At 59.0% G+C, this 114,245-nt stretch overlaps 16 protein-coding genes across 18 annotated transcripts; all 16 read left to right on the top strand.

Annotated features, from left to right (window-relative positions):
* The first annotated feature begins 6,861 nt into the window (after positions 1 to 6,861).
* LOC138918866 (ral guanine nucleotide dissociation stimulator-like) lies at positions 6,862 to 10,863 on the top strand. The gene is made up of 6 exons (XM_070242434.1): positions 6,862 to 7,047; positions 7,454 to 7,564; positions 8,503 to 8,696; positions 9,343 to 9,402; positions 10,102 to 10,295; positions 10,560 to 10,863. Exons 1-6 carry the CDS (start codon positions 6,910 to 6,912, stop codon positions 10,721 to 10,723), a joined length of 861 nt encoding a protein of 286 aa, XP_070098535.1. The 5' UTR covers positions 6,862 to 6,909; the 3' UTR covers positions 10,724 to 10,863.
* Positions 10,864 to 13,079: 2,216 nt separating this feature from the next.
* On the top strand, positions 13,080 to 17,104 carry LOC138918865 (ral guanine nucleotide dissociation stimulator-like). The gene is made up of 6 exons (XM_070242433.1): positions 13,080 to 13,288; positions 13,695 to 13,805; positions 14,744 to 14,937; positions 15,584 to 15,643; positions 16,343 to 16,536; positions 16,801 to 17,104. The coding sequence occupies exons 1-6, from the start codon at positions 13,151 to 13,153 to the stop codon at positions 16,962 to 16,964; spliced, it is 861 nt and encodes a 286-aa protein (XP_070098534.1). The 5' UTR covers positions 13,080 to 13,150; the 3' UTR covers positions 16,965 to 17,104.
* A 3,575-nt stretch (positions 17,105 to 20,679) lies between these two features.
* On the top strand, positions 20,680 to 23,345 carry LOC138918864 (ral guanine nucleotide dissociation stimulator-like). Its single transcript, XM_070242432.1, has 3 exons — positions 20,680 to 21,884; positions 22,584 to 22,777; positions 23,042 to 23,345. The coding sequence occupies exons 1-3, from the start codon at positions 21,799 to 21,801 to the stop codon at positions 23,203 to 23,205; spliced, it is 444 nt and encodes a 147-aa protein (XP_070098533.1). The 5' UTR covers positions 20,680 to 21,798; the 3' UTR covers positions 23,206 to 23,345.
* Positions 23,346 to 25,586: 2,241 nt separating this feature from the next.
* On the top strand, positions 25,587 to 29,603 carry LOC138918863 (ral guanine nucleotide dissociation stimulator-like). The gene is made up of 6 exons (XM_070242431.1): positions 25,587 to 25,786; positions 26,193 to 26,303; positions 27,242 to 27,435; positions 28,082 to 28,141; positions 28,842 to 29,035; positions 29,300 to 29,603. Exons 1-6 carry the CDS (start codon positions 25,649 to 25,651, stop codon positions 29,461 to 29,463), a joined length of 861 nt encoding a protein of 286 aa, XP_070098532.1. The 5' UTR covers positions 25,587 to 25,648; the 3' UTR covers positions 29,464 to 29,603.
* A 2,230-nt stretch (positions 29,604 to 31,833) lies between these two features.
* LOC138918862 (ral guanine nucleotide dissociation stimulator-like) lies at positions 31,834 to 35,858 on the top strand. Its single transcript, XM_070242430.1, has 6 exons — positions 31,834 to 32,042; positions 32,449 to 32,559; positions 33,498 to 33,691; positions 34,338 to 34,397; positions 35,097 to 35,290; positions 35,555 to 35,858. Exons 1-6 carry the CDS (start codon positions 31,905 to 31,907, stop codon positions 35,716 to 35,718), a joined length of 861 nt encoding a protein of 286 aa, XP_070098531.1. The 5' UTR covers positions 31,834 to 31,904; the 3' UTR covers positions 35,719 to 35,858.
* Positions 35,859 to 38,116: 2,258 nt separating this feature from the next.
* Positions 38,117 to 42,099, top strand: LOC138918861 (ral guanine nucleotide dissociation stimulator-like). Its single transcript, XM_070242428.1, has 6 exons — positions 38,117 to 38,283; positions 38,690 to 38,800; positions 39,739 to 39,932; positions 40,579 to 40,638; positions 41,338 to 41,531; positions 41,796 to 42,099. Exons 1-6 carry the CDS (start codon positions 38,146 to 38,148, stop codon positions 41,957 to 41,959), a joined length of 861 nt encoding a protein of 286 aa, XP_070098529.1. The 5' UTR covers positions 38,117 to 38,145; the 3' UTR covers positions 41,960 to 42,099.
* Positions 42,100 to 44,309: 2,210 nt separating this feature from the next.
* On the top strand, positions 44,310 to 48,340 carry LOC138918860 (ral guanine nucleotide dissociation stimulator-like). Of its 2 annotated transcripts, XM_070242426.1 has the most exons (6): positions 44,310 to 44,524; positions 44,931 to 45,041; positions 45,980 to 46,173; positions 46,820 to 46,879; positions 47,579 to 47,772; positions 48,037 to 48,340. In XM_070242426.1, the coding sequence occupies exons 1-6, from the start codon at positions 44,387 to 44,389 to the stop codon at positions 48,198 to 48,200; spliced, it is 861 nt and encodes a 286-aa protein (XP_070098527.1). In that variant the 5' UTR covers positions 44,310 to 44,386; the 3' UTR covers positions 48,201 to 48,340. The 2 variants fall into 2 exon arrangements, with proteins under 2 accessions (XP_070098527.1, XP_070098528.1); XM_070242427.1 differs by lacking the exon at positions 46,820 to 46,879 and having other exon boundaries at positions 44,325 to 44,524.
* A 2,216-nt stretch (positions 48,341 to 50,556) lies between these two features.
* Positions 50,557 to 54,586, top strand: LOC138918859 (ral guanine nucleotide dissociation stimulator-like). Its single transcript, XM_070242425.1, has 6 exons — positions 50,557 to 50,765; positions 51,172 to 51,282; positions 52,221 to 52,414; positions 53,061 to 53,120; positions 53,820 to 54,013; positions 54,278 to 54,586. Exons 1-6 carry the CDS (start codon positions 50,628 to 50,630, stop codon positions 54,439 to 54,441), a joined length of 861 nt encoding a protein of 286 aa, XP_070098526.1. The 5' UTR covers positions 50,557 to 50,627; the 3' UTR covers positions 54,442 to 54,586.
* A 2,189-nt stretch (positions 54,587 to 56,775) lies between these two features.
* Positions 56,776 to 60,822, top strand: LOC138918858 (ral guanine nucleotide dissociation stimulator-like). The gene is made up of 6 exons (XM_070242424.1): positions 56,776 to 57,006; positions 57,413 to 57,523; positions 58,462 to 58,655; positions 59,302 to 59,361; positions 60,061 to 60,254; positions 60,519 to 60,822. The coding sequence occupies exons 1-6, from the start codon at positions 56,869 to 56,871 to the stop codon at positions 60,680 to 60,682; spliced, it is 861 nt and encodes a 286-aa protein (XP_070098525.1). The 5' UTR covers positions 56,776 to 56,868; the 3' UTR covers positions 60,683 to 60,822.
* Positions 60,823 to 63,034: 2,212 nt separating this feature from the next.
* Positions 63,035 to 67,060, top strand: LOC138918857 (ral guanine nucleotide dissociation stimulator-like). The gene is made up of 6 exons (XM_070242423.1): positions 63,035 to 63,243; positions 63,650 to 63,760; positions 64,699 to 64,892; positions 65,539 to 65,598; positions 66,299 to 66,492; positions 66,757 to 67,060. The coding sequence occupies exons 1-6, from the start codon at positions 63,106 to 63,108 to the stop codon at positions 66,918 to 66,920; spliced, it is 861 nt and encodes a 286-aa protein (XP_070098524.1). The 5' UTR covers positions 63,035 to 63,105; the 3' UTR covers positions 66,921 to 67,060.
* Positions 67,061 to 69,276: 2,216 nt separating this feature from the next.
* On the top strand, positions 69,277 to 73,301 carry LOC138918856 (ral guanine nucleotide dissociation stimulator-like). The gene is made up of 6 exons (XM_070242422.1): positions 69,277 to 69,485; positions 69,892 to 70,002; positions 70,941 to 71,134; positions 71,781 to 71,840; positions 72,540 to 72,733; positions 72,998 to 73,301. Exons 1-6 carry the CDS (start codon positions 69,348 to 69,350, stop codon positions 73,159 to 73,161), a joined length of 861 nt encoding a protein of 286 aa, XP_070098523.1. The 5' UTR covers positions 69,277 to 69,347; the 3' UTR covers positions 73,162 to 73,301.
* Positions 73,302 to 75,536: 2,235 nt separating this feature from the next.
* LOC138918855 (ral guanine nucleotide dissociation stimulator-like) lies at positions 75,537 to 79,542 on the top strand. The gene is made up of 6 exons (XM_070242420.1): positions 75,537 to 75,726; positions 76,133 to 76,243; positions 77,182 to 77,375; positions 78,022 to 78,081; positions 78,781 to 78,974; positions 79,239 to 79,542. The coding sequence occupies exons 1-6, from the start codon at positions 75,589 to 75,591 to the stop codon at positions 79,400 to 79,402; spliced, it is 861 nt and encodes a 286-aa protein (XP_070098521.1). The 5' UTR covers positions 75,537 to 75,588; the 3' UTR covers positions 79,403 to 79,542.
* Positions 79,543 to 81,743: 2,201 nt separating this feature from the next.
* Positions 81,744 to 85,784, top strand: LOC138918854 (ral guanine nucleotide dissociation stimulator-like). The gene is made up of 3 exons (XM_070242419.1): positions 81,744 to 84,322; positions 85,023 to 85,216; positions 85,481 to 85,784. Exons 1-3 carry the CDS (start codon positions 84,237 to 84,239, stop codon positions 85,642 to 85,644), a joined length of 444 nt encoding a protein of 147 aa, XP_070098520.1. The 5' UTR covers positions 81,744 to 84,236; the 3' UTR covers positions 85,645 to 85,784.
* Positions 85,785 to 88,000: 2,216 nt separating this feature from the next.
* LOC138918853 (ral guanine nucleotide dissociation stimulator-like) lies at positions 88,001 to 92,026 on the top strand. Its single transcript, XM_070242418.1, has 6 exons — positions 88,001 to 88,209; positions 88,616 to 88,726; positions 89,665 to 89,858; positions 90,505 to 90,564; positions 91,265 to 91,458; positions 91,723 to 92,026. The coding sequence occupies exons 1-6, from the start codon at positions 88,072 to 88,074 to the stop codon at positions 91,884 to 91,886; spliced, it is 861 nt and encodes a 286-aa protein (XP_070098519.1). The 5' UTR covers positions 88,001 to 88,071; the 3' UTR covers positions 91,887 to 92,026.
* Positions 92,027 to 94,284: 2,258 nt separating this feature from the next.
* On the top strand, positions 94,285 to 98,268 carry LOC138918852 (ral guanine nucleotide dissociation stimulator-like). Its single transcript, XM_070242417.1, has 6 exons — positions 94,285 to 94,451; positions 94,858 to 94,968; positions 95,907 to 96,100; positions 96,747 to 96,806; positions 97,507 to 97,700; positions 97,965 to 98,268. The coding sequence occupies exons 1-6, from the start codon at positions 94,314 to 94,316 to the stop codon at positions 98,126 to 98,128; spliced, it is 861 nt and encodes a 286-aa protein (XP_070098518.1). The 5' UTR covers positions 94,285 to 94,313; the 3' UTR covers positions 98,129 to 98,268.
* Positions 98,269 to 106,738: 8,470 nt separating this feature from the next.
* On the top strand, positions 106,739 to 110,760 carry LOC138918851 (ral guanine nucleotide dissociation stimulator-like). Of its 2 annotated transcripts, XM_070242415.1 has the most exons (6): positions 106,739 to 106,938; positions 107,345 to 107,455; positions 108,394 to 108,587; positions 109,234 to 109,293; positions 109,994 to 110,187; positions 110,452 to 110,760. In XM_070242415.1, exons 1-6 carry the CDS (start codon positions 106,801 to 106,803, stop codon positions 110,613 to 110,615), a joined length of 861 nt encoding a protein of 286 aa, XP_070098516.1. In that variant the 5' UTR covers positions 106,739 to 106,800; the 3' UTR covers positions 110,616 to 110,760. The 2 variants fall into 2 exon arrangements, with proteins under 2 accessions (XP_070098516.1, XP_070098517.1); XM_070242416.1 differs by lacking the exon at positions 109,234 to 109,293.
* Positions 110,761 to 114,245: the final 3,485 nt, after the last annotated feature.

Raw genomic sequence — 114,245 nt, 5'->3', positions numbered from 1 at the left:
CACAACACGCGGACGCACACAAACACACACACACACGCGCATGCACACACACACAAACACACACACACACACACACACACACACATTGACCTTGGATGCAAGGATGGACTCTAGGGTGGGATCCGAAGAGAAGCAGACACAGGGCAAGTGGCAAGAGGAAGAAACACGAGGTGGGGGGCATTGCCTGCAAGTGACACCCGCCTGCAGTTTGAGAGGTATCGTCCTCTAAGGTAGGACACACGCCAGAGGACATGTCTAGCAAGTCCACGCTCCGGTCCTCCCCAGTGTGCAGACAGGAGGCCGACAGGCCCTGAGAGACACAACGGCTTATGCAGGATCCAGAAGAGGTAAGGAAGAGGACTTGTTTCTGCGTCAGTCTCAAAGCTGGGACCTCGGCCGCACCCAGACCCTCTAGGGAGCCTGTGAGACGGGTGTGTTGGTGTTCCTGGGTACGCCTACGACGTCGCATGGAGAAGGGGGGTGAGCAAGGCCATGGCCAGAGGACTGTTTGCATGGGTGGTATCTGAGGGGGGCACTCAGGTAAGGGCACTGCAGGAAATGAGGTCACTTCCTTGACAACAGACCCCAACAGACTTGGAACCCCCGCAACTAGGCAGCCACGTGCGCAAAGCCAGCTCACTTGGCTGGAGACTCTTGATAGAGAAACATGTTCTCCTGCTTTCTCCCGCCTGACCAGGGCTCTGGTTCCCAGAAAGCCCGCAGGGAGAACCTTTGGAGACGTTGTGGACGCTGGCTCAGCTCCAACGCCCCCCACGGCTGGACCTTTGGCAGGAGGTCCTCTCAGGTAACATGAGGAAGCCTAGAGCAGCCCAATCGAGGCCAGACCAGCTCCCCGAGCCCTCCCAGGGCAGCCCTCATCCCGTCCTCGTGAGTGTGGGGGCCAGAGGGACGTGTGGGCAGGATCTGCCCTTGGCCGCAGAAGGTTGGTGGGCTGGCAATAACCTGCTTTTCCCGTCACGTTCCCAAGCCAGGACAGGGCTGGCAGGACTGAAAGGGGACCCCTAAGCTGCCTCCTCATTCCAGGCCCTCAGGCTGCCGTGTGTTTCCCTCCTCGGTGGAGGTCTGTGTGGACCGTGGGGCGGGGCATGTGTGTCCAGAGTGGAGAGAGTCACAGAGGTGTGAGAGCCAGCAAAGACAGCCAGTCGGGTCTCTGAGGCTTGCCGCCTGGCTGCCGGGCACTGTCTTTCCAGAGCGTCACTCAGGAGACGGGCCAGCAGCTGAGCCACGACGCCCTCGACTCCACCACCCTGCAGGAAGGGAAGGTGCCCCACGCTGCCAAGCGAGGCCAGGGCCGGCTCAGGGTGAGTGCAGGTGCTGGGGAGACCCAAGCCCCAGGGCCCCAAGACAGCACTGAGGACCCCCAGGTCTTCGAAGGCCCTGAGACAGCCCCGGGGCTCCTGCCTGGAGCCCTGCTCCCAAAGGAATCTGAATCCCCATCTCTTCCCCCGACCTTGCCCTGCGGGCCCAGCCCCCGTCTTGGCCAGAGGAGACGGCCCTGTCCACAGAGGTGTAGCAGAGCAGAGACATTTCTAGCCCATCAGCTCACGGGCGTTCAAGAGTCCTTTTGCGTTCTGTAGAGATTTTCCTGTTTGAACTCCCATCCTCACGTGTCCATGTGGCCTGGCAATCCTTCCCCACCTTCTCCCAGTCGGACGCAGCATCCTGATGGATAGGCATGCTTTTTGCCCAACAGGACATGGGGCTCACAGGGTTCTTTCTGGTCCTCTGCCTTTGCTGTCCAGAGGAACACGTCCACGTGGCCTCTCGAGGTCAGGGCGTCGGGCCTCAGCAGGCTGCCCAACTTTCCAGAAGGGAGACCCATTAGCCCAGTGACTCAGCCCTTCACTGAACCCGCACCTTCTGTTGCCATTTCCACAGCACCGCCCTGATCACCCTGCCTGTCCTCCCGTCCTCATCCCTCCCAGCCCACGAAAAGCCTCTGTGTTCTCCTGTCTCGAATGGGCAGTTGGTCAGCCACCCCAGGGTTGATGCTCTTCATCCAGGGAGGGGCTGTCACTCCTCTGCCAGCACAAAGACCTAGGAGACCAAGAGGTTTAATCCTTCTCCACCTCACATCCTACTTGGAATCCCGAGAATTCTTCCCTGCCCTGGGCAATGATGCCCACTTGGGGCCACAAGTCACCGCGGGCTTGGGCATTCGGAGTGACCTCCAGTCCCCGGCACTCCTGGGGCCCGCGGTGCGGCCTCTGATGGCAAGCGGCCCCTCTGTCTGACCCCAGGCTGAAAATCCATCCCCAGCGAAGAGCAAAGCGTCCCGCCTGGTGTGGACCGTCCAGGCTGGAACGCGGCAGAAGCGAGTGGAGCACCTGGTGCCCGCCTTCCTGGAGGGCGACACCGCCTACGTCCACAGGTTCCTGTGCACATATAGAGGTTTTGCCACCACACGACAGGTGCTGGAGCTTCTGTTTCAAAGGTGCGTGCCGTGCCCCTCCGCAGCACTGTGGGCATTCAGCCACCTACTAGCTGTGAGGCTGGGGATGTCACGGCACCTCCCCGAGCCTCGGTTTGCTCCTTGCAAGGCGGGCTGAAGAGAGGATCAGCCTCCAGGGGAGATTGTAGGGACTCAGGCAGGTGCTGCCTGCAAAGGCTTCTCGAGAAGCCTAACCCTCTGGGAGGGTCGACTGGAGCGGAGGGGCTGTGGTTGTGCTCATTGAGGATATTCCTCTTGCCTAAGGCGAAGCCTCCGCCTCGTCCCTCAGCGTGCCCGTGGCCTTCACTGAGTTGTTGTCTTCCCTTTGGAAAAGGAGATGGCAGAGCTCTTCTAGGTCTCTGACCTGGGTGAAGCCAGAGCAGCGATCCCTGGGCTGAGCCGAGGCCCCCGACCCACTCAAGCAGGAGTGAGGGGCCGGTTGGAGCTCCTTCCTTCATCACGCACACACAGAGGTCCCCACTAGGTGCAGAAAGTTTTCTAGGCACTGACCAGAATCCCGTGCGCAGAGCAGGCGACAGCCATGCCCTCCAGGGCTCCATTCTCCTTGGGAGTGAGACAGCGCCGCTAGGCTTCTCACGCAGGCCTGATCCACAGTCCAGTCCATGCGACGTCCTCCTGTGTCTTCTAGATACGGTTGTGTCCTTGCCTATGGCGATGAGGACGGCGGACCCCTAGACCAACTCAAAAAGTGAGTGGGCTTTGGAATCCCTAGGAGGGCGCCCAGCGTCCACACTTGGAGGGCAGTTGCCTGCAGCGTCCCGCTCACTCATCTGCTAGAAGCTCCCCAGCGGGTGCTCAGCTCCTGCTCAGGGGGCTCAGGGAGTGCTCCGGGGCCACATAAGCCCCTCCCTGGTCGAGATACGGGGCAGGGGAGCATGACCCTCATGGGACACCTGGTGAATCAGGCAGCACTTGGCCCAGGAGGGAAAGTTGGAGGCAAGAGGAGGGCCCTGGGAAGCATGGGCGGGAGACAATGTCCGTTGTTCCCTCACTGGTCAGATGTTCTGGGAGCACCTCCTGTGTGCCAGGGAGGGCAATGAAAAGAGGAGACTGCACCGCTCGCTGCCCTCACGCAGCTGACGTTCCAGTGGGCAGTGGGCGGAGAGATGCTCCAAGCAGTGTGTCAGGCTTCCCTGAGGCCTAGGAGAGGTGACGCCACCACGGCACAGGGCTCCCCCTTCCAAAGGCGTTTTCCTAGCCCCTCCTTGGTGCCCTGGCCTAGCTCTGCCAAGACTGCCAGATTGGAGGTGGCCGCCAAGTAGGACTGGCCCCTGGACAGCCAGGAGCGGGAGGCCCAGGAGCCCAGGCCCGCACAGGGATGCCCGGGAGGCCAGCGTGCAAGGAAAGGACCCTTCTCTGACTCTGCTGCCCACCTGTCCGTCCTCAGGGCCATCTCCTTCATTCTGGGCGCCTGGCTCCGATGGTACCCTGAGGATTTTATCCAGCCCCCAGATGTTCCCAGCCTGGAACTGCTCTTGGCCTACATCGGTCTCAATATGCCCGGCTCGGAGCTGGAGCACCGCGCCCGCGTTCTTCTTTCCCGGCTGGAGCAGCCTGAGCACACTGATGCCAAGACTGAGGGTGAGGAGGACTCGGGTGTGTGACGTGGGCGTGTGCAGAGGGGATGGCGCTGCGCCCCCCGGAGCAGAGTGTCCAGAGGCTGGGGTTCGGCTGGGAGCAAGGGGCGGGCTCAGATCACTCTTGCCAGGGACTGGAGTCTGGGAAGACTTTCGGGGGCGTGGTGCTTGGACTGAGACTGCTGGATTGGCGGCAGAGGGTCCCTTTCTTTGGAATGACTTGGGCGGGCAGTCATGTTGGTGGCGTTTTCTCTTCTTCCATCTCCAGCTGCAGCTCCACCGAAAGACGCGGAAGACCCTGAAGATCCGGCACCGTCTCTCCCTCTCGGGCCCAGCCCAGCTCAGAGCCGCACAGGCATCTTGCGAGCCACAGCCGGCTCAAGACCTTCAGCAAGCACTGGCAGCATCCCAGCCACTACCCTCAGCTCCTGAGCTGCAGCCCCAGAGAATCCTCGCCTTCCCCTAGCCATGGCGTGGGTTTTAAAGTTTTGTTGTTGGTTTTTCTTTACTTAACCTTTCCCTGTATTTTATCTCGTCAGTTCAATAAAGTTTAGTTCTTGGGTTCTTTTCAATTGTTCGCTGAAGTGGCGTGAAGCAGACTCACAACGTCACACCAACGTCATCCGCATCTAGTACCCGCCCATTTTTGTCCAAGAGAAACCCTGTCCCTGGGAAGCAGTCAGTCTCCCTTCCTCCCACCGCAAGTCCCTGGTAGCCACTGAGTTTCCTTCTGTCGGACTCCGTGCGTTTCCCTCCTCCGGAGTTTGCATGGAAGTGCCAGCCTTCCAGAGGTGGCCTCCTGTGCCTGGCTGGGTCTGGTCTGAGGTGAGTGACTCCGGATGTTTGAAATTGAGATAGCGGTTTTCATTAAGAAGAAAAATCCCCCGGAGATCAAAGATTCTGTCTCAAAGAGGATGCCCCGCTATTCCCTCTTTTCACTTCCTGGGGATGGGGACCCATTGGAGGTGTGACACCAGAGCTGGAAACAGCGAGGGAAATGTCGGGGCCAGGGAGACCCCTTTCAAATCTTTCGCTTTCCTGGATGGGCCCTGGTAACGTTTTCAAAATGTGCAAATTTCAAAAATATTCTCATCGCATATGAAACACTGGCGTTTATAAGAAGCGTATCGTGGAGTAAAATATATTCCCCAAAGTTTTAACGTTTGAGATAGATAATTAATGTTAATTTGGTAAAAGAATGACTTAAAGATGAGTCATAAGAAACGATGCCCTCGTTCTACCAAGAAACAACTGCCCAGAACAAGGGGTGGCCAGCTTTTCAGAGCTCTTCATTGAGCTCTGGTGCGGGGGCGTGTGTGTGTGTGTGTTTGTGTGTGAGGGCGGTGTGGGTGTGTGGGTGTGTGAGGGTGTGGTGCGGGAAGGAGCCTGGGGCTGTTCCTTCCTGGTACCTGATGCCCCACAGTGGGCTGTGAGTAGTCACACCTATCCCCTTGCGCGTTCTCAGGGACCACTGACCACATCCAAATCTCAGTAGTGACACGGCATCGCTTTGCCGTCCTCTGTGGAATCGCTCCAGTCAGTCCACACTCAAGAGGAGGGGATTACAGCAGGAGGTCTAGACCAGGAAGTCCTGATCCCAGGTGGCCAGTGACGGGAGAAGGAGAAGACCCCAGAACTTCAATGCCTTGCCCAGAATCCCAGATGAGGAAGAAGGCGGAGCCAGGGAGGAAGCCAGCTCTGCGTCCTCAAGGCTGGGGCTCTGGCTGCACACAGGCATTCCCAGGGGCCTCTGGAGAAGGCTGTGTTGGTGGAAGTGCATACAGATCTGGAGATGGCATGGGGGTGAGGGGGAGTATTCGGCAGTGTACACGGGCATTTGGTCAGTTCTTGTTTGAGGAGGAGCCCAGGTCCGGGGCACCCTGGATTGTAGCCCTGCCCACATCACACCCACGGTGGAGGCAGTGGCGGCCACTTTTCTGCTGAGCTCAGGCCTATGCAGTCCTGAATTGAATCTCTCACTGGAACATTGGGAAACTGAGGCCCCTAGAGGGGTAGGGAATGGCCCTCGACAGGGTGAGTCCAATGGGTAAGTGTGTGTTCTGACCTTCTAGGGCAAGACTGGGACCCCACGCGGAGGCTTGGCTTCTGAAATTAGGAACCCTGAGACCTTGAGAAGCTCTTGCCAATCCCTCCCTTTTGTGGGAGCTGTTTTCTTCTTGGCCTCCACAACCTGAGCACACAACACGCGGACGCACACAAACACACACACACACGCGCATGCACACACACACAAACACACACACACACACACACACATTGACCTTGGATGCAAGGATGGACTCTAGGCTGGGATCCGAAGAGAAGCAGACACAGGGCAAGTGGCAAGAGGAAGAAACACGAGGTGGGAGGCATTGCCTGCAAGTGACACCCGCCTGCAGTTTGAGAGGTATCGTCCTCTAAGGTAGGACACACGCCAGAGGACATGTCTAGCAAGTCCACGCTCCGGTCCTCCCCAGTGTGCAGACAGGAGGCCGACAGGCCCTGAGAGACACAACGGCTTATGCAGGATCCAGAAGAGGTAAGGAAGAGGACTTGTTTCTGCGTCAGTCTCAAAGCTGGGACCTCGGCCGCACCCAGACCCTCTAGGGAGCCTGTGAGACGGGTGTGTTGGTGTTCCTGGGTACGCCTACGACGTCGCATGGAGAAGGGGGGTGAGCAAGGCCATGGCCAGAGGACTGTTTGCATGGGTGGTATCTGAGGGGGGCACTCAGGTAAGGGCACTGCAGGAAATGAGGTCACTTCCTTGACAACAGACCCCAACAGACTTGGAACCCCCGCAACTAGGCAGCCACGTGCGCAAAGCCAGCTCACTTGGCTGGAGACTCTTGATAGAGAAACATGTTCTCCTGCTTTCTCCCGCCTGACCAGGGCTCTGGTTCCCAGAAAGCCCGCAGGGAGAACCTTTGGAGACGTTGTGGACGCTGGCTCAGCTCCCACGCCCCCCACGGCTGGACCTTTGGCAGGAGGTCCTCTCAGGTAACATGAGGAAGCCTAGAGCAGCCCAATCGAGGCCAGACCAGCTCCCCGAGCCCTCCCAGGGCAGCCCTCATCCCGTCCTCGTGAGTGTGGGGGCCAGAGGGACGTGTGGGCAGGATCTGCCCTTGGCCGCAGAAGGTTGGTGGGCTGGCAATAACCTGCTTTTCCCGTCACGTTCCCAAGCCAGGACAGGGCTGGCAGGACTGAAAGGGGACCCCTAAGCTGCCTCCTCATTCCAGGCCCTCAGGCTGCCGTGTGTTTCCCTCCTCGGTGGAGGTCTGTGTGGACCGTGGGGCGGGGTATGTGTGTCCAGAGTGGAGAGAGTCACAGAGGTGTGAGAGCCAGCAAAGACAGCCAGTCGGGTCTCTGAGGCTTGCCGCCTGGCTGCCGGGCACTGTCTTTCCAGAGCGTCACTCAGGAGATGGGCCAGCAGCTGAGCCACGACGCCCTCGACTCCACCACCCTGCAGGAAGGGAAGGTGCCCCACGCTGCCAAGCGAGGCCAGGGCCGGCTCAGGGTGAGTGCAGGTGCTGGGGAGACCCAAGCCCCAGGGCCCCAAGACAGCACTGAGGACCCCAGGTCTTCGAAGGCCCTGAGACAGCCCCGGGGCTCCTGCCTGGAGCCCTGCTCCCAAAGGAATCTGAATCCCCATCTCTTCCCCCGACCTTGCCCTGCGGGCCCAGCCCCCGTCTTGGCCAGAGGAGACGGCCCTGTCCACAGAGGTGTAGCAGAGCAGAGACATTTCTAGCCCATCAGCTCACGGGCGTTCAAGAGTCCTTTTGCGTTCTGTAGAGATTTTCCTGTTTGAACTCCCATCCTCACGTGTCCATGTGGCCTGGCAATCCTTCCCCACCTTCTCCCAGTCGGACGCAGCATCCTGATGGATAGGCATGCTTTTTGCCCAACAGGACATGGGGCTCACAGGGTTCTTTCTGGTCCTCTGCCTTTGCTGTCCAGAGGAACACGTCCACGTGGCCTCTCGAGGTCAGGGCGTCGGGCCTCAGCAGGCTGCCCAACTTTCCAGAAGGGAGACCCATTAGCCCAGTGACTCAGCCCTTCACTGAACCCGCACCTTCTGTTGCCATTTCCACAGCACCGCCCTGATCACCCTGCCTGTCCTCCCGTCCTCATCCCTCCCAGCCCACGAAAAGCCTCTGTGTTCTCCTGTCTCGAATGGGCAGTTGGTCAGCCACCCCAGGGTTGATGCTCTTCATCCAGGGAGGGGCTGTCACTCCTCTGCCAGCACAAAGACCTAGGAGACCAAGAGGTTTAATCCTTCTCCACCTCACATCCTACTTGGAATCCCGAGAATTCTTCCCTGCCCTGGGCAATGATGCCCACTTCCGGCCACAAGTCACCGCGGGCTTGGGCATTCGGTGCGACCTCCAGTCCCCGGCACTCCTGGGGCCCGCGGTGCGGCCTCTGATGGCAAGCGGCCCCTCTGTCTGACCCCAGGCTGAAAATCCATCCCCAGCGAAGAGCAAAGCGTCCCGCCTGGGGTGGACCGTCCAGGCTGGAACGCGGCAGAAGCGAGTGGAGCACCTGGTGCCCGCCTTCCTGGAGGGCGACACCGCCTACGTCCACAGCTTCCTGTGCACGTATAGAGGTTTTGCCACCACACGACAGGTGCTGGAGCTTCTGTTTCAAAGGTGCGTGCCGTGCCCCTCCGCAGCACTGTGGGCATTCAGCCACCTACTAGCTGTGAGGCTGGGGATGTCACGGCACCTCCCCGAGCCTCGGTTTGCTCCTTGCAAGGCGGGCTGAAGAGAGGATCAGCCTCCAGGGGAGATTGTAGGGACTCAGGCAGGTGCTGCCTGCAAAGGCTTCTCGAGAAGCCTAACCCTCTGGGAGGGTCGACTGGAGCGGAGGGGCTGTGGTTGTGCTCATTGAGGATATTCCTCTTGCCTAAGGCGAAGCCTCCGCCTCGTCCCTCAGCGTGCCCGTGGCCTTCACTGAGTTGTTGTCTTCCCTTTGGAAAAGGAGATGGCAGAGCTCTTCTAGGTCTCTGACCTGGGTGAAGCCAGAGCAGCGATCCCTGGGCTGAGCCGAGGCCCCCGACCCACTCAAGCAGGAGTGAGGGGCCGGTTGGAGCTCCTTCCTTCATCACGCACACACAGAGGTCCCCACTAGGTGCAGAAAGTTTTCTAGGCACTGACCAGATTCCCGTGCGCAGAGCAGGCGACAGCCATGCCCTCCAGGGCTCCATTCTCCTTGGGAGTGAGACAGCGCCGCTAGGCTTCTCACGCAGGCCTGATCCACAGTCCAGTCCATGCGACGTCCTCCTGTGTCTTCTAGATACGGTTGTGTCCTTGCCTATGGCGATGAGGACGGCGGACCCCTAGACCAACTCAAAAAGTGAGTGGGCTTTGGAATCCCTAGGAGGGCGCCCAGCGTCCACACTTGGAGGGCAGTTGCCTGCAGCGTCCCGCTCACTCATCTGCTAGAAGCTCCCCAGCGGGTGCTCAGCTCCTGCTCAGGGGGCTCAGGGAGTGCTCCGGGGCCACATAAGCCCCTCCCTGGTCGAGATACGGGGCAGGGGAGCATGACCCTCATGGGACACCTGGTGAATCAGGCAGCACTTGGCCCAGGAGGGAAAGTTGGAGGCAAGAGGAGGGCCCTGGGAAGCATGGGCGGGAGACAATGTCCGTTGTTCCCTCACTGGTCAGATGTTCTGGGAGCACCTCCTGTGTGCCAGGGAGGGCAATGAAAAGAGGAGACTGCACCGCTCGCTGCCCTCACGCAGCTGACGTTCCAGTGGGCAGTGGGCGGAGAGATGCTCCAAGCAGTGTGTCAGGCTTCCCTGAGGCCTAGGAGAGGTGACGCCACCACGGCACAGGGCTCCCCCTTCCAAAGGCGTTTTCCTAGCCCCTCCTTGGTGCCCTGGCCTAGCTCTGCCAAGACTGCCAGATTGGAGGTGGCCGCCAAGTAGGACTGGCCCCTGGACAGCCAGGAGCGGGAGGCCCAGGAGCCCAGGCCCGCACAGGGATGCCCGGGAGGCCAGCGTGCAAGGAAAGGACCCTTCTCTGACTCTGCTGCCCACCTGTCCGTCCTCAGGGCCATCTCCTTCATTCTGGGCGCCTGGCTCCGATGGTACCCTGAGGATTTTATCCAGCCCCCAGATGTTCCCAGCCTGGAACTGCTCTTGGCCTACATCGGTCTCAATATGCCCGGCTCGGAGCTGGAGCACCGCGCCCGCGTTCTTCTTTCCCGGCTGGAGCAGCCTGAGCACACTGATGCCAAGACTGAGGGTGAGGAGGACTCGGGTGTGTGACGTGGGCGTGTGCAGAGGGGATGGCGCTGCGCCCCCCGGAGCAGAGTGTCCAGAGGCTGGGGTTCGGCTGGGAGCAAGGGGCGGGCTCAGATCACTCTTGCCAGGGACTGGAGTCTGGGAAGACTTTCGGGGGCGTGGTGCTTGGACTGAGACTGCTGGATTGGCGGCAGAGGGTCCCTTTCTTTGGAATGACTTGGGCGGGCAGTCATGTTGGTGGCGTTTTCTCTTCTTCCATCTCCAGCTGCAGCTCCACCGAAAGACGCGGAAGACCCTGAAGATCCGGCACCGTCTCTCCCTCTCGGGCCCAGCCCAGCTCAGAGCCGCACAGGCATCTTGCGAGCCACAGCCGGCTCAAGACCTTCAGCAAGCACTGGCAGCATCCCAGCCACTACCCTCAGCTCCTGAGCTGCAGCCCCAGAGAATCCTCGCCTTCCCCTAGCCATGGCGTGGGTTTTAAAGTTTTGTTGTTGGTTTTTCTTTACTTAACCTTTCCCTGTATTTTATCTCGTCAGTTCAATAAAGTTTAGTTCTTGGGTTCTTTTCAATTGTTCGCTGAAGTGGCGTGAAGCAGACTCACAACGTCACACCAACGTCATCCGCATCTAGTACCCGCCCATTTTTGTCCAAGAGAAACCCTGTCCCTGGGAAGCAGTCAGTCTCCCTTCCTCCCACCGCAAGTCCCTGGTAGCCACTGAGTTTCCTTCTGTCGGACTCCGTGCGTTTCCCTCCTCCGGAGTTTGCATGGAAGTGCCAGCCTTCCAGAGGTGGCCTCCTGTGCCTGGCTGGGTCTGGTCTGAGGTGAGTGACTCCGGATGTTTGAAATTGAGATAGCGGTTTTCATTAAGAAGAAAAATCCCCCGCAGATCAAAGATTCTGTCTCAAAGAGGATGCCCCGCTATTCCCTCTTTTCACTTCCTGGGGATGGGGACCCATTGGAGGTGTGACACCAGAGCTGGAAACAGCGAGGGAAATGTCGGGGCCAGGGAGACCCCTTTCAAATCTTTCGCTTTCCTGGATGGGCCCTGGTAACGTTTTCAAAATGTGCAAATTTCAAAAATATTCTCATCGCATATGAAACACTGGCGTTTATAAGAAGCGTATCGTGGAGTAAAATATATTCCCCAAAGTTTTAACGTTTGAGATAGATAATTAATGTTAATTTGGTAAAAGAATGACTTAAAGATGAGTCATAAGAAACGATGCCCTCGTTCTACCAAGAAACAACTGCCCAGAACAAGGGGTGGCCAGCTTTTCAGAGCTCTTCATTGAGCTCTGGTGCGGGGGCGTGTGTGTGTGTGTGTTTGTGTGTGAGGGCGGTGTGGGTGTGTGGGTGTGTGAGGGTGTGGTGCGGGAAGGAGCCTGGGGCTGTTCCTTCCTGGTACCTGATGCCCCACAGTGGGCTGTGAGTAGTCACACCTATCCCCTTGCGCGTTCTCAGGGACCACTGACCACATCCAAATCTCAGTAGTGACACGGCATCGCTTTGCCGTCCTCTGTGGAATCGCTCCAGTCAGTCCACACTCAAGAGGAGGGGATTACAGCAGGAGGTCTAGACCAGGAAGTCCTGATCCCAGGTGGCCAGTGACGGGAGAAGGAGAAGACCCCAGAACTTCAATGCCTTGCCCAGAATCCCAGATGAGGAAGAAGGCGGAGCCAGGGAGGAAGCCAGCTCTGCGTCCTCAAGGCTGGGGCTCTGGCTGCACACAGGCATTCCCAGGGGCCTCTGGAGAAGGCTGTGTTGGTGGAAGTGCATACAGATCTGGAGATGGCATGGGGGTGAGGGGGAGTATTCGGCAGTGTACACGGGCATTTGGTCAGTTCTTGTTTGAGGAGGAGCCCAGGTCCGGGGCACCCTGGATTGTAGCCCTGCCCACATCACACCCACGGTGGAGGCAGTGGCGGCCACTTTTCTGCTGAGCTCAGGCCTATGCAGTCCTGAATTGAATCTCTCACTGGAACATTGGGAAACTGAGGCCCCTAGAGGGGTAGGGAATGGCCCTCGACAGGGTGAGTCCAATGGGTAAGTGTGTGTTCTGACCTTCTAGGGCAAGACTGGGACCCCACGCGGAGGCTTGGCTTCTGAAATTAGGAACCCTGAGACCTTGAGAAGCTCTTGCCAATCCCTCCCTTTTGTGGGAGCTGTTTTCTTCTTGGCCTCCACAACCTGAGCACACAACACGCGGACGCACACAAACACACACACACACGCGCATGCACACACACACAAACACACACACACACACACACACATTGACCTTGGATGCAAGGATGGACTCTAGGCTGGGATCCGAAGAGAAGCAGACACAGGGCAAGTGGCAAGAGGAAGAAACACGAGGTGGGAGGCATTGCCTGCAAGTGACACCCGCCTGCAGTTTGAGAGGTATCGTCCTCTAAGGTAGGACACACGCCAGAGGACATGTCTAGCAAGTCCACGCTCCGGTCCTCCCCAGTGTGCAGACAGGAGGCCGACAGGCCCTGAGAGACACAACGGCTTATGCAGGATCCAGAAGAGGTAAGGAAGAGGACTTGTTTCTGCGTCAGTCTCAAAGCTGGGACCTCGGCCGCACCCAGACCCTCTAGGGAGCCTGTGAGACGGGTGTGTTGGTGTTCCTGGGTACGCCTACGACGTCGCATGGAGAAGGGGGGTGAGCAAGGCCATGGCCAGAGGACTGTTTGCATGGGTGGTATCTGAGGGGGGCACTCAGGTAAGGGCACTGCAGGAAATGAGGTCACTTCCTTGACAACAGACCCCAACAGACTTGGAACCCCCGCAACTAGGCAGCCACGTGCGCAAAGCCAGCTCACTTGGCTGGAGACTCTTGATAGAGAAACATGTTCTCCTGCTTTCTCCCGCCTGACCAGGGCTCTGGTTCCCAGAAAGCCCGCAGGGAGAACCTTTGGAGACGTTGTGGACGCTGGCTCAGCTCCCACGCCCCCCACGGCTGGACCTTTGGCAGGAGGTCCTCTCAGGTAACATGAGGAAGCCTAGAGCAGCCCAATCGAGGCCAGACCAGCTCCCCGAGCCCTCCCAGGGCAGCCCTCATCCCGTCCTCGTGAGTGTGGGGGCCAGAGGGACGTGTGGGCAGGATCTGCCCTTGGCCGCAGAAGGTTGGTGGGCTGGCAATAACCTGCTTTTCCCGTCACGTTCCCAAGCCAGGACAGGGCTGGCAGGACTGAAAGGGGACCCCTAAGCTGCCTCCTCATTCCAGGCCCTCAGGCTGCCGTGTGTTTCCCTCCTCGGTGGAGGTCTGTGTGGACCGTGGGGCGGGGTATGTGTGTCCAGAGTGGAGAGAGTCACAGAGGTGTGAGAGCCAGCAAAGACAGCCAGTCGGGTCTCTGAGGCTTGCCGCCTGGCTGCCGGGCACTGTCTTTCCAGAGCGTCACTCAGGAGATGGGCCAGCAGCTGAGCCACGACGCCCTCGACTCCACCACCCTGCAGGAAGGGAAGGTGCCCCACGCTGCCAAGCGAGGCCAGGGCCGGCTCAGGGTGAGTGCAGGTGCTGGGGAGACCCAAGCCCCAGGGCCCCAAGACAGCACTGAGGACCCCAGGTCTTCGAAGGCCCTGAGACAGCCCCGGGGCTCCTGCCTGGAGCCCTGCTCCCAAAGGAATCTGAATCCCCATCTCTTCCCCCGACCTTGCCCTGCGGGCCCAGCCCCCGTCTTGGCCAGAGGAGACGGCCCTGTCCACAGAGGTGTAGCAGAGCAGAGACATTTCTAGCCCATCAGCTCACGGGCGTTCAAGAGTCCTTTTGCGTTCTGTAGAGATTTTCCTGTTTGAACTCCCATCCTCACGTGTCCATGTGGCCTGGCAATCCTTCCCCACCTTCTCCCAGTCGGACGCAGCATCCTGATGGATAGGCATGCTTTTTGCCCAACAGGACATGGGGCTCACAGGGTTCTTTCTGGTCCTCTGCCTTTGCTGTCCAGAGGAACACGTCCACGTGGCCTCTCGAGGTCAGGGCGTCGGGCCTCAGCAGGCTGCCCAACTTTCCAGAAGGGAGACCCATTAGCCCAGTGACTCAGCCCTTCACTGAACCCGCACCTTCTGTTGCCATTTCCACAGCACCGCCCTGATCACCCTGCCTGTCCTCCCGTCCTCATCCCTCCCAGCCCACGAAAAGCCTCTGTGTTCTCCTGTCTCGAATGGGCAGTTGGTCAGCCACCCCAGGGTTGATGCTCTTCATCCAGGGAGGGGCTGTCACTCCTCTGCCAGCACAAAGACCTAGGAGACCAAGAGGTTTAATCCTTCTCCACCTCACATCCTACTTGGAATCCCGAGAATTCTTCCCTGCCCTGGGCAATGATGCCCACTTCCGGCCACAAGTCACCGCGGGCTTGGGCATTCGGTGCGACCTCCAGTCCCCGGCACTCCTGGGGCCCGCGGTGCGGCCTCTGATGGCAAGCGGCCCCTCTGTCTGACCCCAGGCTGAAAATCCATCCCCAGCGAAGAGCAAAGCGTCCCGCCTGGGGTGGACCGTCCAGGCTGGAACGCGGCAGAAGCGAGTGGAGCACCTGGTGCCCGCCTTCCTGGAGGGCGACACCGCCTACGTCCACAGCTTCCTGTGCACGTATAGAGGTTTTGCCACCACACGACAGGTGCTGGAGCTTCTGTTTCAAAGGTGCGTGCCGTGCCCCTCCGCAGCACTGTGGGCATTCAGCCACCTACTAGCTGTGAGGCTGGGGATGTCACGGCACCTCCCCGAGCCTCGGTTTGCTCCTTGCAAGGCGGGCTGAAGAGAGGATCAGCCTCCAGGGGAGATTGTAGGGACTCAGGCAGGTGCTGCCTGCAAAGGCTTCTCGAGAAGCCTAACCCTCTGGGAGGGTCGACTGGAGCGGAGGGGCTGTGGTTGTGCTCATTGAGGATATTCCTCTTGCCTAAGGCGAAGCCTCCGCCTCGTCCCTCAGCGTGCCCGTGGCCTTCACTGAGTTGTTGTCTTCCCTTTGGAAAAGGAGATGGCAGAGCTCTTCTAGGTCTCTGACCTGGGTGAAGCCAGAGCAGCGATCCCTGGGCTGAGCCGAGGCCCCCGACCCACTCAAGCAGGAGTGAGGGGCCGGTTGGAGCTCCTTCCTTCATCACGCACACACAGAGGTCCCCACTAGGTGCAGAAAGTTTTCTAGGCACTGACCAGATTCCCGTGCGCAGAGCAGGCGACAGCCATGCCCTCCAGGGCTCCATTCTCCTTGGGAGTGAGACAGCGCCGCTAGGCTTCTCACGCAGGCCTGATCCACAGTCCAGTCCATGCGACGTCCTCCTGTGTCTTCTAGATACGGTTGTGTCCTTGCCTATGGCGATGAGGACGGCGGACCCCTAGACCAACTCAAAAAGTGAGTGGGCTTTGGAATCCCTAGGAGGGCGCCCAGCGTCCACACTTGGAGGGCAGTTGCCTGCAGCGTCCCGCTCACTCATCTGCTAGAAGCTCCCCAGCGGGTGCTCAGCTCCTGCTCAGGGGGCTCAGGGAGTGCTCCGGGGCCACATAAGCCCCTCCCTGGTCGAGATACGGGGCAGGGGAGCATGACCCTCATGGGACACCTGGTGAATCAGGCAGCACTTGGCCCAGGAGGGAAAGTTGGAGGCAAGAGGAGGGCCCTGGGAAGCATGGGCGGGAGACAATGTCCGTTGTTCCCTCACTGGTCAGATGTTCTGGGAGCACCTCCTGTGTGCCAGGGAGGGCAATGAAAAGAGGAGACTGCACCGCTCGCTGCCCTCACGCAGCTGACGTTCCAGTGGGCAGTGGGCGGAGAGATGCTCCAAGCAGTGTGTCAGGCTTCCCTGAGGCCTAGGAGAGGTGACGCCACCACGGCACAGGGCTCCCCCTTCCAAAGGCGTTTTCCTAGCCCCTCCTTGGTGCCCTGGCCTAGCTCTGCCAAGACTGCCAGATTGGAGGTGGCCGCCAAGTAGGACTGGCCCCTGGACAGCCAGGAGCGGGAGGCCCAGGAGCCCAGGCCCGCACAGGGATGCCCGGGAGGCCAGCGTGCAAGGAAAGGACCCTTCTCTGACTCTGCTGCCCACCTGTCCGTCCTCAGGGCCATCTCCTTCATTCTGGGCGCCTGGCTCCGATGGTACCCTGAGGATTTTATCCAGCCCCCAGATGTTCCCAGCCTGGAACTGCTCTTGGCCTACATCGGTCTCAATATGCCCGGCTCGGAGCTGGAGCACCGCGCCCGCGTTCTTCTTTCCCGGCTGGAGCAGCCTGAGCACACTGATGCCAAGACTGAGGGTGAGGAGGACTCGGGTGTGTGACGTGGGCGTGTGCAGAGGGGATGGCGCTGCGCCCCCCGGAGCAGAGTGTCCAGAGGCTGGGGTTCGGCTGGGAGCAAGGGGCGGGCTCAGATCACTCTTGCCAGGGACTCGAGTCTGGGAAGACTTTCGGGGGCGTGGTGCTTGGACTGAGACTGCTGGATTGGCGGCAGAGGGTCCCTTTCTTTGGAATGACTTGGGCGGGCAGTCATGTTGGTGGCGTTTTCTCTTCTTCCATCTCCAGCTGCAGCTCCACCGAAAGACGCGGAAGACCCTGAAGATCCGGCACCGTCTCTCCCTCTCGGGCCCAGCCCAGCTCAGAGCCGCACAGGCATCTTGCGAGCCACAGCCGGCTCAAGACCTTCAGCAAGCACTGGCAGCATCCCAGCCACTACCCTCAGCTCCTGAGCTGCAGCCCCAGAGAATCCTCGCCTTCCCCTAGCCATGGCGTGGGTTTTAAAGTTTTGTTTTTGGTTTTTCTTTACTTAACCTTTCCCTGTATTTTATCTCGTCAGTTCAATAAAGTTTAGTTCTTGGGTTCTTTTCAATTGTTCGCTGAAGTGGCGTGAAGCAGACTCACAACGTCACACCAACGTCATCCGCATCTAGTACCCGCCCATTTTTGTCCAAGAGAAACCCTGTCCCTGGGAAGCAGTCAGTCTCCCTTCCTCCCACCGCAAGTCCCTGGTAGCCACTGAGTTTCCTTCTGTCGGACTCCGTGCGTTTCCCTCCTCCGGAGTTTGCATGGAAGTGCCAGCCTTCCAGAGGTGGCCTCCTGTGCCTGGCTGGGTCTGGTCTGAGGTGAGTGACTCCGGATGTTTGAAATTGAGATAGCGGTTTTCATTAAGAAGAAAAATCCCCCGCAGATCAAAGATTCTGTCTCAAAGAGGATGCCCCGCTATTCCCTCTTTTCACTTCCTGGGGATGGGGACCCATTGGAGGTGTGACACCAGAGCTGGAAACAGCGAGGGAAATGTCGGGGCCAGGGAGACCCCTTTCAAATCTTTCGCTTTCCTGGATGGGCCCTGGTAACGTTTTCAAAATGTGCAAATTTCAAAAATATTCTCATCGCATATGAAACACTGGCGTTTATAAGAAGCGTATCGTGGAGTAAAATATATTCCCCAAAGTTTTAACGTTTGAGATAGATAATTAATGTTAATTTGGTAAAAGAATGACTTAAAGATGAGTCATAAGAAACGATGCCCTCGTTCTACCAAGAAACAACTGCCCAGAACAAGGGGTGGCCAGCTTTTCAGAGCTCTTCATTGAGCTCTGGTGCGGGGGCGTGTGTGTGTGTGTGTTTGTGTGTGAGGGCGGTGTGGGTGTGTGGGTGTGTGAGGGTGTGGTGCGGGAAGGAGCCTGGGGCTGTTCCTTCCTGGTACCTGATGCCCCACAGTGGGCTGTGAGTAGTCACACCTATCCCCTTGCGCGTTCTCAGGGACCACTGACCACATCCAAATCTCAGTAGTGACACGGCATCGCTTTGCCGTCCTCTGTGGAATCGCTCCAGTCAGTCCACACTCAAGAGGAGGGGATTACAGCAGGAGGTCTAGACCAGGAAGTCCTGATCCCAGGTGGCCAGTGACGGGAGAAGGAGAAGACCCCAGAACTTCAATGCCTTGCCCAGAATCCCAGATGAGGAAGAAGGCGGAGCCAGGGAGGAAGCCAGCTCTGCGTCCTCAAGGCTGGGGCTCTGGCTGCACACAGGCATTCCCAGGGGCCTCTGGAGAAGGCTGTGTTGGTGGAAGTGCATACAGATCTGGAGATGGCATGGGGGTGAGGGGGAGTATTCGGCAGTGTACACGGGCATTTGGTCAGTTCTTGTTTGAGGAGGAGCCCAGGTCCGGGGCACCCTGGATTGTAGCCCTGCCCACATCACACCCACGGTGGAGGCAGTGGCGGCCACTTTTCTGCTGAGCTCAGGCCTATGCAGTCCTGAATTGAATCTCTCACTGGAACATTGGGAAACTGAGGCCCCTAGAGGGGTAGGGAATGGCCCTCGACAGGGTGAGTCCAATGGGTAAGTGTGTGTTCTGACCTTCTAGGGCAAGACTGGGACCCCACGCGGAGGCTTGGCTTCTGAAATTAGGAACCATGAGACCTTGAGAAGCTCTTGCCAATCCCTCCCTTTTGTGGGAGCTGTTTTCTTCTTGGCCTCCACAACCTGAGCACACAACACGCGGACGCACACAAACACACACACACACGCGCATGCACACACACACAAACACACACACACACACACACACATTGACCTTGGATGCAAGGATGGACTCTAGGCTGGGATCCGAAGAGAAGCAGACACAGGGCAAGTGGCAAGAGGAAGAAACACGAGGTGGGAGGCATTGCCTGCAAGTGACACCCGCCTGCAGTTTGAGAGGTATCGTCCTCTAAGGTAGGACACACGCCAGAGGACATGTCTAGCAAGTCCACGCTCCGGTCCTCCCCAGTGTGCAGACAGGAGGCCGACAGGCCCTGAGAGACACAACGGCTTATGCAGGATCCAGAAGAGGTAAGGAAGAGGACTTGTTTCTGCGTCAGTCTCAAAGCTGGGACCTCGGCCGCACCCAGACCCTCTAGGGAGCCTGTGAGACGGGTGTGTTGGTGTTCCTGGGTACGCCTACGACGTCGCATGGAGAAGGGGGGTGAGCAAGGCCATGGCCAGAGGACTGTTTGCATGGGTGGTATCTGAGGGGGGCACTCAGGTAAGGGCACTGCAGGAAATGAGGTCACTTCCTTGACAACAGACCCCAACAGACTTGGAACCCCCGCAACTAGGCAGCCACGTGCGCAAAGCCAGCTCACTTGGCTGGAGACTCTTGATAGAGAAACATGTTCTCCTGCTTTCTCCCGCCTGACCAGGGCTCTGGTTCCCAGAAAGCCCGCAGGGAGAACCTTTGGAGACGTTGTGGACGCTGGCTCAGCTCCCACGCCCCCCACGGCTGGACCTTTGGCAGGAGGTCCTCTCAGGTAACATGAGGAAGCCTAGAGCAGCCCAATCGAGGCCAGACCAGCTCCCCGAGCCCTCCCAGGGCAGCCCTCATCCCGTCCTCGTGAGTGTGGGGGCCAGAGGGACGTGTGGGCAGGATCTGCCCTTGGCCGCAGAAGGTTGGTGGGCTGGCAATAACCTGCTTTTCCCGTCACGTTCCCAAGCCAGGACAGGGCTGGCAGGACTGAAAGGGGACCCCTAAGCTGCCTCCTCATTCCAGGCCCTCAGGCTGCCATGTGTTTCCCTCCTCGGTGGAGGTCTGTGTGGACCGTGGGGCGGGGTATGTGTGTCCAGAGTGGAGAGAGTCACAGAGGTGTGAGAGCCAGCAAAGACAGCCAGTCGGGTCTCTGAGGCTTGCCGCCTGGCTGCCGGGCACTGTCTTTCCAGAGCGTCACTCAGGAGATGGGCCAGCAGCTGAGCCACGACGCCCTCGACTCCACCACCCTGCAGGAAGGGAAGGTGCCCCACGCTGCCAAGCGAGGCCAGGGCCGGCTCAGGGTGAGTGCAGGTGCTGGGGAGACCCAAGCCCCAGGGCCCCAAGACAGCACTGAGGACCCCAGGTCTTCGAAGGCCCTGAGACAGCCCCGGGGCTCCTGCCTGGAGCCCTGCTCCCAAAGGAATCTGAATCCCCATCTCTTCCCCTGACCTTGCCCTGCGGGCCCAGCCCCCGTCTTGGCCAGAGGAGACGGCCCTGTCCACAGAGGTGTAGCAGAGCAGAGACATTTCTAGCCCATCAGCTCACGGGCGTTCAAGAGTCCTTTTGCGTTCTGTAGAGATTTTCCTGTTTGAACTCCCATCCTCACGTGTCCATGTGGCCTGGCAATCCTTCCCCACCTTCTCCCAGTCGGACGCAGCATCCTGATGGATAGGCATGCTTTTTGCCCAACAGGACATGGGGCTCACAGGGTTCTTTCTGGTCCTCTGCCTTTGCTGTCCAGAGGAACACGTCCACGTGGCCTCTCGAGGTCAGGGCGTCGGGCCTCAGCAGGCTGCCCAACTTTCCAGAAGGGAGACCCATTAGCCCAGTGACTCAGCCCTTCACTGAACCCGCACCTTCTGTTGCCATTTCCACAGCACCGCCCTGATCACCCTGCCTGTCCTCCCGTCCTCATCCCTCCCAGCCCACGAAAAGCCTCTGTGTTCTCCTGTCTCGAATGGGCAGTTGGTCAGCCACCCCAGGGTTGATGCTCTTCATCCAGGGAGGGGCTGTCACTCCTCTGCCAGCACAAAGACCTAGGAGACCAAGAGGTTTAATCCTTCTCCACCTCACATCCTACTTGGAATCCCGAGAATTCTTCCCTGCCCTGGGCAATGATGCCCACTTCCGGCCACAAGTCACCGCGGGCTTGGGCATTCGGTGCGACCTCCAGTCCCCGGCACTCCTGGGGCCCGCGGTGCGGCCTCTGATGGCAAGCGGCCCCTCTGTCTGACCCCAGGCTGAAAATCCATCCCCAGCGAAGAGCAAAGCGTCCCGCCTGGTGTGGACCGTCCAGGCTGGAACGCGGCAGAAGCGAGTGGAGCACCTGGTGCCCGCCTTCCTGGAGGGCGACACCGCCTACGTCCACAGCTTCCTGTGCACGTATAGAGGTTTTGCCACCACACGACAGGTGCTGGAGCTTCTGTTTCAAAGGTGCGTGCCGTGCCCCTCCGCAGCACTGTGGGCATTCAGCCACCTACTAGCTGTGAGGCTGGGGATGTCACGGCACCTCCCCGAGCCTCGGTTTGCTCCTTGCAAGGCGGGCTGAAGAGAGGATCAGCCTCCAGGGGAGATTGTAGGGACTCAGGCAGGTGCTGCCTGCAAAGGCTTCTCGAGAAGCCTAACCCTCTGGGAGGGTCGACTGGAGCGGAGGGGCTGTGGTTGTGCTCATTGAGGATATTCCTCTTGCCTAAGGCGAAGCCTCCGCCTCGTCCCTCAGCGTGCCCGTGGCCTTCACTGAGTTGTTGTCTTCCCTTTGGAAAAGGAGATGGCAGAGCTCTTCTAGGTCTCTGACCTGGGTGAAGCCAGAGCAGCGATCCCTGGGCTGAGCCGAGGCCCCCGACCCACTCAAGCAGGAGTGAGGGGCCGGTTGGAGCTCCTTCCTTCATCACGCACACACAGAGGTCCCCACTAGGTGCAGAAAGTTTTCTAGGCACTGACCAGAATCCCGTGCGCAGAGCAGGCGACAGCCATGCCCTCCAGGGCTCCATTCTCCTTGGGAGTGAGACAGCGCCGCTAGGCTTCTCACGCAGGCCTGATCCACAGTCCAGTCCATGCGACGTCCTCCTGTGTCTTCTAGATACGGTTGTGTCCTTGCCTATGGCGATGAGGACGGCGGACCCCTAGACCAACTCAAAAAGTGAGTGGGCTTTGGAATCCCTAGGAGGGCGCCCAGCGTCCACACTTGGAGGGCAGTTACCTGCAGCGTCCCGCTCACTCATCTGCTAGAAGCTCCCCAGCGGGTGCTCAGCTCCTGCTCAGGGGGCTCAGGGAGTGCTCCGGGGCCACATAAGCCCCTCCCTGGTCGAGATACGGGGCAGGGGAGCATGACCCTCATGGGACACCTGGTGAATCAGGCAGCACTTGGCCCAGGAGGGAAAGTTGGAGGCAAGAGGAGGGCCCTGGGAAGCATGGGCGGGAGACAATGTCCGTTGTTCCCTCACTGGTCAGATGTTCTGGGAGCACCTCCTGTGTGCCAGGGAGGGCAATGAAAAGAGGAGACTGCACCGCTCGCTGCCCTCACGCAGCTGACGTTCCAGTGGGCAGTGGGCGGAGAGATGCTCCAAGCAGTGTGTCAGGCTTCCCTGAGGCCTAGGAGAGGTGACGCCACCACGGCACAGGGCTCCCCCTTCCAAAGGCGTTTTCCTAGCCCCTCCTTGGTGCCCTGGCCTAGCTCTGCCAAGACTGCCAGATTGGAGGTGGCCGCCAAGTAGGACTGGCCCCTGGACAGCCAGGAGCGGGAGGCCCAGGAGCCCAGGCCCGCACAGGGATGCCCGGGAGGCCAGCGTGCAAGGAAAGGACCCTTCTCTGACTCTGCTGCCCACCTGTCCGTCCTCAGGGCCATCTCCTTCATTCTGGGCGCCTGGCTCCGATGGTACCCTGAGGATTTTATCCAGCCCCCAGATGTTCCCAGCCTGGAACTGCTCTTGGCCTACATCGGTCTCAATATGCCCGGCTCGGAGCTGGAGCACCGCGCCCGCGTTCTTCTTTCCCGGCTGGAGCAGCCTGAGCACACTGATGCCAAGACTGAGGGTGAGGAGGACTCGGGTGTGTGACGTGGGCGTGTGCAGAGGGGATGGCGCTGCGCCCCCCGGAGCAGAGTGTCCAGAGGCTGGGGTTCGGCTGGGAGCAAGGGGCGGGCTCAGATCACTCTTGCCAGGGACTCGACTCTGGGAAGACTTTCGGGGGCGTGGTGCTTGGACTGAGACTGCTGGATTGGCGGCAGAGGGTCCCTTTCTTTGGAATGACTTGGGCGGGCAGTCATGTTGGTGGCGTTTTCTCTTCTTCCATCTCCAGCTGCAGCTCCACCGAAAGACGCGGAAGACCCTGAAGATCCGGCACCGTCTCTCCCTCTCGGGCCCAGCCCAGCTCAGAGCCACACAGGCATCTTGCGAGCCACAGCCGGCTCAAGACCTTCAGCAAGCACTGGCAGCATCCCAGCCACTACCCTCAGCTCCTGAGCTGCAGCCCCACAGAATCCTCGCCTTCCCCTAGCCATGGCGTGGGTTTTAAAGTTTTGTTTTTGGTTTTTCTTTACTTAACCTTTCCCTGTATTTTATCTCGTCAGTTCAATAAAGTTTAGTTCTTGGGTTCTTTTCAATTGTTCGCTGAAGTGGCGTGAAGCAGACTCACAACGTCACACCAACGGCATCCGCATCTAGTACCCGCCCATTTTTGTCCAAGAGAAACCCTGTCCCTGGGAAGCAGTCAGTCTCCCTTCCTCCCACCGCAAGTCCTTGGTAGCCACTGAGTTTCCTTCTGTCGGACTCCGTGCGTTTCCCTCCTCCGGAGTTTGCATGGAAGTGCCAGCCTTCCAGAGGTGGCCTCCTGTGCCTGGCTGGGTCTGGTCTGAGGTGAGTGACTCCGGATTTTTGAAATTGAGATAGCGGTTTTCATTAAGAAGAAAAATCCCCCGGAGATCAAAGATTCTGTCTCAAAGAGGATGCCCCGCTATTCCCTCTTTTCACTTCCTGGGGATGGGGACCCACTGGAGGTGTGACACCAGAGCTGGAAACAGCGAGGGAAATGTCGGGGCCAGGGAGACCCCTTTCAAATCTTTCGCTTTCCTGGATGGGCCATGGTAAAGTTTTCAAAATGTGCAAATTTCAAAAATATTCTCATCGCAGATGAAACCCTGGCGTTTATAAGAAGCGTATCGTGGAGTAAAATATATTCCCCAAAGTTTTAACGTTTGAGATAGATAATTAATGTTAATTTGGTAAAAGAATGACTTAAAGATGAGTCATAAGAAACGATGCCCTCGTTCTACCAAGAAACAACTGCCCAGAACAAGGGGTGGCCAGCTTTTCAGAGCTCTTCATTGAGCTCTGGTGCGGGGGCGTGTGTGTGTGTGTGTGAGTGTGTGTGTGTTTGTGTGTGAGGGCGGTGTGGGTGTGTGGGTGTGTGAGGGTGTGGTGCGGGAAGGAGCCTGGGGCTGTTCCTTCCTGGTACCTGATGCCCCACAGTGGGCTGTGAGTAGTCACACCTATCCCCTTGCGCGTTCTCAGGGACCACTGACCACATCCAAATCTCAGTAGTGACACGGCATCGCTTTGCCGTCCTCTGTGGAATCGCTCCAGTCAGTCCACACTCAAGAGGAGGGGATTACAGCAGGAGGTCTAGACCAGGAAGTCCTGATCCCAGGTGGCCAGTGACGGGAGAAGGAGAAGACCCCAGAACTTCAATGCCTTGCCCAGAATCCCAGATGAGGAAGAAGGCGGAGCCAGGGAGGAAGCCAGTTCTGCGTCCTCAAGGCTGGGGCTCTGGCTGCACACAGGCATTCCCAGGGGCCTCTGGAGAAGGCTGTGTTGGTGGAAGTGCATACAGATCTGGAGATGGCATGGGGGTGAGGGGGAGTATTCGGCAGTGTACACGGGCATTTGGTCAGTTCTTGTTTGAGGAGGAGCCCAGGTCCGGGGCACCCTGGATTGTAGCCCTGCCCACATCACACCCACGGTGGAGGCAGTGGCGGCCACTTTTCTGCTGAGCTCAGGCCTATGCAGTCCTGAATTGAATCTCTCACTGGAACATTGGGAAACTGAGGCCCCTAGAGGGGTAGGGAATGGCCCTCGACAGGGTGAGTCCAATGGGTAAGTGTGTGTTCTGACCTTCTAGGGCAAGACTGGGACCCCACGCGGAGGCTTGGCTTCTGAAATTAGGAACCATGAGACCTTGAGAAGCTCTTGCCAATCCCTCCCTTTTGTGGGAGCTGTTTTCTTCTTGGCCTCCACAACCTGAGCACACAACACGCGGACGCACACAAACACACACACACACGCGCATGCACACACACACAAACACACACACACACACACACACACATTGACCTTGGATGCAAGGATGGACTCTAGGGTGGGATCCGAAGAGAAGCAGACACAGGGCAAGTGGCAAGAGGAAGAAACACGAGGTGGGAGGCATTGCCTGCAAGTGACACCCGCCTGCAGTTTGAGAGGTATCGTCCTCTAAGGTAGGACACACGCCAGAGGACATGTCTAGCAAGTCCACGCTCCGGTCCTCCCCAGTGTGCAGACAGGAGGCCGACAGGCCCTGAGAGACACAACGGCTTATGCAGGATCCAGAAGAGGTAAGGAAGAGGACTTGTTTCTGCGTCAGTCTCAAAGCTGGGACCTCGGCCGCACCCAGACCCTCTAGGGAGCCTGTGAGACGGGTGTGTTGGTGTTCCTGGGTACGCCTACGACGTCGCATGGAGAAGGGGGGTGAGCAAGGCCATGGCCAGAGGACTGTTTGCATGGGTGGTATCTGAGGGGGGCACTCAGGTAAGGGCACTGCAGGAAATGAGGTCACTTCCTTGACAACAGACCCCAACAGACTTGGAACCCCCGCAACTAGGCAGCCACGTGCGCAAAGCCAGCTCACTTGGCTGGAGACTCTTGATAGAGAAACATGTTCTCCTGCTTTCTCCCGCCTGACCGGGGCTCTGGTTCCCAGAAAGCCCGCAGGGAGAACCTTTGGAGACGTTGTGGACGCTGGCTCAGCTCCCACGCCCCCCACCGCTGGACCTTTGGCAGGAGGTCCTCTCAGGTAACATGAGGAAGCCTAGAGCAGCCCAATCGAGGCCAGACCAGCTCCCCGAGCCCTCCCAGGGCAGCCCTCATCCCGTCCTCGTGAGTGTGGGGGCCAGAGGGACGTGTGGGCAGGATCTGCCCTTGGCCGCAGAAGGTTGGTGGGCTGGCAATAACCTGCTTTTCCCGTCACGTTCCCAAGCCAGGACAGGGCTGGCAGGACTGAAAGGGGACCCCTAAGCTGCCTCCTCATTCCAGGCCCTCAGGCTGCCGTGTGTTTCCCTCCTCGGTGGAGGTCTGTGTGGACCGTGGGGCGGGGTATGTGTGTCCAGAGTGGAGAGAGTCACAGAGGTGTGAGAGCCAGCAAAGACAGCCAGTCGGGTCTCTGAGGCTTGCCGCCTGGCTGCCGGGCACTGTCTTTCCAGAGCGTCACTCAGGAGACGGGCCAGCAGCTGAGCCACGACGCCCTCGACTCCACCACCCTGCAGGAAGGGAAGGTGCCCCACGCTGCCAAGCGAGGCCAGGGCCGGCTCAGGGTGAGTGCAGGTGCTGGGGAGACCCAAGCCCCAGGGCCCCAAGACAGCACTGAGGACCCCAGGTCTTCGAAGGCCCTGAGACAGCCCCGGGGCTCCTGCCTGGAGCCCTGCTCCCAAAGGAATCTGAATCCCCATCTCTTCCCCCGACCTTGCCCTGCGGGCCCAGCCCCCGTCTTGGCCAGAGGAGACGGCCCTGTCCACAGAGGTGTAGCAGAGCAGAGACATTTCTAGCCCATCAGCTCACGGGCGTTCAAGAGTCCTTTTGCGTTCTGTAGAGATTTTCCTGTTTGAACTCCCATCCTCACGTGTCCATGTGGCCTGGCAATCCTTCCCCACCTTCTCCCAGTCGGACGCAGCATCCTGATGGATAGGCATGCTTTTTGCCCAACAGGACATGGGGCTCACAGGGTTCTTTCTGGTCCTCTGCCTTTGCTGTCCAGAGGAACACGTCCACGTGGCCTCTCGAGGTCAGGGCGTCGGGCCTCAGCAGGCTGCCCAACTTTCCAGAAGGGAGACCCATTAGCCCAGTGACTCAGCCCTTCACTGAACCCGCACCTTCTGTTGCCATTTCCACAGCACCGCCCTGATCACCCTGCCTGTCCTCCCGTCCTCATCCCTCCCAGCCCACGAAAAGCCTCTGTGTTCTCCTGTCTCGAATGGGCAGTTGGTCAGCCACCCCAGGGTTGATGCTCTTCATCCAGGGAGGGGCTGTCACTCCTCTGCCAGCACAAAGACCTAGGAGACCAAGAGGTTTAATCCTTCTCCACCTCACATCCTACTTGGAATCCCGAGAATTCTTCCCTGCCCTGGGCAATGATGCCCACTTCCGGCCACAAGTCACCGCGGGCTTGGGCATTCGGTGCGACCTCCAGTCCCCGGCACTCCTGGGGCCCGCGGTGCGGCCTCTGATGGCAAGCGGCCCCTCTGTCTGACCCCAGGCTGAAAATCCATCCCCAGCGAAGAGCAAAGCGTCCCGCCTGGGGTGGACCGTCCAGGCTGGAACGCGGCAGAAGCGAGTGGAGCACCTGGTGCCCGCCTTCCTGGAGGGCGACACCGCCTACGTCCACAGCTTCCTGTGCACGTATAGAGGTTTTGCCACCACACGACAGGTGCTGGAGCTTCTGTTTCAAAGGTGCGTGCCGTGCCCCTCCGCAGCACTGTGGGCATTCAGCCACCTACTAGCTGTGAGGCTGGGGATGTCACGGCACCTCCCCGAGCCTCGGTTTGCTCCTTGCAAGGCGGGCTGAAGAGAGGATCAGCCTCCAGGGGAGATTGTAGGGACTCAGGCAGGTGCTGCCTGCAAAGGCTTCTCGAGAAGCCTAACCCTCTGGGAGGGTCGACTGGAGCGGAGGGGCTGTGGTTGTGCTCATTGAGGATATTCCTCTTGCCTAAGGCGAAGCCTCCGCCTCGTCCCTCAGCGTGCCCGTGGCCTTCACTGAGTTGTTGTCTTCCCTTTGGAAAAGGAGATGGCAGAGCTCTTCTAGGTCTCTGACCTGGGTGAAGCCAGAGCAGCGATCCCTGGGCTGAGCCGAGGCCCCCGACCCACTCAAGCAGGAGTGAGGGGCCGGTTGGAGCTCCTTCCTTCATTACGCACACACAGAGGTCCCCACTAGGTGCAGAAAGTTTTCTAGGCACTGACCAGAATCCCGTGCGCAGAGCAGGCGACAGCCATGCCCTCCAGGGCTCCATTCTCCTTGGGAGTGAGACAGCGCCGCTAGGCTTCTCACGCAGGCCTGATCCACAGTCCAGTCCATGCGACGTCCTCCTGTGTCTTCTAGATACGGTTGTGTCCTTGCCTATGGCGATGAGGACGGCGGACCCCTAGACCAACTCAAAAAGTGAGTGGGCTTTGGAATCCCTAGGAGGGCGCCCAGCGTCCACACTTGGAGGGCAGTTGCCTGCAGCGTCCCGCTCACTCATCTGCTAGAAGCTCCCCAGCGGGTGCTCAGCTCCTGCTCAGGGGGCTCAGGGAGTGCTCCGGGGCCACATAAGCCCCTCCCTGGTCGAGATACGGGGCAGGGGAGCATGACCCTCATGGGACACCTGGTGAATCAGGCAGCACGTAGGCCCAGGAGGGAAAGTTGGAGGCAAGAGGAGGGCCCTGGGAAGCATGGGCGGGAGACAATGTCCGTTGTTCCCTCACTGGTCAGATGTTCTGGGAGCACCTCCTGTGTGCCAGGGAGGGCAATGAAAAGAGGAGACTGCACCGCTCGCTGCCCTCACGCAGCTGACGTTCCAGTGGGCAGTGGGCGGAGAGATGCTCCAAGCAGTGTGTCAGGCTTCCCTGAGGCCTAGGAGAGGTGACGCCACCACGGCACAGGGCTCCCCCTTCCAAAGGCGTTTTCCTAGCCCCTCCTTGGTGCCCTGGCCTAGCTCTGCCAAGACTGCCAGATTGGAGGTGGCCGCCAAGTAGGACTGGCCCCTGGACAGCCAGGAGCGGGAGGCCCAGGAGCCCAGGCCCGCACAGGGATGCCCGGGAGGCCAGCGTGCAAGGAAAGGACCCTTCTCTGACTCTGCTGCCCACCTGTCCGTCCTCAGGGCCATCTCCTTCATTCTGGGCGCCTGGCTCCGATGGTACCCTGAGGATTTTATCCAGCCCCCAGATGTTCCCAGCCTGGAACTGCTCTTGGCCTACATCGGTCTCAATATGCCCGGCTCGGAGCTGGAGCACCGCGCCCGCGTTCTTCTTTCCCGGCTGGAGCAGCCTGAGCACACTGATGCCAAGACTGAGGGTGAGGAGGACTCGGGTGTGTGACGTGGGCGTGTGCAGAGGGGATGGCGCTGCGCCCCCCGGAGCAGAGTGTCCAGAGGCTGGGGTTCGGCTGGGAGCAAGGGGCGGGCTCAGATCACTCTTGCCAGGGACTCGAGTCTGGGAAGACTTTCGGGGGCGTGGTGCTTGGACTGAGACTGCTGGATTGGCGGCAGAGGGTCCCTTTCTTTGGAATGACTTGGGCGGGCAGTCATGTTGGTGGCGTTTTCTCTTCTTCCATCTCCAGCTGCAGCTCCACCGAAAGACGCGGAAGACCCTGAAGATCCGGCACCGTCTCTCCCTCTCGGGCCCAGCCCAGCTCAGAGCCGCACAGGCATCTTGCGAGCCACAGCCGGCTCAAGACCTTCAGCAAGCACTGGCAGCATCCCAGCCACTACCCTCAGCTCCTGAGCTGCAGCCCCAGAGAATCCTCGCCTTCCCCTAGCCATGGCGTGGGTTTTAAAGTTTTGTTGTTGGTTTTTCTTTACTTAACCTTTCCCTGTATTTTATCTCGTCAGTTCAATAAAGTTTAGTTCTTGGGTTCTTTTCAATTGTTCGCTGAAGTGGCGTGAAGCAGACTCACAACGTCACACCAACGTCATCCGCATCTAGTACCCGCCCATTTTTGTCCAAGAGAAACCCTGTCCCTGGGAAGCAGTCAGTCTCCCTTCCTCCCACCGCAAGTCCTTGGTAGCCACTGAGTTTCCTTCTGTCGGACTCCGTGCGTTTCCCTCCTCCGGAGTTTGCATGGAAGTGCCAGCCTTCCAGAGGTGGCCTCCTGTGCCTGGCTGGGTCTGGTCTGAGGTGAGTGACTCCGGATGTTTGAAATTGAGATAGCGGTTTTCATTAAGAAGAAAAATCCCCCGGAGATCAAAGATTCTGTCTCAAAGAGGATGCCCCGCTATTCCCTCTTTTCACTTCCTGGGGATGGGGACCCATTGGAGGTGTGACACCAGAGCTGGAAACAGCGAGGGAAATGTCGGGGCCAGGGAGACCCCTTTCAAATCTTTCGCTTTCCTGGATGGGCCCTGGTAACGTTTTCAAAATGTGCAAATTTCAAAAATATTCTCATCGCATATGAAACACTGGCGTTTATAAGAAGCGTATCGTGGAGTAAAATATATTCCCCAAAGTTTTAACGTTTGAGATAGATAATTAATGTTAATTTGGTAAAAGAATGACTTAAAGATGAGTCATAAGAAACGATGCCCTCGTTCTACCAAGAAACAACTGCCCAGAACAAGGGGTGGCCAGCTTTTCAGAGCTCTTCATTGAGCTCTGGTGCGGGGGCGTGTGTGTGTGTGTGTGAGTGTGTGTGTGTTTGTGTGTGAGGGCGGTGTGGGTGTGTGGGTGTGTGAGGGTGTGGTGCGGGAAGGAGCCTGGGGCTGTTCCTTCCTGGTACCTGATGCCCCACAGTGGGCTGTGAGTAGTCACACCTATCCCCTTGCGCGTTCTCAGGGACCACTGACCACATCCAAATCTCAGTAGTGACACGGCATCGCTTTGCCGTCCTCTGTGGAATCGCTCCAGTCAGTCCACACTCAAGAGGAGGGGATTACAGCAGGAGGTCTAGACCAGGAAGCCCTGATCCCAGGTGGCCAGTGACGGGAGAAGGAGAAGACCCCAGAACTTCAATGCCTTGCCCAGAATCCCAGATGAGGAAGAAGGCGGAGCCAGGGAGGAAGCCAGCTCTGCGTCCTCAAGGCTGGGGCTCTGGCTGCACACAGGCATTCCCAGGGGCCTCTGGAGAAGGCTGTGTTGGTGGAAGTGCATACAGATCTGGAGATGGCATGGGGGTGAGGGGGAGTATTCGGCAGTGTACACGGGCATTTGGTCAGTTCTTGTTTGAGGAGGAGCCCAGGTCCGGGGCACCCTGGATTGTAGCCCTGCCCACATCACACCCACGGTGGAGGCAGTGGTGGCCACTTTTCTGCTGAGCTCAGGCCTATGCAGTCCTGAATTGAATCTCTCACTGGAACATTGGGAAACTGAGGCCCCTAGAGGGGTAGGGAATGGCCCTCGACAGGGTGAGTCCAATGGGTAAGTGTGTGTTCTGACCTTCTAGGGCAAGACTGGGACCCCACGCGGAGGCTTGGCTTCTGAAATTAGGAACCATGAGACCTTGAGAAGCTCTTGCCAATCCCTCCCTTTTGTGGGAGCTGTTTTCTTCTTGGCCTCCACAACCTGAGCACACAACACGCGGACGCACACAAACACACACACACACGCACATGCACACACACACAAACACACACACACACACACACACATTGACCTTGGATGCAAGGATGGACTCTAGGCTGGGATCCGAAGAGAAGCAGACACAGGGCAAGTGGCAAGAGGAAGAAACACGAGGTGGGAGGCATTGCCTGCAAGTGACACCCGCCTGCAGTTTGAGAGGTATCGTCCTCTAAGGTAGGACACACGCCAGAGGACATGTCTAGCAAGTCCACGCTCCGGTCCTCCCCAGTGTGCAGACAGGAGGCCGACAGGCCCTGAGAGACACAACGGCTTATGCAGGATCCAGAAGAGGTAAGGAAGAGGACTTGTTTCTGCGTCAGTCTCAAAGCTGGGACCTCGGCCGCACCCAGACCCTCTAGGGAGCCTGTGAGACGGGTGTGTTGGTGTTCCTGGGTACGCCTACGACGTCGCATGGAGAAGGGGGGTGAGCAAGGCCATGGCCAGAGGACTGTTTGCATGGGTGGTATCTGAGGGGGGCACTCAGGTAAGGGCACTGCAGGAAATGAGGTCACTTCCTTGACAACAGACCCCAACAGACTTGGAACCCCCGCAACTAGGCAGCCACGTGCGCAAAGCCAGCTCACTTGGCTGGAGACTCTTGATAGAGAAACATGTTCTCCTGCTTTCTCCCGCCTGACCAGGGCTCTGGTTCCCAGAAAGCCCGCAGGGAGAACCTTTGGAGACGTTGTGGACGCTGGCTCAGCTCCCACGCCCCCCACCGCTGGACCTTTGGCAGGAGGTCCTCTCAGGTAACATGAGGAAGCCTAGAGCAGCCCAATCGAGGCCAGACCAGCTCCCCGAGCCCTCCCAGGGCAGCCCTCATCCCGTCCTCGTGAGTGTGGGGGCCAGAGGGACGTGTGGGCAGGATCTGCCCTTGGCCGCAGAAGGTTGGTGGGCTGGCAATAACCTGCTTTTCCCGTCACGTTCCCAAGCCAGGACAGGGCTGGCAGGACTGAAAGGGGACCCCTAAGCTGCCTCCTCATTCCAGGCCCTCAGGCTGCCGTGTGTTTCCCTCCTCGGTGGAGGTCTGTGTGGACCGTGGGGCGGGGTATGTGTGTCCAGAGTGGAGAGAGTCACAGAGGTGTGAGAGCCAGCAAAGACAGCCAGTCGGGTCTCTGAGGCTTGCCGCCTGGCTGCCGGGCACTGTCTTTCCAGAGCGTCACTCAGGAGACGGGCCAGCAGCTGAGCCACGACGCCCTCGACTCCACCACCCTGCAGGAAGGGAAGGTGCCCCACGCTGCCAAGCGAGGCCAGGGCCGGCTCAGGGTGAGTGCAGGTGCTGGGGAGACCCAAGCCCCAGGGCCCCAAGACAGCACTGAGGACCCCAGGTCTTCGAAGGCCCTGAGACAGCCCCGGGGCTCCTGCCTGGAGCCCTGCTCCCAAAGGAATCTGAATCCCCATCTCTTCCCCCGACCTTGCCCTGCGGGCCCAGCCCCCGTCTTGGCCAGAGGAGACGGCCCTGTCCACAGAGGTGTAGCAGAGCAGAGACATTTCTAGCCCATCAGCTCACGGGCGTTCAAGAGTCCTTTTGCGTTCTGTAGAGATTTTCCTGTTTGAACTCCCATCCTCACGTGTCCATGTGGCCTGGCAATCCTTCCCCACCTTCTCCCAGTCGGACGCAGCATCCTGATGGATAGGCATGCTTTTTGCCCAACAGGACATGGGGCTCACAGGGTTCTTTCTGGTCCTCTGCCTTTGCTGTCCAGAGGAACACGTCCACGTGGCCTCTCGAGGTCAGGGCGTCGGGCCTCAGCAGGCTGCCCAACTTTCCAGAAGGGAGACCCATTAGCCCAGTGACTCAGCCCTTCACTGAACCCGCACCTTCTGTTGCCATTTCCACAGCACCGCCCTGATCACCCTGCCTGTCCTCCCGTCCTCATCCCTCCCAGCCCACGAAAAGCCTCTGTGTTCTCCTGTCTCGAATGGGCAGTTGGTCAGCCACCCCAGGGTTGATGCTCTTCATCCAGGGAGGGGCTGTCACTCCTCTGCCAGCACAAAGACCTAGGAGACCAAGAGGTTTAATCCTTCTCCACCTCACATCCTACTTGGAATCCCGAGAATTCTTCCCTGCCCTGGGCAATGATGCCCACTTCCGGCCACAAGTCACCGCGGGCTTGGGCATTCGGTGCGACCTCCAGTCCCCGGCACTCCTGGGGCCCGCGGTGCGGCCTCTGATGGCAAGCGGCCCCTCTGTCTGACCCCAGGCTGAAAATCCATCCCCAGCGAAGAGCAAAGCGTCCCGCCTGGGGTGGACCGTCCAGGCTGGAACGCGGCAGAAGCGAGTGGAGCACCTGGTGCCCGCCTTCCTGGAGGGCGACACCGCCTACGTCCACAGCTTCCTGTGCACGTATAGAGGTTTTGCCACCACACGACAGGTGCTGGAGCTTCTGTTTCAAAGGTGCGTGCCGTGCCCCTCCGCAGCACTGTGGGCATTCAGCCACCTACTAGCTGTGAGGCTGGGGATGTCACGGCACCTCCCCGAGCCTCGGTTTGCTCCTTGCAAGGCGGGCTGAAGAGAGGATCAGCCTCCAGGGGAGATTGTAGGGACTCAGGCAGGTGCTGCCTGCAAAGGCTTCTCGAGAAGCCTAACCCTCTGGGAGGGTCGACTGGAGCGGAGGGGCTGTGGTTGTGCTCATTGAGGATATTCCTCTTGCCTAAGGCGAAGCCTCCGCCTCGTCCCTCAGCGTGCCCGTGGCCTTCACTGAGTTGTTGTCTTCCCTTTGGAAAAGGAGATGGCAGAGCTCTTCTAGGTCTCTGACCTGGGTGAAGCCAGAGCAGCGATCCCTGGGCTGAGCCGAGGCCCCCGACCCACTCAAGCAGGAGTGAGGGGCCGGTTGGAGCTCCTTCCTTCATTACGCACACACAGAGGTCCCCACTAGGTGCAGAAAGTTTTCTAGGCACTGACCAGAATCCCGTGCGCAGAGCAGGCGACAGCCATGCCCTCCAGGGCTCCATTCTCCTTGGGAGTGAGACAGCGCCGCTAGGCTTCTCACGCAGGCCTGATCCACAGTCCAGTCCATGCGACGTCCTCCTGTGTCTTCTAGATACGGTTGTGTCCTTGCCTATGGCGATGAGGACGGCGGACCCCTAGACCAACTCAAAAAGTGAGTGGGCTTTGGAATCCCTAGGAGGGCGCCCAGCGTCCACACTTGGAGGGCAGTTGCCTGCAGCGTCCCGCTCACTCATCTGCTAGAAGCTCCCCAGCGGGTGCTCAGCTCCTGCTCAGGGGGCTCAGGGAGTGCTCCGGGGCCACATAAGCCCCTCCCTGGTCGAGATACGGGGCAGGGGAGCATGACCCTCATGGGACACCTGGTGAATCAGGCAGCACTTGGCCCAGGAGGGAAAGTTGGAGGCAAGAGGAGGGCCCTGGGAAGCATGGGCGGGAGACAATGTCCGTTGTTCCCTCACTGGTCAGATGTTCTGGGAGCACCTCCTGTGTGCCAGGGAGGGCAATGAAAAGAGGAGACTGCACCGCTCGCTGCCCTCACGCAGCTGACGTTCCAGTGGGCAGTGGGCGGAGAGATGCTCCAAGCAGTGTGTCAGGCTTCCCTGAGGCCTAGGAGAGGTGACGCCACCACGGCACAGGGCTCCCCCTTCCAAAGGCGTTTTCCTAGCCCCTCCTTGGTGCCCTGGCCTAGCTCTGCCAAGACTGCCAGATTGGAGGTGGCCGCCAAGTAGGACTGGCCCCTGGACAGCCAGGAGCGGGAGGCCCAGGAGCCCAGGCCCGCACAGGGATGCCCGGGAGGCCAGCGTGCAAGGAAAGGACCCTTCTCTGACTCTGCTGCCCACCTGTCCGTCCTCAGGGCCATCTCCTTCATTCTGGGCGCCTGGCTCCGATGGTACCCTGAGGATTTTATCCAGCCCCCAGATGTTCCCAGCCTGGAACTGCTCTTGGCCTACATCGGTCTCAATATGCCCGGCTCGGAGCTGGAGCACCGCGCCCGCGTTCTTCTTTCCCGGCTGGAGCAGCCTGAGCACACTGATGCCAAGACTGAGGGTGAGGAGGACTCGGGTGTGTGACGTGGGCGTGTGCAGAGGGGATGGCGCTGCGCCCCCCGGAGCAGAGTGTCCAGAGGCTGGGGTTCGGCTGGGAGCAAGGGGCGGGCTCAGATCACTCTTGCCAGGGACTCGAGTCTGGGAAGACTTTCGGGGGCGTGGTGCTTGGACTGAGACTGCTGGATTGGCGGCAGAGGGTCCCTTTCTTTGGAATGACTTGGGCGGGCAGTCATGTTGGTGGCGTTTTCTCTTCTTCCATCTCCAGCTGCAGCTCCACCGAAAGACGCGGAAGACCCTGAAGATCCGGCACCGTCTCTCCCTCTCGGGCCCAGCCCAGCTCAGAGCCGCACAGGCATCTTGCGAGCCACAGCCGGCTCAAGACCTTCAGCAAGCACTGGCAGCATCCCAGCCACTACCCTCAGCTCCTGAGCTGCAGCCCCAGAGAATCCTCGCCTTCCCCTAGCCATGGCGTGGGTTTTAAAGTTTTGTTGTTGGTTTTTCTTTACTTAACCTTTCCCTGTATTTTATCTCGTCAGTTCAATAAAGTTTAGTTCTTGGGTTCTTTTCAATTGTTCGCTGAAGTGGCGTGAAGCAGACTCACAACGTCACACCAACGTCATCCGCATCTAGTACCCGCCCATTTTTGTCCAAGAGAAACCCTGTCCCTGGGAAGCAGTCAGTCTCCCTTCCTCCCACCGCAAGTCCTTGGTAGCCACTGAGTTTCCTTCTGTCGGACTCCGTGCGTTTCCCTCCTCCGGAGTTTGCATGGAAGTGCCAGCCTTCCAGAGGTGGCCTCCTGTGCCTGGCTGGGTCTGGTCTGAGGTGAGTGACTCCGGATGTTTGAAATTGAGATAGCGGTTTTCATTAAGAAGAAAAATCCCCCGGAGATCAAAGATTCTGTCTCAAAGAGGATGCCCCGCTATTCCCTCTTTTCACTTCCTGGGGATGGGGACCCATTGGAGGTGTGACACCAGAGCTGGAAACAGCGAGGGAAATGTCGGGGCCAGGGAGACCCCTTTCAAATCTTTCGCTTTCCTGGATGGGCCCTGGTAACGTTTTCAAAATGTGCAAATTTCAAAAATATTCTCATCGCATATGAAACACTGGCGTTTATAAGAAGCGTATCGTGGAGTAAAATATATTCCCCAAAGTTTTAACGTTTGAGATAGATAATTAATGTTAATTTGGTAAAAGAATGACTTAAAGATGAGTCATAAGAAACGATGCCCTCGTTCTACCAAGAAACAACTGCCCAGAACAAGGGGTGGCCAGCTTTTCAGAGCTCTTCATTGAGCTCTGGTGCGGGGGCGTGTGTGTGTGTGTGTTTGTGTGTGAGGGCGGTGTGGGTGTGTGGGTGTGTGAGGGTGTGGTGCGGGAAGGAGCCTGGGGCTGTTCCTTCCTGGTACCTGATGCCCCACAGTGGGCTGTGAGTAGTCACACCTATCCCCTTGCGCGTTCTCAGGGACCACTGACCACATCCAAATCTCAGTAGTGACACGGCATCGCTTTGCCGTCCTCTGTGGAATCGCTCCAGTCAGTCCACACTCAAGAGGAGGGGATTACAGCAGGAGGTCTAGACCAGGAAGTCCTGATCCCAGGTGGCCAGTGACGGGAGAAGGAGAAGACCCCAGAACTTCAATGCCTTGCCCAGAATCCCAGATGAGGAAGAAGGCGGAGCCAGGGAGGAAGCCAGCTCTGCGTCCTCAAGGCTGGGGCTCTGGCTGCACACAGGCATTCCCAGGGGCCTCTGGAGAAGGCTGTGTTGGTGGAAGTGCATACAGATCTGGAGATGGCATGGGGGTGAGGGGGAGTATTCGGCAGTGTACACGGGCATTTGGTCAGTTCTTGTTTGAGGAGGAGCCCAGGTCCGGGGCACCCTGGATTGTAGCCCTGCCCACATCACACCCACGGTGGAGGCAGTGGCGGCCACTTTTCTGCTGAGCTCAGGCCTATGCAGTCCTGAATTGAATCTCTCACTGGAACATTGGGAAACTGAGGCCCCTAGAGGGGTAGGGAATGGCCCTCGACAGGGTGAGTCCAATGGGTAAGTGTGTGTTCTGACCTTCTAGGGCAAGACTGGGACCCCACGCGGAGGCTTGGCTTCTGAAATTAGGAACCCTGAGACCTTGAGAAGCTCTTGCCAATCCCTCCCTTTTGTGGGAGCTGTTTTCTTCTTGGCCTCCACAACCTGAGCACACAACACGCGGACGCACACAAACACACACACACACGCGCATGCACACACACACAAACACACACACACACACACACACATTGACCTTGGATGCAAGGATGGACTCTAGGCTGGGATCCGAAGAGAAGCAGACACAGGGCAAGTGGCAAGAGGAAGAAACACGAGGTGGGAGGCATTGCCTGCAAGTGACACCCGCCTGCAGTTTGAGAGGTATCGTCCTCTAAGGTAGGACACACGCCAGAGGACATGTCTAGCAAGTCCACGCTCCGGTCCTCCCCAGTGTGCAGACAGGAGGCCGACAGGCCCTGAGAGACACAACGGCTTATGCAGGATCCAGAAGAGGTAAGGAAGAGGACTTGTTTCTGCGTCAGTCTCAAAGCTGGGACCTCGGCCGCACCCAGACCCTCTAGGGAGCCTGTGAGACGGGTGTGTTGGTGTTCCTGGGTACGCCTACGACGTCGCATGGAGAAGGGGGGTGAGCAAGGCCATGGCCAGAGGACTGTTTGCATGGGTGGTATCTGAGGGGGGCACTCAGGTAAGGGCACTGCAGGAAATGAGGTCACTTCCTTGACAACAGACCCCAACAGACTTGGAACCCCCGCAACTAGGCAGCCACGTGCGCAAAGCCAGCTCACTTGGCTGGAGACTCTTGATAGAGAAACATGTTCTCCTGCTTTCTCCCGCCTGACCAGGGCTCTGGTTCCCAGAAAGCCCGGAGGGAGAACCTTTGGAGACGTTGTGGACGCTGGCTCAGCTCCCACGCCCCCCACCGCTGGACCTTTGGCAGGAGGTCCTCTCAGGTAACATGAGGAAGCCTAGAGGAGCCCAATCGAGGCCAGACCAGCTCCCCGAGCCCTCCCAGGGCAGCCCTCATCCCGTCCTCGTGAGTGTGGGGGCCAGAGGGACGTGTGGGCAGGATCTGCCCTTGGCCGCAGAAGGTTGGTGGGCTGGCAATAACCTGCTTTTCCCGTCACGTTCCCAAGCCAGGACAGGGCTGGCAGGACTGAAAGGGGACCCCTAAGCTGCCTCCTCATTCCAGGCCCTCAGGCTGCCGTGTGTTTCCCTCCTCGGTGGAGGTCTGTGTGGACCGTGGGGCGGGGCATGTGTGTCCAGAGTGGAGAGAGTCACAGAGGTGTGAGAGCCAGCAAAGACAGCCAGTCGGGTCTCTGAGGCTTGCCGCCTGGCTGCCGGGCACTGTCTTTCCAGAGCGTCACTCAGGAGACGGGCCAGCAGCTGAGCCACGACGCCCTCGACTCCACCACCCTGCAGGAAGGGAAGGTGCCCCACGCTGCCAAGCGAGGCCAGGGCCGGCTCAGGGTGAGTGCAGGTGCTGGGGAGACCCAAGCCCCAGGGCCCCAAGACAGCACTGAGGACCCCAGGTCTTCGAAGGCCCTGAGACAGCCCCGGGGCTCCTGCCTGGAGCCCTGCTCCCAAAGGAATCTGAATCCCCATCTCTTCCCCCGACCTTGCCCTGCGGGCCCAGCCCCCGTCTTGGCCAGAGGAGACGGCCCTGTCCACAGAGGTGTAGCAGAGCAGAGACATTTCTAGCCCATCAGCTCACGGGCGTTCAAGAGTCCTTTTGCGTTCTGTAGAGATTTTCCTGTTTGAACTCCCATCCTCACGTGTCCATGTGGCCTGGCAATCCTTCCCCACCTTCTCCCAGTCGGACGCAGCATCCTGATGGATAGGCATGCTTTTTGCCCAACAGGACATGGGGCTCACAGGGTTCTTTCTGGTCCTCTGCCTTTGCTGTCCAGAGGAACACGTCCACGTGGCCTCTCGAGGTCAGGGCGTCGGGCCTCAGCAGGCTGCCCAACTTTCCAGAAGGGAGACCCATTAGCCCAGTGACTCAGCCCTTCACTGAACCCGCACCTTCTGTTGCCATTTCCACAGCACCGCCCTGATCACCCTGCCTGTCCTCCCGTCCTCATCCCTCCCAGCCCACGAAAAGCCTCTGTGTTCTCCTGTCTCGAATGGGCAGTTGGTCAGCCACCCCAGGGTTGATGCTCTTCATCCAGGGAGGGGCTGTCACTCCTCTGCCAGCACAAAGACCTAGGAGACCAAGAGGTTTAATCCTTCTCCACCTCACATCCTACTTGGAATCCCGAGAATTCTTCCCTGCCCTGGGCAATGATGCCCACTTCCGGCCACAAGTCACCGCGGGCTTGGGCATTCGGTGCGACCTCCAGTCCCCGGCACTCCTGGGGCCCGCGGTGCGGCCTCTGATGGCAAGCGGCCCCTCTGTCTGACCCCAGGCTGAAAATCCATCCCCAGCGAAGAGCAAAGCGTCCCGCCTGGGGTGGACCGTCCAGGCTGGAACGCGGCAGAAGCGAGTGGAGCACCTGGTGCCCGCCTTCCTGGAGGGCGACACCGCCTACGTCCACAGCTTCCTGTGCACGTATAGAGGTTTTGCCACCACACGACAGGTGCTGGAGCTTCTGTTTCAAAGGTGCGTGCCGTGCCCCTCCGCAGCACTGTGGGCATTCAGCCACCTACTAGCTGTGAGGCTGGGGATGTCACGGCACCTCCCCGAGCCTCGGTTTGCTCCTTGCAAGGCGGGCTGAAGAGAGGATCAGCCTCCAGGGGAGATTGTAGGGACTCAGGCAGGTGCTGCCTGCAAAGGCTTCTCGAGAAGCCTAACCCTCTGGGAGGGTCGACTGGAGCGGAGGGGCTGTGGTTGTGCTCATTGAGGATATTCCTCTTGCCTAAGGCGAAGCCTCCGCCTCGTCCCTCAGCGTGCCCGTGGCCTTCACTGAGTTGTTGTCTTCCCTTTGGAAAAGGAGATGGCAGAGCTCTTCTAGGTCTCTGACCTGGGTGAAGCCAGAGCAGCGATCCCTGGGCTGAGCCGAGGCCCCCGACCCACTCAAGCAGGAGTGAGGGGCCGGTTGGAGCTCCTTCCTTCATCACGCACACACAGAGGTCCCCACTAGGTGCAGAAAGTTTTCTAGGCACTGACCAGAATCCCGTGCGCAGAGCAGGCGACAGCCATGCCCTCCAGGGCTCCATTCTCCTTGGGAGTGAGACAGCGCCGCTAGGCTTCTCACGCAGGCCTGATCCACAGTCCAGTCCATGCGACGTCCTCCTGTGTCTTCTAGATACGGTTGTGTCCTTGCCTATGGCGATGAGGACGGCGGACCCCTAGACCAACTCAAAAAGTGAGTGGGCTTTGGAATCCCTAGGAGGGCGCCCAGCGTCCACACTTGGAGGGCAGTTGCCTGCAGCGTCCCGCTCACTCATCTGCTAGAAGCTCCCCAGCGGGTGCTCAGCTCCTGCTCAGGGGGCTCAGGGAGTGCTCCGGGGCCACATAAGCCCCTCCCTGGTCGAGATACGGGGCAGGGGAGCATGACCCTCATGGGACACCTGGTGAATCAGGCAGCACTTGGCCCAGGAGGGAAAGTTGGAGGCAAGAGGAGGGCCCTGGGAAGCATGGGCGGGAGACAATGTCCGTTGTTCCCTCACTGGTCAGATGTTCTGGGAGCACCTCCTGTGTGCCAGGGAGGGCAATGAAAAGAGGAGACTGCACCGCTCGCTGCCCTCACGCAGCTGACGTTCCAGTGGGCAGTGGGCGGAGAGATGCTCCAAGCAGTGTGTCAGGCTTCCCTGAGGCCTAGGAGAGGTGACGCCACCACGGCACAGGGCTCCCCCTTCCAAAGGCGTTTTCCTAGCCCCTCCTTGGTGCCCTGGCCTAGCTCTGCCAAGACTGCCAGATTGGAGGTGGCCGCCAAGTAGGACTGGCCCCTGGACAGCCAGGAGCGGGAGGCCCAGGAGCCCAGGCCCGCACAGGGATGCCCGGGAGGCCAGCGTGCAAGGAAAGGACCCTTCTCTGACTCTGCTGCCCACCTGTCCGTCCTCAGGGCCATCTCCTTCATTCTGGGCGCCTGGCTCCGATGGTACCCTGAGGATTTTATCCAGCCCCCAGATGTTCCCAGCCTGGAACTGCTCTTGGCCTACATCGGTCTCAATATGCCCGGCTCGGAGCTGGAGCACCGCGCCCGCGTTCTTCTTTCCCGGCTGGAGCAGCCTGAGCACACTGATGCCAAGACTGAGGGTGAGGAGGACTCGGGTGTGTGACGTGGGCGTGTGCAGAGGGGATGGCGCTGCGCCCCCCGGAGCAGAGTGTCCAGAGGCTGGGGTTCGGCTGGGAGCAAGGGGCGGGCTCAGATCACTCTTGCCAGGGACTCGAGTCTGGGAAGACTTTCGGGGGCGTGGTGCTTGGACTGAGACTGCTGGATTGGCGGCAGAGGGTCCCTTTCTTTGGAATGACTTGGGCGGGCAGTCATGTTGGTGGCGTTTTCTCTTCTTCCATCTCCAGCTGCAGCTCCACCGAAAGACGCGGAAGACCCTGAAGATCCGGCACCGTCTCTCCCTCTCGGGCCCAGCCCAGCTCAGAGCCGCACAGGCATCTTGCGAGCCACAGCCGGCTCAAGACCTTCAGCAAGCACTGGCAGCATCCCAGCCACTACCCTCAGCTCCTGAGCTGCAGCCCCAGAGAATCCTCGCCTTCCCCTAGCCATGGCGTGGGTTTTAAAGTTTTGTTTTTGGTTTTTCTTTACTTAACCTTTCCCTGTATTTTATCTCGTCAGTTCAATAAAGTTTAGTTCTTGGGTTCTTTTCAATTGTTCGCTGAAGTGGCGTGAAGCAGACTCACAACGTCACACCAACGTCATCCGCATCTAGTACCCGCCCATTTTTGTCCAAGAGAAACCCTGTCCCTGGGAAGCAGTCAGTCTCCCTTCCTCCCACCGCAAGTCCTTGGTAGCCACTGAGTTTCCTTCTGTCGGACTCCGTGCGTTTCCCTCCTCCGGAGTTTGCATGGAAGTGCCAGCCTTCCAGAGGTGGCCTCCTGTGCCTGGCTGGGTCTGGTCTGAGGTGAGTGACTCCGGATGTTTGAAATTGAGATAGCGGTTTTCATTAAGAAGAAAAATCCCCCGGAGATCAAAGATTCTGTCTCAAAGAGGATGCCCCGCTATTCCCTCTTTTCACTTCCTGGGGATGGGGACCCATTGGAGGTGTGACACCAGAGCTGGAAACAGCGAGGGAAATGTCGGGGCCAGGGAGACCCCTTTCAAATCTTTCGCTTTCCTGGATGGGCCCTGGTAACGTTTTCAAAATGTGCAAATTTCAAAAATATTCTCATCGCATATGAAACACTGGCGTTTATAAGAAGCGTATCGTGGAGTAAAATATATTCCCCAAAGTTTTAACGTTTGAGATAGATAATTAATGTTAATTTGGTAAAAGAATGACTTAAAGATGAGTCATAAGAAACGATGCCCTCGTTCTACCAAGAAACAACTGCCCAGAACAAGGGGTGGCCAGCTTTTCAGAGCTCTTCATTGAGCTCTGGTGCGGGGGCGTGTGTGTGTGTGTGTTTGTGTGTGAGGGCGGTGTGGGTGTGTGGGTGTGTGAGGGTGTGGTGCGGGAAGGAGCCTGGGGCTGTTCCTTCCTGGTACCTGATGCCCCACAGTGGGCTGTGAGTAGTCACACCTATCCCCTTGCGCGTTCTCAGGGACCACTGACCACATCCAAATCTCAGTAGTGACACGGCATCGCTTTGCCGTCCTCTGTGGAATCGCTCCAGTCAGTCCACACTCAAGAGGAGGGGATTACAGCAGGAGGTCTAGACCAGGAAGTCCTGATCCCAGGTGGCCAGTGACGGGAGAAGGAGAAGACCCCAGAACTTCAATGCCTTGCCCAGAATCCCAGATGAGGAAGAAGGCGGAGCCAGGGAGGAAGCCAGCTCTGCGTCCTCAAGGCTGGGGCTCTGGCTGCACACAGGCATTCCCAGGGGCCTCTGGAGAAGGCTGTGTTGGTGGAAGTGCATACAGATCTGGAGATGGCATGGGGGTGAGGGGGAGTATTCGGCAGTGTACACGGGCATTTGGTCAGTTCTTGTTTGAGGAGGAGCCCAGGTCCGGGGCACCCTGGATTGTAGCCCTGCCCACATCACACCCACGGTGGAGGCAGTGGCGGCCACTTTTCTGCTGAGCTCAGGCCTATGCAGTCCTGAATTGAATCTCTCACTGGAACATTGGGAAACTGAGGCCCCTAGAGGGGTAGGGAATGGCCCTCGACAGGGTGAGTCCAATGGGTAAGTGTGTGTTCTGACCTTCTAGGGCAAGACTGGGACCCCACGCGGAGGCTTGGCTTCTGAAATTAGGAACCCTGAGACCTTGAGAAGCTCTTGCCAATCCCTCCCTTTTGTGGGAGCTGTTTTCTTCTTGGCCTCCACAACCTGAGCACACAACACGCGGACGCACACAAACACACACACACACGCGCATGCACACACACACAAACACACACACACACACACACACATTGACCTTGGATGCAAGGATGGACTCTAGGCTGGGATCCGAAGAGAAGCAGACACAGGGCAAGTGGCAAGAGGAAGAAACACGAGGTGGGAGGCATTGCCTGCAAGTGACACCCGCCTGCAGTTTGAGAGGTATCGTCCTCTAAGGTAGGACACACGCCAGAGGACATGTCTAGCAAGTCCACGCTCCGGTCCTCCCCAGTGTGCAGACAGGAGGCCGACAGGCCCTGAGAGACACAACGGCTTATGCAGGATCCAGAAGAGGTAAGGAAGAGGACTTGTTTCTGCGTCAGTCTCAAAGCTGGGACCTCGGCCGCACCCAGACCCTCTAGGGAGCCTGTGAGACGGGTGTGTTGGTGTTCCTGGGTACGCCTACGACGTCGCATGGAGAAGGGGGGTGAGCAAGGCCATGGCCAGAGGACTGTTTGCATGGGTGGTATCTGAGGGGGGCACTCAGGTAAGGGCACTGCAGGAAATGAGGTCACTTCCTTGACAACAGACCCCAACAGACTTGGAACCCCCGCAACTAGGCAGCCACGTGCGCAAAGCCAGCTCACTTGGCTGGAGACTCTTGATAGAGAAACATGTTCTCCTGCTTTCTCCCGCCTGACCAGGGCTCTGGTTCCCAGAAAGCCCGCAGGGAGAACCTTTGGAGACGTTGTGGACGCTGGCTCAGCTCCCACGCCCCCCACCGCTGGACCTTTGGCAGGAGGTCCTCTCAGGTAACATGAGGAAGCCTAGAGCAGCCCAATCGAGGCCAGACCAGCTCCCCGAGCCCTCCCAGGGCAGCCCTCATCCCGTCCTCGTGAGTGTGGGGGCCAGAGGGACGTGTGGGCAGGATCTGCCCTTGGCCGCAGAAGGTTGGTGGGCTGGCAATAACCTGCTTTTCCCGTCACGTTCCCAAGCCAGGACAGGGCTGGCAGGACTGAAAGGGGACCCCTAAGCTGCCTCCTCATTCCAGGCCCTCAGGCTGCCGTGTGTTTCCCTCCTCGGTGGAGGTCTGTGTGGACCGTGGGGCGGGGCATGTGTGTCCAGAGTGGAGAGAGTCACAGAGGTGTGAGAGCCAGCAAAGACAGCCAGTCGGGTCTCTGAGGCTTGCCGCCTGGCTGCCGGGCACTGTCTTTCCAGAGCGTCACTCAGGAGACGGGCCAGCAGCTGAGCCACGACGCCCTCGACTCCACCACCCTGCAGGAAGGGAAGGTGCCCCACGCTGCCAAGCGAGGCCAGGGCCGGCTCAGGGTGAGTGCAGGTGCTGGGGAGACCCAAGCCCCAGGGCCCCAAGACAGCACTGAGGACCCCAGGTCTTCGAAGGCCCTGAGACAGCCCCGGGGCTCCTGCCTGGAGCCCTGCTCCCAAAGGAATCTGAATCCCCATCTCTTCCCCCGACCTTGCCCTGCGGGCCCAGCCCCCGTCTTGGCCAGAGGAGACGGCCCTGTCCACAGAGGTGTAGCAGAGCAGAGACATTTCTAGCCCATCAGCTCACGGGCGTTCAAGAGTCCTTTTGCGTTCTGTAGAGATTTTCCTGTTTGAACTCCCATCCTCACGTGTCCATGTGGCCTGGCAATCCTTCCCCACCTTCTCCCAGTCGGACGCAGCATCCTGATGGATAGGCATGCTTTTTGCCCAACAGGACATGGGGCTCACAGGGTTCTTTCTGGTCCTCTGCCTTTGCTGTCCAGAGGAACACGTCCACGTGGCCTCTCGAGGTCAGGGCGTCGGGCCTCAGCAGGCTGCCCAACTTTCCAGAAGGGAGACCCATTAGCCCAGTGACTCAGCCCTTCACTGAACCCGCACCTTCTGTTGCCATTTCCACAGCACCGCCCTGATCACCCTGCCTGTCCTCCCGTCCTCATCCCTCCCAGCCCACGAAAAGCCTCTGTGTTCTCCTGTCTCGAATGGGCAGTTGGTCAGCCACCCCAGGGTTGATGCTCTTCATCCAGGGAGGGGCTGTCACTCCTCTGCCAGCACAAAGACCTAGGAGACCAAGAGGTTTAATCCTTCTCCACCTCACATCCTACTTGGAATCCCGAGAATTCTTCCCTGCCCTGGGCAATGATGCCCACTTCCGGCCACAAGTCACCGCGGGCTTGGGCATTCGGTGCGACCTCCAGTCCCCGGCACTCCTGGGGCCCGCGGTGCGGCCTCTGATGGCAAGCGGCCCCTCTGTCTGACCCCAGGCTGAAAATCCATCCCCAGCGAAGAGCAAAGCGTCCCGCCTGGGGTGGACCGTCCAGGCTGGAACGCGGCAGAAGCGAGTGGAGCACCTGGTGCCCGCCTTCCTGGAGGGCGACACCGCCTACGTCCACAGCTTCCTGTGCACGTATAGAGGTTTTGCCACCACACGACAGGTGCTGGAGCTTCTGTTTCAAAGGTGCGTGCCGTGCCCCTCCGCAGCACTGTGGGCATTCAGCCACCTACTAGCTGTGAGGCTGGGGATGTCACGGCACCTCCCCGAGCCTCGGTTTGCTCCTTGCAAGGCGGGCTGAAGAGAGGATCAGCCTCCAGGGGAGATTGTAGGGACTCAGGCAGGTGCTGCCTGCAAAGGCTTCTCGAGAAGCCTAACCCTCTGGGAGGGTCGACTGGAGCGGAGGGGCTGTGGTTGTGCTCATTGAGGATATTCCTCTTGCCTAAGGCGAAGCCTCCGCCTCGTCCCTCAGCGTGCCCGTGGCCTTCACTGAGTTGTTGTCTTCCCTTTGGAAAAGGAGATGGCAGAGCTCTTCTAGGTCTCTGACCTGGGTGAAGCCAGAGCAGCGATCCCTGGGCTGAGCCGAGGCCCCCGACCCACTCAAGCAGGAGTGAGGGGCCGGTTGGAGCTCCTTCCTTCATCACGCACACACAGAGGTCCCCACTAGGTGCAGAAAGTTTTCTAGGCACTGACCAGAATCCCGTGCGCAGAGCAGGCGACAGCCATGCCCTCCAGGGCTCCATTCTCCTTGGGAGTGAGACAGCGCCGCTAGGCTTCTCACGCAGGCCTGATCCACAGTCCAGTCCATGCGACGTCCTCCTGTGTCTTCTAGATACGGTTGTGTCCTTGCCTATGGCGATGAGGACGGCGGACCCCTAGACCAACTCAAAAAGTGAGTGGGCTTTGGAATCCCTAGGAGGGCGCCCAGCGTCCACACTTGGAGGGCAGTTGCCTGCAGCGTCCCGCTCACTCATCTGCTAGAAGCTCCCCAGCGGGTGCTCAGCTCCTGCTCAGGGGGCTCAGGGAGTGCTCCGGGGCCACATAAGCCCCTCCCTGGTCGAGATACGGGGCAGGGGAGCATGACCCTCATGGGACACCTGGTGAATCAGGCAGCACTTGGCCCAGGAGGGAAAGTTGGAGGCAAGAGGAGGGCCCTGGGAAGCATGGGCGGGAGACAATGTCCGTTGTTCCCTCACTGGTCAGATGTTCTGGGAGCACCTCCTGTGTGCCAGGGAGGGCAATGAAAAGAGGAGACTGCACCGCTCGCTGCCCTCACGCAGCTGACGTTCCAGTGGGCAGTGGGCGGAGAGATGCTCCAAGCAGTGTGTCAGGCTTCCCTGAGGCCTAGGAGAGGTGACGCCACCACGGCACAGGGCTCCCCCTTCCAAAGGCGTTTTCCTAGCCCCTCCTTGGTGCCCTGGCCTAGCTCTGCCAAGACTGCCAGATTGGAGGTGGCCGCCAAGTAGGACTGGCCCCTGGACAGCCAGGAGCGGGAGGCCCAGGAGCCCAGGCCCGCACAGGGATGCCCGGGAGGCCAGCGTGCAAGGAAAGGACCCTTCTCTGACTCTGCTGCCCACCTGTCCGTCCTCAGGGCCATCTCCTTCATTCTGGGCGCCTGGCTCCGATGGTACCCTGAGGATTTTATCCAGCCCCCAGATGTTCCCAGCCTGGAACTGCTCTTGGCCTACATCGGTCTCAATATGCCCGGCTCGGAGCTGGAGCACCGCGCCCGCGTTCTTCTTTCCCGGCTGGAGCAGCCTGAGCACACTGATGCCAAGACTGAGGGTGAGGAGGACTCGGGTGTGTGACGTGGGCGTGTGCAGAGGGGATGGCGCTGCGCCCCCCGGAGCAGAGTGTCCAGAGGCTGGGGTTCGGCTGGGAGCAAGGGGCGGGCTCAGATCACTCTTGCCAGGGACTCGAGTCTGGGAAGACTTTCGGGGGCGTGGTGCTTGGACTGAGACTGCTGGATTGGCGGCAGAGGGTCCCTTTCTTTGGAATGACTTGGGCGGGCAGTCATGTTGGTGGCGTTTTCTCTTCTTCCATCTCCAGCTGCAGCTCCACCGAAAGACGCGGAAGACCCTGAAGATCCGGCACCGTCTCTCCCTCTCGGGCCCAGCCCAGCTCAGAGCCGCACAGGCATCTTGCGAGCCACAGCCGGCTCAAGACCTTCAGCAAGCACTGGCAGCATCCCAGCCACTACCCTCAGCTCCTGAGCTGCAGCCCCAGAGAATCCTCGCCTTCCCCTAGCCATGGCGTGGGTTTTAAAGTTTTGTTTTTGGTTTTTCTTTACTTAACCTTTCCCTGTATTTTATCTCGTCAGTTCAATAAAGTTTAGTTCTTGGGTTCTTTTCAATTGTTCGCTGAAGTGGCGTGAAGCAGACTCACAACGTCACACCAACGTCATCCGCATCTAGTACCCGCCCATTTTTGTCCAAGAGAAACCCTGTCCCTGGGAAGCAGTCAGTCTCCCTTCCTCCCACCGCAAGTCCTTGGTAGCCACTGAGTTTCCTTCTGTCGGACTCCGTGCGTTTCCCTCCTCCGGAGTTTGCATGGAAGTGCCAGCCTTCCAGAGGTGGCCTCCTGTGCCTGGCTGGGTCTGGTCTGAGGTGAGTGACTCCGGATGTTTGAAATTGAGATAGCGGTTTTCATTAAGAAGAAAAATCCCCCGGAGATCAAAGATTCTGTCTCAAAGAGGATGCCCCGCTATTCCCTCTTTTCACTTCCTGGGGATGGGGACCCATTGGAGGTGTGACACCAGAGCTGGAAACAGCGAGGGAAATGTCGGGGCCAGGGAGACCCCTTTCAAATCTTTCGCTTTCCTGGATGGGCCCTGGTAACGTTTTCAAAATGTGCAAATTTCAAAAATATTCTCATCGCATATGAAACACTGGCGTTTATAAGAAGCGTATCGTGGAGTAAAATATATTCCCCAAAGTTTTAACGTTTGAGATAGATAATTAATGTTAATTTGGTAAAAGAATGACTTAAAGATGAGTCATAAGAAACGATGCCCTCGTTCTACCAAGAAACAACTGCCCAGAACAAGGGGTGGCCAGCTTTTCAGAGCTCTTCATTGAGCTCTGGTGCGGGGGCGTGTGTGTGTGTGTGTGTGTGTGTGAGGGCGGTGTGGGTGTGTGGGTGTGTGAGGGTGTGGTGCGGGAAGGAGCCTGGGGCTGTTCCTTCCTGGTACCTGATGCCCCACAGTGGGCTGTGAGTAGTCACACCTATCCCCTTGCGCGTTCTCAGGGACCACTGACCACATCCAAATCTCAGTAGTGACACGGCATCGCTTTGCCGTCCTCTGTGGAATCGCTCCAGTCAGTCCACACTCAAGAGGAGGGGATTACAGCAGGAGGTCTAGACCAGGAAGTCCTGATCCCAGGTGGCCAGTGACGGGAGAAGGAGAAGACCCCAGAACTTCAATGCCTTGCCCAGAATCCCAGATGAGGAAGAAGGCGGAGCCAGGGAGGAAGCCAGCTCTGCGTCCTCAAGGCTGGGGCTCTGGCTGCACACAGGCATTCCCAGGGGCCTCTGGAGAAGGCTGTGTTGGTGGAAGTGCATACAGATCTGGAGATGGCATGGGGGTGAGGGGGAGTATTCGGCAGTGTACACGGGCATTTGGTCAGTTCTTGTTTGAGGAGGAGCCCAGGTCCGGGGCACCCTGGATTGTAGCCCTGCCCACATCACACCCACGGTGGAGGCAGTGGCGGCCACTTTTCTGCTGAGCTCAGGCCTATGCAGTCCTGAATTGAATCTCTCACTGGAACATTGGGAAACTGAGGCCCCTAGAGGGGTAGGGAATGGCCCTCGACAGGGTGAGTCCAATGGGTAAGTGTGTGTTCTGACCTTCTAGGGCAAGACTGGGACCCCACGCGGAGGCTTGGCTTCTGAAATTAGGAACCCTGAGACCTTGAGAAGCTCTTGCCAATCCCTCCCTTTTGTGGGAGCTGTTTTCTTCTTGGCCTCCACAACCTGAGCACACAACACGCGGACGCACACAAACACACACACACACGCGCATGCACACACACACAAACACACACACACACACACACACATTGACCTTGGATGCAAGGATGGACTCTAGGCTGGGATCCGAAGAGAAGCAGACACAGGGCAAGTGGCAAGAGGAAGAAACACGAGGTGGGAGGCATTGCCTGCAAGTGACACCCGCCTGCAGTTTGAGAGGTATCGTCCTCTAAGGTAGGACACACGCCAGAGGACATGTCTAGCAAGTCCACGCTCCGGTCCTCCCCAGTGTGCAGACAGGAGGCCGACAGGCCCTGAGAGACACAACGGCTTATGCAGGATCCAGAAGAGGTAAGGAAGAGGACTTGTTTCTGCGTCAGTCTCAAAGCTGGGACCTCGGCCGCACCCAGACCCTCTAGGGAGCCTGTGAGACGGGTGTGTTGGTGTTCCTGGGTACGCCTACGACGTCGCATGGAGAAGGGGGGTGAGCAAGGCCATGGCCAGAGGACTGTTTGCATGGGTGGTATCTGAGGGGGGCACTCAGGTAAGGGCACTGCAGGAAATGAGGTCACTTCCTTGACAACAGACCCCAACAGACTTGGAACCCCCGCAACTAGGCAGCCACGTGCGCAAAGCCAGCTCACTTGGCTGGAGACTCTTGATAGAGAAACATGTTCTCCTGCTTTCTCCCGCCTGACCAGGGCTCTGGTTCCCAGAAAGCCCGCAGGGAGAACCTTTGGAGACGTTGTGGACGCTGGCTCAGCTCCCACGCCCCCCACCGCTGGACCTTTGGCAGGAGGTCCTCTCAGGTAACATGAGGAAGCCTAGAGGAGCCCAATCGAGGCCAGACCAGCTCCCCGAGCCCTCCCAGGGCAGCCCTCATCCCGTCCTCGTGAGTGTGGGGGCCAGAGGGACGTGTGGGCAGGATCTGCCCTTGGCCGCAGAAGGTTGGTGGGCTGGCAATAACCTGCTTTTCCCGTCACGTTCCCAAGCCAGGACAGGGCTGGCAGGACTGAAAGGGGACCCCTAAGCTGCCTCCTCATTCCAGGCCCTCAGGCTGCCGTGTGTTTCCCTCCTCGGTGGAGGTCTGTGTGGACCGTGGGGCGGGGCATGTGTGTCCAGAGTGGAGAGAGTCACAGAGGTGTGAGAGCCAGCAAAGACAGCCAGTCGGGTCTCTGAGGCTTGCCGCCTGGCTGCCGGGCACTGTCTTTCCAGAGCGTCACTCAGGAGACGGGCCAGCAGCTGAGCCACGACGCCCTCGACTCCACCACCCTGCAGGAAGGGAAGGTGCCCCACGCTGCCAAGCGAGGCCAGGGCCGGCTCAGGGTGAGTGCAGGTGCTGGGGAGACCCAAGCCCCAGGGCCCCAAGACAGCACTGAGGACCCCAGGTCTTCGAAGGCCCTGAGACAGCCCCGGGGCTCCTGCCTGGAGCCCTGCTCCCAAAGGAATCTGAATCCCCATCTCTTCCCCCGACCTTGCCCTGCGGGCCCAGCCCCCGTCTTGGCCAGAGGAGACGGCCCTGTCCACAGAGGTGTAGCAGAGCAGAGACATTTCTAGCCCATCAGCTCACGGGCGTTCAAGAGTCCTTTTGCGTTCTGTAGAGATTTTCCTGTTTGAACTCCCATCCTCACGTGTCCATGTGGCCTGGCAATCCTTCCCCACCTTCTCCCAGTCGGACGCAGCATCCTGATGGATAGGCATGCTTTTTGCCCAACAGGACATGGGGCTCACAGGGTTCTTTCTGGTCCTCTGCCTTTGCTGTCCAGAGGAACACGTCCACGTGGCCTCTCGAGGTCAGGGCGTCGGGCCTCAGCAGGCTGCCCAACTTTCCAGAAGGGAGACCCATTAGCCCAGTGACTCAGCCCTTCACTGAACCCGCACCTTCTGTTGCCATTTCCACAGCACCGCCCTGATCACCCTGCCTGTCCTCCCGTCCTCATCCCTCCCAGCCCACGAAAAGCCTCTGTGTTCTCCTGTCTCGAATGGGCAGTTGGTCAGCCACCCCAGGGTTGATGCTCTTCATCCAGGGAGGGGCTGTCACTCCTCTGCCAGCACAAAGACCTAGGAGACCAAGAGGTTTAATCCTTCTCCACCTCACATCCTACTTGGAATCCCGAGAATTCTTCCCTGCCCTGGGCAATGATGCCCACTTCCGGCCACAAGTCACCGCGGGCTTGGGCATTCGGTGCGACCTCCAGTCCCCGGCACTCCTGGGGCCCGCGGTGCGGCCTCTGATGGCAAGCGGCCCCTCTGTCTGACCCCAGGCTGAAAATCCATCCCCAGCGAAGAGCAAAGCGTCCCGCCTGGGGTGGACCGTCCAGGCTGGAACGCGGCAGAAGCGAGTGGAGCACCTGGTGCCCGCCTTCCTGGAGGGCGACACCGCCTACGTCCACAGCTTCCTGTGCACGTATAGAGGTTTTGCCACCACACGACAGGTGCTGGAGCTTCTGTTTCAAAGGTGCGTGCCGTGCCCCTCCGCAGCACTGTGGGCATTCAGCCACCTACTAGCTGTGAGGCTGGGGATGTCACGGCACCTCCCCGAGCCTCGGTTTGCTCCTTGCAAGGCGGGCTGAAGAGAGGATCAGCCTCCAGGGGAGATTGTAGGGACTCAGGCAGGTGCTGCCTGCAAAGGCTTCTCGAGAAGCCTAACCCTCTGGGAGGGTCGACTGGAGCGGAGGGGCTGTGGTTGTGCTCATTGAGGATATTCCTCTTGCCTAAGGCGAAGCCTCCGCCTCGTCCCTCAGCGTGCCCGTGGCCTTCACTGAGTTGTTGTCTTCCCTTTGGAAAAGGAGATGGCAGAGCTCTTCTAGGTCTCTGACCTGGGTGAAGCCAGAGCAGCGATCCCTGGGCTGAGCCGAGGCCCCCGACCCACTCAAGCAGGAGTGAGGGGCCGGTTGGAGCTCCTTCCTTCATCACGCACACACAGAGGTCCCCACTAGGTGCAGAAAGTTTTCTAGGCACTGACCAGAATCCCGTGCGCAGAGCAGGCGACAGCCATGCCCTCCAGGGCTCCATTCTCCTTGGGAGTGAGACAGCGCCGCTAGGCTTCTCACGCAGGCCTGATCCACAGTCCAGTCCATGCGACGTCCTCCTGTGTCTTCTAGATACGGTTGTGTCCTTGCCTATGGCGATGAGGACGGCGGACCCCTAGACCAACTCAAAAAGTGAGTGGGCTTTGGAATCCCTAGGAGGGCGCCCAGCGTCCACACTTGGAGGGCAGTTGCCTGCAGCGTCCCGCTCACTCATCTGCTAGAAGCTCCCCAGCGGGTGCTCAGCTCCTGCTCAGGGGGCTCAGGGAGTGCTCCGGGGCCACATAAGCCCCTCCCTGGTCGAGATACGGGGCAGGGGAGCATGACCCTCATGGGACACCTGGTGAATCAGGCAGCACTTGGCCCAGGAGGGAAAGTTGGAGGCAAGAGGAGGGCCCTGGGAAGCATGGGCGGGAGACAATGTCCGTTGTTCCCTCACTGGTCAGATGTTCTGGGAGCACCTCCTGTGTGCCAGGGAGGGCAATGAAAAGAGGAGACTGCACCGCTCGCTGCCCTCACGCAGCTGACGTTCCAGTGGGCAGTGGGCGGAGAGATGCTCCAAGCAGTGTGTCAGGCTTCCCTGAGGCCTAGGAGAGGTGACGCCACCACGGCACAGGGCTCCCCCTTCCAAAGGCGTTTTCCTAGCCCCTCCTTGGTGCCCTGGCCTAGCTCTGCCAAGACTGCCAGATTGGAGGTGGCCGCCAAGTAGGACTGGCCCCTGGACAGCCAGGAGCGGGAGGCCCAGGAGCCCAGGCCCGCACAGGGATGCCCGGGAGGCCAGCGTGCAAGGAAAGGACCCTTCTCTGACTCTGCTGCCCACCTGTCCGTCCTCAGGGCCATCTCCTTCATTCTGGGCGCCTGGCTCCGATGGTACCCTGAGGATTTTATCCAGCCCCCAGATGTTCCCAGCCTGGAACTGCTCTTGGCCTACATCGGTCTCAATATGCCCGGCTCGGAGCTGGAGCACCGCGCCCGCGTTCTTCTTTCCCGGCTGGAGCAGCCTGAGCACACTGATGCCAAGACTGAGGGTGAGGAGGACTCGGGTGTGTGACGTGGGCGTGTGCAGAGGGGATGGCGCTGCGCCCCCCGGAGCAGAGTGTCCAGAGGCTGGGGTTCGGCTGGGAGCAAGGGGCGGGCTCAGATCACTCTTGCCAGGGACTCGAGTCTGGGAAGACTTTCGGGGGCGTGGTGCTTGGACTGAGACTGCTGGATTGGCGGCAGAGGGTCCCTTTCTTTGGAATGACTTGGGCGGGCAGTCATGTTGGTGGCGTTTTCTCTTCTTCCATCTCCAGCTGCAGCTCCACCGAAAGACGCGGAAGACCCTGAAGATCCGGCACCGTCTCTCCCTCTCGGGCCCAGCCCAGCTCAGAGCCGCACAGGCATCTTGCGAGCCACAGCCGGCTCAAGACCTTCAGCAAGCACTGGCAGCATCCCAGCCACTACCCTCAGCTCCTGAGCTGCAGCCCCAGAGAATCCTCGCCTTCCCCTAGCCATGGCGTGGGTTTTAAAGTTTTGTTGTTGGTTTTTCTTTACTTAACCTTTCCCTGTATTTTATCTCGTCAGTTCAATAAAGTTTAGTTCTTGGGTTCTTTTCAATTGTTCGCTGAAGTGGCGTGAAGCAGACTCACAACGTCACACCAACGTCATCCGCATCTAGTACCCGCCCATTTTTGTCCAAGAGAAACCCTGTCCCTGGGAAGCAGTCAGTCTCCCTTCCTCCCACCGCAAGTCCTTGGTAGCCACTGAGTTTCCTTCTGTCGGACTCCGTGCGTTTCCCTCCTCCGGAGTTTGCATGGAAGTGCCAGCCTTCCAGAGGTGGCCTCCTGTGCCTGGCTGGGTCTGGTCTGAGGTGAGTGACTCCGGATGTTTGAAATTGAGATAGCGGTTTTCATTAAGAAGAAAAATCCCCCGGAGATCAAAGATTCTGTCTCAAAGAGGATGCCCCGCTATTCCCTCTTTTCACTTCCTGGGGATGGGGACCCATTGGAGGTGTGACACCAGAGCTGGAAACAGCGAGGGAAATGTCGGGGCCAGGGAGACCCCTTTCAAATCTTTCGCTTTCCTGGATGGGCCCTGGTAACGTTTTCAAAATGTGCAAATTTCAAAAATATTCTCATCGCATATGAAACACTGGCGTTTATAAGAAGCGTATCGTGGAGTAAAATATATTCCCCAAAGTTTTAACGTTTGAGATAGATAATTAATGTTAATTTGGTAAAAGAATGACTTAAAGATGAGTCATAAGAAACGATGCCCTCGTTCTACCAAGAAACAACTGCCCAGAACAAGGGGTGGCCAGCTTTTCAGAGCTCTTCATTGAGCTCTGGTGCGGGGGCGTGTGTGTGTGTGTGTGTGTGTGTGAGGGCGGTGTGGGTGTGTGGGTGTGTGAGGGTGTGGTGCGGGAAGGAGCCTGGGGCTGTTCCTTCCTGGTACCTGATGCCCCACAGTGGGCTGTGAGTAGTCACACCTATCCCCTTGCGCGTTCTCAGGGACCACTGACCACATCCAAATCTCAGTAGTGACACGGCATCGCTTTGCCGTCCTCTGTGGAATCGCTCCAGTCAGTCCACACTCAAGAGGAGGGGATTACAGCAGGAGGTCTAGACCAGGAAGTCCTGATCCCAGGTGGCCAGTGACGGGAGAAGGAGAAGACCCCAGAACTTCAATGCCTTGCCCAGAATCCCAGATGAGGAAGAAGGCGGAGCCAGGGAGGAAGCCAGCTCTGCGTCCTCAAGGCTGGGGCTCTGGCTGCACACAGGCATTCCCAGGGGCCTCTGGAGAAGGCTGTGTTGGTGGAAGTGCATACAGATCTGGAGATGGCATGGGGGTGAGGGGGAGTATTCGGCAGTGTACACGGGCATTTGGTCAGTTCTTGTTTGAGGAGGAGCCCAGGTCCGGGGCACCCTGGATTGTAGCCCTGCCCACATCACACCCACGGTGGAGGCAGTGGCGGCCACTTTTCTGCTGAGCTCAGGCCTATGCAGTCCTGAATTGAATCTCTCACTGGAACATTGGGAAACTGAGGCCCCTAGAGGGGTAGGGAATGGCCCTCGACAGGGTGAGTCCAATGGGTAAGTGTGTGTTCTGACCTTCTAGGGCAAGACTGGGACCCCACGCGGAGGCTTGGCTTCTGAAATTAGGAACCCTGAGACCTTGAGAAGCTCTTGCCAATCCCTCCCTTTTGTGGGAGCTGTTTTCTTCTTGGCCTCCACAACCTGGGCACACAACACGCGGACGCACACAAACACACACACACACGCGCATGCACACACACACAAACACACACACACACACACACACATTGACCTTGGATGCAAGGATGGACTCTAGGCTGGGATCCGAAGAGAAGCAGACACAGGGCAAGTGGCAAGAGGAAGAAACACGAGGTGGGAGGCATTGCCTGCAAGTGACACCCGCCTGCAGTTTGAGAGGTATCGTCCTCTAAGGTAGGACACACGCCAGAGGACATGTCTAGCAAGTCCACGCTCCGGTCCTCCCCAGTGTGCAGACAGGAGGCCGACAGGCCCTGAGAGACACAACGGCTTATGCAGGATCCAGAAGAGGTAAGGAAGAGGACTTGTTTCTGCGTCAGTCTCAAAGCTGGGACCTCGGCCGCACCCAGACCCTCTAGGGAGCCTGTGAGACGGGTGTGTTGGTGTTCCTGGGTACGCCTACGACGTCGCATGGAGAAGGGGGGTGAGCAAGGCCATGGCCAGAGGACTGTTTGCATGGGTGGTATCTGAGGGGGGCACTCAGGTAAGGGCACTGCAGGAAATGAGGTCACTTCCTTGACAACAGACCCCAACAGACTTGGAACCCCCGCAACTAGGCAGCCACGTGCGCAAAGCCAGCTCACTTGGCTGGAGACTCTTGATAGAGAAACATGTTCTCCTGCTTTCTCCCGCCTGACCAGGGCTCTGGTTCCCAGAAAGCCCGGAGGGAGAACCTTTGGAGACGTTGTGGACGCTGGCTCAGCTCCCACGCCCCCCACCGCTGGACCTTTGGCAGGAGGTCCTCTCAGGTAACATGAGGAAGCCTAGAGGAGCCCAATCGAGGCCAGACCAGCTCCCCGAGCCCTCCCAGGGCAGCCCTCATCCCGTCCTCGTGAGTGTGGGGGCCAGAGGGACGTGTGGGCAGGATCTGCCCTTGGCCGCAGAAGGTTGGTGGGCTGGCAATAACCTGCTTTTCCCGTCACGTTCCCAAGCCAGGACAGGGCTGGCAGGACTGAAAGGGGACCCCTAAGCTGCCTCCTCATTCCAGGCCCTCAGGCTGCCGTGTGTTTCCCTCCTCGGTGGAGGTCTGTGTGGACCGTGGGGCGGGGCATGTGTGTCCAGAGTGGAGAGAGTCACAGAGGTGTGAGAGCCAGCAAAGACAGCCAGTCGGGTCTCTGAGGCTTGCCGCCTGGCTGCCGGGCACTGTCTTTCCAGAGCGTCACTCAGGAGACGGGCCAGCAGCTGAGCCACGACGCCCTCGACTCCACCACCCTGCAGGAAGGGAAGGTGCCCCACGCTGCCAAGCGAGGCCAGGGCCGGCTCAGGGTGAGTGCAGGTGCTGGGGAGACCCAAGCCCCAGGGCCCCAAGACAGCACTGAGGACCCCAGGTCTTCGAAGGCCCTGAGACAGCCCCGGGGCTCCTGCCTGGAGCCCTGCTCCCAAAGGAATCTGAATCCCCATCTCTTCCCCCGACCTTGCCCTGCGGGCCCAGCCCCCGTCTTGGCCAGAGGAGACGGCCCTGTCCACAGAGGTGTAGCAGAGCAGAGACATTTCTAGCCCATCAGCTCACGGGCGTTCAAGAGTCCTTTTGCGTTCTGTAGAGATTTTCCTGTTTGAACTCCCATCCTCACGTGTCCATGTGGCCTGGCAATCCTTCCCCACCTTCTCCCAGTCGGACGCAGCATCCTGATGGATAGGCATGCTTTTTGCCCAACAGGACATGGGGCTCACAGGGTTCTTTCTGGTCCTCTGCCTTTGCTGTCCAGAGGAACACGTCCACGTGGCCTCTCGAGGTCAGGGCGTCGGGCCTCAGCAGGCTGCCCAACTTTCCAGAAGGGAGACCCATTAGCCCAGTGACTCAGCCCTTCACTGAACCCGCACCTTCTGTTGCCATTTCCACAGCACCGCCCTGATCACCCTGCCTGTCCTCCCGTCCTCATCCCTCCCAGCCCACGAAAAGCCTCTGTGTTCTCCTGTCTCGAATGGGCAGTTGGTCAGCCACCCCAGGGTTGATGCTCTTCATCCAGGGAGGGGCTGTCACTCCTCTGCCAGCACAAAGACCTAGGAGACCAAGAGGTTTAATCCTTCTCCACCTCACATCCTACTTGGAATCCCGAGAATTCTTCCCTGCCCTGGGCAATGATGCCCACTTCCGGCCACAAGTCACCGCGGGCTTGGGCATTCGGTGCGACCTCCAGTCCCCGGCACTCCTGGGGCCCGCGGTGCGGCCTCTGATGGCAAGCGGCCCCTCTGTCTGACCCCAGGCTGAAAATCCATCCCCAGCGAAGAGCAAAGCGTCCCGCCTGGGGTGGACCGTCCAGGCTGGAACGCGGCAGAAGCGAGTGGAGCACCTGGTGCCCGCCTTCCTGGAGGGCGACACCGCCTACGTCCACAGCTTCCTGTGCACGTATAGAGGTTTTGCCACCACACGACAGGTGCTGGAGCTTCTGTTTCAAAGGTGCGTGCCGTGCCCCTCCGCAGCACTGTGGGCATTCAGCCACCTACTAGCTGTGAGGCTGGGGATGTCACGGCACCTCCCCGAGCCTCGGTTTGCTCCTTGCAAGGCGGGCTGAAGAGAGGATCAGCCTCCAGGGGAGATTGTAGGGACTCAGGCAGGTGCTGCCTGCAAAGGCTTCTCGAGAAGCCTAACCCTCTGGGAGGGTCGACTGGAGCGGAGGGGCTGTGGTTGTGCTCATTGAGGATATTCCTCTTGCCTAAGGCGAAGCCTCCGCCTCGTCCCTCAGCGTGCCCGTGGCCTTCACTGAGTTGTTGTCTTCCCTTTGGAAAAGGAGATGGCAGAGCTCTTCTAGGTCTCTGACCTGGGTGAAGCCAGAGCAGCGATCCCTGGGCTGAGCCGAGGCCCCCGACCCACTCAAGCAGGAGTGAGGGGCCGGTTGGAGCTCCTTCCTTCATCACGCACACACAGAGGTCCCCACTAGGTGCAGAAAGTTTTCTAGGCACTGACCAGATTCCCGTGCGCAGAGCAGGCGACAGCCATGCCCTCCAGGGCTCCATTCTCCTTGGGAGTGAGACAGCGCCGCTAGGCTTCTCACGCAGGCCTGATCCACAGTCCAGTCCATGCGACGTCCTCCTGTGTCTTCTAGATACGGTTGTGTCCTTGCCTATGGCGATGAGGACGGCGGACCCCTAGACCAACTCAAAAAGTGAGTGGGCTTTGGAATCCCTAGGAGGGCGCCCAGCGTCCACACTTGGAGGGCAGTTGCCTGCAGCGTCCCGCTCACTCATCTGCTAGAAGCTCCCCAGCGGGTGCTCAGCTCCTGCTCAGGGGGCTCAGGGAGTGCTCCGGGGCCACATAAGCCCCTCCCTGGTCGAGATACGGGGCAGGGGAGCATGACCCTCATGGGACACCTGGTGAATCAGGCAGCACTTGGCCCAGGAGGGAAAGTTGGAGGCAAGAGGAGGGCCCTGGGAAGCATGGGCGGGAGACAATGTCCGTTGTTCCCTCACTGGTCAGATGTTCTGGGAGCACCTCCTGTGTGCCAGGGAGGGCAATGAAAAGAGGAGACTGCACCGCTCGCTGCCCTCACGCAGCTGACGTTCCAGTGGGCAGTGGGCGGAGAGATGCTCCAAGCAGTGTGTCAGGCTTCCCTGAGGCCTAGGAGAGGTGACGCCACCACGGCACAGGGCTCCCCCTTCCAAAGGCGTTTTCCTAGCCCCTCCTTGGTGCCCTGGCCTAGCTCTGCCAAGACTGCCAGATTGGAGGTGGCCGCCAAGTAGGACTGGCCCCTGGACAGCCAGGAGCGGGAGGCCCAGGAGCCCAGGCCCGCACAGGGATGCCCGGGAGGCCAGCGTGCAAGGAAAGGACCCTTCTCTGACTCTGCTGCCCACCTGTCCGTCCTCAGGGCCATCTCCTTCATTCTGGGCGCCTGGCTCCGATGGTACCCTGAGGATTTTATCCAGCCCCCAGATGTTCCCAGCCTGGAACTGCTCTTGGCCTACATCGGTCTCAATATGCCCGGCTCGGAGCTGGAGCACCGCGCCCGCGTTCTTCTTTCCCGGCTGGAGCAGCCTGAGCACACTGATGCCAAGACTGAGGGTGAGGAGGACTCGGGTGTGTGACGTGGGCGTGTGCAGAGGGGATGGCGCTGCGCCCCCCGGAGCAGAGTGTCCAGAGGCTGGGGTTCGGCTGGGAGCAAGGGGCGGGCTCAGATCACTCTTGCCAGGGACTCGAGTCTGGGAAGACTTTCGGGGGCGTGGTGCTTGGACTGAGACTGCTGGATTGGCGGCAGAGGGTCCCTTTCTTTGGAATGACTCGGGCGGGCAGTCATGTTGGTGGCGTTTTCTCTTCTTCCATCTCCAGCTGCAGCTCCACCGAAAGACGCGGAAGACCCTGAAGATCCGGCACCGTCTCTCCCTCTCGGGCCCAGCCCAGCTCAGAGCCGCACAGGCATCTTGCGAGCCACAGCCGGCTCAAGACCTTCAGCAAGCACTGGCAGCATCCCAGCCACTACCCTCAGCTCCTGAGCTGCAGCCCCAGAGAATCCTCGCCTTCCCCTAGCCATGGCGTGGGTTTTAAAGTTTTGTTGTTGGTTTTTCTTTACTTAACCTTTCCCTGTATTTTATCTCGTCAGTTCAATAAAGTTTAGTTCTTGGGTTCTTTTCAATTGTTCGCTGAAGTGGCGTGAAGCAGACTCACAACGTCACACCAACGTCATCCGCATCTAGTGCCCGCCCATTTTTGTCCAAGAGAAACCCTGTCCCTGGGAAGCAGTCAGTCTCCCTTCCTCCCACCGCAAGTCCCTGGTAGCCACTGAGTTTCCTTCTGTCGGACTCCGTGCGTTTCCCTCCTCCGGAGTTTGCATGGAAGTGCCAGCCTTCCAGAGGTGGCCTCCTGTGCCTGGCTGGGTCTGGTCTGAGGTGAGTGACTCCGGATGTTTGAAATTGAGATAGCGGTTTTCATTAAGAAGAAAAATCCCCCGGAGATCAAAGATTCTGTCTCAAAGAGGATGCCCCGCTATTCCCTCTTTTCACTTCCTGGGGATGGGGACCCATTGGAGGTGTGACACCAGAGCTGGAAACAGCGAGGGAAATGTCGGGGCCAGGGAGACCCCTTTCAAATCTTTCGCTTTCCTGGATGGGCCCTGGTAACGTTTTCAAAATGTGCAAATTTCAAAAATATTCTCATCGCATATGAAACACTGGCGTTTATAAGAAGCGTATCGTGGAGTAAAATATATTCCCCAAAGTTTTAACGTTTGAGATAGATAATTAATGTTAATTTGGTAAAAGAATGACTTAAAGATGAGTCATAAGAAACGATGCCCTCGTTCTACCAAGAAACAACTGCCCAGAACAAGGGGTGGCCAGCTTTTCAGAGCTCTTCATTGAGCTCTGGTGCGGGGGCGTGTGTGTGTGTGTGTTTGTGTGTGAGGGCGGTGTGGGTGTGTGGGTGTGTGAGGGTGTGGTGCGGGAAGGAGCCTGGGGCTGTTCCTTCCTGGTACCTGATGCCCCACAGTGGGCTGTGAGTAGTCACACCTATCCCCTTGCGCGTTCTCAGGGACCACTGACCACATCCAAATCTCAGTAGTGACACGGCATCGCTTTGCCGTCCTCTGTGGAATCGCTCCAGTCAGTCCACACTCAAGAGGAGGGGATTACAGCAGGAGGTCTAGACCAGGAAGTCCTGATCCCAGGTGGCCAGTGACGGGAGAAGGAGAAGACCCCAGAACTTCAATGCCTTGCCCAGAATCCCAGATGAGGAAGAAGACGGAGCCAGGGAGGAAGCCAGCTCTGCGTCCTCAAGGCTGGGGCTCTGGCTGCACACAGGCATTCCCAGGGGCCTCTGGAGAAGGCTGTGTTGGTGGAAGTGCATACAGATCTGGAGATGGCATGGGGGTGAGGGGGAGTATTCGGCAGTGTACACGGGCATTTGGTCAGTTCTTGTTTGAGGAGGAGCCCAGGTCCGGGGCACCCTGGATTGTAGCCCTGCCCACATCACACCCACGGTGGAGGCAGTGGCGGCCACTTTTCTGCTGAGCTCAGGCCTATGCAGTCCTGAATTGAATCTCTCACTGGAACATTGGGAAACTGAGGCCCCTAGAGGGGTAGGGAATGGCCCTCGACAGGGTGAGTCCAATGGGTAAGTGTGTGTTCTGACCTTCTAGGGCAAGACTGGGACCCCACGCGGAGGCTTGGCTTCTGAAATTAGGAACCCTGAGACCTTGAGAAGCTCTTGCCAATCCCTCCCTTTTGTGGGAGCTGTTTTCTTCTTGGCCTCCACAACCTGAGCACACAACACGCGGACGCACACAAACACACACACACACGCGCATGCACACACACACAAACACACACACACACACACATTGACCTTGGATGCAAGGATGGACTCTAGGCTGGGATCCGAAGAGAAGCAGACACAGGGCAAGTGGCAAGAGGAAGAAACACGAGGTGGGAGGCATTGCCTGCAAGTGACACCCGCCTGCAGTTTGAGAGGTATCGTCCTCTAAGGTAGGACACACGCCAGAGGACATGTCTAGCAAGTCCACGCTCCGGTCCTCCCCAGTGTGCAGACAGGAGGCCGACAGGCCCTGAGAGACACAACGGCTTATGCAGGATCCAGAAGAGGTAAGGAAGAGGACTTGTTTCTGCGTCAGTCTCAAAGCTGGGACCTCGGCCGCACCCAGACCCTCTAGGGAGCCTGTGAGACGGGTGTGTTGGTGTTCCTGGGTACGCCTACGACGTCGCATGGAGAAGGGGGGTGAGCAAGGCCATGGCCAGAGGACTGTTTGCATGGGTGGTATCTGAGGGGGGCACTCAGGTAAGGGCACTGCAGGAAATGAGGTCACTTCCTTGACAACAGACCCCAACAGACTTGGAACCCCCGCAACTAGGCAGCCACGTGCGCAAAGCCAGCTCACTTGGCTGGAGACTCTTGATAGAGAAACATGTTCTCCTGCTTTCTCCCGCCTGACCAGGGCTCTGGTTCCCAGAAAGCCCGGAGGGAGAACCTTTGGAGACGTTGTGGACGCTGGCTCAGCTCCCACGCCCCCCACCGCTGGACCTTTGGCAGGAGGTCCTCTCAGGTAACATGAGGAAGCCTAGAGGAGCCCAATCGAGGCCAGACCAGCTCCCCGAGCCCTCCCAGGGCAGCCCTCATCCCGTCCTCGTGAGTGTGGGGGCCAGAGGGACGTGTGGGCAGGATCTGCCCTTGGCCGCAGAAGGTTGGTGGGCTGGCAATAACCTGCTTTTCCCGTCACGTTCCCAAGCCAGGACAGGGCTGGCAGGACTGAAAGGGGACCCCTAAGCTGCCTCCTCATTCCAGGCCCTCAGGCTGCCGTGTGTTTCCCTCCTCGGTGGAGGTCTGTGTGGACCGTGGGGCGGGGTATGTGTGTCCAGAGTGGAGAGAGTCACAGAGGTGTGAGAGCCAGCAAAGACAGCCAGTCGGGTCTCTGAGGCTTGCCGCCTGGCTGCCGGGCACTGTCTTTCCAGAGCGTCACTCAGGAGACGGGCCAGCAGCTGAGCCACGACGCCCTCGACTCCACCACCCTGCAGGAAGGGAAGGTGCCCCACGCTGCCAAGCGAGGCCAGGGCCGGCTCAGGGTGAGTGCAGGTGCTGGGGAGACCCAAGCCCCAGGGCCCCAAGACAGCACTGAGGACCCCAGGTCTTCGAAGGCCCTGAGACAGCCCCGGGGCTCCTGCCTGGAGCCCTGCTCCCAAAGGAATCTGAATCCCCATCTCTTCCCCCGACCTTGCCCTGCGGGCCCAGCCCCCGTCTTGGCCAGAGGAGACGGCCCTGTCCACAGAGGTGTAGCAGAGCAGAGACATTTCTAGCCCATCAGCTCACGGGCGTTCAAGAGTCCTTTTGCGTTCTGTAGAGATTTTCCTGTTTGAACTCCCATCCTCACGTGTCCATGTGGCCTGGCAATCCTTCCCCACCTTCTCCCAGTCGGACGCAGCATCCTGATGGATAGGCATGCTTTTTGCCCAACAGGACATGGGGCTCACAGGGTTCTTTCTGGTCCTCTGCCTTTGCTGTCCAGAGGAACACGTCCACGTGGCCTCTCGAGGTCAGGGCGTCGGGCCTCAGCAGGCTGCCCAACTTTCCAGAAGGGAGACCCATTAGCCCAGTGACTCAGCCCTTCACTGAACCCGCACCTTCTGTTGCCATTTCCACAGCACCGCCCTGATCACCCTGCCTGTCCTCCCGTCCTCATCCCTCCCAGCCCACGAAAAGCCTCTGTGTTCTCCTGTCTCGAATGGGCAGTTGGTCAGCCACCCCAGGGTTGATGCTCTTCATCCAGGGAGGGGCTGTCACTCCTCTGCCAGCACAAAGACCTAGGAGACCAAGAGGTTTAATCCTTCTCCACCTCACATCCTACTTGGAATCCCGAGAATTCTTCCCTGCCCTGGGCAATGATGCCCACTTCCGGCCACAAGTCACCGCGGGCTTGGGCATTCGGTGCGACCTCCAGTCCCCGGCACTCCTGGGGCCCGCGGTGCGGCCTCTGATGGCAAGCGGCCCCTCTGTCTGACCCCAGGCTGAAAATCCATCCCCAGCGAAGAGCAAAGCGTCCCGCCTGGTGTGGACCGTCCAGGCTGGAAGGCGGCAGAAGCGAGTGGAGCACCTGGTGCCCGCCTTCCTGGAGGGCGACACCGCCTACGTCCACAGCTTCCTGTGCACGTATAGAGGTTTTGCCACCACACGACAGGTGCTGGAGCTTCTGTTTCAAAGGTGCGTGCCGTGCCCCTCCGCAGCACTGTGGGCATTCAGCCACCTACTAGCTGTGAGGCTGGGGATGTCACGGCACCTCCCCGAGCCTCGGTTTGCTCCTTGCAAGGCGGGCTGAAGAGAGGATCAGCCTCCAGGGGAGATTGTAGGGACTCAGGCAGGTGCTGCCTGCAAAGGCTTCTCGAGAAGCCTAACCCTCTGGGAGGGTCGACTGGAGCGGAGGGGCTGTGGTTGTGCTCATTGAGGATATTCCTCTTGCCTAAGGCGAAGCCTCCGCCTCGTCCCTCAGCGTGCCCGTGGCCTTCACTGAGTTGTTGTCTTCCCTTTGGAAAAGGAGATGGCAGAGCTCTTCTAGGTCTCTGACCTGGGTGAAGCCAGAGCAGCGATCCCTGGGCTGAGCCGAGGCCCCCGACCCACTCAAGCAGGAGTGAGGGGCCGGTTGGAGCTCCTTCCTTCATTACGCACACACAGAGGTCCCCACTAGGTGCAGAAAGTTTTCTAGGCACTGACCAGAATCCCGTGCGCAGAGCAGGCGACAGCCATGCCCTCCAGGGCTCCATTCTCCTTGGGAGTGAGACAGCGCCGCTAGGCTTCTCACGCAGGCCTGATCCACAGTCCAGTCCATGCGACGTCCTCCTGTGTCTTCTAGATACGGTTGTGTCCTTGCCTATGGCGATGAGGACGGCGGACCCCTAGACCAACTCAAAAAGTGAGTGGGCTTTGGAATCCCTAGGAGGGCGCCCAGCGTCCACACTTGGAGGGCAGTTGCCTGCAGCGTCCCGCTCACTCATCTGCTAGAAGCTCCCCAGCGGGTGCTCAGCTCCTGCTCAGGGGGCTCAGGGAGTGCTCCGGGGCCACATAAGCCCCTCCCTGGTCGAGATACGGGGCAGGGGAGCATGACCCTCATGGGACACCTGGTGAATCAGGCAGCACGTAGGCCCAGGAGGGAAAGTTGGAGGCAAGAGGAGGGCCCTGGGAAGCATGGGCGGGAGACAATGTCCGTTGTTCCCTCACTGGTCAGATGTTCTGGGAGCACCTCCTGTGTGCCAGGGAGGGCAATGAAAAGAGGAGACTGCACCGCTCGCTGCCCTCACGCAGCTGACGTTCCAGTGGGCAGTGGGCGGAGAGATGCTCCAAGCAGTGTGTCAGGCTTCCCTGAGGCCTAGGAGAGGTGACGCCACCACGGCACAGGGCTCCCCCTTCCAAAGGCGTTTTCCTAGCCCCTCCTTGGTGCCCTGGCCTAGCTCTGCCAAGACTGCCAGATTGGAGGTGGCCGCCAAGTAGGACTGGCCCCTGGACAGCCAGGAGCGGGAGGCCCAGGAGCCCAGGCCCGCACAGGGATGCCCGGGAGGCCAGCGTGCAAGGAAAGGACCCTTCTCTGACTCTGCTGCCCACCTGTCCATCCTCAGGGCCATCTCCTTCATTCTGGGCGCCTGGCTCCGATGGTACCCTGAGGATTTTATCCAGCCCCCAGATGTTCCCAGCCTGGAACTGCTCTTGGCCTACATCGGTCTCAATATGCCCGGCTCGGAGCTGGAGCACCGCGCCCGCGTTCTTCTTTCCCGGCTGGAGCAGCCTGAGCACACTGATGCCAAGACTGAGGGTGAGGAGGACTCGGGTGTGTGACGTGGGCGTGTGCAGAGGGGATGGCGCTGCGCCCCCCGGAGCAGAGTGTCCAGAGGCTGGGGTTCGGCTGGGAGCAAGGGGCGGGCTCAGATCACTCTTGCCAGGGACTCGAGTCTGGGAAGACTTTCGGGGGCGTGGTGCTTGGACTGAGACTGCTGGATTGGCGGCAGAGGGTCCCTTTCTTTGGAATGACTTGGGCGGGCAGTCATGTTGGTGGCGTTTTCTCTTCTTCCATCTCCAGCTGCAGCTCCACCGAAAGACGCGGAAGACCCTGAAGATCCGGCACCGTCTCTCCCTCTCGGGCCCAGCCCAGCTCAGAGCCGCACAGGCATCTTGCGAGCCACAGCCGGCTCAAGACCTTCAGCAAGCACTGGCAGCATCCCAGCCACTACCCTCAGCTCCTGAGCTGCAGCCCCAGAGAATCCTCGCCTTCCCCTAGCCATGGCGTGGGTTTTAAAGTTTTGTTTTTGGTTTTTCTTTACTTAACCTTTCCCTGTATTTTATCTCGTCAGTTCAATAAAGTTTAGTTCTTGGGTTCTTTTCAATTGTTCGCTGAAGTGGCGTGAAGCAGACTCACAACGTCACACCAACGTCATCCGCATCTAGTACCCGCCCATTTTTGTCCAAGAGAAACCCTGTCCCTGGGAAGCAGTCAGTCTCCCTTCCTCCCACCGCAAGTCCTTGGTAGCCACTGAGTTTCCTTCTGTCGGACTCCGTGCGTTTCCCTCCTCCGGAGTTTGCATGGAAGTGCCAGCCTTCCAGAGGTGGCCTCCTGTGCCTGGCTGGGTCTGGTCTGAGGTGAGTGACTCCGGATGTTTGAAATTGAGATAGCGGTTTTCATTAAGAAGAAAAATCCCCCGGAGATCAAAGATTCTGTCTCAAAGAGGATGCCCCGCTATTCCCTCTTTTCACTTCCTGGGGATGGGGACCCATTGGAGGTGTGACACCAGAGCTGGAAACAGCGAGGGAAATGTCGGGGCCAGGGAGACCCCTTTCAAATCTTTCGCTTTCCTGGATGGGCCCTGGTAACGTTTTCAAAATGTGCAAATTTCAAAAATATTCTCATCGCATATGAAACACTGGCGTTTATAAGAAGCGTATCGTGGAGTAAAATATATTCCCCAAAGTTTTAACGTTTGAGATAGATAATTAATGTTAATTTGGTAAAAGAATGACTTAAAGATGAGTCATAAGAAACGATGCCCTCGTTCTACCAAGAAACAACTGCCCAGAACAAGGGGTGGCCAGCTTTTCAGAGCTCTTCATTGAGCTCTGGTGCGGGGGCGTGTGTGTGTGTGTGTTTGTGTGTGAGGGCGGTGTGGGTGTGTGGGTGTGTGAGGGTGTGGTGCGGGAAGGAGCCTGGGGCTGTTCCTTCCTGGTACCTGATGCCCCACAGTGGGCTGTGAGTAGTCACACCTATCCCCTTGCGCGTTCTCAGGGACCACTGACCACATCCAAATCTCAGTAGTGACACGGCATCGCTTTGCCGTCCTCTGTGGAATCGCTCCAGTCAGTCCACACTCAAGAGGAGGGGATTACAGCAGGAGGTCTAGACCAGGAAGTCCTGATCCCAGGTGGCCAGTGACGGGAGAAGGAGAAGACCCCAGAACTTCAATGCCTTGCCCAGAATCCCAGATGAGGAAGAAGGCGGAGCCAGGGAGGAAGCCAGCTCTGCGTCCTCAAGGCTGGGGCTCTGGCTGCACACAGGCATTCCCAGGGGCCTCTGGAGAAGGCTGTGTTGGTGGAAGTGCATACAGATCTGGAGATGGCATGGGGGTGAGGGGGAGTATTCGGCAGTGTACACGGGCATTTGGTCAGTTCTTGTTTGAGGAGGAGCCCAGGTCCGGGGCACCCTGGATTGTAGCCCTGCCCACATCACACCCACGGTGGAGGCAGTGGCGGCCACTTTTCTGCTGAGCTCAGGCCTATGCAGTCCTGAATTGAATCTCTCACTGGAACATTGGGAAACTGAGGCCCCTAGAGGGGTAGGGAATGGCCCTCGACAGGGTGAGTCCAATGGGTAAGTGTGTGTTCTGACCTTCTAGGGCAAGACTGGGACCCCACGCGGAGGCTTGGCTTCTGAAATTAGGAACCCTGAGACCTTGAGAAGCTCTTGCCAATCCCTCCCTTTTGTGGGAGCTGTTTTCTTCTTGGCCTCCACAACCTGAGCACACAACACGCGGACGCACACAAACACACACACACACGCGCATGCACACACACACAAACACACACACACACACACACACATTGACCTTGGATGCAAGGATGGACTCTAGGCTGGGATCCGAAGAGAAGCAGACACAGGGCAAGTGGCAAGAGGAAGAAACACGAGGTGGGAGGCATTGCCTGCAAGTGACACCCGCCTGCAGTTTGAGAGGTATCGTCCTCTAAGGTAGGACACACGCCAGAGGACATGTCTAGCAAGTCCACGCTCCGGTCCTCCCCAGTGTGCAGACAGGAGGCCGACAGGCCCTGAGAGACACAACGGCTTATGCAGGATCCAGAAGAGGTAAGGAAGAGGACTTGTTTCTGCGTCAGTCTCAAAGCTGGGACCTCGGCCGCACCCAGACCCTCTAGGGAGCCTGTGAGACGGGTGTGTTGGTGTTCCTGGGTACGCCTACGACGTCGCATGGAGAAGGGGGGTGAGCAAGGCCATGGCCAGAGGACTGTTTGCATGGGTGGTATCTGAGGGGGGCACTCAGGTAAGGGCACTGCAGGAAATGAGGTCACTTCCTTGACAACAGACCCCAACAGACTTGGAACCCCCGCAACTAGGCAGCCACGTGCGCAAAGCCAGCTCACTTGGCTGGAGACTCTTGATAGAGAAACATGTTCTCCTGCTTTCTCCCGCCTGACCAGGGCTCTGGTTCCCAGAAAGCCCGCAGGGAGAACCTTTGGAGACGTTGTGGACGCTGGCTCAGCTCCCACGCCCCCCACCGCTGGACCTTTGGCAGGAGGTCCTCTCAGGTAACATGAGGAAGCCTAGAGGAGCCCAATCGAGGCCAGACCAGCTCCCCGAGCCCTCCCAGGGCAGCCCTCATCCCGTCCTCGTGAGTGTGGGGGCCAGAGGGACGTGTGGGCAGGATCTGCCCTTGGCCGCAGAAGGTTGGTGGGCTGGCAATAACCTGCTTTTCCCGTCACGTTCCCAAGCCAGGACAGGGCTGGCAGGACTGAAAGGGGACCCCTAAGCTGCCTCCTCATTCCAGGCCCTCAGGCTGCCGTGTGTTTCCCTCCTCGGTGGAGGTCTGTGTGGACCGTGGGGCGGGGCATGTGTGTCCAGAGTGGAGAGAGTCACAGAGGTGTGAGAGCCAGCAAAGACAGCCAGTCGGGTCTCTGAGGCTTGCCGCCTGGCTGCCGGGCACTGTCTTTCCAGAGCGTCACTCAGGAGACGGGCCAGCAGCTGAGCCACGACGCCCTCGACTCCACCACCCTGCAGGAAGGGAAGGTGCCCCACGCTGCCAAGCGAGGCCAGGGCCGGCTCAGGGTGAGTGCAGGTGCTGGGGAGACCCAAGCCCCAGGGCCCCAAGACAGCACTGAGGACCCCAGGTCTTCGAAGGCCCTGAGACAGCCCCGGGGCTCCTGCCTGGAGCCCTGCTCCCAAAGGAATCTGAATCCCCATCTCTTCCCCCGACCTTGCCCTGCGGGCCCAGCCCCCGTCTTGGCCAGAGGAGACGGCCCTGTCCACAGAGGTGTAGCAGAGCAGAGACATTTCTAGCCCATCAGCTCACGGGCGTTCAAGAGTCCTTTTGCGTTCTGTAGAGATTTTCCTGTTTGAACTCCCATCCTCACGTGTCCATGTGGCCTGGCAATCCTTCCCCACCTTCTCCCAGTCGGACGCAGCATCCTGATGGATAGGCATGCTTTTTGCCCAACAGGACATGGGGCTCACAGGGTTCTTTCTGGTCCTCTGCCTTTGCTGTCCAGAGGAACACGTCCACGTGGCCTCTCGAGGTCAGGGCGTCGGGCCTCAGCAGGCTGCCCAACTTTCCAGAAGGGAGACCCATTAGCCCAGTGACTCAGCCCTTCACTGAACCCGCACCTTCTGTTGCCATTTCCACAGCACCGCCCTGATCACCCTGCCTGTCCTCCCGTCCTCATCCCTCCCAGCCCACGAAAAGCCTCTGTGTTCTCCTGTCTCGAATGGGCAGTTGGTCAGCCACCCCAGGGTTGATGCTCTTCATCCAGGGAGGGGCTGTCACTCCTCTGCCAGCACAAAGACCTAGGAGACCAAGAGGTTTAATCCTTCTCCACCTCACATCCTACTTGGAATCCCGAGAATTCTTCCCTGCCCTGGGCAATGATGCCCACTTCCGGCCACAAGTCACCGCGGGCTTGGGCATTCGGTGCGACCTCCAGTCCCCGGCACTCCTGGGGCCCGCGGTGCGGCCTCTGATGGCAAGCGGCCCCTCTGTCTGACCCCAGGCTGAAAATCCATCCCCAGCGAAGAGCAAAGCGTCCCGCCTGGTGTGGACCGTCCAGGCTGGAAGGCGGCAGAAGCGAGTGGAGCACCTGGTGCCCGCCTTCCTGGAGGGCGACACCGCCTACGTCCACAGCTTCCTGTGCACGTATAGAGGTTTTGCCACCACACGACAGGTGCTGGAGCTTCTGTTTCAAAGGTGCGTGCCGTGCCCCTCCGCAGCACTGTGGGCATTCAGCCACCTACTAGCTGTGAGGCTGGGGATGTCACGGCACCTCCCCGAGCCTCGGTTTGCTCCTTGCAAGGCGGGCTGAAGAGAGGATCAGCCTCCAGGGGAGATTGTAGGGACTCAGGCAGGTGCTGCCTGCAAAGGCTTCTCGAGAAGCCTAACCCTCTGGGAGGGTCGACTGGAGCGGAGGGGCTGTGGTTGTGCTCATTGAGGATATTCCTCTTGCCTAAGGCGAAGCCTCCGCCTCGTCCCTCAGCGTGCCCGTGGCCTTCACTGAGTTGTTGTCTTCCCTTTGGAAAAGGAGATGGCAGAGCTCTTCTAGGTCTCTGACCTGGGTGAAGCCAGAGCAGCGATCCCTGGGCTGAGCCGAGGCCCCCGACCCACTCAAGCAGGAGTGAGGGGCCGGTTGGAGCTCCTTCCTTCATCACGCACACACAGAGGTCCCCACTAGGTGCAGAAAGTTTTCTAGGCACTGACCAGAATCCCGTGCGCAGAGCAGGCGACAGCCATGCCCTCCAGGGCTCCATTCTCCTTGGGAGTGAGACAGCGCCGCTAGGCTTCTCACGCAGGCCTGATCCACAGTCCAGTCCATGCGACGTCCTCCTGTGTCTTCTAGATACGGTTGTGTCCTTGCCTATGGCGATGAGGACGGCGGACCCCTAGACCAACTCAAAAAGTGAGTGGGCTTTGGAATCCCCAGGAGGGCGCCCAGCGTCCACACTTGGAGGGCAGTTGCCTGCAGCGTCCCGCTCACTCATCTGCTAGAAGCTCCCCAGCGGGTGCTCAGCTCCTGCTCAGGGGGCTCAGGGAGTGCTCCGGGGCCACATAAGCCCCTCCCTGGTCGAGATACGGGGCAGGGGAGCATGACCCTCATGGGACACCTGGTGAATCAGGCAGCACTTGGCCCAGGAGGGAAAGTTGGAGGCAAGAGGAGGGCCCTGGGAAGCATGGGCGGGAGACAATGTCCGTTGTTCCCTCACTGGTCAGATGTTCTGGGAGCACCTCCTGTGTGCCAGGGAGGGCAATGAAAAGAGGAGACTGCACCGCTCGCTGCCCTCACGCAGCTGACGTTCCAGTGGGCAGTGGGCGGAGAGATGCTCCAAGCAGTGTGTCAGGCTTCCCTGAGGCCTAGGAGAGGTGACGCCACCACGGCACAGGGCTCCCCCTTCCAAAGGCGTTTTCCTAGCCCCTCCTTGGTGCCCTGGCCTAGCTCTGCCAAGACTGCCAGATTGGAGGTGGCCGCCAAGTAGGACTGGCCCCTGGACAGCCAGGAGCGGGAGGCCCAGGAGCCCAGGCCCGCACAGGGATGCCCGGGAGGCCAGCGTGCAAGGAAAGGACCCTTCTCTGACTCTGCTGCCCACCTGTCCGTCCTCAGGGCCATCTCCTTCATTCTGGGCGCCTGGCTCCGATGGTACCCTGAGGATTTTATCCAGCCCCCAGATGTTCCCAGCCTGGAACTGCTCTTGGCCTACATCGGTCTCAATATGCCCGGCTGGGAGCTGGAGCACCGCGCCCGCGTTCTTCTTTCCCGGCTGGAGCAGCCTGAGCACACTGATGCCAAGACTGAGGGTGAGGAGGACTCGGGTGTGTGACGTGGGCGTGTGCAGAGGGGATGGCGCTGCGCCCCCCGGAGCAGAGTGTCCAGAGGCTGGGGTTCGGCTGGGAGCAAGGGGCGGGCTCAGATCACTCTTGCCAGGGACTCGAGTCTGGGAAGACTTTCGGGGGCGTGGTGCTTGGACTGAGACTGCTGGATTGGCGGCAGAGGGTCCCTTTCTTTGGAATGACTCGGGCGGGCAGTCATGTTGGTGGCGTTTTCTCTTCTTCCATCTCCAGCTGCAGCTCCACCGAAAGACGCGGAAGACCCTGAAGATCCGGCACCGTCTCTCCCTCTCGGGCCCAGCCCAGCTCAGAGCCGCACAGGCATCTTGCGAGCCACAGCCGGCTCAAGACCTTCAGCAAGCACTGGCAGCATCCCAGCCACTACCCTCAGCTCCTGAGCTGCAGCCCCAGAGAATCCTCGCCTTCCCCTAGCCATGGCGTGGGTTTTAAAGTTTTGTTGTTGGTTTTTCTTTACTTAACCTTTCCCTGTATTTTATCTCGTCAGTTCAATAAAGTTTAGTTCTTGGGTTCTTTTCAATTGTTCGCTGAAGTGGCGTGAAGCAGACTCACAACGTCACACCAACGTCATCCGCATCTAGTGCCCGCCCATTTTTGTCCAAGAGAAACCCTGTCCCTGGGAAGCAGTCAGTCTCCCTTCCTCCCACCGCAAGTCCCTGGTAGCCACTGAGTTTCCTTCTGTCGGACTCCGTGCGTTTCCCTCCTCCGGAGTTTGCATGGAAGTGCCAGCCTTCCAGAGGTGGCCTCCTGTGCCTGGCTGGGTCTGGTCTGAGGTGAGTGACTCCGGATGTTTGAAATTGAGATAGCGGTTTTCATTAAGAAGAAAAATCCCCCGGAGATCAAAGATTCTGTCTCAAAGAGGATGCCCCGCTATTCCCTCTTTTCACTTCCTGGGGATGGGGACCCATTGGAGGTGTGACACCAGAGCTGGAAACAGCGAGGGAAATGTCGGGGCCAGGGAGACCCCTTTCAAATCTTTCGCTTTCCTGGATGGGCCCTGGTAACGTTTTCAAAATGTGCAAATTTCAAAAATATTCTCATCGCATATGAAACACTGGCGTTTATAAGAAGCGTATCGTGGAGTAAAATATATTCCCCAAAGTTTTAACGTTTGAGATAGATAATTAATGTTAATTTGGTAAAAGAATGACTTAAAGATGAGTCATAAGAAACGATGCCCTCGTTCTACCAAGAAACAACTGCCCAGAACAAGGGGTGGCCAGCTTTTCAGAGCTCTTCATTGAGCTCTGGTGCGGGGGCGTGTGTGTGTGTGTGTTTGTGTGTGAGGGCGGTGTGGGTGTGTGGGTGTGTGAGGGTGTGGTGCGGGAAGGAGCCTGGGGCTGTTCCTTCCTGGTACCTGATGCCCCACAGTGGGCTGTGAGTAGTCACACCTATCCCCTTGCGCGTTCTCAGGGACCACTGACCACATCCAAATCTCAGTAGTGACACGGCATCGCTTTGCCGTCCTCTGTGGAATCGCTCCAGTCAGTCCACACTCAAGAGGAGGGGATTACAGCAGGAGGTCTAGACCAGGAAGTCCTGATCCCAGGTGGCCAGTGACGGGAGAAGGAGAAGACCCCAGAACTTCAATGCCTTGCCCAGAATCCCAGATGAGGAAGAAGGCGGAGCCAGGGAGGAAGCCAGCTCTGCGTCCTCAAGGCTGGGGCTCTGGCTGCACACAGGCATTCCCAGGGGCCTCTGGAGAAGGCTGTGTTGGTGGAAGTGCATACAGATCTGGAGATGGCATGGGGGTGAGGGGGAGTATTCGGCAGTGTACACGGGCATTTGGTCAGTTCTTGTTTGAGGAGGAGCCCAGGTCCGGGGCACCCTGGATTGTAGCCCTGCCCACATCACACCCACGGTGGAGGCAGTGGCGGCCACTTTTCTGCTGAGCTCAGGCCTATGCAGTCCTGAATTGAATCTCTCACTGGAACATTGGGAAACTGAGGCCCCTAGAGGGGTAGGGAATGGCCCTCGACAGGGTGAGTCCAATGGGTAAGTGTGTGTTCTGACCTTCTAGGGCAAGACTGGGACCCCACGCGGAGGCTTGGCTTCTGAAATTAGGAACCCTGAGACCTTGAGAAGCTCTTGCCAATCCCTCCCTTTTGTGGGAGCTGTTTTCTTCTTGGCCTCCACAACCTGAGCACACAACACGCGGACGCACACAAACACACACACACACGCGCATGCACACACACACAAACACACACACACACACACACACATTGACCTTGGATGCAAGGATGGACTCTAGGCTGGGATCCGAAGAGAAGCAGACACAGGGCAAGTGGCAAGAGGAAGAAACACGAGGTGGGAGGCATTGCCTGCAAGTGACACCCGCCTGCAGTTTGAGAGGTATCGTCCTCTAAGGTAGGACACACGCCAGAGGACATGTCTAGCAAGTCCACGCTCCGGTCCTCCCCAGTGTGCAGACAGGAGGCCGACAGGCCCTGAGAGACACAACGGCTTATGCAGGATCCAGAAGAGGTAAGGAAGAGGACTTGTTTCTGCGTCAGTCTCAAAGCTGGGACCTCGGCCGCACCCAGACCCTCTAGGGAGCCTGTGAGACGGGTGTGTTGGTGTTCCTGGGTACGCCTACGACGTCGCATGGAGAAGGGGGGTGAGCAAGGCCATGGCCAGAGGACTGTTTGCATGGGTGGTATCTGAGGGGGGCACTCAGGTAAGGGCACTGCAGGAAATGAGGTCACTTCCTTGACAACAGACCCCAACAGACTTGGAACCCCCGCAACTAGGCAGCCACGTGCGCAAAGCCAGCTCACTTGGCTGGAGACTCTTGATAGAGAAACATGTTCTCCTGCTTTCTCCCGCCTGACCAGGGCTCTGGTTCCCAGAAAGCCCGGAGGGAGAACCTTTGGAGACGTTGTGGACGCTGGCTCAGCTCCCACGCCCCCCACCGCTGGACCTTTGGCAGGAGGTCCTCTCAGGTAACATGAGGAAGCCTAGAGGAGCCCAATCGAGGCCAGACCAGCTCCCCGAGCCCTCCCAGGGCAGCCCTCATCCCGTCCTCGTGAGTGTGGGGGCCAGAGGGACGTGTGGGCAGGATCTGCCCTTGGCCGCAGAAGGTTGGTGGGCTGGCAATAACCCGCTTTTCCCGTCACGTTCCCAAGCCAGGACAGGGCTGGCAGGACTGAAAGGGGACCCCTAAGCTGCCTCCTCATTCCAGGCCCTCAGGCTGCCGTGTGTTTCCCTCCTCGGTGGAGGTCTGTGTGGACCGTGGGGCGGGGCATGTGTGTCCAGAGTGGAGAGAGTCACAGAGGTGTGAGAGCCAGCAAAGACAGCCAGTCGGGTCTCTGAGGCTTGCCGCCTGGCTGCCGGGCACTGTCTTTCCAGAGCGTCACTCAGGAGACGGGCCAGCAGCTGAGCCACGACGCCCTCGACTCCACCACCCTGCAGGAAGGGAAGGTGCCCCACGCTGCCAAGCGAGGCCAGGGCCGGCTCAGGGTGAGTGCAGGTGCTGGGGAGACCCAAGCCCCAGGGCCCCAAGACAGCACTGAGGACCCCAGGTCTTCGAAGGCCCTGAGACAGCCCCGGGGCTCCTGCCTGGAGCCCTGCTCCCAAAGGAATCTGAATCCCCATCTCTTCCCCCGACCTTGCCCTGCGGGCCCAGCCCCCGTCTTGGCCAGAGGAGACGGCCCTGTCCACAGAGGTGTAGCAGAGCAGAGACATTTCTAGCCCATCAGCTCACGGGCGTTCAAGAGTCCTTTTGCGTTCTGTAGAGATTTTCCTGTTTGAACTCCCATCCTCACGTGTCCATGTGGCCTGGCAATCCTTCCCCACCTTCTCCCAGTCGGACGCAGCATCCTGATGGATAGGCATGCTTTTTGCCCAACAGGACATGGGGCTCACAGGGTTCTTTCTGGTCCTCTGCCTTTGCTGTCCAGAGGAACACGTCCACGTGGCCTCTCGAGGTCAGGGCGTCGGGCCTCAGCAGGCTGCCCAACTTTCCAGAAGGGAGACCCATTAGCCCAGTGACTCAGCCCTTCACTGAACCCGCACCTTCTGTTGCCATTTCCACAGCACCGCCCTGATCACCCTGCCTGTCCTCCCGTCCTCATCCCTCCCAGCCCACGAAAAGCCTCTGTGTTCTCCTGTCTCGAATGGGCAGTTGGTCAGCCACCCCAGGGTTGATGCTCTTCATCCAGGGAGGGGCTGTCACTCCTCTGCCAGCACAAAGACCTAGGAGACCAAGAGGTTTAATCCTTCTCCACCTCACATCCTACTTGGAATCCCGAGAATTCTTCCCTGCCCTGGGCAATGATGCCCACTTCCGGCCACAAGTCACCGCGGGCTTGGGCATTCGGTGCGACCTCCAGTCCCCGGCACTCCTGGGGCCCGCGGTGCGGCCTCTGATGGCAAGCGGCCCCTCTGTCTGACCCCAGGCTGAAAATCCATCCCCAGCGAAGAGCAAAGCGTCCCGCCTGGTGTGGACCGTCCAGGCTGGAAGGCGGCAGAAGCGAGTGGAGCACCTGGTGCCCGCCTTCCTGGAGGGCGACACCGCCTACGTCCACAGCTTCCTGTGCACGTATAGAGGTTTTGCCACCACACGACAGGTGCTGGAGCTTCTGTTTCAAAGGTGCGTGCCGTGCCCCTCCGCAGCACTGTGGGCATTCAGCCACCTACTAGCTGTGAGGCTGGGGATGTCACGGCACCTCCCCGAGCCTCGGTTTGCTCCTCGCAAGGCGGGCTGAAGAGAGGATCAGCCTCCAGGGGAGATTGTAGGGACTCAGGCAGGTGCTGCCTGCAAAGGCTTCTCGAGAAGCCTAACCCTCTGGGAGGGTCGACTGGAGCGGAGGGGCTGTGGTTGTGCTCATTGAGGATATTCCTCTTGCCTAAGGCGAAGCCTCCGCCTCGTCCCTCAGCGTGCCCGTGGCCTTCACTGAGTTGTTGTCTTCCCTTTGGAAAAGGAGATGGCAGAGCTCTTCTAGGTCTCTGACCTGGGTGAAGCCAGAGCAGCGATCCCTGGGCTGAGCCGAGGCCCCCGACCCACTCAAGCAGGAGTGAGGGGCCGGTTGGAGCTCCTTCCTTCATCACGCACACACAGAGGTCCCCACTAGGTGCAGAAAGTTTTCTAGGCACTGACCAGAATCCCGTGCGCAGAGCAGGCGACAGCCATGCCCTCCAGGGCTCCATTCTCCTTGGGAGTGAGACAGCGCCGCTAGGCTTCTCACGCAGGCCTGATCCACAGTCCAGTCCATGCGACGTCCTCCTGTGTCTTCTAGATACGGTTGTGTCCTTGCCTATGGCGATGAGGACGGCGGACCCCTAGACCAACTCAAAAAGTGAGTGGGCTTTGGAATCCCCAGGAGGGCGCCCAGCGTCCACACTTGGAGGGCAGTTGCCTGCAGCGTCCCGCTCACTCATCTGCTAGAAGCTCCCCAGCGGGTGCTCAGCTCCTGCTCAGGGGGCTCAGGGAGTGCTCCGGGGCCACATAAGCCCCTCCCTGGTCGAGATACGGGGCAGGGGAGCATGACCCTCATGGGACACCTGGTGAATCAGGCAGCACTTGGCCCAGGAGGGAAAGTTGGAGGCAAGAGGAGGGCCCTGGGAAGCATGGGCGGGAGACAATGTCCGTTGTTCCCTCACTGGTCAGATGTTCTGGGAGCACCTCCTGTGTGCCAGGGAGGGCAATGAAAAGAGGAGACTGCACCGCTCGCTGCCCTCACGCAGCTGACGTTCCAGTGGGCAGTGGGCGGAGAGATGCTCCAAGCAGTGTGTCAGGCTTCCCTGAGGCCTAGGAGAGGTGACGCCACCACGGCACAGGGCTCCCCCTTCCAAAGGCGTTTTCCTAGCCCCTCCTTGGTGCCCTGGCCTAGCTCTGCCAAGACTGCCAGATTGGAGGTGGCCGCCAAGTAGGACTGGCCCCTGGACAGCCAGGAGCGGGAGGCCCAGGAGCCCAGGCCCGCACAGGGATGCCCGGGAGGCCAGCGTGCAAGGAAAGGACCCTTCTCTGACTCTGCTGCCCACCTGTCCGTCCTCAGGGCCATCTCCTTCATTCTGGGCGCCTGGCTCCGATGGTACCCTGAGGATTTTATCCAGCCCCCAGATGTTCCCAGCCTGGAACTGCTCTTGGCCTACATCGGTCTCAATATGCCCGGCTCGGAGCTGGAGCACCGCGCCCGCGTTCTTCTTTCCCGGCTGGAGCAGCCTGAGCACACTGATGCCAAGACTGAGGGTGAGGAGGACTCGGGTGTGTGACGTGGGCGTGTGCAGAGGGGATGGCGCTGCGCCCCCCGGAGCAGAGTGTCCAGAGGCTGGGGTTCGGCTGGGAGCAAGGGGCGGGCTCAGATCACTCTTGCCAGGGACTCGAGTCTGGGAAGACTTTCGGGGGCGTGGTGCTTGGACTGAGACTGCTGGATTGGCGGCAGAGGGTCCCTTTCTTTGGAATGACTCGGGCGGGCAGTCATGTTGGTGGCGTTTTCTCTTCTTCCATCTCCAGCTGCAGCTCCACCGAAAGACGCGGAAGACCCTGAAGATCCGGCACCGTCTCTCCCTCTCGGGCCCAGCCCAGCTCAGAGCCGCACAGGCATCTTGCGAGCCACAGCCGGCTCAAGACCTTCAGCAAGCACTGGCAGCATCCCAGCCACTACCCTCAGCTCCTGAGCTGCAGCCCCAGAGAATCCTCGCCTTCCCCTAGCCATGGCGTGGGTTTTAAAGTTTTGTTGTTGGTTTTTCTTTACTTAACCTTTCCCTGTATTTTATCTCGTCAGTTCAATAAAGTTTAGTTCTTGGGTTCTTTTCAATTGTTCGCTGAAGTGGCGTGAAGCAGACTCACAACGTCACACCAACGTCATCCGCATCTAGTGCCCGCCCATTTTTGTCCAAGAGAAACCCTGTCCCTGGGAAGCAGTCAGTCTCCCTTCCTCCCACCGCAAGTCCCTGGTAGCCACTGAGTTTCCTTCTGTCGGACTCCGTGCGTTTCCCTCCTCCGGAGTTTGCATGGAAGTGCCAGCCTTCCAGAGGTGGCCTCCTGTGCCTGGCTGGGTCTGGTCTGAGGTGAGTGACTCCGGATGTTTGAAATTGAGATAGCGGTTTTCATTAAGAAGAAAAATCCCCCGGAGATCAAAGATTCTGTCTCAAAGAGGATGCCCCGCTATTCCCTCTTTTCACTTCCTGGGGATGGGGACCCATTGGAGGTGTGACACCAGAGCTGGAAACAGCGAGGGAAATGTCGGGGCCAGGGAGACCCCTTTCAAATCTTTCGCTTTCCTGGATGGGCCCTGGTAACGTTTTCAAAATGTGCAAATTTCAAAAATATTCTCATCGCATATGAAACACTGGCGTTTATAAGAAGCGTATCGTGGAGTAAAATATATTCCCCAAAGTTTTAACGTTTGAGATAGATAATTAATGTTAATTTGGTAAAAGAATGACTTAAAGATGAGTCATAAGAAACGATGCCCTCGTTCTACCAAGAAACAACTGCCCAGAACAAGGGGTGGCCAGCTTTTCAGAGCTCTTCATTGAGCTCTGGTGCGGGGGCGTGTGTGTGTGTGTGTTTGTGTGTGAGGGCGGTGTGGGTGTGTGGGTGTGTGAGGGTGTGGTGCGGGAAGGAGCCTGGGGCTGTTCCTTCCTGGTACCTGATGCCCCACAGTGGGCTGTGAGTAGTCACACCTATCCCCTTGCGCGTTCTCAGGGACCACTGACCACATCCAAATCTCAGTAGTGACACGGCATCGCTTTGCCGTCCTCTGTGGAATCGCTCCAGTCAGTCCACACTCAAGAGGAGGGGATTACAGCAGGAGGTCTAGACCAGGAAGTCCTGATCCCAGGTGGCCAGTGACGGGAGAAGGAGAAGACCCCAGAACTTCAATGCCTTGCCCAGAATCCCAGATGAGGAAGAAGGCGGAGCCAGGGAGGAAGCCAGCTCTGCGTCCTCAAGGCTGGGGCTCTGGCTGCACACAGGCATTCCCAGGGGCCTCTGGAGAAGGCTGTGTTGGTGGAAGTGCATACAGATCTGGAGATGGCATGGGGGTGAGGGGGAGTATTCGGCAGTGTACACGGGCATTTGGTCAGTTCTTGTTTGAGGAGGAGCCCAGGTCCGGGGCACCCTGGATTGTAGCCCTGCCCACATCACACCCACGGTGGAGGCAGTGGCGGCCACTTTTCTGCTGAGCTCAGGCCTATGCAGTCCTGAATTGAATCTCTCACTGGAACATTGGGAAACTGAGGCCCCTAGAGGGGTAGGGAATGGCCCTCGACAGGGTGAGTCCAATGGGTAAGTGTGTGTTCTGACCTTCTAGGGCAAGACTGGGACCCCACGCGGAGGCTTGGCTTCTGAAATTAGGAACCCTGAGACCTTGAGAAGCTCTTGCCAATCCCTCCCTTTTGTGGGAGCTGTTTTCTTCTTGGCCTCCACAACCTGAGCACACAACACGCGGACGCACACAAACACACACACACACGCGCATGCACACACACACAAACACACACACACACACACACACATTGACCTTGGATGCAAGGATGGACTCTAGGCTGGGATCCGAAGAGAAGCAGACACAGGGCAAGTGGCAAGAGGAAGAAACACGAGGTGGGAGGCATTGCCTGCAAGTGACACCCGCCTGCAGTTTGAGAGGTATCGTCCTCTAAGGTAGGACACACGCCAGAGGACATGTCTAGCAAGTCCACGCTCCGGTCCTCCCCAGTGTGCAGACAGGAGGCCGACAGGCCCTGAGAGACACAACGGCTTATGCAGGATCCAGAAGAGGTAAGGAAGAGGACTTGTTTCTGCGTCAGTCTCAAAGCTGGGACCTCGGCCGCACCCAGACCCTCTAGGGAGCCTGTGAGACGGGTGTGTTGGTGTTCCTGGGTACGCCTACGACGTCGCATGGAGAAGGGGGGTGAGCAAGGCCATGGCCAGAGGACTGTTTGCATGGGTGGTATCTGAGGGGGGCACTCAGGTAAGGGCACTGCAGGAAATGAGGTCACTTCCTTGACAACAGACCCCAACAGACTTGGAACCCCCGCAACTAGGCAGCCACGTGCGCAAAGCCAGCTCACTTGGCTGGAGACTCTTGATAGAGAAACATGTTCTCCTGCTTTCTCCCGCCTGACCAGGGCTCTGGTTCCCAGAAAGCCCGGAGGGAGAACCTTTGGAGACGTTGTGGACGCTGGCTCAGCTCCCACGCCCCCCACCGCTGGACCTTTGGCAGGAGGTCCTCTCAGGTAACATGAGGAAGCCTAGAGGAGCCCAATCGAGGCCAGACCAGCTCCCCGAGCCCTCCCAGGGCAGCCCTCATCCCGTCCTCGTGAGTGTGGGGGCCAGAGGGACGTGTGGGCAGGATCTGCCCTTGGCCGCAGAAGGTTGGTGGGCTGGCAATAACCCGCTTTTCCCGTCACGTTCCCAAGCCAGGACAGGGCTGGCAGGACTGAAAGGGGACCCCTAAGCTGCCTCCTCATTCCAGGCCCTCAGGCTGCCGTGTGTTTCCCTCCTCGGTGGAGGTCTGTGTGGACCGTGGGGCGGGGCATGTGTGTCCAGAGTGGAGAGAGTCACAGAGGTGTGAGAGCCAGCAAAGACAGCCAGTCGGGTCTCTGAGGCTTGCCGCCTGGCTGCCGGGCACTGTCTTTCCAGAGCGTCACTCAGGAGACGGGCCAGCAGCTGAGCCACGACGCCCTCGACTCCACCACCCTGCAGGAAGGGAAGGTGCCCCACGCTGCCAAGCGAGGCCAGGGCCGGCTCAGGGTGAGTGCAGGTGCTGGGGAGACCCAAGCCCCAGGGCCCCAAGACAGCACTGAGGACCCCAGGTCTTCGAAGGCCCTGAGACAGCCCCGGGGCTCCTGCCTGGAGCCCTGCTCCCAAAGGAATCTGAATCCCCATCTCTTCCCCCGACCTTGCCCTGCGGGCCCAGCCCCCGTCTTGGCCAGAGGAGACGGCCCTGTCCACAGAGGTGTAGCAGAGCAGAGACATTTCTAGCCCATCAGCTCACGGGCGTTCAAGAGTCCTTTTGCGTTCTGTAGAGATTTTCCTGTTTGAACTCCCATCCTCACGTGTCCATGTGGCCTGGCAATCCTTCCCCACCTTCTCCCAGTCGGACGCAGCATCCTGATGGATAGGCATGCTTTTTGCCCAACAGGACATGGGGCTCACAGGGTTCTTTCTGGTCCTCTGCCTTTGCTGTCCAGAGGAACACGTCCACGTGGCCTCTCGAGGTCAGGGCGTCGGGCCTCAGCAGGCTGCCCAACTTTCCAGAAGGGAGACCCATTAGCCCAGTGACTCAGCCCTTCACTGAACCCGCACCTTCTGTTGCCATTTCCACAGCACCGCCCTGATCACCCTGCCTGTCCTCCCGTCCTCATCCCTCCCAGCCCACGAAAAGCCTCTGTGTTCTCCTGTCTCGAATGGGCAGTTGGTCAGCCACCCCAGGGTTGATGCTCTTCATCCAGGGAGGGGCTGTCACTCCTCTGCCAGCACAAAGACCTAGGAGACCAAGAGGTTTAATCCTTCTCCACCTCACATCCTACTTGGAATCCCGAGAATTCTTCCCTGCCCTGGGCAATGATGCCCACTTGGGGCCACAAGTCACCGCGGGCTTGGGCATTCGGTGCGACCTCCAGTCCCCGGCACTCCTGGGGCCCGCGGTGCGGCCTCTGATGGCAAGCGGCCCCTCTGTCTGACCCCAGGCTGAAAATCCATCCCCAGCGAAGAGCAAAGCGTCCCGCCTGGTGTGGACCGTCCAGGCTGGAAGGCGGCAGAAGCGAGTGGAGCACCTGGTGCCCGCCTTCCTGGAGGGCGACACCGCCTACGTCCACAGCTTCCTGTGCACGTATAGAGGTTTTGCCACCACACGACAGGTGCTGGAGCTTCTGTTTCAAAGGTGCGTGCCGTGCCCCTCCGCAGCACTGTGGGCATTCAGCCACCTACTAGCTGTGAGGCTGGGGATGTCACGGCACCTCCCCGAGCCTCGGTTTGCTCCTCGCAAGGCGGGCTGAAGAGAGGATCAGCCTCCAGGGGAGATTGTAGGGACTCAGGCAGGTGCTGCCTGCAAAGGCTTCTCGAGAAGCCTAACCCTCTGGGAGGGTCGACTGGAGCGGAGGGGCTGTGGTTGTGCTCATTGAGGATATTCCTCTTGCCTAAGGCGAAGCCTCCGCCTCGTCCCTCAGCGTGCCCGTGGCCTTCACTGAGTTGTTGTCTTCCCTTTGGAAAAGGAGATGGCAGAGCTCTTCTAGGTCTCTGACCTGGGTGAAGCCAGAGCAGCGATCCCTGGGCTGAGCCGAGGCCCCCGACCCACTCAAGCAGGAGTGAGGGGCCGGTTGGAGCTCCTTCCTTCATCACGCACACACAGAGGTCCCCACTAGGTGCAGAAAGTTTTCTAGGCACTGACCAGAATCCCGTGCGCAGAGCAGGCGACAGCCATGCCCTCCAGGGCTCCATTCTCCTTGGGAGTGAGACAGCGCCGCTAGGCTTCTCACGCAGGCCTGATCCACAGTCCAGTCCATGCGACGTCCTCCTGTGTCTTCTAGATACGGTTGTGTCCTTGCCTATGGCGATGAGGACGGCGGACCCCTAGACCAACTCAAAAAGTGAGTGGGCTTTGGAATCCCTAGGAGGGCGCCCAGCGTCCACACTTGGAGGGCAGTTGCCTGCAGCGTCCCGCTCACTCATCTGCTAGAAGCTCCCCAGCGGGTGCTCAGCTCCTGCTCAGGGGGCTCAGGGAGTGCTCCGGGGCCACATAAGCCCCTCCCTGGTCGAGATACGGGGCAGGGGAGCATGACCCTCATGGGACACCTGGTGAATCAGGCAGCACGTAGGCCCAGGAGGGAAAGTTGGAGGCAAGAGGAGGGCCCTGGGAAGCATGGGCGGGAGACAATGTCCGTTGTTCCCTCACTGGTCAGATGTTCTGGGAGCACCTCCTGTGTGCCAGGGAGGGCAATGAAAAGAGGAGACTGCACCGCTCGCTGCCCTCACGCAGCTGACGTTCCAGTGGGCAGTGGGCGGAGAGATGCTCCAAGCAGTGTGTCAGGCTTCCCTGAGGCCTAGGAGAGGTGATGCCACCACGGCACAGGGCTCCCCCTTCCAAAGGCGTTTTCCTAGACCCTCCTTGGTGCCCTGGCCTAGCTCTGCCAAGACTGCCAGATTGGAGGTGGCCGCCAAGTAGGACTGGCCCCTGGACAGCCAGGAGCGGGAGGCCCAGGAGCCCAGGCCCGCACAGGGATGCCCGGGAGGCCAGCGTGCAAGGAAAGGACCCTTCTCTGACTCTGCTGCCCACCTGTCCGTCCTCAGGGCCATCTCCTTCATTCTGGGCGCCTGGCTCCGATGGTACCCTGAGGATTTTATCCAGCCCCCAGATGTTCCCAGCCTGGAACTGCTCTTGGCCTACATCGGTCTCAATATGCCCGGCTCGGAGCTGGAGCACCGCGCCCGCGTTCTTCTTTCCCGGCTGGAGCAGCCTGAGCACACTGATGCCAAGACTGAGGGTGAGGAGGACTCGGGTGTGTGACGTGGGCGTGTGCAGAGGGGATGGCGCTGCGCCCCCCGGAGCAGAGTGTCCAGAGGCTGGGGTTCGGCTGGGAGCAAGGGGCGGGCTCAGATCACTCTTGCCAGGGACTCGAGTCTGGGAAGACTTTCGGGGGCGTGGTGCTTGGACTGAGACTGCTGGATTGGCGGCAGAGGGTCCCTTTCTTTGGAATGACTTGGGCGGGCAGTCATGTTGGTGGCGTTTTCTCTTCTTCCATCTCCAGCTGCAGCTCCACCGAAAGACGCGGAAGACCCTGAAGATCCGGCACCGTCTCTCCCTCTCGGGCCCAGCCCAGCTCAGAGCCGCACAGGCATCTTGCGAGCCACAGCCGGCTCAAGACCTTCAGCAAGCACTGGCAGCATCCCAGCCACTACCCTCAGCTCCTGAGCTGCAGCCCCACAGAATCCTCGCCTTCCCCTAGCCATGGCGTGGGTTTTAAAGTTTTGTTTTTGGTTTTTCTTTACTTAACCTTTCCCTGTATTTTATCTCGTCAGTTCAATAAAGTTTAGTTCTTGGGTTCTTTTCAATTGTTCGCTGAAGTGGCGTGAAGCAGACTCACAATGTCACACGAACGTCATCCGCATCTAGTACCCGCCCATTTTTGTCCAAGAGAAACCCTGTCCCTGGGAAGCAGTCAGTCTCCCTTCCTCCCACCGCAAGTCCCTGGTAGCCACTGAGTTTCCTTCTGTCGGACTTCGTGCGTTTCCCTCCTCCGGAGTTTGCATGGAAGTGCCAGCCTTCCAGAGGTGGCCTCCTGTGCCTGGCTGGGTCTGGTCTGAGGTGAGTGACTCCGGATGTTTGAAATTGAGATAGCGGTTTTCATTAAGAAGAAAAATCCCCCGGAGATCAAAGATTCTGTCTCAAAGAGGATGCCCCGCTATTCCCTCTTTTCACTTCCTGGGGATGGGGACCCATTGGAGGTGTGACACCAGAGCTGGAAACAGCGAGGGAAATGTCGGGGCCAGGGAGACCCCTTTCAAATCTTTCGCTTTCCTGGATGGGCCCTGGTAACGTTTTCAAAATGTGCAAATTTCAAAAATATTCTCATCGCATATGAAACACTGGCGTTTATAAGAAGCGTATCGTGGAGTAAAATATATTCCCCAAAGTTTTAACGTTTGAGATAGATAATTAATGTTAATTTGGTAAAAGAATGACTTAAAGATGAGTCATAAGAAACGATGCCCTCGTTCTACCAAGAAACAACTGCCCAGAACAAGGGGTGGCCAGCTTTTCAGAGCTCTTCATTGAGCTCTGGTGCGGGGGCGTGTGTGTGTGTGTGTTTGTGTGTGAGGGCGGTGTGGGTGTGTGGGTGTGTGAGGGTGTGGTGCGGGAAGGAGCCTGGGGCTGTTCCTTCCTGGTACCTGATGCCCCACAGTGGGCTGTGAGTAGTCACACCTATCCCCTTGCGCGTTCTCAGGGACCACTGACCACATCCAAATCTCAGTAGTGACACGGCATCGCTTTGCCGTCCTCTGTGGAATCGCTCCAGTCAGTCCACACTCAAGAGGAGGGGATTACAGCAGGAGGTCTAGACCAGGAAGTCCTGATCCCAGGTGGCCAGTGACGGGAGAAGGAGAAGACCCCAGAACTTCAATGCCTTGCCCAGAATCCCAGATGAGGAAGAAGGCGGAGCCAGGGAGGAAGCCAGCTCTGCGTCCTCAAGGCTGGGGCTCTGGCTGCACACAGGCATTCCCAGGGGCCTCTGGAGAAGGCTGTGTTGGTGGAAGTGCATACAGATCTGGAGATGGCATGGGGGTGAGGGGGAGTATTCGGCAGTGTACACGGGCATTTGGTCAGTTCTTGTTTGAGGAGGAGCCCAGGTCCGGGGCACCCTGGATTGTAGCCCTGCCCACATCACACCCACGGTGGAGGCAGTGGCGGCCACTTTTCTGCTGAGCTCAGGCCTATGCAGTCCTGAATTGAATCTCTCACTGGAACATTGGGAAACTGAGGCCCCTAGAGGGGTAGGGAATGGCCCTCGACAGGGTGAGTCCAATGGGTAAGTGTGTGTTCTGACCTTCTAGGGCAAGACTGGGACCCCACGCGGAGGCTTGGCTTCTGAAATTAGGAACCCTGAGACCTTGAGAAGCTCTTGCCAATCCCTCCCTTTTGTGGGAGCTGTTTTCTTCTTGGCCTCCACAACCTGAGCACACAACACGCGGACGCACACAAACACACACACACACGCGCATGCACACACACACAAACACACACACACACACACACACATTGACCTTGGATGCAAGGATGGACTCTAGGCTGGGATCCGAAGAGAAGCAGACACAGGGCAAGTGGCAAGAGGAAGAAACACGAGGTGGGAGGCATTGCCTGCAAGTGACACCCGCCTGCAGTTTGAGAGGTATCGTCCTCTAAGGTAGGATACACGCCAGAGGACATGTCTAGCAAGTCCACGCTCCGGTCCTCCCCAGTGTGCAGACAGGAGGCCGACAGGCCCTGAGAGACACAACGGCTTATGCAGGATCCAGAAGAGGTAAGGAAGAGGACTTGTTTCTGCGTCAGTCTCAAAGCTGGGACCTCGGCCGCACCCAGACCCTCTAGGGAGCCTGTGAGACGGGTGTGTTGGTGTTCCTGGGTACGCCTACGACGTCGCATGGAGAAGGGGGGTGAGCAAGGCCATGGCCAGAGGACTGTTTGCATGGGTGGTATCTGAGGGGGGCACTCAGGTAAGGGCACTGCAGGAAATGAGGTCACTTCCTTGACAACAGACCCCAACAGACTTGGAACCCCCGCAACTAGGCAGCCACGTGCGCAAAGCCAGCTCACTTGGCTGGAGACTCTTGATAGAGAAACATGTTCTCCTGCTTTCTCCCGCCTGACCAGGGCTCTGGTTCCCAGAAAGCCCGCAGGGAGAACCTTTGGAGACGTTGTGGACGCTGGCTCAGCTCCCACGCCCCCCACCGCTGGACCTTTGGCAGGAGGTCCTCTCAGGTAACATGAGGAAGCCTAGAGGAGCCCAATCGAGGCCAGACCAGCTCCCCGAGCCCTCCCAGGGCAGCCCTCATCCCGTCCTCGTGAGTGTGGGGGCCAGAGGGACGTGTGGGCAGGATCTGCCCTTGGCCGCAGAAGGTTGGTGGGCTGGCAATAACCCGCTTTTCCCGTCACGTTCCCAAGCCAGGACAGGGCTGGCAGGACTGAAAGGGGACCCCTAAGCTGCCTCCTCATTCCAGGCCCTCAGGCTGCCGTGTGTTTCCCTCCTCGGTGGAGGTCTGTGTGGACCGTGGGGCGGGGCATGTGTGTCCAGAGTGGAGAGAGTCACAGAGGTGTGAGAGCCAGCAAAGACAGCCAGTCGGGTCTCTGAGGCTTGCCGCCTGGCTGCCAGGCACTGTCTTTCCAGAGCGTCACTCAGGAGACGGGCCAGCAGCTGAGCCACGACGCCCTCGACTCCACCACCCTGCAGGAAGGGAAGGTGCCCCACGCTGCCAAGCGAGGCCAGGGCCGGCTCAGGGTGAGTGCAGGTGCTGGGGAGACCCAAGCCCCAGGGCCCCAAGACAGCACTGAGGACCCCAGGTCTTCGAAGGCCCTGAGACAGCCCCGGGGCTCCTGCCTGGAGCCCTGCTCCCAAAGGAATCTGAATCCCCATCTCTTCCCCCGACCTTGCCCTGCGGGCCCAGCCCCCGTCTTGGCCAGAGGAGACGGCCCTGTCCACAGAGGTGTAGCAGAGCAGAGACATTTCTAGCCCATCAGCTCACGGGCGTTCAAGAGTCCTTTTGCGTTCTGTAGAGATTTTCCTGTTTGAACTCCCATCCTCACGTGTCCATGTGGCCTGGCAATCCTTCCCCACCTTCTCCCAGTCGGACGCAGCATCCTGATGGATAGGCATGCTTTTTGCCCAACAGGACATGGGGCTCACAGGGTTCTTTCTGGTCCTCTGCCTTTGCTGTCCAGAGGAACACGTCCACGTGGCCTCTCGAGGTCAGGGCGTCGGGCCTCAGCAGGCTGCCCAACTTTCCAGAAGGGAGACCCATTAGCCCAGTGACTCAGCCCTTCACTGAACCCGCACCTTCTGTTGCCATTTCCACAGCACCGCCCTGATCACCCTGCCTGTCCTCCCGTCCTCATCCCTCCCAGCCCACGAAAAGCCTCTGTGTTCTCCTGTCTCGAATGGGCAGTTGGTCAGCCACCCCAGGGTTGATGCTCTTCATCCAGGGAGGGGCTGTCACTCCTCTGCCAGCACAAAGACCTAGGAGACCAAGAGGTTTAATCCTTCTCCACCTCACATCCTACTTGGAATCCCGAGAATTCTTCCCTGCCCTGGGCAATGATGCCCACTTGGGGCCACAAGTCACCGCGGGCTTGGGCATTCGGTGCGACCTCCAGTCCCCGGCACTCCTGGGGCCCGCGGTGCGGCCTCTGATGGCAAGCGGCCCCTCTGTCTGACCCCAGGCTGAAAATCCATCCCCAGCGAAGAGCAAAGCGTCCCGCCTGGGGTGGACCGTCCAGGCTGGAACGCGGCAGAAGCGAGTGGAGCACCTGGTGCCCGCCTTCCTGGAGGGCGACACCGCCTACGTCCACAGCTTCCTGTGCACGTATAGAGGTTTTGCCACCACACGACAGGTGCTGGAGCTTCTGTTTCAAAGGTGCGTGCCGTGCCCCTCCGCAGCACTGTGGGCATTCAGCCACCTACTAGCTGTGAGGCTGGGGATGTCACGGCACCTCCCCGAGCCTCGGTTTGCTCCTCGCAAGGCGGGCTGAAGAGAGGATCAGCCTCCAGGGGAGATTGTAGGGACTCAGGCAGGTGCTGCCTGCAAAGGCTTCTCGAGAAGCCTAACCCTCTGGGAGGGTCGACTGGAGCGGAGGGGCTGTGGTTGTGCTCATTGAGGATATTCCTCTTGCCTAAGGCGAAGCCTCCGCCTCGTCCCTCAGCGTGCCCGTGGCCTTCACTGAGTTGTTGTCTTCCCTTTGGAAAAGGAGATGGCAGAGCTCTTCTAGGTCTCTGACCTGGGTGAAGCCAGAGCAGCGATCCCTGGGCTGAGCCGAGGCCCCCGACCCACTCAAGCAGGAGTGAGGGGCCGGTTGGAGCTCCTTCCTTCATCACGCACACACAGAGGTCCCCACTAGGTGCAGAAAGTTTTCTAGGCACTGACCAGAATCCCGTGCGCAGAGCAGGCGACAGCCATGCCCTCCAGGGCTCCATTCTCCTTGGGAGTGAGACAGCGCCGCTAGGCTTCTCACGCAGGCCTGATCCACAGTCCAGTCCATGCGACGTCCTCCTGTGTCTTCTAGATACGGTTGTGTCCTTGCCTATGGCGATGAGGACGGCGGACCCCTAGACCAACTCAAAAAGTGAGTGGGCTTTGGAATCCCTAGGAGGGCGCCCAGCGTCCACACTTGGAGGGCAGTTGCCTGCAGCGTCCCGCTCACTCATCTGCTAGAAGCTCCCCAGCGGGTGCTCAGCTCCTGCTCAGGGGGCTCAGGGAGTGCTCCGGGGCCACATAAGCCCCTCCCTGGTCGAGATACGGGGCAGGGGAGCATGACCCTCATGGGACACCTGGTGAATCAGGCAGCACGTAGGCCCAGGAGGGAAAGTTGGAGGCAAGAGGAGGGCCCTGGGAAGCATGGGCGGGAGACAATGTCCGTTGTTCCCTCACTGGTCAGATGTTCTGGGAGCACCTCCTGTGTGCCAGGGAGGGCAATGAAAAGAGGAGACTGCACCGCTCGCTGCCCTCACGCAGCTGACGTTCCAGTGGGCAGTGGGCGGAGAGATGCTCCAAGCAGTGTGTCAGGCTTCCCTGAGGCCTAGGAGAGGTGATGCCACCACGGCACAGGGCTCCCCCTTCCAAAGGCGTTTTCCTAGACCCTCCTTGGTGCCCTGGCCTAGCTCTGCCAAGACTGCCAGATTGGAGGTGGCCGCCAAGTAGGACTGGCCCCTGGACAGCCAGGAGCGGGAGGCCCAGGAGCCCAGGCCCGCACAGGGATGCCCGGGAGGCCAGCGTGCAAGGAAAGGACCCTTCTCTGACTCTGCTGCCCACCTGTCCGTCCTCAGGGCCATCTCCTTCATTCTGGGCGCCTGGCTCCGATGGTACCCTGAGGATTTTATCCAGCCCCCAGATGTTCCCAGCCTGGAACTGCTCTTGGCCTACATCGGTCTCAATATGCCCGGCTCGGAGCTGGAGCACCGCGCCCGCGTTCTTCTTTCCCGGCTGGAGCAGCCTGAGCACACTGATGCCAAGACTGAGGGTGAGGAGGACTCGGGTGTGTGACGTGGGCGTGTGCAGAGGGGATGGCGCTGCGCCCCCCGGAGCAGAGTGTCCAGAGGCTGGGGTTCGGCTGGGAGCAAGGGGCGGGCTCAGATCACTCTTGCCAGGGACTCGACTCTGGGAAGACTTTCGGGGGCGTGGTGCTTGGACTGAGACTGCTGGATTGGCGGCAGAGGGTCCCTTTCTTTGGAATGACTTGGGCGGGCAGTCATGTTGGTGGCGTTTTCTCTTCTTCCATCTCCAGCTGCAGCTCCACCGAAAGACGCGGAAGACCCTGAAGATCCGGCACCGTCTCTCCCTCTCGGGCCCAGCCCAGCTCAGAGCCGCACAGGCATCTTGCGAGCCACAGCCGGCTCAAGACCTTCAGCAAGCACTGGCAGCATCCCAGCCACTACCCTCAGCTCCTGAGCTGCAGCCCCACAGAATCCTCGCCTTCCCCTAGCCATGGCGTGGGTTTTAAAGTTTTGTTTTTGGTTTTTCTTTACTTAACCTTTCCCTGTATTTTATCTCGTCAGTTCAATAAAGTTTAGTTCTTGGGTTCTTTTCAATTGTTCGCTGAAGTGGCGTGAAGCAGACTCACAATGTCACACGAACGTCATCCGCATCTAGTACCCGCCCATTTTTGTCCAAGAGAAACCCTGTCCCTGGGAAGCAGTCAGTCTCCCTTCCTCCCACCGCAAGTCCCTGGTAGCCACTGAGTTTCCTTCTGTCGGACTTCGTGCGTTTCCCTCCTCCGGAGTTTGCATGGAAGTGCCAGCCTTCCAGAGGTGGCCTCCTGTGCCTGGCTGGGTCTGGTCTGAGGTGAGTGACTCCGGATGTTTGAAATTGAGATAGCGGTTTTCATTAAGAAGAAAAATCCCCCGGAGATCAAAGATTCTGTCTCAAAGAGGATGCCCCGCTATTCCCTCTTTTCACTTCCTGGGGATGGGGACCCATTGGAGGTGTGACACCAGAGCTGGAAACAGCGAGGGAAATGTCGGGGCCAGGGAGACCCCTTTCAAATCTTTCGCTTTCCTGGATGGGCCCTGGTAACGTTTTCAAAATGTGCAAATTTCAAAAATATTCTCATCGCATATGAAACACTGGCGTTTATAAGAAGCGTATCGTGGAGTAAAATATATTCCCCAAAGTTTTAACGTTTGAGATAGATAATTAATGTTAATTTGGTAAAAGAATGACTTAAAGATGAGTCATAAGAAACGATGCCCTCGTTCTACCAAGAAACAACTGCCCAGAACAAGGGGTGGCCAGCTTTTCAGAGCTCTTCATTGAGCTCTGGTGCGGGGGCGTGTGTGTGTGTGTGTTTGTGTGTGAGGGCGGTGTGGGTGTGTGGGTGTGTGAGGGTGTGGTGCGGGAAGGAGCCTGGGGCTGTTCCTTCCTGGTACCTGATGCCCCACAGTGGGCTGTGAGTAGTCACACCTATCCCCTTGCGCGTTCTCAGGGACCACTGACCACATCCAAATCTCAGTAGTGACACGGCATCGCTTTGCCGTCCTCTGTGGAATCGCTCCAGTCAGTCCACACTCAAGAGGAGGGGATTACAGCAGGAGGTCTAGACCAGGAAGTCCTGATCCCAGGTGGCCAGTGACGGGAGAAGGAGAAGACCCCAGAACTTCAATGCCTTGCCCAGAATCCCAGATGAGGAAGAAGGCGGAGCCAGGGAGGAAGCCAGCTCTGCGTCCTCAAGGCTGGGGCTCTGGCTGCACACAGGCATTCCCAGGGGCCTCTGGAGAAGGCTGTGTTGGTGGAAGTGCATACAGATCTGGAGATGGCATGGGGGTGAGGGGGAGTATTCGGCAGTGTACACGGGCATTTGGTCAGTTCTTGTTTGAGGAGGAGCCCAGGTCCGGGGCACCCTGGATTGTAGCCCTGCCCACATCACACCCACGGTGGAGGCAGTGGCGGCCACTTTTCTGCTGAGCTCAGGCCTATGCAGTCCTGAATTGAATCTCTCACTGGAACATTGGGAAACTGAGGCCCCTAGAGGGATAGGGAATGGCCCTCGACAGGGTGAGTCCAATGGGTAAGTGTGTGTTCTGACCTTCTAGGGCAAGACTGGGACCCCACGCGGAGGCTTGGCTTCTGAAATTAGGAACCCTGAGACCTTGAGAAGCTCTTGCCAATCCCTCCCTTTTGTGGGAGCTGTTTTCTTCTTGGCCTCCACAACCTGAGCACACAACACGCGGACGCACACAAACACACACACACACGCGCATGCACACACACACAAACACACACACACACACACACACATTGACCTTGGATGCAAGGATGGACTCTAGGCTGGGATCCGAAGAGAAGCAGACACAGGGCAAGTGGCAAGAGGAAGAAACACGAGGTGGGAGGCATTGCCTGCAAGTGACACCCGCCTGCAGTTTGAGAGGTATCGTCCTCTAAGGTAGGACACACGCCAGAGGACATGTCTAGCAAGTCCACGCTCCGGTCCTCCCCAGTGTGCAGACAGGAGGCCGACAGGCCCTGAGAGACACAACGGCTTATGCAGGATCCAGAAGAGGTAAGGAAGAGGACTTGTTTCTGCGTCAGTCTCAAAGCTGGGACCTCGGCCGCACCCAGACCCTCTAGGGAGCCTGTGAGACGGGTGTGTTGGTGTTCCTGGGTACGCCTACGACGTCGCATGGAGAAGGGGGGTGAGCAAGGCCATGGCCAGAGGACTGTTTGCATGGGTGGTATCTGAGGGGGGCACTCAGGTAAGGGCACTGCAGGAAATGAGGTCACTTCCTTGACAACAGACCCCAACAGACTTGGAACCCCCGCAACTAGGCAGCCACGTGCGCAAAGCCAGCTCACTTGGCTGGAGACTCTTGATAGAGAAACATGTTCTCCTGCTTTCTCCCGCCTGACCAGGGCTCTGGTTCCCAGAAAGCCCGCAGGGAGAACCTTTGGAGACGTTGTGGACGCTGGCTCAGCTCCCACGCCCCCCACCGCTGGACCTTTGGCAGGAGGTCCTCTCAGGTAACATGAGGAAGCCTAGAGCAGCCCAATCGAGGCCAGACCAGCTCCCCGAGCCCTCCCAGGGCAGCCCTCATCCCGTCCTCGTGAGTGTGGGGGCCAGAGGGACGTGTGGGCAGGATCTGCCCTTGGCCGCAGAAGGTTGGTGGGCTGGCAATAACCCGCTTTTCCCGTCACGTTCCCAAGCCAGGACAGGGCTGGCAGGACTGAAAGGGGACCCCTAAGCTGCCTCCTCATTCCAGGCCCTCAGGCTGCCGTGTGTTTCCCTCCTCGGTGGAGGTCTGTGTGGACCGTGGGGCGGGGCATGTGTGTCCAGAGTGGAGAGAGTCACAGAGGTGTGAGAGCCAGCAAAGACAGCCAGTCGGGTCTCTGAGGCTTGCCGCCTGGCTGCCGGGCACTGTCTTTCCAGAGCGTCACTCAGGAGACGGGCCAGCAGCTGAGCCACGACGCCCTTGACTCCACCACCCTGCAGGAAGGGAAGGTGCCCCACGCTGCCAAGCGAGGCCAGGGCCGGCTCAGGGTGAGTGCAGGTGCTGGGGAGACCCAAGCCCCAGGGCCCCAAGACAGCACTGAGGACCCCAGGTCTTCGAAGGCCCTGAGACAGCCCCGGGGCTCCTGCCTGGAGCCCTGCTCCCAAAGGAATCTGAATCCCCATCTCTTCCCCCGACCTTGCCCTGCGGGCCCAGCCCCCGTCTTGGCCAGAGGAGACGGCCCTGTCCACAGAGGTGTAGCAGAGCAGAGACATTTCTAGCCCATCAGCTCACGGGCGTTCAAGAGTCCTTTTGCGTTCTGTAGAGATTTTCCTGTTTGAACTCCCATCCTCACGTGTCCATGTGGCCTGGCAATCCTTCCCCACCTTCTCCCAGTCGGACGCAGCATCCTGATGGATAGGCATGCTTTTTGCCCAACAGGACATGGGGCTCACAGGGTTCTTTCTGGTCCTCTGCCTTTGCTGTCCAGAGGAACACGTCCACGTGGCCTCTCGAGGTCAGGGCGTCGGGCCTCAGCAGGCTGCCCAACTTTCCAGAAGGGAGACCCATTAGCCCAGTGACTCAGCCCTTCACTGAACCCGCACCTTCTGTTGCCATTTCCACAGCACCGCCCTGATCACCCTGCCTGTCCTCCCGTCCTCATCCCTCCCAGCCCACGAAAAGCCTCTGTGTTCTCCTGTCTCGAATGGGCAGTTGGTCAGCCACCCCAGGGTTGATGCTCTTCATCCAGGGAGGGGCTGTCACTCCTCTGCCAGCACAAAGACCTAGGAGACCAAGAGGTTTAATCCTTCTCCACCTCACATCCTACTTGGAATCCCGAGAATTCTTCCCTGCCCTGGGCAATGATGCCCACTTCCGGCCACAAGTCACCGCGGGCTTGGGCATTCGGTGCGACCTCCAGTCCCCGGCACTCCTGGGGCCCGCGGTGCGGCCTCTGATGGCAAGCGGCCCCTCTGTCTGACCCCAGGCTGAAAATCCATCCCCAGCGAAGAGCAAAGCGTCCCGCCTGGTGTGGACCGTCCAGGCTGGAAGGCGGCAGAAGCGAGTGGAGCACCTGGTGCCCGCCTTCCTGGAGGGCGACACCGCCTACGTCCACAGCTTCCTGTGCACGTATAGAGGTTTTGCCACCACACGACAGGTGCTGGAGCTTCTGTTTCAAAGGTGCGTGCCGTGCCCCTCCGCAGCACTGTGGGCATTCAGCCACCTACTAGCTGTGAGGCTGGGGATGTCACGGCACCTCCCCGAGCCTCGGTTTGCTCCTCGCAAGGCGGGCTGAAGAGAGGATCAGCCTCCAGGGGAGATTGTAGGGACTCAGGCAGGTGCTGCCTGCAAAGGCTTCTCGAGAAGCCTAACCCTCTGGGAGGGTCGACTGGAGCGGAGGGGCTGTGGTTGTGCTCATTGAGGATATTCCTCTTGCCTAAGGCGAAGCCTCCGCCTCGTCCCTCAGCGTGCCCGTGGCCTTCACTGAGTTGTTGTCTTCCCTTTGGAAAAGGAGATGGCAGAGCTCTTCTAGGTCTCTGACCTGGGTGAAGCCAGAGCAGCGATCCCTGGGCTGAGCCGAGGCCCCCGACCCACTCAAGCAGGAGTGAGGGGCCGGTTGGAGCTCCTTCCTTCATCACGCACACACAGAGGTCCCCACTAGGTGCAGAAAGTTTTCTAGGCACTGACCAGAATCCCGTGCGCAGAGCAGGCGACAGCCATGCCCTCCAGGGCTCCATTCTCCTTGGGAGTGAGACAGCGCCGCTAGGCTTCTCACGCAGGCCTGATCCACAGTCCAGTCCATGCGACGTCCTCCTGTGTCTTCTAGATACGGTTGTGTCCTTGCCTATGGCGATGAGGACGGCGGACCCCTAGACCAACTCAAAAAGTGAGTGGGCTTTGGAATCCCTAGGAGGGCGCCCAGCGTCCACACTTGGAGGGCAGTTGCCTGCAGCGTCCCGCTCACTCATCTGCTAGAAGCTCCCCAGCGGGTGCTCAGCTCCTGCTCAGGGGGCTCAGGGAGTGCTCCGGGGCCACATAAGCCCCTCCCTGGTCGAGATACGGGGCAGGGGAGCATGACCCTCATGGGACACCTGGTGAATCAGGCAGCACGTAGGCCCAGGAGGGAAAGTTGGAGGCAAGAGGAGGGCCCTGGGAAGCATGGGCGGGAGACAATGTCCGTTGTTCCCTCACTGGTCAGATGTTCTGGGAGCACCTCCTGTGTGCCAGGGAGGGCAATGAAAAGAGGAGACTGCACCGCTCGCTGCCCTCACGCAGCTGACGTTCCAGTGGGCAGTGGGCGGAGAGATGCTCCAAGCAGTGTGTCAGGCTTCCCTGAGGCCTAGGAGAGGTGACGCCACCACGGCACAGGGCTCCCCCTTCCAAAGGCGTTTTCCTAGCCCCTCCTTGGTGCCCTGGCCTAGCTCTGCCAAGACTGCCAGATTGGAGGTGGCCGCCAAGTAGGACTGGCCCCTGGACAGCCAGGAGCGGGAGGCCCAGGAGCCCAGGCCCGCACAGGGATGCCCGGGAGGCCAGCGTGCAAGGAAAGGACCCTTCTCTGACTCTGCTGCCCACCTGTCCGTCCTCAGGGCCATCTCCTTCATTCTGGGCGCCTGGCTCCGATGGTACCCTGAGGATTTTATCCAGCCCCCAGATGTTCCCAGCCTGGAACTGCTCTTGGCCTACATCGGTCTCAATATGCCCGGCTCGGAGCTGGAGCACCGCGCCCGCGTTCTTCTTTCCCGGCTGGAGCAGCCTGAGCACACTGATGCCAAGACTGAGGGTGAGGAGGACTCGGGTGTGTGACGTGGGCGTGTGCAGAGGGGATGGCGCTGCGCCCCCCGGAGCAGAGTGTCCAGAGGCTGGGGTTCGGCTGGGAGCAAGGGGCGGGCTCAGATCACTCTTGCCAGGGACTCGAGTCTGGGAAGACTTTCGGGGGCATGGTGCTTGGACTGAGACTGCTGGATTGGCGGCAGAGGGTCCCTTTCTTTGGAATGACTTGGGCGGGCAGTCATGTTGGTGGCGTTTTCTCTTCTTCCATCTCCAGCTGCAGCTCCACCGAAAGACGCGGAAGACCCTGAAGATCCGGCACCGTCTCTCCCTCTCGGGCCCAGCCCAGCTCAGAGCCGCACAGGCATCTTGCGAGCCACAGCCGGCTCAAGACCTTCAGCAAGCACTGGCAGCATCCCAGCCACTACCCTCAGCTCCTGAGCTGCAGCCCCAGAGAATCCTCGCCTTCCCCTAGCCATGGCGTGGGTTTTAAAGTTTTGTTGTTGGTTTTTCTTTACTTAACCTTTCCCTGTATTTTATCTCGTCAGTTCAATAAAGTTTAGTTCTTGGGTTCTTTTCAATTGTTCGCTGAAGTGGCGTGAAGCAGACTCACAACGTCACACCAACGTCATCCGCATCTAGTACCCGCCCATTTTTGTCCAAGAGAAACCCTGTCCCTGGGAAGCAGTCAGTCTCCCTTCCTCCCACCGCAAGTCCTTGGTAGCCACTGAGTTTCCTTCTGTCGGACTCCGTGCGTTTCCCTCCTCCGGAGTTTGCATGGAAGTGCCAGCCTTCCAGAGGTGGCCTCCTGTGCCTGGCTGGGTCTGGTCTGAGGTGAGTGACTCCGGATGTTTGAAATTGAGATAGCGGTTTTCATTAAGAAGAAAAATCCCCCGCAGATCAAAGATTCTGTCTCAAAGAGGATGCCCCGCTATTCCCTCTTTTCACTTCCTGGGGATGGGGACCCATTGGAGGTGTGACACCAGAGCTGGAAACAGCGAGGGAAATGTCGGGGCCAGGGAGACCCCTTTCAAATCTTTCGCTTTCCTGGATGGGCCCTGGTAACGTTTTCAAAATGTGCAAATTTCAAAAATATTCTCATCGCATATGAAACACTGGCGTTTATAAGAAGCGTATCGTGGAGTAAAATATATTCCCCAAAGTTTTAACGTTTGAGATAGATAATTAATGTTAATTTGGTAAAAGAATGACTTAAAGATGAGTCATAAGAAACGATGCCCTCGTTCTACCAAGAAACAACTGCCCAGAACAAGGGGTGGCCAGCTTTTCAGAGCTCTTCATTGAGCTCTGGTGCGGGGGCGTGTGTGTGTGTGTGTTTGTGTGTGAGGGCGGTGTGGGTGTGTGGGTGTGTGAGGGTGTGGTGCGGGAAGGAGCCTGGGGCTGTTCCTTCCTGGTACCTGATGCCCCACAGTGGGCTGTGAGTAGTCACACCTATCCCCTTGCGCGTTCTCAGGGACCACTGACCACATCCAAATCTCAGTAGTGACACGGCATCGCTTTGCCGTCCTCTGTGGAATCGCTCCAGTCAGTCCACACTCAAGAGGAGGGGATTACAGCAGGAGGTCTAGACCAGGAAGTCCTGATCCCAGGTGGCCAGTGACGGGAGAAGGAGAAGACCCCAGAACTTCAATGCCTTGCCCAGAATCCCAGATGAGGAAGAAGGCGGAGCCAGGGAGGAAGCCAGCTCTGCGTCCTCAAGGCTGGGGCTCTGGCTGCACACAGGCATTCCCAGGGGCCTCTGGAGAAGGCTGTGTTGGTGGAAGTGCATACAGATCTGGAGATGGCATGGGGGTGAGGGGGAGTATTCGGCAGTGTACACGGGCATTTGGTCAGTTCTTGTTTGAGGAGGAGCCCAGGTCCGGGGCACCCTGGATTGTAGCCCTGCCCACATCACACCCACGGTGGAGGCAGTGGCGGCCACTTTTCTGCTGAGCTCAGGCCTATGCAGTCCTGAATTGAATCTCTCACTGGAACATTGGGAAACTGAGGCCCCTAGAGGGGTAGGGAATGGCCCTCGACAGGGTGAGTCCAATGGGTAAGTGTGTGTTCTGACCTTCTAGGGCAAGACTGGGACCCCACGCGGAGGCTTGGCTTCTGAAATTAGGAACCCTGAGACCTTGAGAAGCTCTTGCCAATCCCTCCCTTTTGTGGGAGCTGTTTTCTTCTTGGCCTCCACAACCTGAGCACACAACACGCGGACGCACACAAACACACACACACACGCGCATGCACACACACACAAACACACACACACACACACACACATTGACCTTGGATGCAAGGATGGACTCTAGGCTGGGATCCGAAGAGAAGCAGACACAGGGCAAGTGGCAAGAGGAAGAAACACGAGGTGGGAGGCATTGCCTGCAAGTGACACCCGCCTGCAGTTTGAGAGGTATCGTCCTCTAAGGTAGGACACACGCCAGAGGACATGTCTAGCAAGTCCACGCTCCGGTCCTCCCCAGTGTGCAGACAGGAGGCCGACAGGCCCTGAGAGACACAACGGCTTATGCAGGATCCAGAAGAGGTAAGGAAGAGGACTTGTTTCTGCGTCAGTCTCAAAGCTGGGACCTCGGCCGCACCCAGACCCTCTAGGGAGCCTGTGAGACGGGTGTGTTGGTGTTCCTGGGTACGCCTACGACGTCGCATGGAGAAGGGGGGTGAGCAAGGCCATGGCCAGAGGACTGTTTGCATGGGTGGTATCTGAGGGGGGCACTCAGGTAAGGGCACTGCAGGAAATGAGGTCACTTCCTTGACAACAGACCCCAACAGACTTGGAACCCCCGCAACTAGGCAGCCACGTGCGCAAAGCCAGCTCACTTGGCTGGAGACTCTTGATAGAGAAACATGTTCTCCTGCTTTCTCCCGCCTGACCAGGGCTCTGGTTCCCAGAAAGCCCGCAGGGAGAACCTTTGGAGACGTTGTGGACGCTGGCTCAGCTCCCACGCCCCCCACCGCTGGACCTTTGGCAGGAGGTCCTCTCAGGTAACATGAGGAAGCCTAGAGCAGCCCAATCGAGGCCAGACCAGCTCCCCGAGCCCTCCCAGGGCAGCCCTCATCCCGTCCTCGTGAGTGTGGGGGCCAGAGGGACGTGTGGGCAGGATCTGCCCTTGGCCACAGAAGGTTGGTGGGCTGGCAATAACCCGCTTTTCCCGTCACGTTCCCAAGCCAGGACAGGGCTGGCAGGACTGAAAGGGGACCCCTAAGCTGCCTCCTCATTCCAGGCCCTCAGGCTGCCGTGTGTTTCCCTCCTCGGTGGAGGTCTGTGTGGACCGTGGGGCGGGGCATGTGTGTCCAGAGTGGAGAGAGTCACAGAGGTGTGAGAGCCAGCAAAGACAGCCAGTCGGGTCTCTGAGGCTTGCCGCCTGGCTGCCGGGCACTGTCTTTCCAGAGCGTCACTCAGGAGACGGGCCAGCAGCTGAGCCACGACGCCCTCGACTCCACCACCCTGCAGGAAGGGAAGGTGCCCCACGCTGCCAAGCGAGGCCAGGGCCGGCTCAGGGTGAGTGCAGGTGCTGGGGAGACCCAAGCCCCAGGGCCCCAAGACAGCACTGAGGACCCCAGGTCTTCGAAGGCCCTGAGACAGCCCCGGGGCTCCTGCCTGGAGCCCTGCTCCCAAAGGAATCTGAATCCCCATCTCTTCCCCCGACCTTGCCCTGCGGGCCCAGCCCCCGTCTTGGCCAGAGGAGACGGCCCTGTCCACAGAGGTGTAGCAGAGCAGAGACATTTCTAGCCCATCAGCTCACGGGCGTTCAAGAGTCCTTTTGCGTTCTGTAGAGATTTTCCTGTTTGAACTCCCATCCTCACGTGTCCATGTGGCCTGGCAATCCTTCCCCACCTTCTCCCAGTCGGACGCAGCATCCTGATGGATAGGCATGCTTTTTGCCCAACAGGACATGGGGCTCACAGGGTTCTTTCTGGTCCTCTGCCTTTGCTGTCCAGAGGAACACGTCCACGTGGCCTCTCGAGGTCAGGGCGTCGGGCCTCAGCAGGCTGCCCAACTTTCCAGAAGGGAGACCCATTAGCCCAGTGACTCAGCCCTTCACTGAACCCGCACCTTCTGTTGCCATTTCCACAGCACCGCCCTGATCACCCTGCCTGTCCTCCCGTCCTCATCCCTCCCAGCCCACGAAAAGCCTCTGTGTTCTCCTGTCTCGAATGGGCAGTTGGTCAGCCACCCCAGGGTTGATGCTCTTCATCCAGGGAGGGGCTGTCACTCCTCTGCCAGCACAAAGACCTAGGAGACCAAGAGGTTTAATCCTTCTCCACCTCACATCCTACTTGGAATCCCGAGAATTCTTCCCTGCCCTGGGCAATGATGCCCACTTCCGGCCACAAGTCACCGCGGGCTTGGGCATTCGGTGCGACCTCCAGTCCCCGGCACTCCTGGGGCCCGCGGTGCGGCCTCTGATGGCAAGCGGCCCCTCTGTCTGACCCCAGGCTGAAAATCCATCCCCAGCGAAGAGCAAAGCGTCCCGCCTGGTGTGGACCGTCCAGGCTGGAAGGCGGCAGAAGCGAGTGGAGCACCTGGTGCCCGCCTTCCTGGAGGGCGACACCGCCTACGTCCACAGCTTCCTGTGCACGTATAGAGGTTTTGCCACCACACGACAGGTGCTGGAGCTTCTGTTTCAAAGGTGCGTGCCGTGCCCCTCCGCAGCACTGTGGGCATTCAGCCACCTACTAGCTGTGAGGCTGGGGATGTCACGGCACCTCCCCGAGCCTCGGTTTGCTCCTCGCAAGGCGGGCTGAAGAGAGGATCAGCCTCCAGGGGAGATTGTAGGGACTCAGGCAGGTGCTGCCTGCAAAGGCTTCTCGAGAAGCCTAACCCTCTGGGAGGGTCGACTGGAGCGGAGGGGCTGTGGTTGTGCTCATTGAGGATATTCCTCTTGCCTAAGGCGAAGCCTCCGCCTCGTCCCTCAGCGTGCCCGTGGCCTTCACTGAGTTGTTGTCTTCCCTTTGGAAAAGGAGATGGCAGAGCTCTTCTAGGTCTCTGACCTGGGTGAAGCCAGAGCAGCGATCCCTGGGCTGAGCCGAGGCCCCCGACCCACTCAAGCAGGAGTGAGGGGCCGGTTGGAGCTCCTTCCTTCATCACGCACACACAGAGGTCCCCACTAGGTGCAGAAAGTTTTCTAGGCACTGACCAGAATCCCGTGCGCAGAGCAGGCGACAGCCATGCCCTCCAGGGCTCCATTCTCCTTGGGAGTGAGACAGCGCCGCTAGGCTTCTCACGCAGGCCTGATCCACAGTCCAGTCCATGCGACGTCCTCCTGTGTCTTCTAGATACGGTTGTGTCCTTGCCTATGGCGATGAGGACGGCGGACCCCTAGACCAACTCAAAAAGTGAGTGGGCTTTGGAATCCCTAGGAGGGCGCCCAGCGTCCACACTTGGAGGGCAGTTGCCTGCAGCGTCCCGCTCACTCATCTGCTAGAAGCTCCCCAGCGGGTGCTCAGCTCCTGCTCAGGGGGATCAGGGAGTGCTCCGGGGCCACATAAGCCCCTCCCTGGTCGAGATACGGGGCAGGGGAGCATGACCCTCATGGGACACCTGGTGAATCAGGCAGCACGTAGGCATAGGAGGGAAAGTTGGAGGCAAGAGGAGGGCCCTGGGAAGCATGGGCGGGAGACAATGTCCGTTGTTCCCTCACTGGTCAGATGTTCTGGGAGCACCTCCTGTGTGCCAGGGAGGGCAATGAAAAGAGGAGACTGCACCGCTCGCTGCCCTCACGCAGCTGACGTTCCAGTGGGCAGTGGGCGGAGAGATGCTCCAAGCAGTGTGTCAGGCTTCCCTGAGGCCTAGGAGAGGTGACGCCACCACGGCACAGGGCTCCCCCTTCCAAAGGCGTTTTCCTAGCCCCTCCTTGGTGCCCTGGCCTAGCTCTGCCAAGACTGCCAGATTGGAGGTGGCCGCCAAGTAGGACTGGCCCCTGGACAGCCAGGAGCGGGAGGCCCAGGAGCCCAGGCCCGCACAGGGATGCCCGGGAGGCCAGCGTGCAAGGAAAGGACCCTTCTCTGACTCTGCTGCCCACCTGTCCGTCCTCAGGGCCATCTCCTTCATTCTGGGCGCCTGGCTCCGATGGTACCCTGAGGATTTTATCCAGCCCCCAGATGTTCCCAGCCTGGAACTGCTCTTGGCCTACATCGGTCTCAATATGCCCGGCTCGGAGCTGGAGCACCGCGCCCGCGTTCTTCTTTCCCGGCTGGAGCAGCCTGAGCACACTGATGCCAAGACTGAGGGTGAGGAGGACTCGGGTGTGTGACGTGGGCGTGTGCAGAGGGGATGGCGCTGCGCCCCCCGGAGCAGAGTGTCCAGAGGCTGGGGTTCGGCTGGGAGCAAGGGGCGGGCTCAGATCACTCTTGCCAGGGACTCGAGTCTGGGAAGACTTTCGGGGGCGTGGTGCTTGGACTGAGACTGCTGGATTGGCGGCAGAGGGTCCCTTTCTTTGGAATGACTTGGGCGGGCAGTCATGTTGGTGGCGTTTTCTCTTCTTCCATCTCCAGCTGCAGCTCCACCGAAAGACGCGGAAGACCCTGAAGATCCGGCACCGTCTCTCCCTCTCGGGCCCAGCCCAGCTCAGAGCCGCACAGGCATCTTGCGAGCCACAGCCGGCTCAAGACCTTCAGCAAGCACTGGCAGCATCCCAGCCACTACCCTCAGCTCCTGAGCTGCAGCCCCACAGAATCCTCGCCTTCCCCTAGCCATGGCGTGGGTTTTAAAGTTTTGTTTTTGGTTTTTCTTTACTTAACCTTTCCCTGTATTTTATCTCGTCAGTTCAATAAAGTTTAGTTCTTGGGTTCTTTTCAATTGTTCGCTGAAGTGGCGTGAAGCAGACTCACAACGTCACACCAACGTCATCCGCATCTAGTACCCGCCCATTTTTGTCCAAGAGAAACCCTGTCCCTGGGAAGCAGTCAGTCTCCCTTCCTCCCACCGCAAGTCCCTGGTAGCCACTGAGTTTCCTTCTGTCGGACTCCGTGCGTTTCCCTCCTCCGGAGTTTGCATGGAAGTGCCAGCCTTCCAGAGGTGGCCTCCTGTGCCTGGCTGGGTCTGGTCTGAGGTGAGTGACTCCGGATGTTTGAAATTGAGATAGCGGTTTTCATTAAGAAGAAAAATCCCCCGGAGATCAAAGATTCTGTCTCAAAGAGGATGCCCCGCTATTCCCTCTTTTCACTTCCTGGGGATGGGGACCCATTGGAGGTGTGACACCAGAGCTGGAAACAGCGAGGGAAATGTCGGGGCCAGGGAGACCCCTTTCAAATCTTTCGCTTTCCTGGATGGGCCCTGGTAACGTTTTCAAAATGTGCAAATTTCAAAAATATTCTCATCGCATATGAAACACTGGCGTTTATAAGAAGCGTATCGTGGAGTAAAATATATTCCCCAAAGTTTTAACGTTTGAGATAGATAATTAATGTTAATTTGGTAAAAGAATGACTTAAAGATGAGTCATAAGAAACGATGCCCTCGTTCTACCAAGAAACAACTGCCCAGAACAAGGGGTGGCCAGCTTTTCAGAGCTCTTCATTGAGCTCTGGTGCGGGGGCGTGTGTGTGTGTGTGTGTGTGAGTGTGCGTGTGTTTGTGTGTGAGGGCTGTGTGGGTGTGTGGGTGTGTGAGGGTGTGGTGCAGGAAGGAGCCTGGGGCTGTTCCTTCCTGGTACCTGATGCCCCACAGTGGGCTGTGAGTAGTCACACCTATCCCCTTGCGCGTTCTCAGGGACCACTGACCACATCCAAATCTCAGTAGTGACACGGCATCGCTTTGCCGTCCTCTGTGGAATCGCTCCAGTCAGTCCACACTCAAGAGGAGGGGATTACAGCAGGAGGTCTAGACCAGGAAGTCCTGATCCCAGGTGGCCAGTGACGGGAGAAGGAGAAGACCCCAGAACTTCAATGCCTTGCCCAAAATCCCAGATGAGGAAGAAGGCGGAGCCAGGGAGGAAGCCAGCTCTGCGTCCTCAAGGCTGGGGCTCTGGCTGCACACAGGCATTCCCAGGGGCCTCTGGAGAAGGCTGTGCTGGTGGAAGTGCATACAGATCTGGAGATGGCATGGGGGTGAGGGGGAGTATTCGGCAGTGTACACGGGCATTTGGTCAGTTCTTGTTTGAGGAGGAGCCCAGGTCGGGGGCACCCTGGATTGTAGCCCTGCCCACATCACACCAACGGTGGAGGCAGTGGCGGCCACTTTTCTGCTGAGCTCAGGCCTATGCAGTCCTGAATTGAATCTCTCACTGGAACATTGGGAAACTGAGGCCCCTAGAGGGATAGGGAATGGCCCTCGACAGGGTGAGTCCAATGGGTAAGTGTGTGTTTTGACCTTCTAGGGCAAGACTGGGACCCCACGCGGAGGCTTGGCTTCTGAAACTAGGAACCATGAGATCTTGAGAAGCTCTTGCCAATCCCTCCCTTTTGTGGGAGCTGTTTTCTTCTTGGCCTCCACAACCTGAGCACACAACACGCGGACGCACACAAACACACACACACACGCGCATGCACACACACACAAACACACACACACACACACACATTGACCTTGGCTGCAAGGATGGACTCTAGGGTGGGATCCGAAGAGAAGCAGACACAGGGCAAGTGGCAAGAGGTGGGAGGCATTGCCTGCAAGCGACACACGCCTCCAGTTTGAGAGGTATCGTCCTCTAAGGTAGGACACACGCCAGAGGACATGTCTAGCAAGTCCACGCTCCAGTCCTCCCCAGTGTGCAGACAGGAGGCCGACAGGCCCTGAGAGACACAACGGCTTATGCAGGATCCAGAAGAGGTAAGGAAGAGGACTTGTTTCTGCGTCAGTCTCAAAGCTGGGACCTCGGCCGCACCCAGACCCTCTAGGGAGCCTGTGAGACGGGTGTGTTGGTGTTCCCGGGTACGCCTACGACGTCGCATGGAGAAGGGGGGTGAGCAAGGCCATGGCCAGAGGACTGTTTGCATGGGTGGTATCTGAGGGGGGCACTCAGGTAAGGGCACTGCAGGAAATGAGGTCACTTCCTTGACAACAGACCCCAACAGACTTGGAACCCCCGCAACTAGGCAGCCACGTGCGCAAAGCCAGCTCACTTGGCTGGAGACTCTTGATAGAGAAACATGTTCTCCTGCTTTCTCCCGCCTGACCAGGGCTCTGGTTCCCAGAAAGCCCGCAGGGAGAACCTTTGGAGACGTTGTGGACGCTGGCTCAGCTCCCACGCCCCCCACCGCTGGACCTTTGGCAGGAGGTCCTCTCAGGTAACATGAGGAAGCCTAGAGCAGCCCAATCGAGGCCAGACCAGCTCCCCGAGCCCTCCCAGGGCAGCCCTCATCCCGTCCTCGTGAGTGTGGGGGCCAGAGGGACGTGTGGGCAGGATCTGCCCTTGGCCGCAGAAGGTTGGTGGGCTGGCAATAACCTGCTTTTCCCGTCACGTTCCCAAGCCAGGACAGGGCTGGCAGGACTGAAAGGGGACCCCTAAGCTGCCTCCTCATTCCAGGCCCTCAGGCTGCCGTGTGTTTCCCTCCTCGGTGGAGGTCTGTGTGGACCGTGGGGCGGGGCATGTGTGTCCAGAGTGGAGAGAGTCACAGAGGTGTGAGAGCCAGCAAAGACAGCCAGTCGGGTCTCTGAGGCTTGCCGCCTGGCTGCCGGGCACTGTCTTTCCAGAGCGTCACTCAGGAGACGGGCCAGCAGCTGAGCCACGACGCCCTCGACTCCACCACCCTGCAGGAAGGGAAGGTGCCCCACGCTGCCAAGCGAGGCCAGGGCCGGCTCAGGGTGAGTGCAGGTGCTGGGGAGACCCAAGCCCCAGGGCCCCAAGACAGCACTGAGGACCCCAGGTCTTCGAAGGCCCTGAGACAGCCCCGGGGCTCCTGCCTGGAGCCCTGCTCCCAAAGGAATCTGAATCCCCATCTCTTCCCCCGACCTTGCCCTGCGGGCCCAGCCCCCGTCTTGGCCAGAGGAGACGGCCCTGTCCACAGAGGTGTAGCAGAGCAGAGACATTTCTAGCCCATCAGCTCACGGGCGTTCAAGAGTCCTTTTGCGTTCTGTAGAGATTTTCCTGTTTGAACTCCCATCCTCACGTGTCCATGTGGCCTGGCAATCCTTCCCCACCTTCTCCCAGTCGGACGCAGCATCCTGATGGATAGGCATGCTTTTTGCCCAACAGGACATGGGGCTCACAGGGTTCTTTCTGGTCCTCTGCCTTTGCTGTCCAGAGGAACACGTCCACGTGGCCCCTCGAGGTCAGGGCGTCGGGCCTCAGCAGGCTGCCCAACTTTCCAGAAGGGAGACCCATTAGCCCAGTGACTCAGCCCTTCACTGAACCCGCACCTTCTGTTGCCATTTCCACAGCACCGCCCTGATCACCCTGCCTGTCCTCCCGTCCTCATCCCTCCCAGCCCACGAAAAGCCTCTGTGTTCTCCTGTCTCGAATGGGCAGTTGGTCAGCCACCCCAGGGTTGATGCTCTTCATCCAGGGAGGGGCTGTCACTCCTCTGCCAGCACAAAGACCTAGGAGACCAAGAGGTTTAATCCTTCTCCACCTCACATCCTACTTGGAATCCCGAGAATTCTTCCCTGCCCTGGGCAATGATGCCCACTTGGGGCCACAAGTCACCGCGGGCTTGGGCATTCGGTGCGACCTCCAGTCCCCGGCACTCCTGGGGCCCGCGGTGCGGCCTCTGATGGCAAGCGGCCCCTCTGTCTGACCCCAGGCTGAAAATCCATCCCCAGCGAAGAGCAAAGCGTCCCGCCTGGTGTGGACCGTCCAGGCTGGAACGCGGCAGAAGCGAGTGGAGCACCTGGTGCCCGCCTTCCTGGAGGGCGACACCGCCTACGTCCACAGCTTCCTGTGCACGTATAGAGGTTTTGCCACCACACGACAGGTGCTGGAGCTTCTGTTTCAAAGGTGCGTGCCGTGCCCCTCCGCAGCACTGTGGGCATTCAGCCACCTACTAGCTGTGAGGCTGGGGATGTCACGGCACCTCCCCGAGCCTCGGTTTGCTCCTCGCAAGGCGGGCTGAAGAGAGGATCAGCCTCCAGGGGAGATTGTAGGGACTCAGGCAGGTGCTGCCTGCAAAGGCTTCTCGAGAAGCCTAACCCTCTGGGAGGGTCGACTGGAGCGGAGGGGCTGTGGTTGTGCTCATTGAGGATATTCCTCTTGCCTAAGGCGAAGCCTCCGCCTCGTCCCTCAGCGTGCCCGTGGCCTTCACTGAGTTGTTGTCTTCCCTTTGGAAAAGGAGATGGCAGAGCTCTTCTAGGTCTCTGACCTGGGTGAAGCCAGAGCAGCGATCCCTGGGCTGAGCCGAGGCCCCCGACCCACTCAAGCAGGAGTGAGGGGCCGGTTGGAGCTCCTTCCTTCATCACGCACACACAGAGGTCCCCACTAGGTGCAGAAAGTTTTCTAGGCACTGACCAGAATCCCGTGCGCAGAGCAGGCGACAGCCATGCCCTCCAGGGCTCCATTCTCCTTGGGAGTGAGACAGCGCCGCTAGGCTTCTCACGCAGGCCTGATCTACAGTCCAGTCCATGCGACGTCCTCCTGTGTCTTCTAGATACGGTTGTGTCCTTGCCTATGGCGATGAGGACGGCGGACCCCTAGACCAACTCAAAAAGTGAGTGGGCTTTGGAATCCCTAGGAGGGCGCCCAGCGTCCACACTTGGAGGGCAGTTGCCTGCAGCGTCCCGCTCACTCATCTGCTAGAAGCTCCCCAGCGGGTGCTCAGCTCCTGCTCAGGGGGCTCAGGGAGTGCTCCGGGGCCACATAAGCCCCTCCCTGGTCGAGATACGGGGCAGGGGAGCATGACCCTCATGGGACACCTGGTGAATCAGGCAGCACGTAGGCCCAGGAGGGAAAGTTGGAGGCAAGAGGAGGGCCCTGGGAAGCATGGGCGGGAGACAATGTCCGTTGTTCCCTCACTGGTCAGATGTTCTGGGAGCACCTCCTGTGTGCCAGGGAGGGCAATGAAAAGAGGAGACTGCACCGCTCGCTGCCCTCACGCAGCTGACGTTCCAGTGGGCAGTGGGCGGAGAGATGCTCCAAGCAGTGTGTCAGGCTTCCCTGAGGCCTAGGAGAGGTGACGCCACCACGGCACAGGGCTCCCCCTTCCAAAGGCGTTTTCCTAGCCCCTCCTTGGTGCCCTGGCCTAGCTCTGCCAAGACTGCCAGATTGGAGGTGGCCGCCAAGTAGGACTGGCCCCTGGACAGCCAGGAGCGGGAGGCCCAGGAGCCCAGGCCCGCACAGGGATGCCCGGGAGGCCAGCGTGCAAGGAAAGGACCCTTCTCTGACTCTGCTGCCCACCTGTCCGTCCTCAGGGCCATCTCCTTCATTCTGGGCGCCTGGCTCCGATGGTACCCTGAGGATTTTATCCAGCCCCCAGATGTTCCCAGCCTGGAACTGCTCTTGGCCTACATCGGTCTCAATATGCCCGGCTCGGAGCTGGAGCACCGCGCCCGCGTTCTTCTTTCCCGGCTGGAGCAGCCTGAGCACACTGATGCCAAGACTGAGGGTGAGGAGGACTCGGGTGTGTGACGTGGGCGTGTGCAGAGGGGATGGCGCTGCGCCCCCCGGAGCAGAGTGTCCAGAGGCTGGGGTTCGGCTGGGAGCAAGGGGCGGGCTCAGATCACTCTTGCCAGGGACTCGAGTCTGGGAAGACTTTCGGGGGCGTGGTGCTTGGACTGAGACTGCTGGATTGGCGGCAGAGGGTCCCTTTCTTTGGAATGACTTGGGCGGGCAGTCATGTTGGTGGCGTTTTCTCTTCTTCCATCTCCAGCTGCAGCTCCACCGAAAGACGCGGAAGACCCTGAAGATCCGGCACCGTCTCTCCCTCTCGGGCCCAGCCCAGCTCAGAGCCGCACAGGCATCTTGCGAGCCACAGCCGGCTCAAGACCTTCAGCAAGCACTGGCAGCATCCCAGCCACTACCCTCAGCTCCTGAGCTGCAGCCCCAGAGAATCCTCGCCTTCCCCTAGCCATGGCGTGGGTTTTAAAGTTTTGTTGTTGGTTTTTCTTTACTTAACCTTTCCCTGTATTTTATCTCGTCAGTTCAATAAAGTTTAGTTCTTGGGTTCTTTTCAATTGTTCGCTGAAGTGGCGTGAAGCAGACTCACAATGTCACACGAACGTCATCCGCATCTAGTACCCGCCCATTTTTGTCCAAGAGAAACCCTGTCCCTGGGAAGCAGTCAGTCTCCCTTCCTCCCACCGCAAGTCCCTGGTAGCCACTGAGTTTCCTTCTGTCGGACTTCGTGCGTTTCCCTCCTCCGGAGTTTGCATGGAAGTGCCAGCCTTCCAGAGGTGGCCTCCTGTGCCTGGCTGGGTCTGGTCTGAGGTGAGTGACTCCGGATGTTTGAAATTGAGATAGCGGTTTTCATTAAGAAGAAAAATCCCCCGGAGATCAAAGATTCTGTCTCAAAGAGGATGCCCCGCTATTCCCTCTTTTCACTTCCTGGGGATGGGGACCCATTGGAGGTGTGACACCAGAGCTGGAAACAGCGAGGGAAATGTCGGGGCCAGGGAGACCCCTTTCAAATCTTTCGCTTTCCTGGATGGGCCCTGGTAACGTTTTCAAAATGTGCAAATTTCAAAAATATTCTCATCGCATATGAAACACTGGCGTTTATAAGAAGCGTATCGTGGAGTAAAATATATTCCCCAAAGTTTTAACGTTTGAGATAGATAATTAATGTTAATTTGGTAAAAGAATGACTTAAAGATGAGTCATAAGAAACGATGCCCTCGTTCTACCAAGAAACAACTGCCCAGAACAAGGGGTGGCCAGCTTTTCAGAGCTCTTCATTGAGCTCTGGTGCGGGGGCGTGTGTGTGTGTGTGTGTGTGAGTGTGCGTGTGTTTGTGTGTGAGGGCTGTGTGGGTGTGTGGGTGTGTGAGGGTGTGGTGCGGGAAGGAGCCTGGGGCTGTTCCTTCCTGGTACCTGATGCCCCACAGTGGGCTGTGAGTAGTCACACCTATCCCCTTGCGCGTTCTCAGGGACCACTGACCACATCCAAATCTCAGTAGTGACACGGCATCGCTTTGCCGTCCTCTGTGGAATCGCTCCAGTCAGTCCACACTCAAGAGGAGGGGATTACAGCAGGAGGTCTAGACCAGGAAGTCCTGATCCCAGGTGGCCAGTGACGGGAGAAGGAGAAGACCCCAGAACTTCAATGCCTTGCCCAAAATCCCAGATGAGGAAGAAGGCGGAGCCAGGGAGGAAGCCAGCTCTGCGTCCTCAAGGCTGGGGCTCTGGCTGCACACAGGCATTCCCAGGGGCCTCTGGAGAAGGCTGTGCTGGTGGAAGTGCATACAGATCTGGAGATGGCATGGGGGTGAGGGGGAGTATTCGGCAGTGTACACGGGCATTTGGTCAGTTCTTGTTTGAGGAGGAGCCCAGGTCGGGGGCACCCTGGATTGTAGCCCTGCCCACATCACACCCACGGTGGAGGCAGTGGCGGCCACTTTTCTGCTGAGCTCAGGCCTATGCAGTCCTGAATTGAATCTCTCACTGGAACATTGGGAAACTGAGGCCCCTAGAGGGATAGGGAATGGCCCTCGACAGGGTGAGTCCAATGGGTAAGTGTGTGTTCTGACCTTCTAGGGCAAGACTGGGACCCCACGCGGAGGCTTGGCTTCTGAAACTAGGAACCATGAGATCTTGAGAAGCTCTTGCCAATCCCTCCCTTTTGTGGGAGCTGTTTTCTTCTTGGCCTCCACAACCTGAGCACACAACACGCGGACGCACACAAACACACACACACACGCGCATGCACACACACACAAACACACACACACACACACACATTGACCTTGGCTGCAAGGATGGACTCTAGGGTGGGATCCGAAGAGAAGCAGACACAGGGCAAGTGGCAAGAGGTGGGAGGCATTGCCTGCAAGCGACACACGCCTCCAGTTTGAGAGGTATCGTCCTCTAAGGTAGGACACACGCCAGAGGACATGTCTAGCAAGTCCACGCTCCAGTCCTCCCCAGTGTGCAGACAGGAGGCCGACAGGCCCTGAGAGACACAACGGCTTATGCAGGATCCAGAAGAGGTAAGGAAGAGGACTTGTTTCTGCGTCAGTCTCAAAGCTGGGACCTCGGCCGCACCCAGACCCTCTAGGGAGCCTGTGAGACGGGTGTGTTGGTGTTCCCGGGTACGCCTACGACGTCGCATGGAGAAGGGGGGTGAGCAAGGCCATGGCCAGAGGACTGTTTGCATGGGTGGTATCTGAGGGGGGCACTCAGGTAAGGGCACTGCAGGAAATGAGGTCACTTCCTTGACAACAGACCCCAACAGACTTGGAACCCCCGCAACTAGGCAGCCACGTGCGCAAAGCCAGCTCACTTGGCTGGAGACTCTTGATAGAGAAACATGTTCTCCTGCTTTCTCCCGCCTGACCAGGGCTCTGGTTCCCAGAAAGCCCGCAGGGAGAACCTTTTGAGACGTTGTGGACGCTGGCTCAGCTCCCACGCCCCCCACCGCTGGACCTTTGGCAGGAGGTCCTCTCAGGTAACATGAGGAAGCCTAGAGGAGCCCAATCGAGGCCAGACCAGCTCCCCGAGCCCTCCCAGGGCAGCCCTCATCCCGTCCTCGTGAGTGTGGGGGCCAGAGGGACGTGTGGGCAGGATCTGCCCTTGGCCGCAGAAGGTTGGTGGGCTGGCAATAACCTGCTTTTCCCGTCACGTTCCCAAGCCAGGACAGGGCTGGCAGGACTGAAAGGGGACCCCTAAGCTGCCTCCTCATTCCAGGCCCTCAGGCTGCCGTGTGTTTCCCTCCTCGGTGGAGGTCTGTGTGGACCGTGGGGCGGGGCATGTGTGTCCAGAGTGGAGAGAGTCACAGAGGTGTGAGAGCCAGCAAAGACAGCCAGTCGGGTCTCTGAGGCTTGCCGCCTGGCTGCCGGGCACTGTCTTTCCAGAGCGTCACTCAGGAGACGGGCCAGCAGCTGAGCCACGACGCCCTCGACTCCACCACCCTGCAGGAAGGGAAGGTGCCCCACGCTGCCAAGCGAGGCCAGGGCCGGCTCAGGGTGAGTGCAGGTGCTGGGGAGACCCAAGCCCCAGGGCCCCAAGACAGCACTGAGGACCCCAGGTCTTCGAAGGCCCTGAGACAGCCCCGGGGCTCCTGCCTGGAGCCCTGCTCCCAAAGGAATCTGAATCCCCATCTCTTCCCCCGACCTTGCCCTGCGGGCCCAGCCCCCGTCTTGGCCAGAGGAGACGGCCCTGTCCACAGAGGTGTAGCAGAGCAGAGACATTTCTAGCCCATCAGCTCACGGGCGTTCAAGAGTCCTTTTGCGTTCTGTAGAGATTTTCCTGTTTGAACTCCCATCCTCACGTGTCCATGTGGCCTGGCAATCCTTCCCCACCTTCTCCCAGTCGGACGCAGCATCCTGATGGATAGGCATGCTTTTTGCCCAACAGGACATGGGGCTCACAGGGTTCTTTCTGGTCCTCTGCCTTTGCTGTCCAGAGGAACACGTCCACGTGGCCCCTCGAGGTCAGGGCGTCGGGCCTCAGCAGGCTGCCCAACTTTCCAGAAGGGAGACCCATTAGCCCAGTGACTCAGCCCTTCACT

Source organism: Equus caballus, chromosome 19, assembly GCF_041296265.1.
Source record: "Equus caballus isolate H_3958 breed thoroughbred chromosome 19, TB-T2T, whole genome shotgun sequence".
NCBI classification, from domain to species: domain Eukaryota; kingdom Metazoa; phylum Chordata; class Mammalia; order Perissodactyla; family Equidae; genus Equus; species Equus caballus.
Note: the sequence above shows the minus strand (reverse complement) of the source record. Positions and strands in the feature narration are given on the sequence as shown.

What these genes read in the sequence shown, in the direction of transcription:
- LOC138918862 (XM_070242430.1), top strand. Translation starts at nt 31,905, where the DNA reads ATGTTCTCCTGCTTTCTCCCGCCTGACCAGGGCTCTGGTTCCCAGAAA. An exon ending in TTGGCAGGAGGTCCTCTCAG is followed by an intron (nt 32,043 to 32,448) that starts GTAACATGAGGA and finishes CTGTCTTTCCAG; the next exon opens with AGCGTCACTCAGGAGACGGG. An exon ending in CCCCTAGACCAACTCAAAAA is followed by an intron (nt 34,398 to 35,096) that starts GTGAGTGGGCTT and finishes GTCCGTCCTCAG; the next exon opens with GGCCATCTCCTTCATTCTGG.
- LOC138918855 (XM_070242420.1), top strand. Translation starts at nt 75,589, where the DNA reads ATGTTCTCCTGCTTTCTCCCGCCTGACCAGGGCTCTGGTTCCCAGAAA. An exon ending in TTGGCAGGAGGTCCTCTCAG is followed by an intron (nt 75,727 to 76,132) that starts GTAACATGAGGA and finishes CTGTCTTTCCAG; the next exon opens with AGCGTCACTCAGGAGACGGG. An exon ending in CACTGATGCCAAGACTGAGG is followed by an intron (nt 78,975 to 79,238) that starts GTGAGGAGGACT and finishes TTCCATCTCCAG; the next exon opens with CTGCAGCTCCACCGAAAGAC.
- LOC138918865 (XM_070242433.1), top strand. Translation starts at nt 13,151, where the DNA reads ATGTTCTCCTGCTTTCTCCCGCCTGACCAGGGCTCTGGTTCCCAGAAA. An exon ending in CCCCTAGACCAACTCAAAAA is followed by an intron (nt 15,644 to 16,342) that starts GTGAGTGGGCTT and finishes GTCCGTCCTCAG; the next exon opens with GGCCATCTCCTTCATTCTGG. An exon ending in CACTGATGCCAAGACTGAGG is followed by an intron (nt 16,537 to 16,800) that starts GTGAGGAGGACT and finishes TTCCATCTCCAG; the next exon opens with CTGCAGCTCCACCGAAAGAC.
- LOC138918853 (XM_070242418.1), top strand. Translation starts at nt 88,072, where the DNA reads ATGTTCTCCTGCTTTCTCCCGCCTGACCAGGGCTCTGGTTCCCAGAAA. An exon ending in TTGGCAGGAGGTCCTCTCAG is followed by an intron (nt 88,210 to 88,615) that starts GTAACATGAGGA and finishes CTGTCTTTCCAG; the next exon opens with AGCGTCACTCAGGAGACGGG. An exon ending in CACTGATGCCAAGACTGAGG is followed by an intron (nt 91,459 to 91,722) that starts GTGAGGAGGACT and finishes TTCCATCTCCAG; the next exon opens with CTGCAGCTCCACCGAAAGAC.
- LOC138918866 (XM_070242434.1), top strand. Translation starts at nt 6,910, where the DNA reads ATGTTCTCCTGCTTTCTCCCGCCTGACCAGGGCTCTGGTTCCCAGAAA. An exon ending in GAGGCCAGGGCCGGCTCAGG is followed by an intron (nt 7,565 to 8,502) that starts GTGAGTGCAGGT and finishes GTCTGACCCCAG; the next exon opens with GCTGAAAATCCATCCCCAGC. An exon ending in CTGGAGCTTCTGTTTCAAAG is followed by an intron (nt 8,697 to 9,342) that starts GTGCGTGCCGTG and finishes TGTGTCTTCTAG; the next exon opens with ATACGGTTGTGTCCTTGCCT.
- LOC138918861 (XM_070242428.1), top strand. Translation starts at nt 38,146, where the DNA reads ATGTTCTCCTGCTTTCTCCCGCCTGACCAGGGCTCTGGTTCCCAGAAA. An exon ending in TTGGCAGGAGGTCCTCTCAG is followed by an intron (nt 38,284 to 38,689) that starts GTAACATGAGGA and finishes CTGTCTTTCCAG; the next exon opens with AGCGTCACTCAGGAGACGGG. An exon ending in CTGGAGCTTCTGTTTCAAAG is followed by an intron (nt 39,933 to 40,578) that starts GTGCGTGCCGTG and finishes TGTGTCTTCTAG; the next exon opens with ATACGGTTGTGTCCTTGCCT.
- LOC138918852 (XM_070242417.1), top strand. Translation starts at nt 94,314, where the DNA reads ATGTTCTCCTGCTTTCTCCCGCCTGACCAGGGCTCTGGTTCCCAGAAA. An exon ending in GAGGCCAGGGCCGGCTCAGG is followed by an intron (nt 94,969 to 95,906) that starts GTGAGTGCAGGT and finishes GTCTGACCCCAG; the next exon opens with GCTGAAAATCCATCCCCAGC. An exon ending in CACTGATGCCAAGACTGAGG is followed by an intron (nt 97,701 to 97,964) that starts GTGAGGAGGACT and finishes TTCCATCTCCAG; the next exon opens with CTGCAGCTCCACCGAAAGAC.
- LOC138918858 (XM_070242424.1), top strand. Translation starts at nt 56,869, where the DNA reads ATGTTCTCCTGCTTTCTCCCGCCTGACCAGGGCTCTGGTTCCCAGAAA. An exon ending in CTGGAGCTTCTGTTTCAAAG is followed by an intron (nt 58,656 to 59,301) that starts GTGCGTGCCGTG and finishes TGTGTCTTCTAG; the next exon opens with ATACGGTTGTGTCCTTGCCT. An exon ending in CCCCTAGACCAACTCAAAAA is followed by an intron (nt 59,362 to 60,060) that starts GTGAGTGGGCTT and finishes GTCCGTCCTCAG; the next exon opens with GGCCATCTCCTTCATTCTGG.
- LOC138918859 (XM_070242425.1), top strand. Translation starts at nt 50,628, where the DNA reads ATGTTCTCCTGCTTTCTCCCGCCTGACCAGGGCTCTGGTTCCCAGAAA. An exon ending in TTGGCAGGAGGTCCTCTCAG is followed by an intron (nt 50,766 to 51,171) that starts GTAACATGAGGA and finishes CTGTCTTTCCAG; the next exon opens with AGCGTCACTCAGGAGACGGG. An exon ending in GAGGCCAGGGCCGGCTCAGG is followed by an intron (nt 51,283 to 52,220) that starts GTGAGTGCAGGT and finishes GTCTGACCCCAG; the next exon opens with GCTGAAAATCCATCCCCAGC.
- LOC138918856 (XM_070242422.1), top strand. Translation starts at nt 69,348, where the DNA reads ATGTTCTCCTGCTTTCTCCCGCCTGACCAGGGCTCTGGTTCCCAGAAA. An exon ending in TTGGCAGGAGGTCCTCTCAG is followed by an intron (nt 69,486 to 69,891) that starts GTAACATGAGGA and finishes CTGTCTTTCCAG; the next exon opens with AGCGTCACTCAGGAGACGGG. An exon ending in CCCCTAGACCAACTCAAAAA is followed by an intron (nt 71,841 to 72,539) that starts GTGAGTGGGCTT and finishes GTCCGTCCTCAG; the next exon opens with GGCCATCTCCTTCATTCTGG.
- LOC138918863 (XM_070242431.1), top strand. Translation starts at nt 25,649, where the DNA reads ATGTTCTCCTGCTTTCTCCCGCCTGACCGGGGCTCTGGTTCCCAGAAA. An exon ending in GAGGCCAGGGCCGGCTCAGG is followed by an intron (nt 26,304 to 27,241) that starts GTGAGTGCAGGT and finishes GTCTGACCCCAG; the next exon opens with GCTGAAAATCCATCCCCAGC. An exon ending in CTGGAGCTTCTGTTTCAAAG is followed by an intron (nt 27,436 to 28,081) that starts GTGCGTGCCGTG and finishes TGTGTCTTCTAG; the next exon opens with ATACGGTTGTGTCCTTGCCT.
- LOC138918864 (XM_070242432.1), top strand. Translation starts at nt 21,799, where the DNA reads ATGCGACGTCCTCCTGTGTCTTCTAGATACGGTTGTGTCCTTGCCTAT. An exon ending in CCCCTAGACCAACTCAAAAA is followed by an intron (nt 21,885 to 22,583) that starts GTGAGTGGGCTT and finishes GTCCGTCCTCAG; the next exon opens with GGCCATCTCCTTCATTCTGG. An exon ending in CACTGATGCCAAGACTGAGG is followed by an intron (nt 22,778 to 23,041) that starts GTGAGGAGGACT and finishes TTCCATCTCCAG; the next exon opens with CTGCAGCTCCACCGAAAGAC.
- LOC138918857 (XM_070242423.1), top strand. Translation starts at nt 63,106, where the DNA reads ATGTTCTCCTGCTTTCTCCCGCCTGACCAGGGCTCTGGTTCCCAGAAA. An exon ending in TTGGCAGGAGGTCCTCTCAG is followed by an intron (nt 63,244 to 63,649) that starts GTAACATGAGGA and finishes CTGTCTTTCCAG; the next exon opens with AGCGTCACTCAGGAGACGGG. An exon ending in CTGGAGCTTCTGTTTCAAAG is followed by an intron (nt 64,893 to 65,538) that starts GTGCGTGCCGTG and finishes TGTGTCTTCTAG; the next exon opens with ATACGGTTGTGTCCTTGCCT.
- LOC138918854 (XM_070242419.1), top strand. Translation starts at nt 84,237, where the DNA reads ATGCGACGTCCTCCTGTGTCTTCTAGATACGGTTGTGTCCTTGCCTAT. An exon ending in CCCCTAGACCAACTCAAAAA is followed by an intron (nt 84,323 to 85,022) that starts GTGAGTGGGCTT and finishes GTCCGTCCTCAG; the next exon opens with GGCCATCTCCTTCATTCTGG. An exon ending in CACTGATGCCAAGACTGAGG is followed by an intron (nt 85,217 to 85,480) that starts GTGAGGAGGACT and finishes TTCCATCTCCAG; the next exon opens with CTGCAGCTCCACCGAAAGAC.
- LOC138918851 (XM_070242415.1), top strand. Translation starts at nt 106,801, where the DNA reads ATGTTCTCCTGCTTTCTCCCGCCTGACCAGGGCTCTGGTTCCCAGAAA. An exon ending in GAGGCCAGGGCCGGCTCAGG is followed by an intron (nt 107,456 to 108,393) that starts GTGAGTGCAGGT and finishes GTCTGACCCCAG; the next exon opens with GCTGAAAATCCATCCCCAGC. An exon ending in CACTGATGCCAAGACTGAGG is followed by an intron (nt 110,188 to 110,451) that starts GTGAGGAGGACT and finishes TTCCATCTCCAG; the next exon opens with CTGCAGCTCCACCGAAAGAC.
- LOC138918860 (XM_070242426.1), top strand. Translation starts at nt 44,387, where the DNA reads ATGTTCTCCTGCTTTCTCCCGCCTGACCAGGGCTCTGGTTCCCAGAAA. An exon ending in CTGGAGCTTCTGTTTCAAAG is followed by an intron (nt 46,174 to 46,819) that starts GTGCGTGCCGTG and finishes TGTGTCTTCTAG; the next exon opens with ATACGGTTGTGTCCTTGCCT. An exon ending in CCCCTAGACCAACTCAAAAA is followed by an intron (nt 46,880 to 47,578) that starts GTGAGTGGGCTT and finishes GTCCGTCCTCAG; the next exon opens with GGCCATCTCCTTCATTCTGG.